Below are 116,119 nucleotides of genomic sequence, written 5' to 3'. Positions count from 1 at the left end.
AGACTTCAGCTGACTGTAAAGATAATTAACTTGCTCATTACAGCTTTTTGTCAACATTCCTAAGATGAGCTGGGGGAAGGAGCTTTGCTCAAGAAGGGCTTAGGTATCAGCCATTAGTCCTAGAGGGATGCTCCTACCTTAAAAGAACAAACTTTCCAGATAGTTTTTCCAAACAGAATTGGCATGTCCTGAATCAGTGCAGCAAGAGTACAGAGACTTCCTCTCTGGGCTGTTGCTGCTTTTGAGGATGTGGCACGTGCAGGCAGAAGCTGGATGGGCTATCAGCACCAGCAAAGGATACAGGTTCTTGTGAACAGCTCTAGCAGATTTTTTCACACATTAGTATTTTTAACTTTGCTCTGAATATGATTATCAGTGTTCTTTTTCTGTCAGCACAGTTGACTTTTTAAAATAAACTACATAAAAAATTGTTCTTCTAACAAGTGGCAAAAGAAGGAAGTCACAATATAGCAACTTACTTCTATAAAAATATTGGTTTATTATGTAGAACTGGGTAAGGCAGCATGTTCATTCATTAGCACAATGTGAAACAGATTCAGAAGTTGTGGCCGGAAGTATTTATTACAAACTGACCTGGCATTGCCACATGATTAGTTCTCTACAACTGTTCAATCAGGCACTGAAAGTCTTTTAAAGCTGACTAACAAAACAAGTGTATAAAGTAAACACATGTTGCTGCCCATAAGAAGTAAGCAAATAATCAATAAACCAGAACAGTTAATGTCTTTAATATAAAATAATTTTCCCCCCAGAATCAGCAGCACTGTATTACAGCAGGTGTATTAAAGTTAAATTAAGGGAACACCATCAGGATCTTCATGTATGAAGTAAAATCCTCCAAACAATTCATAGTCCATTTCTGTTCATTTCAGCTTATCAAAATACACTGGAAACAAAATTAATTCTGTTCAGCAGGTGCCACTACCACCATTTCTCAAAGAAAATACGGTTTCTAGGAACACCAATATCTGATAGTAATTTGGATATGGATTCTGTCATTGGTGGTGGACCACAAATGTACCATAATGTATCCTTAGATACGTGTTTTTCTAGATCCTTTTCAGATATTCTTCCCTCTGACAAAGAAAAAAACAGGAAATGAGAACAAAAATATTAATCATGAAGTATTTTCATAAAGAATAACTGGTCGGGTATTTCCAGCACTCATTTCTTAAAAATGCTCAGGCTGTTTAAGTCTAATAATAGTTATCAAGATTTGAGGCTTCCAAAATAATTTGTTCTTCTGTGGATTTAGATCAGGACTTCCAGTTGGAATGCATGGGATGTTAGTCACTAAAATAATTGCTACATACAACTAAAAATCCCACATTCAGATGAAAAAAAATTAAGTCTCTCTAATACAAATACCACTGAAATGGAAACATAATGAATTCTCTCTTACAAGTGGTCAGCTTATCCTTCATGGATCTTGCCTTAAGCAAAATAAATGTTTTGCTTAATTTTTTCTGGAATAAAGTTTGCAGTGGGAAATACCAGTATAAAGTTTAGAATTAACAGAGAAGGTTTACCAGAAATGAAGAACTGCAAAGGGGAAGTATTTCTCCAAAGCATAACATGTACAGTGAAATTATATAGGCTTAACTCATGTCTTATTTTGAATCTTTAAATGTAGAAAATACTAAGTTATGCCTACAGTAGAAGTTATTAAGCTTCAACCTCTAGGATTTAATCAAACTTAGACTTTAGAAGTCATCTGTCTGTACTGCCATAATATTTACCTGTAACATGTGGCTGAAGTTCTTCACAGATCTGTGAACTCTGCTGGGTGACGTGGAAATGACATGTGATCTTTCCAGGAAATGCATTCATCAACCCAAGAATACTTTTCTGTAATGTTAAACACACTTGCTTATACCACAGGCCATTAAATCAAAGCAGATGTATACATAAAGTCAGAGAACACCACTGATTATTACTGAGCACCCCAAGACTTGCATTTCAGCACTGAGAACTTGATGAGCTTCATTTCCCAAGGCTGACCTGCACACATACACAGAATTTCCATGCCTGGAATGTCAGTGCACCACCAGCTATGGTAGTGCTTTTCTCCTTTTTTTACAATACATTGTAAGATCTGGACCTAAGAACCAGTTATGCCCTTTCCTGGTTTCTCCCCCATATAAATTCTCACATTTCCTCTTTTGACTTCCATAGGGGTTTTCCATTTGAAAAAAAAAAACAAAAAACAATCCCCTCAGTTGGTATTTACAGTTTTAAGGAACTTTTTGAGTGTTAACTGCTTTATCTGGTAAGATTACTAAAACCCTTCATTCTCGCATGTTCCCAAGTAAAACCAGTTACATTGTAATGCTAATGCTGTTTGTACCAGAGCAGAAACTGTAATTTTCACTTCCCTGAATCATGACTCTAATAACCACCACCAAAAACCCAGTGGCTTCAGTTCAAATCACAGTAAAGAAAAAGCAAATAAATAAATGTCAGATGCTATAGTTAGCTCGGAAACTAAGATTTATTTACCATCCAGATTCTGCACTATTTGGGATTTTCACTCTTGGAAGAAGCACTGGAAATGCTTTCTTACATATCCTGAAATAAAAATAATTTCTACTCTGTGAACAGGTAAATTAGCTCATTTTGTTATGTGGTTGCTTACTAACCAGTTGCTACACTGAAGAGTCTGCCATAGGTGGCTTAACAAAAAACCCCAAGACAGATTCTGCCTAACAGATAAATCTGTTTCCCTAAGAAGACACAGAGTGCAGGGCAGCACAGACACTGCTGTACCCTTGTCCACTCGTTCCTCTAACTTTGCTCTGTTTTCACTCTTCTGGGTAGGACTCCTCATCCTCTGACCCCTTTCTATGGAACCATGCACAGTCTGACAGCACTTTCAGGACTGATCACATCCTGTTAAGCTGAAGTCCTACGACCAAACCAGAGAGCATCTCTAAGGTAGGAGTTCACCTGCTTAAAACACTATTTCCCAACACCTACTTGTAACCTTTCACTCTGGAATTCACAGACATGGAGAGAAAGTGGCAAGTATGTTACAGATGAGATACAACACCACAGTATTATTTCCTAGTATTCTCAGACAAGAGACAGGCTGTCTGTAACTGAATGAAGGAGAATTTCAACAGCTCAGCAGGTTCTTTGCAGCCAAGTGAGTTAGTGTGTAAAACAAAGCTGAGCAAACAAGACTTATCTGAGTGTCTGAGCCAGAATAAGGGATTGAGGGTCACATTCAGTCCTCATGAAATCAGGAAAACCCAGCTCAATGACATCTTGAAGACACCAAAATACGGTGTCCTTTGTAATTCTGTTCTAATGCTGGATGTGAGTGACACACACAGCTCCCTCTTCAGGGAACAGGTCCTCTAAAACATTAGCAACAACCCAGCAGTTCCTCATGGAGTTCTGTATCTCACAACAGCATAAGGACTCGAGTCATCCTATTTCCTCAATTACCTGCACAGAAGTAAAGAATTTTTGTACACATGTTCTGGATTTGAGGAACATGTGAAGAATGAAGGGAAGGATATATTTAAGCACTGTAGCACATCATTGTGCTCTTTTCTGTCCCAGAAGCTCCAATGTGTAAATTCTGCAGTCATAACACTGCTGAAGTGAAACGCAGGATATTCTAGGGTCTGCACAATAAAAAATGTGTATACTTAGAACAGACTGGGAGATTAGTAGTTGCCCAAACAGATGCATTCCAGTTTATTATTCTGCTTCCAGAAACAAATGACTTTTCAAAGAAAACACACATCTTTGTATCTCTAAAATGATACTACAAGTACAGAAGATGCACTAGTGTTGGACCTATACACAGTTACTGAAATCATGATAGATTTTAACCTTTATCTTAAAAGCTTTCAATACTTAAAAGAAATCTGACTCATTAAAGGAAGAGTCTTTACAAAAGCTGCCCTAATTTGACCCCGAAATGTTATCAGTGATCCTTAGTGGCTGAGAGTGACAACTGATCTTTAACTTCTAAGTAAATGTTGATGAAGTTCTGTTACAGGCAATTTTACAAGAAATGCTTATAAATCATTCATATACCCAGTACCAAATAACTAATGTAATATCAACAAAGCTCCCCTGTCATTTCAGACTGTACTTCCTTTAGATAAAATTGCTCGTGATGATATCTGTAATGGAATGACATGGTTGTGGTAGTATAACATATAGCATTAACTCTACTATTAGTGTGTATATACCCATATATTTTATTAATCTTCAGTATATTTTGGTGCTCTTATGAGATTATAGTAAGAGGTAGGCACTTAGGGCTAACTGATCTGTCCATGAAGTCAAATGAAACCAGGTTTGTCCAATAACAGCCGTAATTTGTACACTGGCAATAAGTAACTAAAACACAGATGAGATTTACATCAGGAAGTGACTTTTGTCTTACACAGAAGGGCTCTCTGAAACTTACCAACACAATGATACATACACTGATAGCTGAGTGTCTGAGACCTATTTAAAAAAACATCTCAACACAGTTATTTACCTTAAATAAGAGTTCACTTGTATTTTTTGCACTGTAGTACAGCTTCGCTGTTCCTATTTTGTCACCGTTTCCTTTACTCTCTTGGCATCCCTGAAGATCTGCTACATGCAGCAGTATAGAAAACAATGGGTTAATTCCAACACCCCCTGCTATCAGCACTAGTTTTACAGGGGAGTCACCAGGCTGAGGATCAAAGAAGAAATCACCTCCCACTCGCAGAGCCACTTCTGAGTCAAGAGTACACTAGGATGGAAAAGAAGATATTTGATTTCAAAACTAAAAGCAAAAGTTGAAATAATATTCTTGCACCACAGTCACAAGACTTGCTGATACGTGTTGGGTTTTTTTATTTACCAGTGAGGGAAAACCAAAGTACTTTAAAATGAAGGCAGTTTCCAGCTATCTGTTTTCTTGTCTCTAGGGATCTAGTTCTACTTTAGAAGTTTCAGTCTTCTGATAAGGCAGGATGGTGACTCCCCCTTCCTACCCCTATAGGAGCTGAAAGAGGAATGATTCATATAATGGTTCCAGAGCAGTATGTGGTTGCAAAAGGTCAGGGTTAACATGGGAAATCTCACTTTTACCTAAACCCAGTTTCATGTAAAAAACGGCCTTGATATGAGGCCACAGAAGGAAGCTGGAATGAACTGCACAGATGGAAAAGGTTTTCCCATTCCTCTTCCTAAAAAATAAAAAACCACCAGAAGTGAAGCAAGTATCCACAAGAATATTTCTTGCAGAACCACATCTGCATGTGCAACTTCAGAGTTGCAAAAGAATCAAAAACAGGAAAACCTCTTGTTCTCTCCACTTTACACAATAAATTATTTTTTAGAGAAATTTGCCAAAGCTCAGGGGGTTTTTGGACCACGGAGAACTAAAGCTAAAACAAACAACATTTGGTTCAGTATCATGTTGGTAAAACCTGCTCTTCATCCTGGTAGGAAGTGTGAAACTGCAGTATAGAAAAGTCTGGTGAGTTCTCTCACTGTAAGCTTACAGAACTAATAGGGGCAGAAAACAGAACTCATTTCAGGCCATATATGTTTTTTTTTTTAAAAAAAAAGGGATTCCAAAACCAGGGAAGGTGGGAAAAGAGGAGAGAAAAAAAAGTCAAGCTACACAAAGTGCTGGAAAATTAGCAGTTCATCATTTACAGAATAAAAATGCTTCCTCAAAAATATCCTTTTGATAGGAGGAACAGTAATTGAAACAAAAATTGAAACAATAACTGTAAACAAAGGTCTAAACAAGTAACAATTCCACCAGAAGGAAGAAAGCCCTTTGGCAAAGGTACTGCACTGAACAAAAAGGTTGCTACAGTGGTGAGCATGACCAGGAAAATTTATGCAATAATTAAGAATGGCAAAATAGTATTTTTTCTCAGATATTGTTTAAGAAAATCAATTTTCATCTGAAACTATTTTCTCCTTTTTCAATGTACATTGCCAGGCTTTCCCACCATGTTCTACTTTGGTTTTGAGATGCATGAATCCAGGAGTGTTTCAGATTCGGGTGCCAGAAGGTAGACATAGAAAATGGTATCCCTTGTGGAAATGGGCATTTTTAGGTAGAAGCAATCTCATTCTCATCTAATCTGCTTCCTCATTCAGCTATAGGAAGGACGTAGGACACAGGTAGAATCTCTTTTAACCATCAGTCACCCACATGTTTCAGAGTGCATCAGTTTTCAAAAAAACCCAATAAATTCTGGAGTAAGTGTTGTCCTTTAACCTAGTTTGAAAATACAGCACTGAAACAGCCTAGACAGAGAAGTGAAGCAATCAGTACATTGCATGTGCAGTTATAAAAAAAAAAAAGGGCTGTATTTTCCTAAGCAAAAAAGAACATTGTTCTGATATGATTTTATATACAGTATTCAAAGAATTAATACAAGTATCTTTGACAAAAAAACAAAATGAGTAAATGAGTACTAGTTATTCCTACAATACCTTTAACTCTGAGATACCAACTTAATTTATAAATAACTTGTAAATAATTAAGTACTAGAGGCTTTTTTCACCATGTTTACAACCTTTTCAGATTCTAGGTTGCTATTTTTTTGTTCTTTTTTCCTAAGGAAAAGTCTGCATTTCTGTCTAGCTCAAAAAGTCCATATATACCCTGGAGCCTTCTCCACAGTATCAGGTTTGATAATAGCTTACCTGCTAAAGAGTTCCCTGTAAATTCTAAAAAAAAACAGCCACAGCAAGCTGATTTACAACATCAAAAATTCCTAAGCAAGCCTGCAGAGAGTGGGAGTAATGAAGTTAGGCCTGCATATTCTCTAAAGAGCAATAACGAAATTATGTGGTCTGCTGGTACATAAAAGTTCTACACAACATGTCAGAAATGTTATTTTCTTTATAGCAGATAACTTGCTGTAACACCTATTAAAATACTGTGGATGGTCACTCACTGCTAGATAAGCACCACTTTGGATATTCTCAATTCTAGTAATTTTGTACTTTAATTCTGCTGACTGCTGAACTGCAGGATTTGTAAATCTGGAAGAATTGTGAATTGAAACTTTGCAGCCAAATTTAAGAAATATAAATGCCATGCAGAGAACAGCAAACAGGACAAATCAGAGGATGTTGTGAAAAGCACGGAAGTTGATAGGACAGGTCATCTGTGATCTATGATAGCAGCAGAAACCAGACTCTTCTGACAATAACTAATGGGTGAAATGGATGAACAAAATGCTGGAAGAGGCCAAAGTGTCAGACTGTAACACAGAAAAAAATCCAAGACTTGGCTTATATCAATATTACCAAAATCTGGCATATTTAAAAGCATACTATAAAAATTCTGAAGTATTCTCTTGTTTTGTAATTTCAAAAAAACTGATCTAAGTATCTCCCTTTGATCTCCCTTAATAATCCATATTTGTATTTCTCTAGCAATGCTTCCAGTTTGTATTTGTACAAAAAGCCAGGAATGATGGCAAGATATTATCAGATGTAACTTTGCCACGTTTAACAAAGCCTGTTCTCAGGACACAAGTTAGAACAGAGGTTTTTCAATGTTTTTCAGTTAATGAATTCCAAAGGAGTAAGAACCCTTACATGTTCTAACTACACTATCAGTTTAAGGCCACCCAGCACAAGTAGAGTCAAAAGATCACAGTAACCATATTGACAGATAAAATTTCAGTCCCTTACAGAAGGTTTTAAGATTTACATTGTACTAAAAATAGTTGAACAAATCAACAGTTTTTCAGCAAAAAGTGGCTGAAATCACACCAGCCCTCCCACTCCACAAAAAACCCCAAAACAAACAAAAACAGGAAATAAAAAAGTACCAGATTTCACAGTTCATCTCATTTACCTCAGTGTGAATCCAGTGAGCAGGAGGATGATCTGTGTGCTTTACTGCCAGCTCTAATATTCCTTCTCGTTCCAACAGGCCAGGGCTTGAACATATTGAGAATCCTCCAACTACAGATAATCCAGGAATAAAAAAATCAACCCTAAAAATAGACCAGAATCGAAAGTTTAAAAAAAGCCAAGAACTCCAAACATGGAAAACAATAAACAAAATAAAATGGCTGCCTTTGTTTCAATTATCCTTCCTTTACAAACACATCTTCATTTCCATAACATAACTTTTCCAAAAAAGGACTTAATCTTGAGTAACACCATTTGCTTAGAATTATTTTAATCTAGAAACGTCATCACCTTTGTTAAATCAGCACTCTGCTTTTAACATTAGATGCCATATCTTACAACAAACTTGTATTCTGGGTGTTTAACTAAATTATTTGCATTTCAAAACAAAAACACAGTATGGCCTGACAGAATGGCTTAAATCCCACTCTTTCCAGTCCCTTTGGTGGGCTCTTCAATTTTCGAACATAAAAGATTAGGAAACTAATTTTAGGGAAATGCATTTTTATGAAAACACCTATTTTTCTTGGGAAGATGAAATACTTGAAGTAAAACCACAGTCCATAAAAAATTTCTCATGTGAAAAATCAGTTACAGCTGAATTGCTTTCCCTAGTAACTGCAGTGCCCTCTGGTGGCACCTTTCTTTATAGTTGAGAGAAAACTGAACTGGCATAAATAACTTTTTTTTTTTTAAGTCAAAGTAAACCACACATGGGTTTCTACAGATTAGAAGGTAACTTATGGCTAAGCTTTTACAACACCAAAAATTAAAGAGTATGGAAGGTGAGCCATTACCATTACTACACATGAGCTATAATTCATTTTCACAAAAGGCTTTAATCTAAGCAGTCTCAGAAGTTGGTTTATAATCTAACATTTAAACTCCTCTGTGTTCCATAAATCTGTAAATACTTCAGTTTTCTACAGCACATAAAAAAGCCCTTGTATTTCAAAAGAAAACTAATGTTTAAAATTAATGGGCTGCTCCACTTAGGAAAAATGGTAAGCAGTGCCAAGTACTGAAGAACCATTACTGAACTCAGACCTGAGTATTAGTGTTACTGCTCAGTATTGGTTAAACCAGAATGCAAGAAGTAGTACAGGTCAGCTTCCACTGCATAGATAGGTTCTTTAAACAGCAAAACTATTCTTCAGGATCACAAATAATTGAAGGAGAGAAGCACTTGAATAGTTCACTACTTTTTAAAGAAAATAATCTTGCCTGATGATTCCCCACAAAGCTTCACCCTTTGCAGAACATCCTCCCTTTCTCTCGAAGAATACACAAAATGTGATATATACAATACTGCAGTGATATAATTTTCAACTTTAAGCTAATGAACCTGATGGTCTATGGAGGTTTCTGACTGCAGATGAGAGGTCAACAACCAAAACAATTAGAGAAGGTTTATTTTGCTGTCTCAGCTTCTGCAGCCCCACTGACCATAAGGCTTAGCTTTACTGATAATAAAGATCTAAGAGATTAGCAGGAGCAGCATTTATTTTATCAACAACTCAAGATGCTAGCAAAGCTCTTTACCACCCTCTGGTGGAAAATAATCTTAATACTTACACAGCTGAAAAAAAACCACACCCCCCCCCCCCACACACCACCACCAACAGAGAAAAATCATATTTATGCTGTAATGTAACAGCTATAAAGTTCTGCTTGATATAAAGGGGAAGCATTCTTTATGCTGGGTGGGGACACATACACAGAAAACCAAAAATTGCTAGAAAATTGTAATCAAAAGTAGTTTTTACCCTTCTAAAGTACTAATATGTGCTTATGTTTCTGTTTGTAGCAGTTATTTCTTTCCAAGTTACATAATTATAAGTATATACTATACAGTGGACTAGCTTTTATTTCTGATTGCTTGTCTCATCTTAGTTGTGTATAGAAAGGATAAGAGGACTCCTGAAGTAACACAATCTGTGAAAGCTTAAGCAAAAAGAGTAGCTGTACAGAAAAAAAAAATACTTCTATATAAACGCACAACAAGGGGAGGTACAGAGATCTTCCAGTGGTTTTAATTTCTTTCCTTTTAAAGGCTACCTAAGCTACACCTTTAAGAACAGAACAACAGTTAGCAAGTGTAAGAGGAAGAGGTCAGAAACATTAAAGCCATAAAGCTTCTTCATAATATTTTTAACATGCATAAACCTGTTTTAGTAAATCAATGCATGTTTTAGTAAATCAAAACAGGGAACAGCAATAAGCCTTTTCACTGTTCCTTGAAGTCAGGTAAGGATCAGTATCTGCAGGCATAATTGCAAAACAAATTCACTTTTCCTACTGAAAAGCTTGGCAATTAGAACACTTTTAAAAATATACACATTATAGTGACAATCTTTGGCTGCAACATCATACTATAGAAAATGTTTAAAAGTTAGCCCTTTTTACCCTGGAAATTGTGGTCTGGTGTTTGGTACTGCTCATCAGAAAATGCAACCACAGTTTATAGCTAGAAGTATAGAAAACTTTTTGTATACCTTACAATAGCATTAGAATACTTTCAAGAAAGAAAAAAATGAAGAAGAGTAATGATAATTAAAGCTTTCAGTGTTCAGCATGATAATTTCTAAAACATTTTTGGAGGGCAAATGTACTTTCCAAGTACTGCCAAGCAAGAATTTAATATGAGTCACTGCACATGTGCAAAAACTGCAGCAAATTACTCCACAAACAAATTATTGCAATCAACATCTTGTGTTCTGGTTCTAAATTTAAAAGTCAGCATATTAACACTACATGAGTAACATATGCTGTTAATACTCTGGCAGCCATACTTTGATTCCAGCAAAACCACTTTCAGATGCTTAAGCCAATAAAAAGTTTAGGAACACTTAAATCATAGAATCACAGAATGGTTTGGGTTGGAAGGGACCTTTAAGATCATTGAGTTCCAACCCTCTCACAGGAGGCAGGGACACTTCCCACCAGACCAGGTTGCTCCAAGCCCCATCCAGCCTGGCCTTGAACACTTCCAGGGAGAGGGCAGCCACAGCTTCCCTGGGCAACCTGTTCCAGTGTCTCACCACCCTCTCACTGAAGAATTTCTTCTGACTGTAGAATCTAAACCTACCCTTTCCAACTTAGAATTGTTACCCTTCACTATGAATCACTACAGGCCTTTGCAAAAAGTCTCTCCCCATCTTTCTTGTAGGCCCCCTTCAAGTACTGGAAGACTTCTCTATAAAGCCTCCTCAGAGATACCTTAAATGACCAGTGCCAGAAGCAAGTAGTCATAGTTTTAAATTAATTAAAAAAAAAAATATTGACTGGGAGCATTTTTATCAAGGAAGACAAAAAACCTTGAATACCTACTATTTTCCAGGAAAAAAAAAAAAAAAAAGCTGAAAGGTTGCTTAACAAAACAGCTCATTATTTCAAAAGCTTGCTAATTCAAGGTTTTTTATTTTCAAGTTTGCCTATTTACATATTAATCTGACACAACAGGCTTAACTTTCAGAATGGAAACTTCTAGGGGAAGAAAAATAGTTAACAGGCAATTCTGATTTTAATTACAAACCAAAACTAAGTAAGTTGCAAATCAGAAGCAGCCTCAGCTCCACTGTAAAGATTGCTAGTAAACAGATAGTAAAGGCAGCTTGGAGAATTAAGTGCAGTGTCCTCCAAATTACTCATGAAGAAACAATGTGATACACTTAAACCAGGTGAAGATACCAAACCAAACCAAACTGAACACTTAAAGAATAAACATTAGCATATTTAATGATAGCTACGTTACACGTAAGCTAAATAGTGGCTGTTTCACAGAACACCCAATAACAAAAAAACATTATACAAACTAACAAATTTTACACGCTCAAGTATCAGAGGCCTTTAAACATTTTGTAATAGTGGACTTATGCTGGTGATTTTCCCCTCACAAGATCTTACCACTGTCCTGCTTTGAAAGTAAAGTCTTTATTTGCAACAGCCAAACGAAGTCTTTTGACTGTTTCCGATTCATTGGTGATCCCACACACTTTTGCTTGTGAAATAACCTAAAAGAAAAATAAGACTTTGTGTTACGTAGACATCATTTGCAGCAAAAGTAATCAAGAAACTGTGTAGGAGATATCTATCATTTTGCATGCTATCTGTGACACTTCATTACCTAAAATACCAATATTTTTTCCCTGGGGTAGAGAAACACAAATGGATTCACATACATGGTCACTGAATGGAGAAATTACTTTCTACTTACAGTACACCATCTCTGTCACTTTTGACAGGGTTATTCTAAGATTATGTAAACTTTTATTTCATAAACATAATGATGAAGAGAAGTGATTGCTAATTATCAGTTTTCAGATCCCTTTTACATCCATACACGGCAAACACTCCTATATCTTTCTAGCAACAAAGTAAAAAGATCTCTGATTTAAAGACTGACAAAGCACTCTCATAAAAGATCAGCTGCTACTGAGGTCCCAGGGAGAATTCTGGATCTGTATCAAGTTTTATTTAAGTAATTAAATACATTACTGAAAGTCTATGCATTAATGAAATAAAACCATGAGTCATGTTACTACTTTTACATACACATATTTGATCACGTATGTGATCTATAAAGACAGGGAAACTGGGACACAAGCATTCAGTGATAGTTCACAGATGAGTTTTTATTTGGCAACCAGATGGGAGGGGATGCAATATAGTTGCAATAGCTTATACTGCTTCGAAGGAGATTATTTTAAAAATGTGTAAAATAATTTTTTTATAAATGAATAGATTTTGCAACAGGACCGCTGGGAAGGAGCTCCCCACTTCCAACTCTTTGATGCCCTTCAGCACAAAACAGATTTTCATCCCTTGCCCTCCTGCTCTTCCTCTGCAGGTATTTTTGAGTTATAATTATCAGCCTTTTTCCTCTACAAAGAAACTAATGCTCTAAATATTTTCTACACAGGCTAATATGCAGATCTTACTCTGTTAAAAATGCTGATGTCATTTACTACATTAGGAAATACTAATAATACCACCACAACTCTACTATTTCTCATTAGTATAAGATCAAAGAAACCAAAAAAATTTTAAAACTTAAGCAACTATGCTATAATTTAAAACACATGGCAGGAAATTAGTTTATTCATAAAGCAACATCAGAACACGTGCACTGTCCCATTAATCAGCAGGACACTTGCCAATTTAAAGTAGCATACATTTCCACTTTAGCAGACAGTATTAAGTGAGGAATGCAGTCACTCTAAGTTAAGCAAGAGATTTGTCAGATACACGACTTAAATGGTTGTTCTGCTGGAGAAACTTCCAAGTGCAGGAAATGGACATTAAGTATAGACCTTCTGAATTCCCTTCTTTAGCCCTTAGTACACTCCCCAATTTGTTCTTTGGCTGATAAATCTGACAGAGAGCACTGGAAACTTAATTCTTAATCAGTATGAAAAGCTTTTTTCAAAACATTGGAGGTAAATTGGGTGATCAAAGACATTCAACTAGTAACTTGGACCATCACAAGAGTATCCAGCTGAGGCAGAGCAAGGCTGCAGTGAGAGGGAGGAGAATACAGGACTTCAGACTTCTGAATTTCATGTGTTAAGCTCTTTTCCTTGCCCATATCCTCCCACCACTCTTCTCCAGGCAGTGTAGCACAGACACTAATGCAAGGCAGACCTTAGGATTCTTTCATCTTTCTGCAGGACCAATATGGCCAAATAAGGGAACACAGACTGAGGGAAGCCAACTGCTGATTATATGGAATTTAAAACCAAGCAGCGGATTTAAAACAAACGGATTTTAAAGTGGTCAGAAATAAAATAACAAAGAATAAATCAAGCATTAAAAAAAGAAACAGCATAATCCTCTGAAATGCAGAGAATTTGCAGTACTGGAACTGAGCTCTGCTCCTTCACCTACAGCATCCTTCTCTTCCTTAAACCTTACACAGCTCCCTGTACCACCTCAGAGCTTACAACACATCACAATGATCCATTTACCATGTGCTTGCAGCTACCTAGTGTTTATGTTGAGCAGAAAAAGTAGAAATGGCAGGCAACCAGAAATATTCAAAATGAAAAACACGGTTGCAAAACTCTGAAGTGCAATAGTTTAGGTTTTTTTAGTTTAGGTTTTTTTCACGCCTGAAGCAAAAAAAAAAAGTGTGCATCTGTGCATCTCTACACTCTTTCTGTCCATTTATTGAGTTATTCTGGCATAAATGGATCAGCCTGAGCAGCTGAATGTCCACAAGCAATGCTAGTCTGTACCCAAATAAGCACTGCTATTAGGTGTGAACTGACAGCCTGGAAACAGGCAGAACGAGCCTACATTTCTCTCATCTGTCTAAATTTGTCACAGATGCTGAATCTCCAGTTTTGGGGTTACCTATGTATCCCCTCCACCCATTCTTCTTCAGTGAATTCCCTAAGCCTGTGACTTTTTCTCAGACAGACTCATAGTGAAAACCGTAACATAACATTCGGGCATTAACACCTGTGTAGTGTGTTTGAGAACACGGAGCTTGTCCTGCTGTGGGACACATGCAAAGACTGTCATGCACAGATACTCAAGACTGAGAGAAACTGATTGAACAATGGAGAAAAAAGTGGACAGTTTCCCAGCTGCTGGGAACTAAAGATGTGATTTTTCAGTCAAAAAGGTTTTATTTCTCCTGAAAAGTCTAGGAAAAATGCACAATTCTTTTCACTGGTGAAACATTTTTGAGAACTGAAGTAATATTCTCCCAGTATTAAAAAAAATTCAAAATAAGTACTTTAGCTAATTACAGAAAGGAATTTCCTATATGAAATAAAAGGGTTTAAGTCCTGTGAGGTGAGGCTGAGGGAGCTGGGGCTGTTCAGCCTGGAGGAGGCTCAGAGGAGACCTCATCACTCCCTACAGCTCCCTGAAAGGAGGGTGTAGCCAGGTGGGGGTTGGTCTCTTTTCCCAGGCAACTCTCAGCAAGACAAGAGGGCACGGTCTTAAGTTGTGCCAGGGGAGGTTTAGGTTGGATATTAGAAGGAATTTCTTTATGGAGAAAGTGATCAGACATTGGAATGGGCTGCCCAGGGAAGTAGTGGATTCTCCATCCCTGGAGATATTTAAAAAGAGACTGGATGTGGCACTCAGCGCCATGGTCTGGTAACTGCAGCGGTAGTGGATCAAGGGTTGGACTTGATGATCTCTGAGGTCCCTTCCAACCCAGCCAATTCTATGATTCACCTCTGAACATTATGAAAAAGAATGCACAACACTGAGATACAGAATAGGTTATTTCTGGATTTTGGAGAACAATGTTCTATCTTTGTTGTACTTGTGAGTTAAAATAGATACAAGCCAAGATACTTTCTACAACTTCTATCATTTCTCCCTTCAAAATATCTACACTTTTAATCTTACTCCTTACGTTATAAAATGGCATTTCCCACATTTTAAATCTCAAATTTAAATCAGAATTGTAGAAATCCATAAAATGTCTGTGTAGAGATGATAGGTATTAGTGTGCTTTCATTACTGACCATAATCTATACTTGACCAGAATTCTATTAAATTTCTTGTCCAACATAAACAGCATTACATGTCAACAATAATTTTTCCACCTCATTACATTTCACCCTTTGACCACAAAGCACACTTATGACTATACCAAATACGAAAAATGAGGGAAATAAAAACAAGTAAAAGAGACTCCAATAGAAAATAAAACAAAGCCTAAGCATCTAATACAATTATCCTCTTTCCTCGCACCAGTAAAAAAACCCTCCTTACATTATAAAGAAAACACAAACCTCCTGGCGAAAATTATTTGCTGTCCTCTCTAGATGATCCGTTTTCATTTTTGATTTTATTGTGCTGCAACAAAAAGCAAAGATAATTGTCAGTGACAGCTGTGCTGTCCCTTACTGATGCGAATTTCTATTAACATAAAAATTTACCAGTGCAATCCAGACTACAGCTGACATACGTCTAAATAAGAACTAAGTAAAACATATAATTGGGAGTCAAATAAGTATTTATAGGTATGTATTAATTTGTCAGTTTCATTTTTGACAATGTTAGCATGACATTCTTTCTCAGAAAAAAAACCCCACGAACAAACAACCCAAAAGTTTGTGTATGTTGCCTTAATTTTGCCTGTATCTGAGACAAAAATGAAGTAGTTTACTTTCACCTGATGACCCTTTGAGGAAGAAGAAAGAAACCCCAAGGGTTGAAATATAAACAGGTTTAATTAAATAACAAATTCTATACAAACACCAATATAAAACATATAAACTTATACTCAGCCTCATCTTTGGGAGTAGCAGAGGAAGCAATAGGTTGAGAGAAGAGCTCCAGGAAATGAAACTCTCAGGCCTCAGCATGCTTCCCCCTTTTATAATGGGCATGAGGTGAGTGGTGTGGGATGGATGTACCTGTTGGTCACCTTGGGGGCAATTGCCCTTATTTAAGCTCTCAGCTGACTTGGGGCTACTACTGGCCTGCCCCCCATAGCTGGCTTATGATTCTGTCCCACTGAAAGCAGGAGGTATGGGGATTACCTACCCATTCACTGTGCAGTAACAAAAAGCAGAGTGCCTCAACACCACCAATGCAGGATGAGTGGAAAAAGTTCTGCTAGCACGTCTCAGTAACTGGGGACCCACATAAATAGTAGCATGAGCCATGATGAGTGGACGGTCTTCAGAACCACCAGCTCCTGAAAAATCCATATAAATATTAGTTAAATAAAATACCCACTGTTTGACATGGCTTGTTTTCACCCTTTATTTCCATTAAATCAGGAACGCCAAAGCTCGGCTGGAGCTAAAACTAGCAATAGGCATATAGGGTAACAAGAAGGAATTTTAAAAGTACAAAAGAATCATAAAGATGTGAAAATATTAATCCATCTACTGAAGAAGACAAACTCGTCATCAGAGATCCTATGGAAAAGGCTCAATACTTTTTTGCCTCGGTCTTCACAGGCAAAGCCTGCACCCATACCAATACTCATGCCTGTAGTGTTTGGGGAGAGATAAGCAGGAGTAAGGCCAGCAGCACCTTAAGAGAATCTAGATGCAGTTCAATGCACAGACCCAGAAGGGATATGTTCAAGGTTGCTCACAGACACATCTGACTGGCTTGTGAGGCAACTGTCTGTCACCTACAAAAAACAGTAATCAGAGAAAGTCCCCAGTTGACTGGAAAAAAAAAGACTAATGGAAGGCTGGTTTTTTTAAGAGAGGCAAGAAACCATGCAGTCAGCATCACCTCAGGCCTCTGGGAAAATGCTTGGAGTTTGTCCCCTTGGTGAAAACTTAAGATAAGGGAGATTCAACACAGATTTACCAAGGGCAAATTATGTTTGACAAATTTAAATATCTACTGCAATAAAATGTCTGGCCATTCAGCTAAGGTGACAGCAGTACGCACAACACAAATACACCTTGATGTTCCTGTGGCTTTTGACACCATTTCCCACAGCACACACATTAGGAAGACGAGGATAGATGGAATGCTGGAGTGGCTGAAAACTGTCTGGGCGGGAGGGTGGGTGGGTGGGTGAGCAGACCAGAAAGGCTCAATGGCTTCAAGTTGCTTCAGTTGCTGGTTAGTAAAGTAGCCTGGGGTTGGTGCTGGGCTACAGTGACTTTATCAGTGACTTGCATGAGGAGACAGAATGCACCACACTAAATTAGAGGGGTGGCTGACATGCTGAATGATAGGGCATCAGTTCAAAGGAACACTGAGAAACTGCAGGACTGGAACACAGAAACCTCATGAATTTAAAGAAGTACCAAGATCTGCACCTGGGGCTGGCCTAGCCCAGTGCTGACAACTCTTCTGCTCTAAGAAGCAGCTTTGATTAGATGACCCTCAGAAGTCCCTTCCAGCCAAAATATTTGTCATTGTCAATGCTTAAACAATAACTTTGTTTGAAAAGAGATCAGACAAACACTGAATATGCATTCCCTTTCTATTGCTAAAGAAAGGGTTCTGGATAAGAAATTTTTTAAAACATTAAATCAAACTCTTCACAGGTTAATTAAAAAATATACACCTCTCATCCTTCCATCTATCCTACATAGTACATTTAAACCGTTCAGCAAGTGGCAGAGGGTTACTTGCACTACAGTGGAAACGTGGTGTGAAGCTTTAGAAGTGCATACTCAAATGGAGCTGTGAAAGACAGATAAAGTACATGTGTAGTATTCAAAGTAAGTCAGAAATACCCTTAATTTACAAAACTCAAGAACAGGTTCACAGTGAGCCAAGAGATTCTCTCATTGCTTGTAAATCTGCCTTCACTTTTCCTATAATGGATTTGCAGAATTCCCTATCATATTATTATCACCTATCAAATTATCATCATTATTCCTATGATGCAGTCCATTGCTTCTTAAAAACATTCCTAATCTTTTTCTTCCATTTAAATCTCTTTGCCTGCATTCTTTTAAAGCATGTAATTTCTTTTCACAATGTTGTTTTTCATTTTGAATTGTTTGAAATGGCAACGAGCCAGCTTGTTTTAACTCCTCAGGCCTACACTCTCTAGGCTTTCACTAACAGCTGCACTGGCTGGTCACTTAGTAATTTGTCCTGTTTTTAATCTTGTAGAAATGGGAAGCAGAGATTTCATAAATTAGGCTGCTCAGAAACAGAATACATTTACTGTAACTACTCAAAACACCCACTTTCAAGCACAAGAAATACTTCCTGAAGCTTTTAATTACCCGTAATTTTTAAAAGCATCTTAGCATTTAATTCCACAGCATCTTGCAACTTTTCAAAGTGGAATTATTTAAAACTTTCTTAACACCAATGAGCACAATTATGCTACCATTTTTTTCCGTAACATATATGAGGCACTGTATTTAAACAAAACATTACAAACATGCAAATGTATAGAAGCTATGGGTAACAAAAGTATTAATATTCTTAAATTATTTTAGCAAGACTAAGTACACATCTAATGAACAGCTCGCATTCCTCTACATCATAATGTTCAGTCTGTAGACCCTGAGCCCTCACATATCATCAAACTACTCAAATTCATGAGATAATTTTAGAATATGGAGCATTTTAGATGGGAGGTCTTGTTTGTATCTATCTAAATATCCTTTTTTTTTTTTTTTTAGGCTTCAAAGTATTTTTTGATTCATGTTTTCAAAATTTTCACTCCATCACATCAACTAATGCAACATAAAAATGAAGGATGTTTGAACATGGACATTCTCAGGTAACCTCTTTATGCCAATAGCCGGGACTAATTAAATCACCACAACATTCCAAAGAAGCACATAAAGACCGACGATTTGCTACAGAGGCCAAGGACTGAAAACAAAGATTTAGCTATTCTTTTTTTTTTCATTTTTAAATCGCCTCACGTCCTTCAAAACCCTGTCTGTAATTAATAGCCAAATCTTTAACACGGCGACATCTGCTGGTAAAGCAAGCAGCCTAACTTTAAAATCCAATACAAAGATTTTGTTTATGTATTTGGCTTAATTCTGCTGCTAAGCACTGCTACCACTTTAGGAAGCAAAGATGTTCAGGTCTACATATAAAAAGATAAACCAACAAGGAAATGTGCAGTTTAGTATCAGTGCATAATACTGAAAACAAAATAAATCTCAGTCTTATTTTATTGTAGCAACTAGAATTTTCAAGTAGGGCTGAAAGATCCTATTGAAACAGACTATTTTAAGTCTGAGATTCTACCCTAAATTAAAACTAATTTAGTTGAATGGTAGTTCAAGATATTTGTTCCATTTACACTGTCAGTACTTCCAAATCCTGAAAATCATAACAAAAAACATTTGTAAATTTTAGTCTGTAACTAATAAACTCCCAAATCTCTTATAATAAGTCCTGGTTCTCCACCACATACAAGTCTGACTCATGCCTTTACAACACACGTCCAACCTTTACTCCATCTGTCATTTCCGTGACCTTCTTTTCTCATCCAGTTCTTCTGCAATTCCCTGCCCTCAGTAAGTGTGGTGCTTCAGCCTCCCAAGCTCTGGTCTGGTAGGATACCGTCCCATTATTTTTTATTCTCTTCTCACCCAAGCCCTTACAGAAATAATCCCTCCAAATAGACCTTTTCTTCCTTTGCCCCAAGGAGAGAAAAGAGCGCTACATCTGTATATTAGTCCTTCCTTTGCTCAATTTATTAATTCAGTTCTCCTTACCCTCTGACCCACTGGCATTGGGTTAATATCGCTCGAAATCTAGGCTGCATCTCTTCTTTCCCTCAACCCTACATCAGTATTTGAACAGAGAGAGTTACTTGTAGTTAGTCTGTATCACACTGAAGTGCAAACTGAGATAAAGTTACTGCAAGAACGCTGAGGGGAAGTCACGATACTCAAGCGACCTGGATAGGAAATCTCCCAAAAAGCCAGATCGGTAAGAGACACCGCTCGGAACCAGCCCTCCAGCGAAAGCAATGACCGAAAAAAGCTTTTCCCCTTGACCTAGCAGGAAGGGACATGGAAGGAGAGGGGGGGTGGGTGGGGGAAGGCACGGAAGGAGCTTGGCTGAACCGGGGCAGCGCCGGAGAGGCCGGGAGGCTGCGTCCCCGCCGTTCTCCCGCCCGGGCCCGGGAGGCGGGGAAGGACAAGGTCGCAGCAGGACCCTGCCGCCACCCCTCAGCCCCGCGGATCTCTGCTCCGCTCCGCCCGTCAAGCTGGGAAGTCAGGGCAGAGCAGCGGCAGTGCCGGGGAAAGAAGGGCATCGGTCGGGGAGGGCGGACGGTTCCCGTCGGAGAGGGGACGAACCGGGGACATCCCCGGGGACACTTCCACGGCACGGCACGGCCCGGCCCGGCCAGCCCCACGTCCTGGTCCTGGTCCTCCCCCTTCGCCCCCTTTGCCCTCCGAGCCCCAGTGGTCCCCCGGGGGCGCGCTCCCCCCCACCGCCGCCGCCCTACCCGCCGCCGCATCGCGTCACGGGACGGAGTGCGTGCGTCCCTGCGTCCCTTCCGCCCCGTCCCGCTTCTTCCTGCCCGTTCCTACCCTTTCCCACCCCCCGGCGCCATGTCGGTGTTCCACGATGAGGTGGAGATCGAGGATTTCGAGTATGACGAAGAGACGGAGACCTACAGCTACCCCTGCCCCTGCGGGGACCGCTTCCTCATCACGCGGGTAACGGCGGCCGGGCGGGGAGGGCGGCAGGTGGGGGAGGGAAGGCGTTAGGCCCCGGCTCTGCCTCCGCCGGTGATGGGCGTTTGTGGGTCGGGCAGGCCCCGGGTCGGTGACTTCTTTCCCGGGGGCTGTTGCAGGAGGACCTGGAGAACGGCGAGGACGTAGCCACCTGCCCCAGCTGCTCCCTCATCCTGCGTGTCATTTACGACAAGGTGGGTGCGGGCAGAGGGATGCGGGGCGGCCAAGTCGAGTGTTGGTTTTGCCATCCTCTGAGGGAGGCGCGGTGGCAGCTTTTAAAAGTCCCTGGTGAAATATGTGTTAGAGGTGTGGGGGAGCCCGTGGGACCCCCTTTATTGGTAGTTAGAGTTCCTCATTGCAGCTTCTTAGTGCTCTCTTCCTGGTGTGTTTGGGCTTTAAAACGTGCCTGCTGAGTGAGCGTGGGGTGGAATACAGGCAAAACGATGTCAGTGCTGCCAAGATAGTAGGTTTTATTAATGTCTGAGAGGTGTGGTTTCATCTTTTGGGAATTAGATTCATACAGGTTATATATAGCTTAGAAAACAGAATGGTTATTTGGTGGTTGTTGAGGGAGAGGAGATCCCAAAATGAAGAACATCAACTAAAACTTTACTTGCTCTTTCTAGGAGCAGTTCATGCGTGATGAAGTCATTGCAGAACCTTTGACAAACAAGGAATTGGTTAAGTGCTGATGAATGTACGTCATGAACTGTTGCTGCTATTAGAGTAAGAAAAAGTGGGGATGGCAACTGTAGAAAGAGACATGGTCCACCTCCTGGAAGTGCTTGCTGCTGTAACATCCAAGTGCAATAACTGTCTTCATAATTTGAATGAGAATTTGCTGGAACATCAACATGTGAATGGGTTTTGTTCAAAAGGGTTATACATTTTAAAAAAATACAGAAGTTGCCGTGTGTATTCCAGAAGACTCAAGGATTGTGATCCTAATTGACAGAACTCAATATACAGAAGTGCATGGAGCTGTGAAATTGTTGTGTTTATCTAGCAGTGGCTTCTTAGCCTGTGGGGAAGAGCAGGCTCAGTGTGGGCATATACCTGTGCTAAATGGAATAGAGAACTGCAAAATTGAGAGGTCTGTGTGACGTCATACAGAATTAAAGCTTTGACACACTGTGGTCTCACCTAAAATGTGGACTTGCATGCTTCCAGCCCATACTGAATGTGGGCAAAAGCAAGAGACCTAGAGCCAGTGCTATTGGTGAATTGTTTTTACTACTGTAAGCACAAAGAAGGTGCAGTTGTATTTATATCTGCATTGGAGGCAACTCCTGAGTTGGGGTAGGTTTGTTTCTTGAATTTGCAGTTGCTTTGAAACAGCTTTGGTAGTTACTGTCAAAGGATACTCCGAGATAATGTTGTGGGTATTGGATGAAATGAAACAAGAGAAGTCAAAGCTTTTTTAGCCCTGCAAGGGTAGCAGTGTGCAAATAGACTTGAAGTGGATTGTAAATTACCCATATTTTCTTAATGACTTTATAAAATGGGCTGCAGTTGTTTGTGCACCTTGTAGTAGTATATTTGCTTATTCTTTGTTAGGTTCTGTCTCAGATAGGAGATGCTCATGTTTCACTTTAATAAAAAGGATTTTTTTAGTGTGGGGAAGAGTTGGAAGGATATACACACCCAAGTGCATTGATTTCAAGACTAATTTCTGTATTATAAGCCACTGCATTTAAATAGTTATTTAAAATTATGGTCACTAGTGTGTTTTAGTAGGATTTCGTGTCTGAAGTTAAATTTAAGGGAAAAGATGTCCAGCATTAATGCAGCTATTTTGCTCCAGGCACTACAGATGAGCAAGTCTCACTGGATTCTTACATTTAACTATATTTGTTCTAACAGCATTCTGTGAATGCTGAAGATGAATATTCTAATTATTAAAAAAAAAAACAAAACCGGCGCCCTTCAGTTAGAATGCAAGATGCACGAGTGTTTTCACTCCTACACCAGAAGGTGGCACTCACGTTACTTCCATATCATCTTAAAAAAAAAAACAAAAAAAAACAAAAAAAAAAACCTGTGGAATTTTGGCTAGCTATATGTTATCAGATATTTATTTTGACGATTTAAATAAATATTATAACCACTGCTGTGGTTTTAAATATGGACCATTTCTCCATTGCTTATTCTCTTTGTGCAACAGCCATAACTGAGTTGCTGCTCCTGCTGTGGTCATCATGCTATTATTTCCTCAGGTTCCTCAGGTTAGTTAGTATTTTCTTTTTTTTTTTTCTCTGGGTTGGAAAGGACCTCTGAGATCATCAGTTCCAACCCTTGATCCACTACCACCACAGTTCCCAGACCATGGCACTGAGTGCCACATCCAGTCTCTTTAAATATCTCCAGGGATGGAGAATCCACTACTTCACTGGGCAGCCCATTCCAATGCTTGATCACCCTCTCAGTAAAGAAATTCTTTCTAATATCCAACCTAAACTTCCCCTGGCACAACTTAAGACCATGCCCTCTTGTCTTGTTGAAAGTTGTCTGGCAAAAGAGACCAACCCCCACCTGGCTATGCCCTCCTTTAAGGGAGTTGTAGAGAGTGATGAGGTCTCCCCTGAGCTGCCTCTTCTCCAGGCTGAACAGCCCCAGCTCCCTCAGCCTCTCCTCATAGGATCTGTGCTTGAGTCCCTTCACCAGCCTGGTTGCCCTCCTTTGGACCTGCTCCAGGACCTCAATCTCCTTCCTGAACTGGGGGGCCCAGAACTGGACACAGTACTCGAGGTGTGGCCTCACCAGCACTGAGTACAGGGGCAGAATCACTTCCTTGGACCTGCTGGCGACACTGTTCCTGATACAGGCCAGGATGCCATTGGCCTTCTTGGCCACCTGGGCACACTGCTGGCTCATGTTCAGCTTCCTGTCAATCCAGACTCCCAGGTCCCTTTCTGCCTGGCTGTTCTCCAATCACTCTGTGCCCAGCCTGTAGCGCTGCATGGGGTTTTTGTGGCCAAAGTGCAGGACCCGGCACTTGGCCGTGTTAAACCTCATCCCATTGGAATCAGCCCAACTCTCCAGTCAGTCCAGGTCCCTCTTGCAGAGCCCTCCTGCCTTCCAGCTGATCGACATTCCCCCGCAGCTTAGTGTCATCTGCAAATTTGCTGATGATGGACTCATCGATCCCCTCATCTAAATCATCTGTAAAGATATTAAACAGAACTGGGCCCAACACTGATCCCTGGGGGACACCACTAGTGACTGGCCGCCAACTGGATGCAGCCCCATTCAGCAGCATTCCCTGGGCCCGGCCCTCCAGCCAGTTCCTAACACTGCCCAGAGTGCCCCTGTCCAAGCTGTGGGCTGACAGCTTCTTCAGGAGGATGCTGTGGGAGACGGTGTCAAAGGCCTTGCTGAAGTCCAGGTAGACCACATCCACAGCCTTCCCCTCATCCACCAGACGGGTCACCTGATCATAAAAGGAGATCAGGTTGATCAGACAGGACCTGCCCTTCCTAAACCTGTGCTGGCTGGGTCTGATCCCTTGTCCATCCTGTAGGTGCTGTGTGGTTGTCCCCAGGATGATCTGCTCCATAACCTTGCCAGGCACTGAGGTCAGGCTGACGGGCCTGTAGTTTCCCGGGTCTTCCTTCCAGCCCTTTTTGTGGATTGGTGTGACATTCGCCAATTTCCAATCATCTGGGATGTCCCCAGTGAGCCAGGACTGTTGGTAGATGATAGAGAGAGGCTTGGCGAGCTCTTCTGCCAGCTCCCTCATCACCCTTGGGTGGATGCCATGTGGTCCCATAGATTTGTGGGGATCCAAGCAGCTCAGTAGGTCACTGATTGTGTCCTTCTGGATTACAGGAGGGCTGTTCGGATTCTTGTTTCTTTCTACAAGCTCCAGAAGCCAGCTGTCCTCAGGACAACCTGTCTTACTGTTGAAAACTGAGGCAAAGAAGGTGTTAAATACCTCGGCCTTTTCTTCATCTTTGATAACTATATTCCTGCCCATGTCCAGTAGAGAATGGATGTTTTCCCTGTCCCCCCTTTTGCTACTGATGTATCTGTAGAAGGACTTTTTGTTATCCTTCAAAGAGGTGGCGAGATTCAGTTCAAGTTGTGCCTTTGTCTCTCTAATTTTCTTTCTACACAACCTAACTATATTCCTACATTCTTCATGAGTAGTTAGCCCTTTTTTCCATAATCGGTAGGCTCTTTTCTTTACCCTAATTTCTTTCAAACCCTAATTTCTTTCAAAATCTCCCTGTTCAGCCAGACTGGTCATCTTCCCCTCCAGCTCACCTTTCAGCACACCGGGACAGCCTGCTCCTGTGCTTTCAAAAGTACGTCCATCCCTCCTGGACCCCTTTGTTTTCAAGGGCTGTTTCCCAGGGTACACTCTGAATCAGTCTTCTGAATAGGCCAAAATCTGCCCCCTGGAAGTCCAATGTAGAGGTTTTATTGACAACCCTCCTTGTATCCCTGAGTATGAAAACTCTATTATTTCACGATCGCTGAGTCCCAGACGTCCACCGACCACTACGTCTCCCACCAGCCCCTCTATGTTTGTGAACAGGAGGTCTAGCAGGGCTCTATCCCTGGTAGGCTCACTTACCAGCTGGAGCAGGAAATTATCCTCTATACACTCTAGGAATCTCCTAGACTGCCTCCTCTCTGCTGTGTGGAGTTCCCAGCAGATGTCCGGCAGGTTAAAGTCACCCACGAGAACAAGGGACAATGATTTTGAAACAGCCTCCATCTGCTTGTAGGATAATTCATCACCCTCATCATCCTGATTGGGTGGTCTGTAACAGACCCCCACCAGGATATCAGCCTTGTTGGCCTTCCCCCTGATTCTCATCCACAGGCACTCAACCTATCGTTACTGACTTCAACTTCTACAGAGTCAAGAGACCCTCTAACATATAGAGCTACACCTCCACCTCTCCTACCCTGCCTGTCCCTTCTGAAGAGCCTGTAGCCACCCATGGCAGCACTCCAGTCATGTGAGTCATCCCACCATGTTTCCATGATAGCGACTACATCATAGCTTTCCTGCTGCACAATGGCTTCCAGCTCCTCCTGTTTGTTGCCCATGCTGCGTGCATTGGTGTACATGCACTTCAGCTGGGCTGCTGGTTTGGCTCTTAACTTGGGCTGTCCACCCTTGGGCTCCTTTCTGGAGAGCCTGGTTTCAATCCCATCCCCCTTCAGACCTAGTTTAAAGCCCTTCTTATCAGCCCTGCCAACTTAGAGGCTAGAGTCCTTTTGCCCTTGCTAGACAGATGAAGCCTATCTTGTTTGAAGAGACTAGGTTTGATGAAATTTGGCCCATGGTCAAAAAACCCAAAGTTCCGCCGGTGGCACCAATCCCTTAGCCACCTATTGATATGATAGTTTTTCCCGCTCCTCATTCATCTCTGCTACTGCAGGAATTGAGGCAAACACCACCTGTGCTCCTGACCCATCAACTAAACGACCCAGTGCCTTGAAGTCCTTTTTAATTGTCTTAGTACTTCTTCCATTAATGTCATCACTGCCAGCCTGGACTACCAACAGTGGGTAATAATCAGAGGGTTGAATTAGCTGGGGAAGTCTCCTACTAATATCCAACACCCGGGCCCCAGGAAGGCAGCAGACCTCCCTGTGGGATGGGAGGCCCTCAGTTCCCCTCAGAAGGGAGTCACCAGCTACAACTACCCTTCTTTTTTCTTTGTAGCTGTAGTTGTAACCCATCTGGTAGATGGGGGGCGAACAGGAGACCTTCCAGACAGATCTTCCTCTTGTCTGTCCTGTGCCTGATTCTCTGAGTCCAGGGCCTCATATCTGTTCTCTAAGGGCCCCTGGGGAGATGGTGGGGGTTAGGAGGGGATTCTTTTGCCTCTCCGATGAGGGACCTCTTTCCATTCCCTCCCATCCACCTGGTTTGCTCTGACTGCCTGATGGCAGGAGGGGCAGGGCTTAACCGTCTCCTTCTGGACTTCTTTTGGGTTAGAAAGGGTGTGACTCCACCAGTCAATTTCCCTTTCACTGTCCCTAATACTTCTTAGTCTCTCTACCTCCTCCTTGAGCTCTGCCACCAGGCATAGCAAGTCATTCACCTGCTCACATCACACACAGACCCCACTCACACTGTCCTCTGGTGCTAACACGAGGCTCAGACACCCTACACAGCCAGAGGCTTGAACATCTACGTCCCTCTTGCTGTCCCTCTAAAGTGGTTCCGTCTGTGTGGACACACCCTGCATCTTAACAGAACCAGGTTTTGCATTTTTGGAGACCACTGCTCCCTCAAGAGAGCTGGAAGGTGGCTGTGCGCCTCCTGCTTGCCCCTCCTGCGGGAACTGCCTCGCTAACTGCTGTGCCCCGTTCCTGTTTGCCGCGCTCCAGGTGGCTGGCGCTCCTCACAGCCCTTCATATCCCTCTTGGCAGTGGTGGGTGCCACCCCTGCATCAGATCATGGGCCACACCCGAAGCCACCAGCAGAGGGTGGGGCAGCTCTTCGCAGCCCTTTATATCCCTCTTGGCAGTGCTGGGTGCCATCCCCTTATCAGCTGATTGATTGGCCTCACCTGAGGCCACCAGCAGAAGGTTGTGCTGCTTAGCAGTTTCAGTCTAGCAATAGATGCTGTAAAGCAAATTTACAGAAAAAAAAAAATTGTAAAGCAAATTTACAGAAATCCTATTTTACTCCTGTTCACTTGTCTACTGCATAATTATCTTAAGGAATTTTTGAAAAGAATTCTGAATAAATTATGTAGAGTGAGTTGGAACACAAGGGACTGTATACTCTGATGCAGTTACATCGAAGTAAAATTCCAGGTGTAGCATCTCTAAGGGTTCATAGGTTTTACAGAAGTACTTTGTCAGATATCATTTTGTAATGAAGGTAAGGCACTGTCCAAAAGGCTTTTATGAAACTTACGTAGAGTATTACGTATACTCCATATGGTTGACTTTCTGCATGGTTTTAAGAACTGTTTATCAATTGAATTTCAGTTGGCATGTACAGGCTTTGAAGTGATTTTTCTGTAGTGTTGCCCATTAATCTAAAATACATATAATGGCCTTTTTAAAGGTAATTTTAGCAAAAGTAATTATTTCATTACATCAGTTTGGACTGTTGAGTGCTTAAGGTTCCATAATAAGCATGTTCTTACCACGTATAAGTAGGTTCCAAGTTGAATGATTCAGTTTACATGCACATAAAAATTATTTAGGTATACAGGATATACCAAGGCTGTCATTAAGTATGCATTATTTTAAGTATTAAATTTTCTTTCCTGGAGGTTTTTTACCACATGAACAACAGCAAAGTGTTGCGGCTGATTTGTTAGAAAATGAGGTGGGCCGCATTTGCTGTCAGCTCTGTCTCATTACAGTGTCTTGAGGATCTCAAGATAGTAGTTGTTCTCCCCCCAAAACTGAGACAAAACAAGGATGGACACCATTTCTTTTGTTGCCCTTTCAGAGTCTGGGAGAGACATTTAAAAAACCATTGAGCTGTTTTGTTGTTTTCCCTTCCTCTGCTCTGCAGAGAGGAGTGGAGTTCTGTTGCAACAGAGTCTGTCCTTCATGAAAGCTCAAAGAGCTGCCCACTTTGTTTTCTTTTGTTAACTTTTAAGAAGCTTTTGACTCCAGAGATTGCAGTCAGCTTTAAAAAAAAAATTCTGTACTGTGTAATTCCAAAACCCCAGTCAGGGCAATCTGAGTAACCCACCAGAAATATTCTTCAGGAATTCAGAAGGTTTCTTCACAGCACCACAGGCTTCTGCACAGCATGCAGGGCCCTTACAAGTTACTTGTTGTGTATTACTTCTTAGAAACCAGTGGTTCAGTAGCCCTCTAAAAAGGCAATTGTGTAGGAGACAAAGAAGTCTTTTGCTTGCTGTTTGTATCTTTCAAGCAGATTGATTGATTATGTATTTGGTAAGGTCCTTGACTCCACAGAGGAGTCCAGTGTGGTGAAAACGGCATCATGTGAACATTAATGGAGTAAATTGTGTTTACTAGAGAGGGAACTTATGGTTAATATCAGATGTGGAATTGCTGGTGGTTTTAAACACTAAACTCTGGTATAGTATTGAAAACAAGCAATATACTCTGTAGACACAATTTTAGGGAAGAAATGGAAGATAATTTGCTCTTCATAGGGGCGGGCTCGGCTTCCCTGAGCAGTCAGATTCTTGTTTGCATTTCAAAGAAGCTGGCTGAGAGGGTCATGTACTTTTGGCTTATTGTGCCTGTATATCAATGGCAAACATGATTAGTTTTGAATAGTTGCTCTAGAAGTCTCTGACAGAGACCCTGGACCTCCAAGATCTGAGGTCAATAGGCCACCAATTTCAGCTGTTGCACTTGTTCCATTTGCCTATGTGTTGGGGCAATCTTAATGTCCTAAGCTACCCCTAGGCAAATAACTTGACATGTAAAATTGCCTCCTTTGCAGAACATCAGTTTAATAAAAACATTACCCAGATTACCAAGTCTACGTACCAAGATGCAGATGCTGATTAATTTGAAATAAACCTTCAAAATTTCAGTTAAGAAAGTGAGCCAACAGTGATGTATTGTCACTAAGAGGAACAGTTCCCACATACCCCATTTTCATCTCTGTTCCACTTTAATGTTCAGATCGGGCTAACTGTAGGGATAGGTATTTGTTGCACTAAAAATTTCTTGAAATGTGTTTACAGAGAGGATTTATCAATATATCTAGCATAGTAATGAATGCTTGCCATGATTTTTTCCTAGCATACTTCCTTGTGGATTAAGGGTAAAGCCCTTAAGCAGTCTGTCATTCCTTCCCACCCCCTGCCATCAGCAGTTCAGTCTGTTTGCATACCAGGCTACCTCTCCAAATTTTTTGGCAACTCACCAGTCCAGCACAGGCTTTCTGTCGTGGAAAGTCATTGCTGTGCCTTTGCCCTGCAGCTGAGCACAGCCTGACAGGGGAAGCTCTCTCTGCAGGTTGGGTGCTGTGTGGAGGTCAGCAGCAGAACTGCCACATCCAGCAGTGCCTTTATTCAGCTGGGTCAGCAGTCACTGAAGCCGCTGTAAAAATTACCTCTCTAAAAGAACCCAACTGAACAAGGAATTGGTATCTTCTGCATTAGGTTATGTGCTGCAATGCGTAAGTCTGGCCCTTTAACCAGGTCACACAAAGTGGGAGTCAAAGGGGGTTCATAGAATGGTTTGGGCTGGAAGGGACCTTAAAGATCATCTAGTTCCAACACTTCTACTTGGACAGGGACACCTCCCATTACACCAGGTTGCTCAGTCATGTCTAACCTGGCCCTGAGTTCTTAATGTTGCTCTATATGTATAGAGTTTGGGATTTTTTGAGTCAAAAGGTAGATCACAGTGTCTGACAGCATGCTCTGAGGCAGGCATGGCCCTGTGAGCCTTTGCTCTTTGCTTTCATCCTTGTTCTTGGCATTCATTGTTTTTCCACTCTATAAAGAAGGGAGGAGTTCTGCTGGTATATGGTGATCTAAGGGAATAATTCAAAATATGTGTGATTGGGATTCTGTTAGCTGTGGAATTGAGAAAACTTCTGGGATGCCCAAATAGCAGGTCATTCTTGTGAAATGTTTCCAGAGGGAGCAACTTGACTAATTTAGGAGCCTTGTGATCTTATGCCTGCTCTTCTTTCTAGTGGAAAAGCAGTTTGACTTGCATTTACGGAACAGCAATTAGTTCATGAATATATGCCCCATATAAATATACTATTAACTAAGCATCTTTTCTTTTTACTCTTTTCCATCTTTTCAGTTGTTTTGTGGTTAATAGTGTAACTTTCAGTGTCTCATTTTCATCTGAGTCACTTGCCTGACAGATTTTTCAGTCTGCTCATTGATGTTGCTGAAACCAAGCTTTCAAAATTTATGAGCTGGGACTAGTCATAAGTTTGTCTTTAAACTGTAGTATTAAAAAAGTATTTTAAATTTATTCTTCCATATTGAAGCTTTTAGGGATCAAGTTTTCATTTTGCTACCAAGATTTTCTTTTATGCTGTATAGTGGTCATTTTTTATTTTTAAGTCAAATCTAAGATCCTTATCATGCTGCTTGAATGCTGAGGCTGTTTCTTTAGGGAAGGGTCCAACTATCCCAGGACTCAGTAAAATCAACAGAAGTTGGCAATACACTGACCCATAAATCACTCCTTCAGTGTCCATTTTGGGCCAATGTTTTTGCTTTGGTCTCAGATCTAGTCCTTCTGGAGAAGTCAGAAAATAACTTTTTGACATGTTCATTATTTCAAGCACAAGTTACTCCAGTTGGTCAGAATACTAAATAGCTGCAGCATTTCTGAACATGATCTTTTGTGTGTTCCTATGGTATTCACACAAAACACAATTTTCTAGTACAGTCTTAGGAATAATAACTATTCCACACTCCCTACGAAAAAATTTTTTCATTTTTTTTGTTTTGCATTTTTAAAAATGTATTGTAATAGAAACTGCTTAACAGTTCTAATTTCAGATCATACATCATTCTGATCATTTCCTTTCAAACCAATGCAAACATCTTATAGTATTTATTTTATCTTTTGGCCAGCAGTGAGACCAGTGAGGTCCAACTGATTTAGGCATTCTGAAGTATATTTTTATCAGTTTGTATCACTTTGTAACAGAGATTAGAACAGATTTTTGTAGCTTGTGGGAGATTTTATTACTAATATTTCGTTTAATTAAATATAGAAAAAAATTATAAAATATGAACCCTACATTATCGTACCTTTTCTCTCACTGTGGTACAATACATTTGACCTTTTTATATTATGCAGATGCTTCTGTGACCCCTCGTGCTTTGCACAGGTGTTCCCACACTGGTGGCACATCTCTTCATTTGGTAAGAAGAACCATACTTTGAATTTAGATACGAAAGCAGTCTGGAGGCAAAGATTTGGGCACAGCACCTATCAGAGGGCCGTTTCAAAGCCAGTAAAGGAAAGCTTCTGTCCTAGAGGCTGAGATGAATTGTGGCAGCAAAGCAGGTTAAGTGCATCAGAGCAGAAGTGGCTGTCTAAGGGCAGACCAAGGGTCTCTCTGGTCCCATCCCCTGCAGCTGATGAGGAGTCTAATAACAACCAGGGCAATCATTTGAGCATATTTCCCTAGAATACCCCATCACACTATTTGTATGCCATGGACTATTTGGGACTGATGCAATTGTGTTTAATAGCATAAATATTTCAATTAATTTGTATAATCACTTTTTGGGTCTAAATCACAACTTAAAACACACTACATCCCTTGGAAAGGAGTTACACATCATGTTAAGTACATTTTATCAAGAGGAATCTCGGTGGGTTTTTTTGGAACCCGTTTCTCCCTAGTTCATGTGAAAATGCTTTTTGGATAGGAAGATACAGTTCCCTGCTCTCTCTGCGCTACTGATGGCTGCTAAGAATTTTTTCTTATTTCTCAGTTAGTTCTTCCAGCCTGTAAAGTCCTTGTCTGTTCAGCCACTCTCCACACAGTTATGTTCCATAACTGTCATTGTCTCTGTTCCCTTTCTTTGAACCCTGCCAAGCCCTCCTGCAACATTTTTGAGAGAGAGGGAGGCAAGAACTGTGCACAGCTCTAGGCACAGGTACATCACGTATACATCAGCGTAACCTTGTTTAGTCTCTGCTTTCAAAAAGACATTTTTGGACAGATGCTGAGCACTAGGCTGATACTGTCTTAAAACCAATGTTTAATTAAGGAAAATAGCCTTTTAGAATCTAAGCCTCAGAATAATCATATCTTTCTCCTACTTTTGTGGTGGCTGACACATCCTTTATCAGAAGACAAAGTGATCTGAGTCAGGTGTCAGCAGCTCAGGGGATGTATCTGCTAATCCCTCACAGTTGTGGTTATTCCACCACAACCTCCAACCTCCTAATGGCACCTGGTAAAGCCATGCCAGCTCCATGCAGTCTGGTAGGACTGTCCCACACTGGTTAGTGTGCCACTCCTCACATCATTTAGCTGGCTTTAATTGTTTGTTTTGTAATTTGTTACTTTCCTTCTATGTTCTTTTTAATTAGCCATGTTATGCTTCTTACATAGCTTCATCTCTTTCTTCAAAGCTGCATCTGTGTGCCTTTTGTATTTCTTTTTCTTTGCTACAGTGGCTTTCCTGATGGGTATCTTGAGTTTTCCAGGCAATGAAGCCTTTGACTGCAGTTCTGGTGTGTTTCAATGTGACATTTCTTTGAATTTTTAATACACAATTTACTTTTTTAAAAGGAGCATGGATACTTCCCAAGATGTATGTATAAAATACTGACATTTTTGAAAGGCCAAATAATATTTTTTTCATTCAAATCTATCATTTCCTTGTAACTTTATTTTCTAATGGGGGCTGGGTGGGTGGCAGGGCAAAGTCTTATGCTGAATAAATCATGAATGATGAATGTGATAGTGAAGAACTCTTGCTTTTCATTTTGAAGAAAGGGTTAATTGTAATTTATGGTCTCTCTTTTCTTGCACAACTACTCAAGATAAAGCTCTTTCTTGGAAGAATAGCCTTAGGAAGTTAGTGACCTAGAATGAGCTTGGCATAGAATTGCCTTTTAGCTTTAACTGTGATATTCACTGCTGCCATCTCCATACACAAATGGTTTCTGACAGGCTTTGCAAACAGCCTGGGGTCAGAGCCTGTGCACTCTCCTTGAGCATCCAAGAGCTGGGGAGTTGGGAGCTTAATCCATTCCCACTGAGACAAACAGCAAAATTCCCAAACCCTGGGATGGTGCTCAGTGGGACACTGATGGGCAAATGCAACCCCTTGTTGCAGGACTGTGATAAGGACATGGCAAGCAGCAAAATGTGCTTCCTGCCAGTGATGGTTCATGAAGTTTCAGGCCCTACTGTAAACTGGAACCAAGAGTGCATTTTTAATATCCCTTGACAGCAGGCCTAGGAGTGAGCAGGTGATGGCACACCAAGCTGGCATCCTGCCTTGGGCATCAAAAGATGTTTCTGTGGCCACTACACCTCCACTGAGGCTGCTTAGCAATCCAGGGATGTGATTTTGCTGTGGAAGCAAGTGTGGGGGGAGCAGGGAGAGAGGGCTGATACCTGAACTTTTCATGCAGATCCACTGTATATGCACTCTGAGAGCACATGGCAGTGGGGCAGGCTGGTGGGGGCTGCACTGGTAAAGGGCCCATCTCCTGTTTTGGGAGGAAGGATTTTCTTCCAACCTGGCTGTTCGTTCAGGCACTCATCTCAAGAGTTTGTTTCTTGGTTGGTGAAGCTAGCAAGTAACCTAGTGGTGAGGGCTGCACTCTTATTCCCTGTGCATACAACAAGTGAGGGATGGTGTACAGAAGGTCACATACTGGAAGAATTTAATCTGATCCCTACAAAACGCTCTGATCCTTGGAGATTTTCTTTTTTTTTTTCCCCCCTTGATATTTTTTTCATGTCTGGGATTTTCATAACTGAAGAAGAATTCAAATAAATCAGCAACTGGAGAAAATGCCAAACAACTGCAGTCAAACTTTCACTGTGTTTTAAACTAATAGGCCCTCTTCTCAGGATATTATGCCTAACAGGATTTGATTGCTTTTTCTCAGCCAGAGAATTTCTGTCAGTACCTCTGCCAAATGCATGGTCTGAGGGAGGGAGGATTTGATAGCGATCCAGGTTAAGCCACCCTCTTCATTCAGAGATGATGCCTGCCAGCCCCACACAGACTGCAGCAGGGCCACCCAAATGTCGAGTTTCCATTGAGGAAGGCCAAGTTCCCCATACTCTTTTTTTTATTTTTATTTTTGCAACCCTAGCAGGGCCGTGTCCTTGGTTTCTTTCCATGCCAAATAAAGCGTCTGCACATTTTGTCTAGTTCATTTCTGTTCAGTTGAGGCATTTATTGAAGGGGCACCTGCAAAAATAAAGGTATAAAAAAAAAAGAGATTCATTTCTGACAGGTTAATCAACCTGAGGAATAGGAAATTATCATGCTAGATCTGTAAACACACTTGCAGGTTGTCTTGCAAGGGCAGCTTGTGAAGATTGGAATGGCTGGGGTTATGCTGAGCTCTAGGCATAGAGAGCCCTGTGAGACACAGCTAATATAAAATGCTCCGAGGCAGATCCTGCCATCCACCACAGCTGTGTAAATGTGGAGTAACTCAGGCTGCTTCAGGGACTTCACTTCAGATCTTCTTCATCCAACAGAAAGGCAGAATTTAAATGAATTACCCATGAACAGAGAGTAAAGGACATGTGCAGTAAATAATAAATCTCTGGGTTTTCTGCCCTTCACGACACTCTCTCATGAATGTTTCAGGCTCAGTCTGATTGCTGTTTTCACTCTGTCAGCCAAAAGATCAGATTGGGCAAGTGCATTTTGGTGTCATCCACATCTGAGGCTGTTGCTGTTAGAGTAACAGAATAGCTGGGGTTAGAAGGGACCTTAAAGATGATCTAGTTCCAATCCCCCTACCATGGGCAGGGTCATCTCCCACTAGACCAAGTTGCTTGAGGCCCCATCCAACCTGGACTTGAACACTTCCAGGGAGGGGGCATCCACAGTTTCCCTGAACAACCTTTTCCAGTGTCTTACCAGTCTCATACTAAAGAGTTTCTACCTAATATCTAATTTAAATCTCCTCTCTTCAAGTTTTAAACTACTGCCTCTTGTCCTCTTGCTACATGAAAAACTCCTGAGCTTTCTTGTAGGACCCCCACAGGTATTGCTCAGGGTGAGGCAGAAGCACAGACAAAATCTCTGATTTCTAAGAGTGTGATGGTGTCCTGAGGAGTGCTGGATGGGGAGTGTCACAGAGCACATTCTATATCTGCTCTTGATCAGCTCTGCGTCCTGTTTGGTTTTATTCTCTCTCTTCCTGAAATAGGGAGGAGAGAGGGGAAGCAATTTCAAATGCATAAAAATAATTTTGGTCCAAAAGTGTTAATTGAAGCATTTTAGCATTTATTAAAAGGGATAATTTAATTTTGAAGTATGCAATAGAAGAATTTACAGTATTTTTTTACCCTGGGCAATCTTTCCGTGCAGGCTGGAGCTTGACATCAATCTATGAGTATCTTTGTTTCCCCAAATCTTAATTTGTCAGGGGACTTCACTGACTGAGTAATGAGTCTGATTTATTTTTTTTGTGCATTACTGATGGGTTCTTTTAATTCCCTTTTTTCTTTAAACAGCTATACATTCTCTATTAAAGGGCCCTCCAGGTGTAAGTTGTCTGATTAGGATCAGCCTCCATCACTGCAACTTGCTTCATGAGGTCAAGTTTTGGCTCTACCATTGGATGCACTCAAACACACCCCTGCTGTGTTACAGTTCTTTTGGTGCTCCTGACCTGTTCTGCAACCCCAATTAAGGAGAAAAAATGCCTTAGATTTTAATAGCCATGTCCATGTCTGGAGGTATGACAACTCTTAAGAAACATCCTTTTCAAAAATCTGAAACTACTCAGTTTTAATATTCTACTTTCTTACTGATCTGACTGTCAGGTTTCAGACCTGTTCAGTGTCTTTTATCAGTGTAAAATAATGTTTCCTCTTGCTTATTCTTGCACTATCCAGATCCCTAACATGCAGACTCTTCCCTGTATTTCCCCCTGATATAGCATGTTTTCATTCATTGTTCATGACTGCCATGAAATGACAATTCTAAAACTGTCCATAGTTCACAATACACTTAATTTGATGGTGGAAATGCCATTGTTTTGGTTTTTTTTTCATTATGGCCAGTCCACCAGAAAGCAACCAGAAAATTAAATAAGATGAGCTTTTGAAATAGGGCATGGAGCAGAGCTTTTTTCTGCATATTACTGACAAAAAAAAGAGAAATTCTTATCTCAGTAGAACAAATGACCACCTGTGCATTCTCACAGTATGAAGCAGCCTCCTCCCTCCTGCCACTTCTCCTTCTGTTTCTCACTCTCCTGTGCTTTCCATTAGGATTGTATTCTACTGCCAAAATGAAGAAAAAATGATACAGCTGTCCTATGTTCTTGCTGGATGTAGACTTTGCCCACATCTCGGGGTTTTATTCATTTTGCAGGTGTGTTTTAAACATTTTTAGTAATACAATTTTATGGACGAGTCCTTGTATAGAAGCAGATATAAATTGCTCCTGCCCTTTTTGCAGCTTAATATTCTTCTAAGTTCAGGAGAGGGGGAAATAACTGGTCTGGCAGAACTAGAATCCACACAGGGTGGCAGCTTTTAATGGTGCTGGCACAACTGGAATGATCTGGCTAAGGGCTGCAGACAAAAAACAACTGGGTTTTGTTGTCAGGGGTCAAAATGAGGGTTATCTGGAGGGATAGAGTTTCAAGGCCTGCTGAACATTTCCAAAGTTCATAATGCCAAGAGTATTCCTGTTGAGAAACAGAAGATTAGGGGTTAAATCTGTCATCTACAGAGTCACCTTGAAATCCCATAATGAAATATCAATAACGGAGGATAGCTGTTTGCTAAAAAGATTACTGACAGCCATAAAATAACACTCATCAGTAAGTATAAATGTATTTTATGTCATAGATATTTTCCTGGCAGGCTTATGTCTTTCATTGACTTACACAGTAGCAGCTCTGGATTTGGACAACTTGTGCTCAGATGAAAGAATAGTAGGATATTTTTTGGGGTGCCACAGGGGGGAAAAATAGCTTTTTTTTTAAATCAGTGTACTATAGTTTTCCTTGGGCAGCACAAAATCATACTTCCCTCCACAAACAGAGAAGTCCATTTCAGTTTATTCTTATGCAGTATCCTGTATAAGAAGGAAGAAGATGAGATCACTATTCCTGGAGAAAATTCAGAATGTTAATTAAAGAAATGGCATTTCGACATTCATTCCTTACTTGCTGGAGTTCATGGCCATGATGGTATTTCATGTTATCATTCCAAGAGGACCTTTTCTACAAATACCTTTTTTACTGCTACTAGAGGCACTAAAATAATAAGGAAAGAAGGTACATCGTAGCCATGTGTTTGAGGTTAGAGCATTCTCAGAAGGTGGGACCTCTGTTATCAGGTCACCAGCACCCCCAGAGGATTTGCCTGTCAGCATGGGTTAGTGCTAGGCAGACTGAAGGAATGGCATCTGACTGTTGGACACAAGAAATAAGCGTTGCCTCTGATCCAGAGTGATTTTTATCCATTCCTGACATTTCCCAGAGGAGTGGGAGGTAGGCTTTTCTTACACTGGGGCAATGCTCAGGTAATTTGTTAGACCCAAGTTAGAGCAGGGAAGGTTGAGCTGTGGAGGAAGGCTCTGGGGCTGCTGAGGTCTACCTGAATGATGAAATAATAGGAAGAACCAAGGGTGAATCAAATGCCAAGATTCTAAATGCCAGGACAACTACCACCAGCTGAATCAGCTTCAACCACATGGTTGTGGGTCCTTAATCCTCAGCATCCTGCTTTATCCTTTCTCCTCCAGGTTTTGTTTTTCTGGTAGGGAGAGATGAAAATCATAGCAGGTGCTGAGGAGAGCAAAGACAGAGCAAATGGTCCAAATCCTTGAACTGCCCTGCCAGGCATACCATTAGAAGCCAATGTACAACGTAAAGCTGAGGGCCCTGTTGGGTCGTTTTACAGTGCTGTAAAAAGAAATGGATGGACATACATGGGGATTGAAACTAAATTCTGCTGTCCCATTTGCCACTTTTCTCTACTCTTTCTCTGTGTTTAAAATTGAATATTGATTTTCCTCATACTGCCGCGTCTGCAGTCTTTGCTAGCATGTAATAGTTACAAACACTTGCACTAGAGCTGGCAAAGAAAATTCCAGCAAAACAGTTCTTTATTAAAATTTGCCAGCTTGTTGAAAGCAAGACATCCCAGAGGAAAGGGAAGGTCTTTCTTATCATGGGGTGACAAGGAAGTGGAGCCCTGACACTTTTCTTATCGTGCCTCCAGTGAGAATCCCAGCTCTGTTTTAGAGATTAAAGGAAACACTTGGTCTTGTTCCACACTGAAACCAAACTGGACTCAGAAACATTGGAAATTCTGCAAAATGGAATTACCACTCTCTGCCAAGCCGAGCATCATATTACAATGTTCAAAGTTGAATTAAAATGTACAAAAGACTGTATTTTCCAGAAATGCTGGCTATTTTCTTGTAATTAGCAAATTATGGTCTCACTGTACTTCTTTTACTTATCAAGTTGCCAGTGTTGAGGTATATTTTGTTCCACCCTTCCCTGTCATCACCGATCTAAGAGTTGTTCTTGGCACCAGGGAATCTTAAAGAGTGCTGTCCCCGGCTGCACGCAGGAGGTTGTTCCAAGAGCAGGAACTGGAGCTGAAACAACTCATTGTTTATGTAAAACTAAAATATGCTTAGCATCAGCACCAGGCTCTTGTTCCTGAGGCTGAACATGTGTGGACCTACACAGACACCACAGACTGACTGCGGTTTGTTATGCTGGGAAATTATTTTTCTTTTGCTTCTGCAAATAAAAGAATCAACAGCAAACTTCCCTCTGCAGCAGTGGCTCTTGACCCTTTCTGGACGCTTGGTAGGGCAGCTGGTGGTCCATCAGGTGAACTGCAGACTCAGGAAGCATCAGTTGCTCAGTCAGATCAAGCAGTCTTCCAGGCTATATGATTTGGTGACTGATCTGTAGGTTCAAGCAGCTCTTGGCACAAGAGAAGACAAGTCTTTTATGGGTATGGCACATTCACAAGTTAGGTAAGAAATCAAAAAGACAGTGGTTTAAGGTGGACAGCTTGGCCAGTGAGACTTCTAGATGCAAGGCTTATTTTAAATTAACAGGATGAGTTTTATACATCTGCCCACTCGAAATGTTCTGATTATGAAACAGTTTCTTTTTTCACTGCTTGGCTTTTGATTTCCAAGCAAACAAAGCAGGCAGTGTGCACTAATAAAAAGGGGCATAAAAAAACTGGAAGGATGCTATTGAAATGTATTCTCCATAGGACTGTTTCACAATGAAGATTTTACTTTGGCTTTTGCTTTTCACCACTTTTGGTTTGTTTGTTCAGTAATCCCAAACCATATGTATAAAGAGTGATTGACAGAATCCTCTGTGCTTGAAGCAGCTTTCCAATGACTTGTATAAAGACCTGATGTTCAAAATCTTTAGAGATGAACTCCGGATGCATCAAATGACAGTGTGATTGTCTTTCATACCTGTCATTAAATTTTTAATGTAAATGTCCCATTATATGATTTAAAAGAGACTAAAACAAAAATTTTCATCTAATAGGATATTGACTTAAGAAGGTAAGAAAAAATACTGTGAAAAATGTAATACCAAAGGATGTAATCCTTTAAAGCTCATTTATGCCTATAACAATATAATTGAGATTAATAGATTATTTTTATTAGTCTGTAAGACTGCAAGACTAATAAATATCTGGCAAAGAATGGGGATTTCTGGTTGCAATATTTTGAATAATTGCACAAAATAGTTCAGATTATTTAAATATATTTAGTATTTTCATATGATGCATATTTTAAAAAATTGATTAATAATAGAGTTCACATCTTCAAAATATTACAGAGACTTCTCTGAAAATTTAAATTCTTATTCCATTGGGAATATTCTACAGCATGAGGAAAAAGAAGCATTAGGCAATCATATCACAACAAAGAGGAATAAAATGACAACATTTCACTGTGCACTGATATACTTTATTCAGGGCAGAAGTGTGCAGTTTGCATAGCTTAAAAACATGAGCCAAAAGTTACCAAAATCTGTGAAACACTCATTTTTCACTCTCTTCCAATATTTGTATAATTTGAATCAAACTGCTGGAGACAAAATGAGATAGAAAGGCAGAATCTTACAGCTCTCAGTCACATGTCAGCTTCCAGCTGTTGTGAAAATTTAGGCTGCTACTGTTCTTGTCTTGGCTGTTTCAGAAAACCCCCTTCCTTCCCAGGGAAATCTGTAAGGGAAGCTGTAGTTTTTCCATAAGCAGACAGTATCACAGCTCAATTGACATCAGTAACCAAGGACCTGGAGGCACTTACATGTGGACTGAGAGATACTCTGTACATGATTTAGCATCAAGGTTGCTTTATCTTTCTCCCTGTTTAAACTGCAGGCTAACACACGGAGGAAAGTGATGACACCTCACACACCAGGACAACCCCCAAATGACACCAACACTGGATGCACCAACTGGGTCTAGGTTTAAAAGTAAGTTGAACAATACATCAAGCCTTTATATTCTTCCATTTCCAGTCAGCTGGAGGAGACAGAAACCAGTCTATTTAGAAAGCGTTGTCAACCAAAAGGTGACCTGTTCTTTAATCTGACCTTTTAGCTCAGCTTCATGGGTGGGTTTGGCTCAAAGCAGTTGTTATGCCCGGGTTGCCAAATTCAAAGAAACAGGTGGAGTTAGACTATAAGATATTTACTCATGTTATGCTGGAATTTCTTTGCTTTTGCCTGAGGCTCTGCTTTGGAGTTCTTCAAAGTTCAAACTGCTACTCCATTACTGCCTGAAACATTTTGTTCTTACATTTCTCTCCTCCCAGTGGGAATTAGAGGAACCTGAAATGTTGTCCCTGTCTAAACACGGAGCTAAAAGTAATCCCATGTTTTTGTGATGCTCAAAGCATCACTATCTGCTAGTGTTCAGTGAAAGATGCACAAAAATGAGGAACATACACCAGCACCCTTAGCAGAGACACTCAGTTGAGGTCCCTGTACAACCTATGTGAGAAGAGGTCTGTTTGGTGGGTTTAACCACAGGGGGGAAGTGTAAATGACCACAATGGAGAAACAGCATTAGTACAACCAACCAGTCAATTTAAAAGGCATACAGGAAGCAAACTGGAAAAACCAGGGGATAGATATTTTCCCTTTGGTTTTTGTTTTTTGGGTTGTTGTTGTTTTGGTTTGGTTTTTTTCTTATTTGTTTGCTTGTCTGTAATAATAAGTTATTTTTTTGGTTAGACACAGTGTGCTCCATAGTGTGGCCCACAATCCATGTCCCCTGGCTGCCTAGACCACACTGCAGCTCCCTTCTGGCCTGTGCTCTGGAGTTTAGCTCCCTTGGAAACCAAATGCACATTTACAGTGTCCCTAAAAGCAACAATCATGTTTTATATGGTACTGAACCATATATTTTCATCTTCTTGTTGTTGGAAGAGGCATTATGTAGTATATTTTTCTACTGTACATATATCTACAGCAAACATTATTTTCTAGGTTCGTATTATTATGTTAAAAATCAGTGTAAGATGAGGATGTCCACAGCTCTTGGGTTTAATTCCAAACATTTCTTCTCTGAACCAAAAATAGTTTCATCTTTGTGATAAATCTTATTTGTGAACAATTATCATATTTGTACACACATTTTTTTAACATTAGGCAAAATGCTGAAGGAGCAATATTCCCAGTGTAGAGTCCAAAATACAATAAATAATACATAATTAACAAACTGACATCCTTATAATTTAAAATTAATCATTTGTCATTAAAACAGCCTTTCACTCAGCTGTTAACAATTTTAGAAATTCTTGTTTCTTGCCCTAGTTTTGGGCAATGATCAGGGATCACTTGGTGTTCTGGAAGAAGTTGCTACTACCTTTTCAGCTGAAAGTTGAAGCATTTTCAAGAACGTCACAGGAAATTTTAAATGACACAGCAGCAACTGGTATTAGATTCTGATGCCATCAAAGAGAAAGTAAGTGATAATTAGGGTGATTGGAGTGATACCAGAACGTGGTATGAAATATGTAGCACTCAAAGGAGAGACCCCACTGGGAAATGTTTAGGACAGCACAAGACAGAATGCTGTTCCTGTCTTCTGTTATAACTAATTTCATATGCTTGAAACTGATTTATTATGATTAACAAGAGCAGGTGACTGGAAGGCTCTGAGAATATTCTGTTATTCCATCCTTTCTCTGAAATTCAGTGTGCTGTACATTTTAAAAAAAGAACAATTTTCTGTCTCTTGGAAAAAATCTTAAAAACAAATTAAATTTCATTAATGATACCCTTCCCCTTTAATAAATACATATGGTAATGACTGGTTTATACAATAAACCAGATATGGTACTGATGTGGGAAGACTCCCAAATCTCTGTTCTTCTGTCTTAGCAGGCTCTTGGAAAGTTTCATCATTATTGGTTTTAACTCCAAAATTGAAAGTGCCCTAACAAAATTCTGATAGAGTTTTGCTTTGCTCATTGAGACTTATTTGCTCAGTGAGACTTACTTGCTCAATGAGACTTATTCTCATTACCTAACATCAGGTCTCATTCACTTCTTAGTAAGACAGGAGGTCAGCAGGGATGAAGGCTCTGCAGAAGCAGCACATTGAGCACATTGTTTTCTATTGTTTTTTGAGGATCAGCTTGGAGACCCATGACAGCAAGAAACTACAAGATCCTACATGATCTTTTTGGCTAAAACTTGTATGAAAGACTTAACTGAGGATGAAAGAAAGTGGAAGTAGGCACCAGTGTTTTCTTACTAGGTAGCTACTGTTGAAACATGTTTTTCCCCTTCATTTGCTGTTTTCATGCAGCACTTTTGTCACCAGAATAGCAATAAGTTCATCCCATAGCATTAGAAAAGCTTATATATATATATACACATATTATATATATATATATATATATAAACTGATACATATATAAGGATGCCACTATATTTTTTATTTGAAAATACGATGGGAGTTTCTTTCTAATCTAGTTCAATCTTTTCCCATATTCTGATCTTCTTACATATTCTGCAGAAACTTCTTGAAGAATTGTTCTTAAATTTCATTAAAACAAAAAAGTGAATTTCAATTTCGTTCTCCCATCCAAATTAGACTATGGAGGAAGGAATTAAGGAAAGGTGTGCCAAACACTGAGTACTGTTGGGATTCCAATCAGTTAGAGCTGTTAGTGCCTAATTAATTGATAATTTGTGCTCTGTGCAATCTCACAGAGGCTAGTTTGGCTCAGGCTAGTTGGAATTAAAAAAAAATTAATTTAGCTATTATAACATGAAAACATCTATGACTTTTATGCATACAAAACCTACTTGGTTTTATATGAGTTGAGTGCACTGTAAAACAAGGCTAAACTCTTATCCTGGTTTGGCTGACTTCCTCTTACTCTTTCAAAAGTTTCACAAACATTTATTTTCCTGTATCCTCAGAAGACACGGAATATATTGAAGACAAGCTGTCTGGCAGCCAATTTTCCATATTTCCTTCAAAGGGCAAATTTAACTGTCTTCTGCAATAGCAAAGTTGAGGCTCCCAATGTCTTTATTCCTTGCTTCACAGAATAAATAGAAATTTCAGCTAGAGCTAAATAACCCAGGAACTGGTGGCAACTTTTGGAGTCAGTCTTTCAAAGGAGTGACCTTCCTAACTTCCCCGCATGCTACAGCAAACACGAACATCTTTCTTGTCCATGCAGGAAATGTGTCTTAAATCCCAAACAGAAGTAATGTTACATTTTGGAGACCTGACCTCCACAGAGACCAGTCAGTCACCTCTGACGCAGCGCATGGGGAGGTTCAAATTGCCACAGCTGATTGGCGTTTTTGTTACAGACACCCAAAACCAAGTCCTTCTCATCTTCACTCTTTGCTGCCTCTATGCATTTGCCAGAAAGGACATGGACAATCATCCCATTCTACAAGAAGAAGGGAAAGAAAAGTGTTAACAAATTAAAAATAAGGGATTTACATTCAATCACAGGCCATGCTTCTGAAACTTTTCATGTAATATATCACCAGTAATGATCTATTCAAAAATTTTAAAGTATGGCTCTAAACACAGCTATTAGGTTCAGCTTTGAGCCCAGGGCATGATGAGTAGTCATAATTCCATTCAAAGTTGACAGGAGTAGTAGGTGCATTATTCAAAAATCTCTTTTCTACCACTGTTTCTTGCGGGTACCTGCATTACTGAAGGCCACAGAACTTCAAAAGGGGCAGCGCTTCCCTTACGAATCAAAACAAATTATAGCAGGAACTGTACCAGAGGGTTGCAGCATCCCTACAACTACAGTATCTGCTACTTTCCCAGGCTGTTCTAGAGCAAGACATTTTTCAGTCTTGTAGAGGAGTTCCTGTTCTGCTCGGTGAAGGCTACTGAATAACACTGAATTCCTTAAATAGAAAGTTTGCTTTTCTTTACAGTGCAGGAGGAATTTTAATGTTTCCTCTGCTCCCAAAGGGCTCTCATTTGGGAGGTTCAGTATTCCCCGACACTTCCTCTAACCAAAAGAAGTGGGCAAGGATTTGACCTGCTCTTATTTTCACAACCACTGATTCTGATTCTGTTCCTACAAGGCCAGTAAGACAAACAGATAAAACAAGGAGATAAGAGTTTAGTTAGGAATCCTGTAATTTGCATTTGTAAACCAAATTTATTATTTATCACATAGACAGTGTAAGTAGACAAGAGGCATATTAAATTTCCTGAGTAAAAATGGTACAGAAGTGAAACTTGCCCTTCAGATACCTCATTGCTTCCCCCCACATGAATCCTGTCAATCACCCAGTGATCCCACAGTCCCTGCCAGCTGCCTTCCCCTCACGGCAGTCATTCCTCACCTCCTGGACATCCCAGTGCTGGTGGTTGTTATCTGTCTCCTTTGTACAGTTTTGAGGGATAACCTTCCCTTGTCTGACATCAAAGCAAAACAGCGGAGCAGAACCAAGCCGGATTTCCTTCATGCTGTTATATTCAAAGTGCTGGAAAAGGAAGACTATGTTTGAACATTGAGGGGAGGGCATCCCAATTAATTTTCAAGTGCTAATTCCAAAAATAATTTATTATACATGTTTGTTAAGATGCAACACAAACATGAAGGATGGAGACTCAACAGTCTTGACCCTGCAAAGCAACACCCCCCCCACTAGCTAATTCTATCTAAACTATTTATACAAGGATTGGCTTTGTGGACTATAATTATGTATAAAGTAAACCCATACTATAATAAAAATTTCTAGTTTAATAAATATTTGAAGAGAAGGGTGTTCTTGGCAGTGTCCACACACATTGTAGTTAGGAATGTGCCTGCAGCTCATCCTGTGCTCAGTGTGAGCAGCAAAACTTGCTTGGGACTTGGACTAAATATCTGCAGTCAGTCTGTATTCATTTGGTTCAAGTTTGAATTCACTAATGGCAGCTTGTGAGTCTGTGTGAATTTCCCTCCTGTCTTTGACTCAGTGCCTAAACTGCAGTTTTATGGACTAATGGGGAAACCCACCCTCATTATTCTAGAATTGTTATATAGCTTTTATTCCCAGGCTTTTTGTTCTCCAAACACCACCAAATATACTATCAAATATAAACTTAATTATGTCTACTGGAGTGAAGTGTGGCTATCTGGCCTCAGTGACACATGGAACATGGCCATTTTTCAAATGACACTCAGCTGCAGAAGAGTGGGCATCATTGCCTTAACACATGCCTAATTTTGAACATATCAGTATTTACATTAATGTCAACCCAGCCAGGGTGAAGTGACTGTCTTCTGGGTGGTTCCCTAGATTGGATACAGTGCCTATATACTATATACTATAAGTGTACATTACCTGTGTGAGACTGTCACTGCAGTGGGAGAGTTCAATAGACCCTTCTGTCATGGTGCTTCCAGGTTTGTAATTTGCACAGAAGCCAACACCAGTATTGTAAAGCTGTAAGTAAAGGTTTATACTGAAATAAAGCATAATCAGATACAAACAAAATATCCTTCAGCTAACTTTTCTGTGATCATATCCCTTTATGATATGGCACTCAATATTTTTAAGGTCCCTTCTAACTCAAACAATGCTATGATTCCATGGTATGGTTTTGCTTATAGTTCATGCAGTATTTTTTCTTTCAGACTACGTCTTGCATATTGATTTTGCAAACTGATCTGGTACAATGGCAGAGTCTCACCAAAGGTCAGTGTAACCCAGCAAGTTTTAAGTTAGATGCCCACTTCCAGTTTTTATTATTATTATAGTTAAAATAAATTAGTCAGAATTCTTATGCTAAAATTGCACTTCAGGTGGACACTGTCGCCAGAAAAAACGATATTTCAGAAGAAACAAAATGCATGGCAATTCCTGTGATTCACTCTCTGTTCTTACTCTTCTCAAGCAAACTTTGACAATGAAGAACAGACAGAATAGCAAAAGGACACAGTAAAACCTGAATACAGATAGCTGAGTGTGACTTAGCTAGGGAATCTTGTGGCCTTTTTGGGGGAAAATGCTTTCCAGTTGGGCTGCCTGGAATGAACCCATATTTTAATGAATTATAATAATCAACTTATGTATTTTTAAAAAAACAACATTGAGAATATTGCCTCCAGTAAATAGCCAGAGAACCGCTATTGCTACCACCTCTGCCCTTGGGGAAGTGCAGGGCTGAAGAAATGCTTATTTGTCTTCATGAACATAGGTCAGCATAGAAATATCTCAGCTGCTGTTGTGGTTGCCAACTTCATGAGGCAACACAATTCTTCTGCTTTACTAATGGCATTTAAAAAAATGTTAGGATTCTCCGATCTGTGACACTGAACTGAGTCAGAAAATCTGGGCTCAGCTCCTGGCTAGCACTCCACATTTGTGTGAGAATTTGGATCAGCTGTTTGTTTCCTCTGTCCTTTTCTTTGTCCTCCCATCCTTGTTGCACTGTCTGGTTGGACAATCAAAGCTGCAGAGCAGGAATAGCTGCTGGCTCTATGCTCATTGAGTAGTTAGTACATGGAAGTGATTCTGGGATCTTTGCATGATGCAAAACCACCAGTCCTTCTTTTATACTGTGTTTTCTTACCTTGCCAGAGAATCTTGGTGTGTCTTCAGGTTGGGAGAGCTCAGGGTACACATTTGATATGAACCACTGGAAACTTCTACAGCCCAATCTCTTCTGTAGCTGAAGGCGCTCACTGCAGTCTGGCTTCTCTGCCTTTATGGAGAAAGCACAGGGGCAACAAGGTTAAAAGTATATTTTTCCTAAAGATGCTAGCAGTGAAAATTACTACATAGGAATTATTGCTACCACCTCTTCTATCCTTCATGTTACAGATGTTGATATATATATCTCATGAGTACATAAAGAAGACCAGCTATAGCCTTCCTCCAATTTATGATAAACCAACATTTAGTCTGGCATTGTGATGGAAGTAAATGTTTCAGAAGTAGCATAGACTGTGAAAATAAATATTTCCTCTTAAATTATTATTATACTGCAAGACAAGTCAGTCTTTGTCATCTTTTAAATTAAAAAAGTCAGGGCCAAGTTTGATACTTGTTGCACTGAAATCACTGGGATTGTATTAGATTGTAATTCAGTAGAGAATTTGCCTCGCTGATTTAAAATTCAATTTCTTGGCCTATAACAGCCCAAGTTCCCCACCTATTGTGAGTCCTAGGATGTAAATGCTGACAGAATTTAGCTCAAAATATAGTCTTTACATTATTATCTGACATTTCCTAAATCTAGTAAATGAATGAATTTTGTGGCTATAAAGACAAAAAACCTTTCCTGTGATTTATGTATTTTCTTGAACCATATATACATAATATCAACTCTCACCCTTCCTGGCAGCAACTCTGTTCTGAAAAAAACAAACAAACAAGAGTCTTCAACCCTCGCAGCAGCAACGGGCATCTGCACTGCCTGAATGTCTGACTCTCTGAATATTTGAGGATATTCATCACTGAAGATGACCAACAGGGCTCTGAAAACCTGAAAGCAGGTAAGTGTCTAATCTTTCAGTGTCAAAACCACAAAAAATCACTTCTCTAAATAAATCTCTCAGTGTCCAAATACTAAAAACATCTCATCACCCTTAAGAGCCTCTTCTTTCTTGTCAGCAGCAGATCTCCCCCTTCACATTTCTACTTTTTAAAAATGCAGTTTTGGATTCCTGGAAACTGGTTTGGATTGCTATGCCAGAAACTAAAATAGGTAACATAAGCAAAAAAGTGCACACAACTTTTTCTCAGACCAGCTATTTCTCTGTGTCCATAAGAAAGAAAAAGGGACTTTGTGACATGCCTGGAAGACACTGACAAATGAAGGGCCTTGGAGATCAAGGGAGAGATCTGAAGGCAGGGATCAGTCATGCCATGCAGCACTGTTTGCCAGCCCTTGAAAGCTGCACAGACAAAGCTCACCAGTTGCAATATGATAAAGAGACCCTCACAGTATAGTTTCAGTCATCAATTCAATAAGCCTTTCAACAAAGATCAGCAATTCATCACCACACAAACCTGTCCCCAAGAGCTCTTCTTGGAAAAAAGCAATAGAGAACTAAATACTTCCCCTAAAAAAAGATTTTTCCTCAAGAGACTCTTCTTTGGCTGAAGAAGACTATGGCAGTAAATCTCATTTTGTCATACTAGTTACACTTGGAAATTTGACGCCAAATAAAAAAATGTAAACAATGTAAAGAAAAGAATTCATTATCACTGCAAAGAAATCTGAAAGGAAACTGTTAATTAAATTTAAAAAACCAACAAAAAACAGATGGTAAAAGGGGGGAAAGAGGTGGTGGTTGACACAGTAGAGAGCTGGGAAGAGACTTATTATCTGCATAAATGCTCCTGCCACAGGCAGCCTGTGCAGGATGCGATTCCAGCCATAAAACGGGAAGACTTGAAAAGCAACGGCGATCACTACTTATTTTCTGCAGTGTGCGATGCCGGCGGTGAAAGCTGGTGGAGATTTTTGTGGTGGCCAATAGGTGGCCCCGCTCACCCTCCCAGGGCCATAAATCCCCGCGGGGCCCATCTGCAGCTGAGCGGCAGTAATGTCATTGCTCGCTTGTGGCTTTTGAATAGCATCCCACTGCACTGACACACTGAAAATATTGGCTGTGAAAGAAAAGAACAGAGAAAAGGGCCTTTTATGTTATGGTATGCTGAGCACAGAGATCATAAAATTGATCAGTTGAAGGAGCATCATACTTAGGATTACTGAAAGTATTCTAGCTGGAATAAGCTCTCAGGCAAAAGGTCATAGTGCTTAGAGCTAGTAAACTGTACCATTGAGGGATGTAGTTTTTAGTACAGAAAAATTGCTTCTAAGTTGATAAGAAAGGCCTTCAGGAAATCATTAAATGATTTAAAGACCTAACTGCTCATCTTAAAAGACAGCCTAGGAACCTCACAGTGGTGTGGCTGTAACCCTTGTGAGCCAATGGATGAACTTCTGGACAGTGGAGTTCAAACTTACAACACAGACGAGGAGGGTGAAGCTTATTTAAAAAGTGAAAATAGAATTTAAAAAGTAACGTAATTGCCTCAGACTCTAGGATAAGCGTAACAGATCCAGTGGTGGAATGTGAGGAGGCTAGACTAGGTGACAGGAGAGAAGCCACACAGCCCTTTTTTAGTCCCCCTCTATGATGCAGCTCCTGCTGGATCTGTCTTGCTTAGACAATGCCAGCACTGCAACAACTCAAACACGCAGGACTGAAATGCAAGAGCAAAACTGTATGGAAAGGTTTGTGCAGCACCTACCCATGCTCTGCCTCACTGCTTTCAGTGAAAATTTTTCTTCTTAAAACCATGGCATTATTAATTGAACAAGAAGATGAATTACGTGTTTTCATTCACAACTGCTCACAAGTTTTTCCACTGTCTTGTAGAAGAGGACATTGTTACAAGAAAAGGTACTGGAGCCAGAACATTCCTGAAAACTGCAGCAACATTGACAACTTCATGTTAACAACATTAACCACAGCTGCATGAGTCCCAATAAACAAACATCCACATAGTTTGTAACACATGGGATATAGAGTCCCTTGGCAGATCCTAATCTGCAATGCATTATACAGTGGTTTAAAAACAAGTGTGGCTGTTCTGTAGTTGCTGGTGTGTAGCCTGCAGACAGATCAAGTGGGGCTGTGTGCCAGGGCTACACCACTCACCTGGCTGCAAGCCTGTCTTAGTGTATAGGCTGCTGGGAACCCAAATCCCCAGAGGTTGGGCTGCTGCTTGTGTGATGCTGTTAATGAGAAAGTAACTTGTAAATAATGACTATGGTGAGATCTGACTTTCTCAATGACTTCTGGACATCTGTTCCAGTTGCTTTGCAGTTCATGGAAAAAAATATCTTTTCTGCCACTTGAACACTCAGATATGTTCCCTTCCAGTAGGAGAGACACTGCAGTTTGCCACGTGCCCATGAATATTACTGAATATCCTCATGAATCACATGATGAAGACCTTCAGTAGTGAAGAAGGAATCCTCTAGAAGGGCCATTTGAGCATACAGTGCTACTAGCTTCCACTTCAGGTGGACTGCAACCCTCCATGTACTATGAGTGGAAAAATAAATCACAGCTTGCTGGACAAGCTGAAGAAGGAAGCATTTGGAGAAGGAGCCATATACTCTAAGAAATTTGATAATGTCAGCAAACAACACCTAGTGACAAGTTTCTTTTCATCCTCCTAAAACAGTTCTTCCACTGGAAGATTTAGTAAAAAGGCTGTCCACAGCACCATGCACATCGAATGTTTCACTGCACACAGACACCTCCACCCCATTTTACCCCTTCACCTACCTCAACACAGACTCCTTCCCCGAGAAACAAACCACTACAGATTACTTTACCTTGCTGATTAAGAAAGCCACTGTGTCGTGCTTGTAGAAGTTCTCTTTAAAAGAGCCCAGCCAGGTCTCTGCTATTCGGATTTTGTTCCTCACAATGGCCTCTTCATAGGAGAAAGCAGGGGGAAAGTGATTTCGATAGAGGTGACCAACTCGGGAGCATGGAATAATTTCTACAGAGCCACCACAGAGCCAGGTCTGAAACACAGGTGAATGCATAAAAAGAAATTACCTAATGTAGATTATCTAAAAAGGAGAAGCTTCTTTACCATAGACTCCACCAGGAAATCCTACTCTGCATGTTGCTGGAAACAAGAGCATTGTTATGTGCTCCTTCAGGCACTGTTCTCCACAGATACAGAGACATAGAGTTGATGCTGGGCAAGGCAGACCTTTGATTAGATCTAGGATGGCTATTTACATGCTTTTATGTTTTTCTGTGCACAGTGTAGTGTAGTGAAGAGATCTGGGACATTAAAGACTCTATACCTTTTGTGTCTGCAATTTTCACTTCTTTTTAATATTAGTTACTCTTTGTATTCAGCAAAAATCAATGCAAGCAATTTAATATTAAAAGTTTGGTATTAAAACTACAGGTTGGCAAAGAAATAAAGCTACTCTCCCTTTGGTGCATGTTACATGCCAGAAAAGAAGAGGCTTTCAGAAAGTGCCAAAACCAGTGACTCTGTCCTCAGGCAGATAGTGATAACCAGTGAAACTTCCTTGTCCTGACATAATGCTTCTATCTCACAGCAGCTGCATGTTTTTATTTAGTTCTGAGACATCACAGGGCATGGGGATAAATTTCTTGTGAGAAAGTTATACTCTCCCTACCCCAAGATGTTTTGCACTTAAATGCTCATATAAATTGCTTTTTGGCTTTTCATTCAGGTTCCTTAAAAACCCAATAGCTACCATAGGCTGATGTTTTAATTAAGATTCTTACCCTTATAGATAGCTCCAAATTTTCTGCTCCCCATGTGGTCATGTCAGAATCATAAGCTCCAGTGTTTTGGAAGTAATGTCGATCCATGGCCACCACTGCACCAGCTACCACAGGACTTCTGTGTAGAAAACAGTCTGGAGGTTAACACCTTGAGTTTGGGACAGTAAAATACGTGAGGGGTGATAATCCCATAATTTATATAGAGACAGCATTGCAAAATGATTGAATACTACTCCATATAAACTCAAATGAATTGATTATCTAATCAAAAGAAAGAACATCTGGGTTATTCTAGGATTTGCTTGGGAAGGGAGCCAAGATCAGAATCATCAAATAATACTCAGAACAGTGGGAAATGTTACATACATTTATGCCCAGAACAGTAGAAAACAAGATAAAGATTAAGATGTCTGTTTTAACTCTGCATGATCCATCTTTTTCTTTCCCTGCAAACCCCCACACCTTGTCTGGTCAGGTTGTATCCTACTTGTGTCAATGCGTGGAACATATTTGCCATGTTGAAAGTATAACTGCAGTCTTGTTAGAATGATTACTAAAGGTCAAGGAAACTCAGTGTAAACCAAAAAACCTATCCCTCCAAAAATCATTAACCAAAAAAATATGCAAGTAACCACATCTCTCTTCTTTTAGATGGAAGGTGACCCAAACTGTACAGTTTTGCTGCTGAGCTGAGGGGAGGTGTGATGGCTGAAGGACTGTTACCTGATAGGGCTGATGGGAGACTGTCGTACCTTCTCTTCATGCTCTGGCACTGGTTCCCAATGAAAATTTAGTTTCCAATCAAAAACACCTCGATGCAGGCCCACAGAGTGATAGTACTGAAAAGTCTTCCAGTCTATGACATCTATGACAGGTGAGACGACACTGTTTCTGAAAAAGACAATATCGTTTATAGAATCATAGGATACCAGGTTGGAAGGGACCTCAAGGACCACCAGGTCCAACCTTTCTTGACAAAAGCACAGTCTAGACAAGATATCCCAGCACCCTGCCCAGCTGAATCTTAGAAGTGTGCAGTGCTGAGGAAACCACCCCTTCCTTGGGGAAATTATTCCAGTGGCTGATTGTCTGCATTGTGAAAACTTTCCTTGTGTCCAGTTGGAATCTCCTCAGGAGTAACTTTTACCCATTACCCCTCATCTTTTCCATGTGACTCACAGTAAAAATGGAGTCTCCATCTCCTTGGTAGCTACCCTTTAAGTACTGGAAGATGCTGTTGAGCTGCCCCCTAAGCCTTGTAACAAAGCAAAAACACAAAGTTCACTACTCTTTTAGTAAACAGTGGTTCTCCTGTTTGACACTGTCAAGCACAAGCATCCCTCTCTAGATGCTGAGTGCCCTTATCTTCCCTGCTGATAGAAGCTCAGTGCATGGGAATACTGAGCCTGCAGCGAGGAATCTAACTATCAGTAATTTATTGATAACCTGTACCTTGTATTGTCATTTAAAGCTATTCAGGTGTTTGCTGAGTTAAGCATCAGAATTCTTATAAAGCTGTTTCACACAGAGCCCCCAACCTCTGATGTTACAGGCTGTGCATGGATCCAAAGTTTATAGCAAAATATTATTTTGGTCTCTCATCACTTTACCATCCTTTGATTTTCCTGCAGAAGTTCCTCACACTTCACAAGCTTGTCACTTCAAGCCTCTGAAGAGTGCACTTATCCTTATTTTGTTACTGCAGGTTGTTTTGCAAAAACTTCTATCACTTTGAGTTCATAGGCCAGTTTCTGTTTGTATTTTATCATAACCTGAAAATGCTCTTTCAAATGCATTGTCACAGTGTGGAATCGATTTTCAAGCGCCAGAACAGAGCCATTGCACTGCAAGCAGCTATATTCCAATTAATTTCTAACTTGAGTGAAATTTAGATTAGTCTGAGAAGAGGTAGTAGACATTTCTACATAGCAAACATGTCATGGTATTTCACAGTGTGCTTGCACATCATTTTAGAATTATCTGGTAGTTCAGAAGAGCAATCAGTGTTCCTTGTTTCCAGGCCAACAATATATCACATTTGGAGATTTTCAGAGTATAAATGCAATGGAATTAGGGAGTGCAGGAAAAACAAAGTGTTGAAGAACAGCATTATCCAGTTCTTCTCTGTTGCAGAAAAAGGATAGTCTCTGGTCTCACTGTAAGGGCTTTCCTATAGAAAGGAGGTCCTCTGAGGAAAAATCAGTAACATTCACTTGGGATTAAAGTACATGGAAAAAATCAGTCTTTTTCTAGAGGAAGAGTAGGAAAAAATCAGTCTTTTTCTAGAGGAAGAGTATCCATATACAAAATTATTTTGTCAAAAATAAATCCTGTTAAAACCAGGAGAGAGAAATGAAATGGCCAATTTTGGCCAGGAGTACGTTTAATGTCCTCTTTTAAAAATTTACCTGATTGTTAGAGATCGCTCTTGGGAGAAATATGCTTAAAATGTAATATTATCAAGAAAGAAAGGTATTCTCAGAAGACTCTAATGCTGTGAGCCATCTGCACTTTTCCATGGCAGAAAGCAGAACCAGCTGAGGAAGACAGCAGGTCTGGGTGATGTTAATCAGAGATGATCATCTCTGCCTTGATGATCAATAGAGTAATGTCTTTTCAGTATTGGGGTGGGGGAAAAATCCAAATTTTGTTTTATCACAGTTGTCATTTTCCTGTAGATAATTTTAGAAGCACATGGAAAAACAGAGACTACTGATTGCCAGTGAATTGCATGAAGATGTATTAAGCAGAGGAAAGTGTTAAATTGACTCCATTATTCCTTTGTTTCCAAAGAAGAGCAGACTCTCTATGATGAGCTAAAGCCAGAAAGATTTAAAATAGAGAAATTATTGTATTTCTTCATTCAGGTGTAAAATCAGTACTTGTAATATGTAATAATAGGTACTCTTAGAAACAAGTATTTGCTTTATAAATAGATGAGAAAATGTTATGATCACATACAACATTTGTAGTCATATACATTGAGGCAGTGATTTGCTCTCATTCACCCACAGGACTCAGAAAGAAATGGAAAAAAAGTACTAAAAATAATGAAGCTTATTTTCCTGATGATTCTTTTGTGATACAGTTTTGTTTTTTTTTAATCCAGGACAGAAGCACACACCTGAAATTCAAGCCAGCAGCAGCCTTCCTACTGAGAGCTGTATGTAACCTTTACTCACTAACAGGATGAGAAGTAAAATATCTGCATCTAAAAGGTAGTGTCCTGATGGACTCTCACAAGCATGTTTCCTCTTTGATATGCTGAGCAAAATGCAGCTAACAAGTTAAATGGATTTTATGGCTAAACTTCAGAAGAATGAAAAGTCACTGTAATTATAATTTCTACTGCCTGCTGCATTCTGCAGTGGATGGTCATTTCTGACAACTGTCTGGTTAGGGATGTAGTTGAAGTTGTGCTTCAGTTTGTCTCTGCATGCTGAAATGCATGCTATCTATTGCAGCTTGTCTATTCATTCTCATCCAGACAGGACTGAGAAACTAATGACCTAAGAGTAGTTTATTTTATAATTTCTGAGTCAAGAGGGATACATTATGAGGGAGTATTTGAGGAGGCAATGTAGACTAAACCATTCAAGAAACCCTCACCATAAAGACTAAACTATATACACACATCCAGGACAGCTTAGACAGAGACAGTGCAGCTACTGAGACTTACACACTATATTCTAGATCAGATGATCCAAACATTTCAGACTCTCCTGCATTTTCATATTCAGCCATTTAAAACCTGTCTTTTTTAGATCCACCTTAAATTTGTTGCCACTATAAAACTCCAGGTCAGTGCAATTCCTTATAAGAGTAAGTACCACAGTGGTAGTTCCTGTTGTCTTTGGGTTTAATGCATTATTTTGCTCTGCTTGTTATTGGGCATTGATTCTCCAATGCCATTCAAGAAAAAATACCTGCAGTGATGTAATGGATTCAGATGGTTTGGATACCAAGAAATTATCCAAACTATCTGCAAATTATGACATGGAAAAGCATAGTTTTTAAGACAGCTGAAAATAACTCACAATACAGGTCACATTCTACCCTGGCTACATTCAACCATAAACCAGAACAAACTAAAATCTAATATGATACAAACTGATAACTGTGTCTGAGAACTATTACTCCAGTAGCCCTTTCAGAATGCCAGTTTTAAAACTTCAAATACTGGGAGTATCTTTCTGAACTGAAACAGTGGAATATCTTAAGCCATGCTTTACCTACCCTTTGCTTTTTTTTTTTTTTTTTTTTTTTTTTAAATAAAAGATCTGCTTTCTGCATATACAGTGATGGTTTGATGTTTGTGTTCTAAATACAAATCTGCTGTGGAAGATGCTCTTAGTGATTTTTTTTGTTTTTAACTTGGTACCTGGCAGACAGTCAGGAGCTTCTTGGCCCTTCAAAGTGAAACACACACTGGTAAACTATGGCTAATTTTACTCTGAATCCAAAGTAAAGACAAAACAGGAAATTCAAATACAACTAGCAGCAAGGCTTTGAACTTTTTGACTAATTTGTGAATATTTCAAATGTTTGGAACGCACATGAACTACAAAAGGTCACAATTCCATGAAAAAGAGCAACCCAAACAATTTCCTGGTTTGGGGTTTCTCAACCAAATACAATTGTGAATTAGATGTCTTCCCATGACCCTTTAGAGTCACCATGGACATTGTGTTCTTTTCTGTTTTTAGAACAAGTAACATGAGGAGAGGAAGATTTAATTAACACATCTGTTTTGAAGTTTTAGATACACTGGGTTTTGAAAGATATTTTAATTTACTTTTATTTATTATTAATTTATATGGATTTTCTTTTTCTGTGGAGACAGATTTTAATCTGTTTAAATCCCCCTTTTAAAAAAGAGGAAAAGTAACAAATATGAAAATTATGTATTTTTCTTAAGAAGTTTAGGAGTAGATCATTCCCTGCAAAAATTAGACAGCTAGGAAATCCAGGCAATCCAAGTTCCCTTGCTCTACATATAGTCAAAACTTCAGTAAGTAATGGAGAATCCAACCTGGTTCCAGAGCATGCTGCATGTTCACCACCTTGCTGGCTGGCTGAAATCTTTAGGGAAGCAGAAATGTAGAACATTTGAAATTAGATAATGTTAATCAAAAGATAAAAAGTAGTGAGCAGGAATGGAAAAGTGATCAGGTAATGATATAAAGGTTTACTTAAATACTGCCTTACAGACCGACTCCAGACTAACCTGGGCATATGAACAGCCTTCTGGAACTGATGGATTATTCATATGCTACATACTTCAAGTGCTAAGGGAATGCTTTATTAAAAAAAAAATTAAAAAATCTTTCAAACCTGTTTTCAAATTTGTATGTGGAGTACCAAAACCTGTAGTAGTTACCAATATCTTTTTCCTCCAGACACATCAGGTCACTGTGCCAAGAATCATACGTAAATCCTCATTACTCCTACTTTTGGCAGGAATATTTGCTTTTGAATTTAGGGTCTCATCTTCAGTCTCTTTACCACAACTTCTTTAAAATAGGTCAACCACTGAGCCTAATCAACAGTGAAAGATCTTAAAGAGATAGTGTGTCTTCACATAGCATACCGTGTAAATGCAGAACATTAATTTGCTGAATTTGAAATGAGTGTTACTGACAAATGGAGGATGTGAAAGGATAAGAAAAAAAGAGAAGTCCCAGGAAGCAGACTGTTACATGTGAAGTATGTAGAAGGTTTCCAAAAAGAGTAAAGTAGCAGGGAAACGCATGTTCAGATGCTGCATGAATAACATCATGAATAACATCATGCTTCTCTGAGCACACGAGAAGGTAGAAAACAGATGGCTTATGTATTTGGTAGCTCGAAAAGCTGGGGTAAGTGGGCCACTGAGAAGTGGAGAATCAGATGAAAAGAGATGGAGCTGTTCAGCTTTAGTGTACAATATTTCCCTTATTTGGTGTATTACCATAATAATAGAACCACACAGAAATTTTCTGGACAGCAAAACTGTTTCTATCTCCATGTCTACATGCAGAGACTCATTCACTCCTGGATGGGAGCAACCAGCAAATGAGATACCTTTCCACTGCTATGGTGTTTTTCTTTTAACATATATTTTAATGTAATGCTAATGTATGTGTATTTCTTATTCTGCTTTACAGCATTTTCATTAAAGATTAGTGACCTAGAATCACAGAGTTAAATAGAGGCACTTTGACTTTTAGAAACTAGGTAAGTTTCTTTTAACAGTATCACAGGCTTCTTGTTTCCTAATGTAATATTTGTGCTGTAGTATAGGCAGTGCACCAGCACAGAGGGAAACTGCTATTGCAGTGTGGAGTGGAGGAGCTAAGGGCCTTCCCAGGCCACCTCTCTGACACAGTTATGGTGCCCATGCCTTTTTTAGAGGTAGAATTCCTTGTTAAGGACATATCAAGGCTCATTTTGTTTTTATACAATTTTCTCAGGAACTACACTTCGGATCTTTTTTAAAAAGTCATCCTCCTTCAGCATGGTCACTGTTTTTTGGGTAAAGGAACAGCCTTTTTAAGGCTTCATGGTGCCGTTTGTTATATGCTCCCTCTCCTTTTCACTGCTTTTAGACTGAATACAAAATAGCAACCATCTCCTGCAGTCTCCCGAAAAAGGCCAGCACCTCAAAAGTTGACTGTAATAATGGCACACTTGCATTAGTGTGCACCATGCTACTCACTAGGAATTAGCTTGGAACACAGCCAGGTGTCAAATTCAATGATCCCTGAGGCATCTCATCTAGTTTTTTTAATGCTGTCCAGCTACCTGCAGTATTCATCCTTGAATATTCAAAATGTCAAGGGATGCTTTACAAACCACTGAACCATTCTCCATGCAACAGACTAAGCTGATGCATGGCTTCCAAATCAATTTGTTAAGTATGGTTCACAAGACAAGTCCCAAATATGGTGCCCATAAATGCATGTGTAGTGATTTTAGAAAGACTCAATACTTTGGGGGGAAAATAATTTTGATTGTGCTAGTCTGTAGGAAGATGAAATCTCATCACCAAGAGTTAGTCAAATATCTGCCAAATATTTCCATACCTGTAAAATCTGTATAATTTTTCTCATATTTGCCCTGTCTGTCATTTCCATAGGCTATTCAAAACTGGAGTGTCTCCCTTTCTCTGTGTACGTTCAATTCACTGTGAATTCTCAATTTGAGCACAGCCTTCTTGGTGTTGCTGTAAGACAGTCACAATAGTAGTGGTAGATGTGATCAGGAGTCTAGAGAACTAGGCCTAATTGCAATTTTCAAAGTTAAAATCTCCCTCCAGTTCCACTAAGCTCCAGCAAAGGTTTGAGCTTTGGAAAAGTTTCATTTTTCCTTGCCAGCAAACAACTCACACACTCACTCTCTCACTCCATGTGATTAAGTGTTTTCCCATCCTGTCTCTCCTGCAAAATGTATGAGTTGCAGCTTGATTGGTACATTAAGAAGAGGAATGATGGATACTTCACCAGTTACTATATGCTTTTTTTCTCTGTACTTTCCTCATTTGGAGAGTCTCAGGGAGTACACATGATTCAATTTAATAGCTCCTTAACTGCTAAATGAAGCCAAGTTGACTATGCTAATGCTTTATATTTCTGTACTGATCTCCATGCAGGCATTACAAGTTATTGGGGAAAAATAACAAATTAACTTTCTTATCAGGTCAGCATTATTATAGTTTAGTTATATAAACATAACTATACATAGCTGTGTATAGATAGTATATAAATTATAGTTACTATAGTGTTAATTCTTCTGCCCCTGGCAGGTGGGGTTGGAAGTAGATCATCTTTAAGGTCCCTTTGAACCCAAGCCATTCTATGATTCTATGATTCTATTATCACCATTCTTCAGCTGGGGAAAGGAGGACAGTAAAGGGAGTGATCTCCTAGATGCCTTAGAGCATGTCTTTCCCACATGCAGGTTCTCTATGTGAGCAGTGATGAAGCTTCCATGGTCTTACACAATGACTGATATAGCACACAGAAAGGGATGGTTTATACCACACTAATATCCAAACATCCTTCTACCTTTGCTCCATGGATCAAATTAGACATTAGCTAACTCAGTTTTTGCTCTCCTGAAGGAATGAATGAGCATATGAGCCCTCTAGGAGAAGATAATCCCTTTTTCCCCCTCTGATGATAGTGCTACATAAATGTCAGAGTAACAGTAGGCCTGGTGCTTTGCAGTCTCTTGGCAGGGATAATTTTTGACAGCAAATAGCTACAACTGGAGGAGTGCCCTAATTTCTCTCTTGCCTCTGTAATTCCCCCTTCGCTATATCTCTCCTCTGAGAACTTTTATAACTCTTTTAAATTCAGCAATGCAATATTGAATGATTAGCCAGTTGATACAGGTAAGAGTTTTGCATGAACATCAACAGCAGACCACAGCTCAACGCATAAGAATCATGAAGTAAATTCATAATAAACCATCCAATAAGCCAGCAGACAAAAACTAATCTGCTTTTCCAAGGAGGATCTTTTAGAAAAGAATAGTCTTGACATCCTAGGGCAGCATTACTCTTGCTTGCAGTATTTTTAATGTTTTCATCTGAATGCTGTAATAATTTCTAAAAAATGAAATTAATTCTCTTTTAAGGAAACATAATCAGCCATAAAAGCAGTTTGTTCCAGTGATTGGAAACAGCCTTTGAAGGTCTCTAGCATGGCAGTTTAACAGTCTGGTAAGAGTTTTAAAGATGTGCTTTTTCTTTTACCCCCTGAAGCAATTATTAATTTTTTCCCAGATGGATTATGGGTAATGATAGACAAGTTAATGTACAAGTTTTTCTTTCAGAAAAGCCTCTTTAAAAAAGAATTTGCTGCCATGTAATTCTTGAAATGTTTTCAGTGATTTAGTCTTTTTGAAGGACTTGGGGACTACACAGATGAACGCAGCTAAGTGTGAAAGACTCAGAAAATCTGTATCTTCCTCTGTCAGTTTGGTGTCAGTGAAAGAACATGCGATTAGCTAGAAATGTCTAAGTTGCTCAGAATGTCTATTTTTCCTGCGGAACAGAGACAGTACAGGTGACATTAGTATGTAGCCAAGCTGGCTCAGGAGGACAACACATTTTAACCTTGGCTTCATGACTGAGGCAGCTAAAAATCAAAAATAATGGAGTCTAGCAGTGGTGTCTCTGGTGGATGTTTGCCAATTTCCAGGCAGTTTGAGACTGCAACTTTTTATATTCAGACCACCAGGAAGCCTTCCTGTAGCTCTAACTGGCTCCAAACTCTGACAGCTCAGCAATGCTGTGTGTGAAGGGAGGGTTATCAGCTGTCTGACCTATCCTGCTACCCACATATCACAATGATGCATGTGGTGATAAAGTAGAAAAATAAAAGTGATGTGACCAAAAGGGAGAAGGCAACCAAGAGAGGATAAAATAAATACTCAACTCTTTCCAAGTATATTTTTTCCAGTAGAAGTTAGCACATGCAGGGAGCTCAGAGGTCATGGGGATATTTTTACCTGTTGCTGGACAGCCTGGCTAGGAGGGGCTCCAGCCAGCCCTGCTGACACTCGCAGTGTGAATCCATGAAGACAAGCACATCCCCTGTTGCCCGTGCAGCTCCCAGCATCCGACCTCGGATGACTCCAAGCCTCTTGTTGCTCCGAATGAGTTTCACTCCATCCAGCTTGGAGACATATTCACTCAGGGCTGACTTCAGGGGCCCTGTCAGAAACAGAACAGTCACCGAAATGTCTTAGGTTTGATACAGGAAAGCAACAGGTAGGGGAAGATGCTGCTTCCTGATGGTAAAATGTTCTGGGGGCATTTGCTTTACATGGCCAAGGAGGCCATATTCCAAATATTTCCACAACAACCTCATGTCAAAGAGAACTAGAGACTAATGGAAACTGAGATTCACGAGGTGTGAAGCTACTGCTGTGGGAAACTTAATATTCTCCTCTCTTGTTTTCAGCAAAAGGTGGATGCTCTCATCCTCTTACAAAAGGTGCAGATCAGAGTAACATACTACAGATGTTTGGCTTTCTCAAGTGCTTTAGATTACTTTAGCGTTGCAGAGTTTTCCACCCTACACTTCAGCCAATGTCCAAGTCTGGAAATTATTACAGCAGATCTGGTCCAGTGGGAAGGTTAGGATTTGCATACTGTGATCTTATTTTAAAGTAATAATGTTCACAGTGATTGCAAATGACATGGAAAAAAAAAAAGAAACATATTCCCAGCTTGAAAGGCTAGGTTGAATTCTAGGAATGGAAGAGTGAAACCTGGCACCCAGCTCAGGCCTCTGCTTAGCTGTCCTCCTGAGGTTCCCCTTTACCTTCTAATCCCCTCATGCACTTCTTGAAGGAGACAGTTTCTATCTCAAAGCTTTGGGAAAAAAAAAGATCTCACAGAGAAATGGGAGCTACCTTGCTGGCTGAGGTCATCGACCAGGATGATATCCTTGAGGGAGTCCTTTGGGGCTGTGTCCATAATGCTGTGCACAGTTCTCAGCAGTGTAGACCAGGCTTCGTCATGGAAACAGATGATAACACTAGCAGTAGGCAGACTGGAGTCATATTTTTGCTGCAGGCACCTGCAGGGGGTCAAATGAAGGAGACTCTAGAAAACACTGGTACAACTGGCTACTTTTTTCTCAGTGCAAAGTAAGCTACACCTAAACTTTCAGGGATGGAAAGCAGTTTAAGATCTCAACTCACTTCTAATGAAGAAAAGGAAGTATTAAGGTGTCCAAGACTGGAATACAAAGTGAAAATAGGAGGATCACACTGTAACAATTAAAATACAAAAAAAAAATAGTGGAACGTTTTGCTGCTTTTTTCTGCTCTGGCTGCCTCGAAACACAGAACTCAAAAAGAAATTGTCCAAAAGGCAAAGAAAGACTGAAAAGACAATTAGGCAAAGCAGAGAGGGGGATAAAGCAGGTCAGTCAGCCTCTGTCAATTTCTGCATTTTTTCAAGTAGCAGAGACAATCAAATTGAAATGCAGAACCTTTCAGACTAGCAAGTAAACCCATCTGCACAACCGATCAGTGTACCTGTGAACTGCCTGACCAGGATCCTACTGAATGAAGCCAACATCTCAGTCCTGTACAAGAAAGAAATGGATTCTTATGTGGGCAATGAAAGCAAATATAGATATATTGAAGAAAGTAAATGTACTTTTCCTGTAATGTTTGTACAGGTTACTTTTCCAGTGAAAGAGAATTACTACTGAATGACCCTCCCAGCTGGGTAGATTTTCTCTGCCATTTTCTGCTACTTTACAGCTCCAGGTACTGACAAAGTGACACTGCAATACTCCAGGCATGGGTCACTCTAAGGGGATGCTCCAGAGTGCCAGATGGGGCCCTCGTCTCCTCAGTTTTCCATGGGGTAAAGATTTCACCCATGCCATTGAAACAGTTTCCATCAGAATGACCATGAATTTGGTGTTGATTTGACAACTCTGGCATTTAAGAATGAGAACCACTTCCTACTCATGCTCACATAAACTATCTGAAAACTATAAACCCTCATTAAAAAGTGGCTGTTTTGCAAATGTAAATAAAGGATCTAAAAATTGCATTCATGACACAAAGTGATGCAGAGAGACAGGACACACTACACTGGTATGAGGATCCACATTTTTCAGAAAAGGCCTTCAAGTACCTGTTGTAGAGATGCAAAGCCTGTGCCTATGTCTCTGCTTTGCTTACATTAGAAAACACGTTTTAATTTTTTTCATTCCCTGAGTAGCAGTCAGTTTTTTAAGTCATTTAATGTCTAGCAGCAAGAACTTCTTCAAGGAATTAGAGAGTTGGCTGAATGTAGCCTATTGTTATTTCAGCATTTTTGTATTGCCAAGCAAATCATCATATAGATTTTACAGTGGTTGTTAAACAATTATCTAGTCAGCAGAAGCTCATGTATGGGATACAATTTTAATATTGCTATGTTTATTACCCTTTTCCTTAGTGCTTCTACTCATGGACTGAGGCTCAGTTGCGTACCATTTAAGAGAATTCATAGTCTGAATGATTTATAACAAATACAGATAAATACTACAGATATACTTTAGGGACTAAAAATTAAAATGAGCCTGACTACAATAATTTATTATAATATTTCATATTAATACTCTTTGCATAGAGAAGTAAATTTTCTTGATGATTTTTACATTGTAATGAATCTATGTTGTCTTTGGCTCATTAGTTTTCTCTAGTCAACAACACTGTTATTTCACAATTTCATGTGGGATAATTGTTTCCATTTCCAGCAGGATGGAGAAAAGGATACTCTCATGACCTGGCAGTGTTCATATTTTCAGACAGAAGAACCTAGAGTTAATTAAGAAACGTGATGATCTGATGCAGTCCTTTCATTACCAGGCCTCTTCCAACCAGAAACATTCAGTACAGCTATAAGTACCCATATTTTGCACCACAATACTGCAATGCCTTGGTACTAGTACTAGCTGTTTTGGAATCTTAATTGGAAAAAGAATTGAAAATAACTGTACTTGAATACGTAACCTAGGTGGCAAGTGTTTAGTTGCCATGGAGATTGGCAAAGACTTGCAATGTAGATATCTAATCTTCAGAAAAATGCAAAAGGGTATTGGTATACAGAAATACCTTCCCTGTAATTTGGATCTGTTTCAGAGACTGTCCATCATAAACTGGCATTTCAAAAATCCAGAGCTGTGACTGATATGAGACACGATATTTTAATCCAGTCTGTGAAAAATAAGGAATTGTCACAGGCAGCAGTGAACAGGACAGCAATTCTGTCATGGCAAAGGCACTGCCAACAGGGACTCCCACTCACCTTCAGGAAAATAACTCATTGATATTCAGCTCCCAACAGCACTCAAGTGGAAGCTATACTTTTGTAATGTAACTTAAAACCCTTTTAGATACACTTTGAGTTTCTCCTTGCCTGGATAACAGAGGAAAACAGGTATTTGCTTTTTTTTTGGTGCTGAATCCTATATAAAAATCAAAATGACAGGCTTGAGTCAGGTCCCTTGTCCCAGGAGTGAGTCAGCAGCAGATGGACAACATGACAGGACCAGAAAGCACTCTGAGGGATTGAAGTACCACAGAGGATGAGCCTTGATGCCAAAGAAGAACTTTCTAGTACAACTGGACAAGTTATTAGGCTTTTTCACCCAGAGACCCTGGCTGTGTCAAAAGTAAATGGGGGAAAATAAGGTACTTCGTTAATCTTTTGGGGTATGTTTTACTGTGGGAGCAGCAGGAGTTCTGGAAAAGACTATTTTATGCATCTAATTTCTGAAAAGTAGCACAAAACATTCACCTGGAAAGGAGTGCAAGGAACAGCAGCTAAGTGTATTTTATGGCATTTACCTTACATCTTACACTCTGGTTCAAGAGTAAGCATGCAATATGCAAGTGTGAAGTTTGGGCAGCCTTATTTTACAGTTGCTGGGAGTGCTTCACCATTACTAGGCATGGCTTTTGGTGTAAAGAATTTGCCATCTAATTTGAGTGAAATGAGAGACACTGAGTCCATGGAGCTAACTCACATGAATGCCTCTAATTGGCTGGGTTCTCTTTAAACAAATAAACCCAGGCATTATTAGATAACATGACTGAAACAGAATAGATTAATAGACAGTGTGATTCATTTGTAGGTCACTCTTATTGTACATTGTTACAAAACTGGACTGATACAGTTGTGAGCTAGGCAAAGTAAATTTATGTCTGAAAAACCACAAACTGTGGTTTGTGTTTTGTGCTATAAAGGACGAGACCGGGTCAGGGGTAGACTTCTGCAGGTTTATGAGCTGGATTCAGATCAACTGAACAACTGTGAAGCCTCCATCTCGACAATCCCGGCGATGCCCCGTGCAGACAGACAGACGGACAGACGGACAGACAGACAGTCGGACAGACGGACAGACAGACACACACAGACACAGACAGATGGACGGACGGACGGACGGACATTCGGGGCACACAGAGCGCTGCGCTCCCGCCGCCCGGCACCTGCTGCTGAGGAGGGCGCCCCTCTCGCAGCCGCCAGCAGGGGGCGCTGCCGCCCGCCCGCCCGCCCGCCGGACACCCCGTTGCCGTGGTGATGGGCCGGGCCGAGCCGGGCCGGACCGGACCGGACCGGGCCGCAGTGTCGCGTCCGCCATGTCGTTGGGGGACAGCGGGCGGAAGGGTGGCAGGAAGGGGGTGCGGGTAATAGCACAGGTCAGCCGTCAGCTGGGTCGCGGTGCGCTTGCTCATCCTCCGCTTTCTGTCCCGGCGCCCTCCTTGTCCCCCGCACCCTCCGCCGGTGCTGCCTCTCGGCTCCTGAGGGCTGCTGAGCCGCAGCACCTGCCGCGGTCTGGGGGTGCGTGTGGGGGCTGTGGCCCCGGTCGGGGCGGCCGTGGCTGAGCAGCCGCGGGGTGCCTATGGGACTGGGGCGGCTCCAGCTCCGGCTCCCGCCGGCTGCGGTGCCGTGGGCGCCGGAGGTCGGCGGGCAGCGTACCTGGGTCTGAGGGACGGGAGTGTGTTCCTCACACGGCGTGGGGAAAAGCGATATCCCGAGCCGGCGGGGAGAGTTTGAGAGGAAAACAGCGGGGCGGAGAGGAGGAGAGGTTCCCGGTAGGGACGGCGACGGAGAAAAGGCAAGTTTTGTCGCAGAGGTTAAATAGTCTGTTTTACTTACAACGGGTGTCGTACCTCAGGCAGCTCCCTGCGCAGAGAGATCCGCTCGCTGAGCGCTTCGTTAAAGCCGTGGGTTTCCAGGCCCCGCTCCCCCGCAGCAGCCCCTTCCCCAACCTGCCGAGCAAAGGTCAGGAACTGGGGGTCCCCCTCTGCCCTCGCCTCCGGCCGCCTGCTCTGCTGCTTCACCACCCGATAGCCCTTCCTGGCCTTGCTGTGGTTCCTTTTGCCGGTGGGCGACGCGACGGCCACAATCAACTCATCCTCCCGCAGGGAGATGAACGGTGATAGCCCATCCAAAGGGTAGTACTGCTGGCTCTCCTCCTGGGTCTCCAGCATCTCTTGGGTCTCCACAAAGTCCATCTGATACCCTTCCCGAGGGTTGAACTCCACGGGCTGAAAAGCCCCTTCCTTCCTCTGGTTGCTGGGTGGTGGATTCAGCATTGTAACCATCAGTAGCAAAAAGCCCAGCACCAGCAACAGTAAGAGAAACTGCAGTTTTCGTGATCCATATCTGCACTTCTTCCTCAAGAACATACTGTTGGTGACAAAACGACACAGATGGTCATGTTAATACCACTTGGATCTTTCTCAGACTCCAGTCCTCGGGTTGCAGCAAAGCCCTGGTTTTCACTTCTGCTCCCTTCACATTTCACTGGAGCCGTTTCATGGTTTCCTCTCTATTTACAGACAAAATATAAAATTGCTATTAATATTGCACTTACTGTAGTAAAAGGCAGCATGGATCCAGTGAGATAAAGTAGATCCTTTATTTTATAGTGTCCCAGCTTAGTTAGAAAAGCCCAGGCTTAGCTGATGAAAAGAGAAACTAAAGTTTTGATTTTTTTTTTTAATTCTAAGTAAAAAGAAATTCCACTCCATATAGTTTCCTTCCAGAGTTCTTGCTTCTTCAAAGTTTCCAGTTGCTGCCTCGTTTGAAGCTCATTATCTCTGAAAGCAAATCTGACAGCTCTCCCCCGTTCTGAGGCTTCAACCTAACTGTGATCAACAGATGAGAACTAGTCGGTGCCTGACTTTGTTTCACACATAACTACAGCACTCAGTCAGGAAGCACTTTGCCAGACATAATACAGAGCAATGTGTGTGTCTTTCTCTTGGTCCTAATGCCCTCACTGTTCTTGTCCTATCAAATCAAAAGTTTGCAAAAGCTGCAAGAGGTAAAATATAAGAAGCCAATCGTTACAGAAGAAATTAAGGCACACCACGGAACTGCTCTACTTCTGAATAGTCATATTTAGCTAAGAATGCTCAGAGCAAGAAGCAAGAATTTTACAAACTCAATAAAAGATGGAGTGCACACAATTTATTTAAGGTTAGATTTATTCACATGGTAATGTGCTATCTGGAGTATGTGTTTCATTTTCAATAAATATTTTCAGCTCTAGGGATTTTAATGCTGGCATAAGGATGCCAAATTATCACCTGGCAGACTGATGTTGTCTCCTCATCCATAAATTTGGTATTCCAGGGCAAGCAGCACTTCAGGTTTTCATAAGTCCAGGAATGACATGCAGAAAGCCTGGGCTGGAACAACAGCTACTGGAAGGAAACAACAATGCCTGTGATGAAAAGGGGAGCTTGGTCTCTGAGGTCTCTTTGCTAATATTCCTGGCCCTGGTGTTAGCGGGCATGGACTGTGGCATTTTTTGCTGAGAGATGGATGCCTGTCCAATGGGAAAAGTCCACGTGCTTCAGCACCACATGCTTCTTGGTCTGGCAGAGATCAGATATGGATATAACTCAGGTGTTCCCAGCCCTTTTGATGCTGGGGGAATGGATGTGGGTTTTTGCATATCTTGTAATAGCTGATGAGCAAAAAGATCCAGCTTCAGGAGGAATGTGATCACTTTCACATTTGCCTTTTGTTAAAAAATCCATTTCTAGACATCACAGGCAAGAGAAAAGCCTGAAGACATGAATGCATTGTACTCTCAAGGAAATCAAAGATTTGTTCTTTATTATTTTAAAATCTTCTCTATTTCTTCCCTGCAAGGTGTCTTGTAAGTTCAGCCTATGGTTCTTGGTAAACAGCTTCCAAAAATTAGCAATAAGAAAGCACCTACTTTGAAACTGAGGCATTGCCTTCAAAAGGAAGGGTGGGATAGTGCACCTCAGAAGTGCTGTAGGCATGTAGTGTCTCTCATGTCTGTGTGTGCTCCTCCAGCCATCTTGCACAAGATGCAGTGAGGCAGCATGATCAGTCTGCTGTGTCTTGGCACCTTCCCTACCTCAGCTGTGCTTTAAAAGATACGATGCTGCTCTGATCATATCCTGGCTAAAAGGAAGTTTTAGCCTATATTTCGATACTTCACCATTTTGTGTGTCTCCCTTTTCTAGCTTAAATTCACAGAAAATTACACCTCCCCAGACACTTAAGGTCCAGGGAAAATTACTCTTTATCCGAGTTTTCATAGGGAAGAAGTGTTGATGTGTTCAATTCGGCAGGGAAGCAGCACACATTTCCATTAAAAAAAAAGACCTGAGTTCAGACGCTCATTTAAATAGCAGTATGTGTCAGCCATAGAAACACAAAATGAAATAGAAATGCAGAGACCTGTCCGAGGCACTCTGCAAAAAACCTGACACCAACATCTTGCAAAAGGTCTGGTTCCAGAGCCCTCTTATCAGGCACACCCAAGAAAACAAGAGAAAAAAGAAAAGGAAAAACTTAAGAGCGTGTGGAATAAATGGGAGAGAATATCACTGGATTGTTTTCTTTTTTTTTATTTTATTTTTCTGATTTACCCAAGTGTGCTGATTAATTTAATTAGTATTTTTGCCCTGTCTAAAATATTATAAAGGATGCTGTAACAACTCTGATCAAGATAATTCTAGCCTGCAGTAGTACCTGTCTTATAATTTCTGTCCTGGTATATTCTGTGTTGCTGAGCAAATCCATCTGGGCCACCTGTGCAAGCTATGTTTCATCTACAGGTGAAAAGAGACCCAATTAACAAATTTACAGCAATTTTTGGTACTTTTGGGACAGAGCTGATAAGTAATATTATCACTGGAACAAATGCATATAAAATCTGGCCGTTGAACATATCGTGACCATTTTAACAAAGAGGAAAATGAACAACCACAGAAGATGTTTGGAGGTCAGTCTCATTAATTAAATGTACAAGTATAAGACACTGGGTGGCACACTTCCAGCAGCCTCTACTCCCTGTCCATCATGGGTCTGTCTGCTGAAGCTTTCTCACAACCACTCCCAGTTCTGCACAACGAGCTTTCCCGAATCATCATAAGTCAACCAGTCCATTTTCCAACCCTGCCTCTTGAACGTGAGCCAGGAAAGCACTGTGGTTTTCCACTGCCAGCATACAAAAGAGAGTTTGTCTTACCAATGGATGAGCCCTTTAGTATCTGAGAGGACGTCTTGTTTTAGGAATGTACTTGAAGTATACCATCACTTTCTTATCACCTCCCCACCTGGTAGTCAAGAAGACCACATCCATGGTAATTTATTTCTATGCCTGGTTATTAAAAAACACGCTACAAAGTAGGCCCTTCACTAGGACACAGAATGGATTGCTCCTCCTGCCTAGCTGTAGGAATGTCCCTCTCTCCAGGTGTCCTAGGACATGTTCCTGTGCATCCTTTGATGGAAGAGGAAGAAACACTTCGTGTCCTAGGCTTTACATTTAGGCCTTAGGCCTTCTTCCCCTCTCCCCGTCTCTGAAATGCTGCCTCATGCAGGCAGCCCGTGTTGTCCTTGGACGGCTGTTTTACAGCAGACCCTAGAGCTCCTCCATCAGTGGGAGAGGAACACGTTACAGGGTGTGCCAAATATATCAGCAATTGCTCCAGAAAGAGCTGACCTCTGGTGCCAATACTGACCAGTGCCAATACTGACCAGTGCCAAAATTATGTTGTCTTTCTGGCTGGTCAGCCCATACAAGTGCTGAAAGACAGAGTCCTGATCCCTACTGCTCAGGCAGACCTGGTTGTGGAAGATAAACATACCTTCAGTGAACAAAAAGGGAAGCTGTATTGACTCCTTCATTCCCTAATTCTGGTTTACTCCTCTGATTCACAAGGAAGAACATGTTCACTATTCTTCAGTGTTGCAAATTTTGCTCACTAATTTCCAACAGTTAGAACAAAAAATCAAATCTAGGTCTGATTATTCAGTTGAAAAGCATTAGGAAACATAGGTGCTTTATCCAGGGTAATAAACTTTCGGTCTCTCTGGTATAGCTGTTTGTACTTACCCTTTCCTCCCCACCTCATTTTGGCCTGTGTTTTTATTCAAATTATTCCCCATCACATACTTGTTAAAAGTTACGTGACATGTTATGCTATCCGGATGTGAAGAAACAACACATAACTTTCAAAGTGCAGAGCCTGTACATAACTGCCAGGAAAATAACAAGAGCAAAAACAAGGCTGGATGGAAGAAAGAGCTTGTGGACAGGTTGTGACTTACTCTTTAATAAACATCTTGGATTGATTACACTCCTATGCCAAAAGCAGATGTGCCACCTTCCATTTAAAGACTCAACACACAGCAGCACTCATGGTTTCATAGCTGCATGTATTACATGCCACTGCTCTTTGTGCATTGTATCAAATGGCTTTATTAGCACAGATATGAAGGAAGACAGTGCATAAACTGAGACTGATTACACGGTGCACAGAATTTGTCGTCATTTTATAATCAAATTATTTCCCCATTCTACCCAGGGCACAGTAAGGAATACATATTTTTAGATTATCACAAGATATAATCTATTTGCAGGTGCTGCAAATGTTTTGTGTACTTGGCATCGTACCAAATATTGTTAATTCAGTGACATTTTTTAATGCTACTGAAGTTGATAAAAAAGTTAGAACAAGATTCCCTGGAACTTGTTTTTGGAGGCTATTGAAGCTTGATAAAAATCTGTTGAAAATCGGCAGGGATTTTGGCACTAGTATTGTGATTTACATTTGCCAATCTGTCAGTGAAGTAAATACAGCTGAAATTCCACTTTTTACAATATTTCTGCTCAGAAATCACATGGCCAACATAAAATAGAGCATGGATTCCATGTACTTTTGCGATGCTTTGCAGAAGCTGTTCTGTGGGCATGAAGGTCAGCAGCACTTGATGGAAAGTAGAGGGAACACATCACAGGGGTGATGTGCTTCTGGATTTACTGCACTGCAGCCTCTGGCTAACTTAGGACTTCAAAGGCAGCAGTATGTACCTTGTGCTTGAAGCTGGGCTCTGACACAACCTTAGAAAGTTACCAAGTCCATGAGGATGGAGACTTTTGACTGTTATGAACCCACTTAGAAATTATACATCTCAGGCACTGTGGGCAAGATGGTCCATCGCTACCTCCTGTCTCTTGTACTCAACCATGATTAATATCCTTAAGATGCAGAGGGTTCTGTATACCTTCAACCTTCAGTTCTCTGACCCAAGGTAACCTGAATCCAGCTCTAAACTGGTTGGGACTATTTCAGTGTCAACATCCTTCACTAGAAAATCATCCTATGCTGACAATAAAATCTATCCCACCATTAAAGACATGGGGCAGGTTTTGTACTGGCTCTAAATTGCTGTAGCTGCACATGTGGAAATTAAAATAAGGTGGTTTGCTTTTTTTGGAGTGGCTGGCCTGGCCTCTTTGGCTTTAAAAATTAATCAAATGAGGTAAAGGAAATCAGTCCTTCACATAATATTAACAATATCAGTAGAGTTACTTCAGGGATAAATTCAGGCTTATGGGTGGAGGGTCCCAAGATGGAAATCTACACCCTGTGGGGATCTCTGCCCATAGAGTTTAATCTGTGGTCAGAAATTGACTTTGCTTCCACAGAAAAAGGTCATGAAACCATTTCCAAACAGTGTCTCTAGAAATCTGAGTGATATTAAAAACTCCCACACCAAAGTCTTTCTACCCTACCCATACTCCTTCCCTGGAGGGCAACTAAGTTCACTTCTACTCTATTTATTTTTGCATATACAAAAGATACATAAACAGTGTGTACTTCCCAGAAATTTTAAGCACAGAGAGTATTTAAAAGTCACAATATTAATATAGAGAGGCTGTTGCCATAGTAAGTATTTTTTCTTAAAATGGTGTGTAGGCTAAGTGAAAAGAAAAAGCTTTAAATGGTTCTTGCACCTCTTAACGTGCCAAAGTATGAAGTGACATGCAGTTACACAATTGATGACACCTGTTTCTGTTCAGTGGTTACCAACATCACCTAATCTGTAAGTAATTTTGATTTTTTTTCTAAATAGTGTGTACTTCATATAGTAGAGCTGCTCTTTAGATATCTACTGCATATCTGGACCTTTATCTCGGAATTTGGCAGAGAACATGCTAGTTATGAAATCCCTGATGAGGAGTCAGTATTTAATGATAGCATGAGGAGTAAACAATTTTGCTGTTGCTAGGTTGGGTTAAGAGCTGAATAAAGGTTCCTTCTAACTCAGAATATTCTATGATTCTAAAGCCCAAGTTAAGTTGCTGCAGGTGTGGAGCTTAACGAGTTGCAGTTGGGGAGTGGGGGAGCATAAACTGAGGACACAGAGAGCAAGTTTGGGAATGCTGTCATGATGGAAGAGGTAGTGTAAATGTGGGACAGATTTTTAAGTAAAGGTACAGTCGATGTTTTTTTTTGTGTGTGTTTTCATTTTTAGTAGGAGGAAAATAAGGATAAAATTAAAGTAAGCTATATTAGTATTAGAGGTGCTTGAGTTGGACCTAAGACTTCTCTCTAGATTTCCCAAACAAGATGTTATGATCCTTTATGTTATTTAACTGTTTGGTAAGAGGAATGTGGAAAATACTCATACTGTTGCCTTCATTATTGTTTTCTTTTCAAAATATCAGTTTAGAAAATACATTACATTCCTAAGAATTATCACTGAAGTAATGATGCAGTTCAGCTGTGTGTATATAGAAGTTAGCTTTCATGAATAAAAGCCTAGGTTCCTTCCTTGCTCCCACTTGTCCTGTTGAAGTGCAGCTCTTGATAGGATGGTTAAGTGATAAAGTGTGAAACACTGTATACTGATTTAGATCTTGAAAATGTCCATTCAAGAATCACATCTAAAGTAGCATTAAAAAATGAAGTTAACTGTGTTTAAGATGTTCTAGATAAACTAGATTTAGTCTAAAGATTCACATGTGCACTGTCAGTGGCAGCTGTGGGAGCTTTGTGTGTGGCCTACATAATAAAGAGCAAGACTGAGTTTAAGGGGAAAGACAGAAAGTAAATGTGTGTATGTGTGGGTATAGAACTTCATGTGTGCGTGTATGTGTGTGAGACAATATAAATCCATGAAGTAAAACCAACCTGGTCTGCTCTCATGGCTTGCACATCTACTCCCACCTGGATTATTCTACTGCCGTGTCCTGTGTACTTGGTTCGGTTAGTGACTAAAGAAAGGAGTTGAACAACTGCTGGTGATGCTTCTTTTCTTGCCTATTTTTATTTTTTTAAATTTTAACTGGTATAGATATAAACCTCTTGTTCTCATCCCTCGAGCACTTTAGAACTGAATTCTGCACAACCGAACTAAGCATATAGTTTTAAATTTTTAATGTATTTTTTAAATTTCCTATCTCTATACATTTTTGGTTAACACTGGTACCCTAGGAAGCTGCCTAGTAGTGGCTGGAACTTAATGCCACTTAAGTTAATGAACAATTTAAAGTAAATATTCCATCAGAAGCAGACTTGCTTCTATCTTGTGACTATCACTGTGCATCCTACTTTGTTTTGTATCAGTTTCTCTTGCTCTAAAACATGAGACCCAGCAACCTTGCTTTGGAAATCTGCTATGGGACAGGAGACGCCTTTGCTTCCTGTCTCATGAAAATCCCTTCATGTTGGCAAGTCATTAAGAAGAGTAACAGGGTGGAAGGAAGCAGCAGGACAGCTGAGATACGTGTTAATTTACGACATTCAGTATATAAGTCTGTCCTTTCAAATGAAACTTTCTGGTAGAAAGGGAAATAGTCTCCTTCCCAAAGACAGCCTTTGAAGGAGGTGAGGCATGCAGCCCCTCACAAGGAATGCCTGCTATGAGAAAAGTCACCTTGTACTTGTAGTTTCTGCATGAGTTTCTGAGCTTTCTTCTATTCTTAACAGAAAGTCTTAAGTAGGAATGAGAATTTTGGAAACTGATCTATAAGAAATAGAATTGTCACAGCAATAGGTTATATCTCTAGAACTTCTGACTTAGGAGTTTAGGAAAGGTGGTGGAAGGTAGAGCCTGTGGTCACTTCTGGCTGCCAAAAGAGAGGCAACAGGAATAGACACAAACAGCTTTATTGCTTTGATTACAAGACAGATATATTGTTGATAGTCAACAGATAATCTTTTAGAAGATCTACTTGCAAGTATTGTGCAGTTTGTAAGGTCATTGGAGCAGGGATTTCTGACTGTCCAGTGCCAAGAAAACTAATGCCAATGACTAGACTCTGGATATGCTTTGAGCTGCACAAGAACACAAACTGAGATGCATGACTGATTATTCCTGTTTATTTTATCTGTGTGACTGAAGTAAAAGTTGATTTCTCTTCTTCATTGTTACATAAGGTACAAGATAGTTGAAATTTTTCACAGATTCCTTTCCTGCTCATGTTGTCTTGATGGTGTTGGTTTGTTGTGGTTTGGGGTTTTTTTGGTGGTGGTGTTTTTTTGTTTTTGTTTTTTGTTTGGTTTTAAATTTAAGTTTCCTGTTTAGGAAAAAGGATCTTTAGGCATGGACAGGGCACTTCATTCGTGAAGGTGGTTAGCAGATAGAGTCTGAGTAGTCAGTTGGCTGGTAATGGTCACAGACACTGAAACAAATAATAGAGATACTCTTAACAAATAAGAGGTAAAAGGCAAGCAGAGAAGGCAGGCTTATTGTTAGTAATTTGAGCCAAGCCTTTGTTCGGGGCTCTGGAGTGCTTCTCAGAAATTATGCTCTTGTAATCCAAGAAATTAGTTGAAAATGCTAACCAGACAATTCTGGTAGGAAGACTCTTGCTTTTATAGATGGCATTCTTTCTTGAAGAGCCTGGTGATCATAGATTTATATTGTGGTTATGGGTACAGGGGAAATAGGCTGTTCCTTTGCTAGCACTAACATTTTTGTCAGCTGAAGCTTCCAAAAATATGCTGATGTGAGTTTTTGGACTTCACACAATGATTCAGAAAGAAGAAAATTTTTTGTAGTAGAAATTAAAAATTGGTCACACAGCATTCTTGGGAGTTTTCTGTGTCAAGAAAGTCATGGTGCAGGAGAAGAAATTGTTGCTAGAATCATCATGAGAGATTTCTGATTGGGATCAAAGATAGTGAGAATTTCATATCACCACGTTTGAAATGAAACCCACCTTGACTATGGTCTGGATAAGAGTTAAGGCCAACTTGTGACTCTGACCCTCTTTATCTCCATCTACTAAAATGCTTTGTCACTTCTTCTTTACAGTAAAGCTGTGTTGCCATGCATCTGACAGGGCTGGAGAAAGGCTGATATGAAGCATACAAGAAGATGTACAGTGAGAGCTGGAGAAGTGGCCTACTTTCAAGAGACTCCTCCAAGGTAGAAAGCAAAGGGAGCGTGCATGTTCAGGGGGTGCTGTTAGACTTCTGGAAGCCATAATTCAGCAGGTATACGAGCAAAAATAACAAGTCTTTATGGTGGTTTTAATAAAGTGCATGTTACAGCACCTTTCATCTTCAAAGAATGAACGAAATTTATTGTTGATATAAACCCACTGGGGCCAATGAAGCTGAAGAAGGAGGTGCAGTTACCCATTTACTAATCGGGGCCATGATTTCACAGGACTATTATTTTGTAGCTTGTCAGTAACTATTACAAAATATGGGAGGCTGAAGTAGAAATTGAGCAGCAAAAGGCAAACTGAATCTTTTGACTTAATGGCTGTTATTAAGGATAATATATATGCATAGCTGCAGGACACTTATTTTGCCAAGTTTCTGGAAAGATCAGTGAAGTAACTGACTACAGGAGTGTGAAATTTATACTTCATCTCACTAATGACTGCTTTCATTCTTACTGCATGCAGTGGGAAAGTCTCTATATTGTATTATGCACAAAACTGCACCTCATTCTCTTGTTCACAGCATCACTTTCAGTGCCTTCCTTGACAGTATGGAGGGTGTCAAAATTCAAATTGTGGAAGGTGAAACACTGGACATCATACAGGCACCCAAAAAGAAGCCATGTATTTATGCCTGTTAGCAAAGCAAAGGCCTTTGGAAAGGAGGATGCAGGCAAGCTGGCCTATACATTTCAACAGGGTGCAGGGAACATTTCTTCCATGTTGCTTCAGTCATTTTATGGTGTGGAAAGGGCACAGGGCCAATAAGTGAGGCTAGCTCTCTGTTTTCCCCTTGGCTCTGTATACTGGGAGTGCAAGCTAATGCATTTTGCTTGGCTCCTGCAAGGGAGTTCAAGGATCCCCTTCTTTATCTGAGCAAACTTTGGCAAAATCTAGCTGTCTTTTGCTTTCTTAGTGGGAACTTTACACAGACCTCCAGTCAAATGACTAATGACTGGCAAACTGATATGCTGGAATTTCTCAGATGTGACTAATCTGTGTTACACTTCTGATATTTTTATTTAGGGGAGGATAAAAAAGCAATACTAGAGTAACAGAGGAACAAATTTACATTGCCTGCTTAAATGCAGTCTGCAGAATCCAAGCTGTTCAAGTTAGATTGAAACTGTCAAATTACTACCAGTATTTAAATACTTTGTGGATAGGATTCTTTAAGAAAAGTCTTGTTTTGTTTGTCTTGCATGAATTCTTGGTGGAACGGCTATAGTCCATGTAAAAGCAGCTGGTTAGTGTGGGACTTCTGGTGAATACTTTGTAGAGCTCTCTCTTAATTACAGAATTGTGGACTAAGGACAGATTCCAGCCTTATCTTCCAAATTATGTTCTTAGAGCTAAATTTTAAAAAGAATGGCTGGACATAGTCCAACATGGGAAAAAATATTCCTACAAATAAATATCAGCTTGTATGCATTTCTTAAATGCTTTGAGAATTTAACCTACTCTGTAAGTATAATACACCAAGATTTTCACTGTGCTTTAACTTGTTTCTGCACTCAGCCTCTTTGATTTCTACGAAATCATGGTCTTCTCTTTGCATATAAACATTGCAAGGAAAAGTAGCCAGGAAACAGGTTTTGTTACTACAATAACCATGGACTAAGCAACCAGGAATTCCTTTGGAAGCTGTGCAGACTACTCTGTTACTTGTACCTTTGTAAACAACTCTCCAGGGTAGGCCTTGTGGTACAATCTATGCACGGAGGAAGATAGGGGGAACTGGCAAAGTCCTTGAAACTGGTTCAGAAAGATGTAGCTAATGGTGACAGTGCACTGGAAAACTCAGAGAGGGGATATAAGGAGATGTGGATTCTCCCCCTATTTAGCCACTGCTGGTGTATTGCTTACCTTTGTTTATTTCCTGTATTTCTAGACTACCATCTCCTCCAGATGGGACCTGAGTTATGTCAGCTGTTCATACAGCATCTCTGTAATGCCAGCCCTACCTTCATGGCAGTCACGTAAAGGCTGGAGTTACTGCAGACAGCAAATTGAGGAAATGTTTAAGTTAAAGGTAAGCTGCTCTTACTTGGATAAGAATATCATACCTTGAGTCCCCAGTTGCAGTGAGGTTGGATCAGACATCAGATGCTAACAGCTGTAACGAGGCTCTTTCACAAAGCAGCAAAAGAAAGTAATCTAACAACTATATATAGGTTGGAACTGAGTGCTTGTGGCCCTGAACAACAGTTCCCTCCTAAGAGAAAATCAGGTGTGCAGCCAGCACAGCTTTACTATAAACAAGCTCAAAATGGCCAGGGCACATCTATATGGTAGGATAAGAGATTCACCTCAATTGTTTTTTCCAAATGAGGTTCACTAACTGGAGCTTTCAGAATGCTGCAGAAAGAGCTCATGATGAGCTGTTACCCTCAGCTCAGCACACCTGTTGACATCTGCAAAAAATAGTCGTGCTCCTGAAATATCATTTACTTGCTATCTGCTGTATTTTTTTAAGCTTTTGCATGACTGAAAGTGGTGTTCACAAAGAATCTGTATCCTTCAGACTTGCTAACAGTCTTGTTCATCTCTTACAACAGGACAGTCTATGCTACTGCATAGAGTATCCTTCTAACAGTACAGTACTATATAATGAGGTGAAATTGCATCACTTACACAGAGCTTGTAATAAAAATTCCTAAGTCTATATGGCCAAAGGTATTATACCTGCAAATTATCAGTGGACTGTGCAGTTTGTTTCCTTCTCCTGCAGACAGAAATTGCTATCACAGGACTCTCTCATTTCCCCTATTTCCTGGCAGACTCTTGTGTTAGTGTGCTAGAACAGACTGTCCCACAAGATGTTCTGGTTTCACTAAGCTTAAAGCTCACATCTACAGATATCCCAGCTACCTCAGCTCATCAGCTACTACATGCTTCTGTCATGGTGTGGAGAGATGAGGGCCCAGTGCTGTCTGAAGATCTTGTCATTGTCTTCAATACTAAATGTCTGGTGTGGAAAAAACTGTCTGACATGAGTAAGGAGCCAGCCTTGAAACCAGAAGAAACTTGATGAATGGTAATAAGTAGCATTAGATATTTTGTAGTTCTTGATGTATGAGCTACCTGCAAGTCAGTGAGACATTTGTTCATGGACCAAGGAATCACAGCCTCTGATTGTGTGCATTGTTTTGCATTGTGTGATTTGTGCTCTGTGTTGAACTTGTGACAGTGGAAATATGAGATGCATCCACTATTGCTCAATTACTGCTTAATTATGCCTGCCAATGAAAGACTTGGGAAGGAAAATGATTTGGAAACAAAGAAATGAGCAGCAGTAAACTTACTTGGCTGAACTTGTTGAGCCAGTGGCTGTGAGGGGTGTGACTTGTGACAGGATGCCAGACCACGTGTCTGAGGTCTGTGGCTGTGGTGATGCGGTAAATAGGAATTGCAGGGTCTCTTTGTGGAGTCTAACAAAGAGACATTCTTGATTAGTCTTGGGTGGAGGCAATGTGCAAAGTGAAAGGCAAGCTGGTTAATCCTGCTATGAGTATCATTCCCATTGCCTTGTCAGGACCCTCAGCCCATGGAGATGCTGTATATCCTCTTTGCCTTTGGTTCCTCTATGTCCTCATCATCCCATGCCAGCCTGCCCTTCTTCCGTTTGTTCTTTGTCCCTGGCTGGCAATCTTCATCTCTGTGCATGGCTGCACAATCTGCCTCTCATGTTATCCATGGCTGCAGGTACCTGGATGCAGCAGTGTGATGGCATAGGCAGGAGCTGGCAAGCATCATCCATCAGCATGTGTGTAGTAGTGGCATTGGCTTATTAATCAGACATCTGAGGAAATTATTCCTGCCTGTGCCATGTTGGGGCAGAGCTACATGTAGCTGGGATCTGAAAACTGGAGAGTTGAGTGCTGCCCTGGACAGCTGAACGTGCAAAACCTGGGTACGTGCAAAACCAGGCTAGTATCTTTTTCCTGGCTTGGTGAATATGGAAGTGGGGTGCTGAAGCTGCTGAGGTGGTGGCCTCTCCTACTGCTGTCATCAGTGTGGTTTGTTGTGCTAGGCAGCAACAGTGTTTTGGTTTGTTTGTCCTCTGCTTTCTTGTGTTTAATGCAAGTGTGTGCATACTTGCTTGGAGCAGAGGAGAAGGAGGGGTTGGCCTTTGGGGGAAGGCTTCTCCACAACCTGGATAGAGCTGTGTTACTGTCAGCTGGGAATCTCTGCAAATGCTAATTGGTGTCAGTGATGGTAAGGTGGCTGTTTGCAGGATGCTTCTCTCTGCCCTTAGGTTGTGTTGATGAAGGGTTTCTGCTGTGGGTACAGTGCACAGATTATGGATGCTTAGCTTGTGTTCACATGTCTCTGGACAGCTGTTTAGAACACCAGTGCTGATGGAGAGTCTTGGGCTAAATGCTTCTTTTAACACAGAGCAACAACTTTTCATATCTCCCAAAGAGGCCACGTTACAACAGCATTGTAGTTATGTATGAGTAGGAGTTAATTTCTGGCATACTGCTAATGTATTAATGTGGTGTGATCAGTTTAGTCAAATGTAGCTTGTTTTTCTGCTTGACCAAGGGGTCTTTTGCACCATCTTGCATCCTTCCTTAGCTTGACTTCTCACTTTTTTTTCCCAGAAGATAATTTTTATGTAGCCCACTTAATTGGGGCTAATGGGAATTGCTTGTTACATTTCTATATTCCCACTTCATTGCAAATGATTTAAAATCACACTTGCTAAGCTGTAGCCTACTGTCAGATGTAGTCTCAGCTGTGCCATTTCTAATGAAAATGGTTTTTATGCTTTCTTCTTTAGTGTGGTCATTTTTTTAACATTTTGCACAAGGGTGCATGATGACTACGCAATTTTTCCCCCGCTATTATAAAAAGGAACTCTGTTCATGTTGATCTTGAAGCAGAAATGAGCTCCTTTACCTAAGCTGATCTCTGTTGTCTGGAAGAAGTCTTCGAGGTTTCTTATGTTTTTCTCAGTCCAAAAAAAGTCTGCTTCATTCATGGTCTTAACTCTGACTGATTAAATCTCTCTGTAGTGACAGTGGGTACAGTGAGTGCATCAAGTAGTTCTTAATAGTATGATGTTTCATGCTTGCTTTGCTACTGAGTCCTCTAGGCTTAAGGACATCCATACTATTCCTGCTCTTTTAGATCAACAAATTTGTCTCCAATTCCTAACCACATTTAAGAGATGCTTGTCTCTTGGGCATAGAGTTGTTAGTCCTGCTTTTTTCAACAATTACTTTTGCAAGTGGCAGGAGGGGAACTGAGGAAAATCAAATCTGGCTCCTCTGCACTCCTGTGTGTCATGTCAGGGAGCGTGCTAACTTCCTAGGTAGAGTTCTCTGGTTCATAGTAGGAGATGTGAAGTCCCACTGCCAAGTATGGACTGAGGGAGGGTTAGAAAGAGTGGCTATAGTCCAGGTTAAAGTCTCCACTATGTCATGTTTTCTGTATGTTCAAGAAAAATATTTTGTATTAAATTGCCATCAGAGTACCAATCTTCTACTATTGCATCACATCCATGGGACTTCCTTTTTCCTGTGGAAGATGCTCTTGCAGAACATTCAAGGGGTCATCCCATCAGCTGCTTTGTCTTCTCAGATAAGTGTTCCTTCTGGAAGATGGTAGCTTTCTCTAGCAAAAGGTGCTATACTTTGAATATAAGCAATTCTCTCTGGTGACTATCCTGTCTATTCCTTACAGATATCCTTGAAGAATTTCTTATGCTTACCAATCAAAGCCCCAAGCTCAGGAATGCAGACAGTCTCGGGTACAGCCTTCATGACAGTGTTTTTATGCAAGGTTACTACTTAACCAATCAGGCAGTCTTAGTAGGTTTTGTGTGTTTGGTTTTTTAAAATTTTCCTTAGATTTTGATGCCTGGGGAAATGTGACAGATCTTTGTTTCAGGTGTTTGTCTTGAATAGATGGTTTTGACCTGTGGGAAACAATCTGTGAAAATAACCCTGCAGTGAATCTTTAGACCTCAGTAAAAAGCAGCATAGGAAAATGTTTTTCCTGTCTGCAGGTTTCCCTATTACATCATAGGGGTGACGAATTGTCTGAAAGAGGGAAGGCTGTTGAAATACTGGGATATAACCTGCCTGAGTCTGTTTATATAAACCATCATTATTAGCTGCATCTAATCTTTGTTGCTGCTGATCTAAATGACTCAATTCTTCATTCCACTATCAAAGTCTGCTTTTGCTCAGATAGGGTGTGCCAACATTTTCTTTATTTCAAGGGCAATTTTGCACACATTGGGAGTGCTATACCTCAGCCTGCTTTGATATCCTCCAGTTTTAAAAAAATCATTCAAGAGTTTAGAATGCCTCAGTAACACTGTGAGGTTGTGGGACCCACTTCTGTCCTTTTACGTGCAGTTGCTGTAGCTGAAGAGGCTGTGTTTGGCTCCTGCTTCAGAACAAGCATAGCTTTAAATTATGACTTTTTCCCATTTTGTTGTAGCCACTTTGCTGTTAATCAGATCTGACTCCCCTGTGGATATACTCCTATCTGCTTTTGATACTTAATTTTAGTAACCATTTCTTCCCAAGTGAATTGATGCTACTTGGAGACATTCAGTGGAGTAGCCTAAGTTGCAGACATGTGAGCTGTGAAAATCCACTGCAGTTTGCACAGCTATCAGAAGGCACAGTATGAGATGCCAAGGTCTGTACAGCCTGTACAGCTGCAGTATAGCTGTTGTGATGCTTGAGAACTGCAAGCTGTGATAAGCTAGGTGTATTGTCACATTTCAAAAGGTGTAAAGGGTGTTTACAGGGACTAAAGTCTTAAAAGAAAAAAAAAGGTTTGAAGAGTTAATGGTTGACATGGAAATTACAAATGGAACCTTGCAGTGTTACATTAACAGAGCTAAAGCAGACATATGGAAAACTCTGATTTTGATCTACTGTATAAATCAAGAATGGGACAATAACACTCTGTGTGATGATACAGGATGCTTAGTAGGAAAGCCAGCTGAGGCAGTGCAGTATGGCTTGCCTGCTGCTTTAGTCTTTGTTTAAATTGCCTGACTGTGCTTGTTCTTAATATTGAGAGTAGCTATTTGCTGAACTTTTAAAAGATATTTGTATCTCTATATTTGACAACTGAGAGATACTTAGCATATCTGCTGACACTTTTTATCTGTCCTTTTATTTATATGTATTTATCTGTTTTTGTTCCATTTAAGACTGGACTACTTCATCCAAATCTGTCATAAGTGGATAGTGTTATTGTAGCCACAATCATCCAGCATGTAAGAGAAACAAGCCTTACCTCCTTCTATGAATTGGAGCTTTCTCATACAATTGTTAAATAGCTTGATTTGCTCCTATAAGATTTTTGTTTATTTTGACAGCTGAAATAGTTTGAGATTGTATTTCTCTGAATAATATACCTCTGATTATTTTAGGAGGATGTTTCCTTGCACATAAATGAAATCCCATCATGGCAGCCGTAGGTCTTGTTAAAATGCTAGCTGCATAGCAACATGTTCAATGTTTAATTAGCCCTGCCATGTTATTAACATCTCTTTAATATTCATTCAGAAATACTTGGCTGATAAGATGTAGAAAAGCTAATATATACATCTAGCTTATTTATATGCATAAATTAGTATAAACATGAAAAATACAAATGAAAAATGTAGGCTTAATGCCCACATAATCTTCTTTGACAGCCAGCTTAGCTAGACTGGGGAATCAAGCCTCCTCATAGGCAGCCTTGAACAGCAGAAGATACTCTGTGGTGCATGAGGGGTGGAGATATGGGTTTGCCAAGCTCTGGACTGGAAGATCCAACTGTGGGAGGTTCTGCTGCTGTTCCATGTGTCCTCCATGCCACACAGCACACTACTCTCTCTGGTGGTACCAGGAGTCATGCCAGGTGCCTTGCTTTGGTTGTGCTTGCGTCCTCTGGATCTTCAGACAAGTTGCTTCCCTGAAAAAAATCCTAATCCCAAACTGTCTGTCTGGACCATAAAGCATAATGGCCTCTTCTTACTAGAGGACAGACCATTTGCAAAGTCTGACCTTTAATTCATATCAGAAGTGGTGCCTTGTAATGAAAAGTAGATCTACTCACTGCAGCTGTGACTTCTCCACCTAAGCTTGTTTCTGAAATCTGTGAACCACTTTCAAGTGGACCACAGAAGGAAATGTAAATAAAAAAGTATTGCCTGTTGGTTTCAGTTCACTACAAATGATCTTTATCTCCCCTGGATGTTTTTAGAAGTCTAGGGGAAAAGGGCATTAAAAAAAAAAAAAGCAGACCCTCCCCTACAACAAGCTTTTCATCTACTGGTGTCATGATGTCAAGAGTGCTATGGAGTATGCTTTTCATGGCTCCTTTGAGGATTTGTTATTATGCTGCATCACTCTCTAATGGGCCTTGCTCTCTGAGAACAGCTCTCAGTGTTACATTTGGTGGTATTCCTGTCCAGAGGTTGATGGTCTGTCTGTACTGGTCTAACTCAGGTCTGTTTGTACTGGTCTAACTCACAAGCCAGCCTCTGTGGGAGGGGTATGGCCCAGCTTCCAGATGCAAGGCTGTAGTGCAGGAGGTGTAGCGCATCTCTGACCACCTTCTCTAAAGGACCACTCCCTGGCCTGTGTTGTGTAAGCATAGTTTGAATTATGCTTCAGAAAGCAAAAACCATGCCAGGCACTATATTAGCCATTTAAATGCTACAGGATGATCTTGTGTCCGTGGTTAAGGCTTATGTCCTGACCATGTCTGGTTTATTACTATAGATGAAGTGAATCTAAAGGCTTCTGGATGTTTTAAAATACATTTTCATGTTGTCTTGTGAATGTCCTGGCAGAGAATCTTCATATGAATTTTTTGCTGTAACAGAGTCACTTTCAACTTGAGTTTGTCAAAGCTCCTGTCACTCAGTGAAAAACTGGTGTTTGCAATCTGCCTTTATCTAATTTGCTTGTCTTGGGCCAGTTGTGGAACAAAAGAAGGGAGAGTGATAACTGATGTAAGAATTGCATGAGTGGTACTTAGATAGAACCATGAGTGGATAGCTCTGGAGAACCAATAGAGAAAAATGCTCCCCATATAACTTGATGTAGAGTGACCTGGAGATAGCACTCACTGTAAGTAGCAAAGTGGGAGAAGGCAGTGGTTGGGTTTTATATCACAATTTCCAACTGGCTGGGAGAGGAAACCTTTCTGACCTTTCAGACACTTTCAGGTTTCCTGATTCAACTGCTCACAATATACCTCTTACTGCCTTCAGCCTGTCATTGTCTCCTGTTATCCTCCTGTTGTTTTCTTTCTTGTAATTTTAAAGGCACAAGGACATGCTTGAGACATTTACTTTTTTTCCTCCTTTTATTGCTGTTCTTATATTTTCCTTCTTCCCTTCCCTATTATTCCCTTTACTAGAACCTTCAGGAGAAGAAGGATGGGAACATTCACTGAATTTCTATCCTAAGCAAAAATTGAAGAACATAGGAACTGAAAAAAACTCCCTTTTTTTTTTTTCCTCACTGCATAAACAGACAAAACATGGTGGCAGGCAGTCAGAATGCCAGCTGCAGCAATCAATAGGCAGATGACTGTAAAGCTATCTGATTTATAAGACAGCTTGTCATAAAGGTAAATTACACACCATTCATATGGACAAGGGCTAATTGAATCCATATATCTGTTGACTCAATCTGAGAAGAAAGCTTTGTCCATTTGAGATTTGGGCAAGGTGGTAAGTTCACTGCCTTAATTTCATAACTTTTGTTTTGTCCATGTTTGTAACTGCTTAACTGTAACAGAAGACAAAATGTCAGGTTTTGGCTTTTACCTTTTACTCAGCTGCTGTGTCTCATGAGATGCATTACAATATACTGAACACAAGAAGCATGTTCAAAGATCCTATATTGAGCAGCATGGGAAGGTTTTTGCCAGCACAGTGCAAGGGTAATTGTTTTCCATTTAGGGAAAGAACAAATACCATTGTGTGAGTTTACTGGTGTAACCTTGGAATGTCTCTGACAGTTGCATTCAATTATTTGCATCCTTCACTCTGGAGACAAAATTCTTCATATGTTCCCATACTTGTGTTTGACACAGCATAAATGTGGCACCTGAAAGGCAGAGATACAAACTGTTATCCTTGCAGCCTCAAGTTGTGCTGAAGCCAAGGCTTGCTGCCATCTTACTGATATATTAAATGCCAAACAGTGGAGAAGAAGAAACTGTTACTTCATCCATCTTTGTGACTGCATGCCCTTGCTTTTCTTACATCTTGTTTATGCATGGACATTTGGAGACATTCCTCAGTGTGGTCTATTTAGCTGTAGTTTTGTATCCTTGGAGTTTGCTCCTGTCCAATTAGTTCATTAAACATTTTCTTTGTATTTAAGGCAATGCTGCTCTTCACTTGGTTCAGGCTGGCCCATTGCAGGGGAAAAGTGTAGGAACTGTGCCAAGAGGAACAAGCACAAATAGGTGGGTGTACAAAAGGCAAGGGGAAAAGCATGGCAAAAGTCTCCATTGAAACAGCCCCCAAAGAACTGGGAAGGGAAAATTAGTAGCAGGTATTGCTGGAAGGAGTGGTGAGGGGAAAAGCAAAAACCAACCTTCTAAAATAGGAGGCTAGAGATGATGAAAAAAATATTAATTCCTTTATTGGTATGTGAGATACTTGTAGGGCAGTTTCATTCTTGGGTGGTTAGACATGGCTGATTATTAGTTAGAAAAGGAAAGGGAAAATGGGCTGTAAAGACTAAAGCTGCAGAGGTAAGGGCTTTGACTCCTTTTTTGGATAGCCCAGTCATAACAGTAGGATCTCTCTGGTTTTCCATCACTACACATTCTCCAGCGCAATCAGAGTGACCCCAGCCCATCAAGCATGGAGATGACTCATAAGCTTTGTTTCTAACTTTAAACTATTGTCTCTAGAATTGTTACCACATCTTGTCATCCATTAATTTGGATATTTTAAAAAATTATCTTACATCTAAGTTTAATTTTATTCTAGTTCCAGCTATTTTGGAAATACCACAAGTAGTTTCCAGTGTAGATAGTGGAGGCCTAAGGGTTCCGTATTAAAAACTATAGCAGTGGTCCAAGAATGTGAGGCACACAAGGAACTAAAAAAAAAACCAGATTTAATGCACCAGAGTTTAAAGTCAGCTTATGAACAGTGTGGAAGCATCTGCCCCCCACCTCTGATACAGTATACTGAGATGACTTGGCCTCCTGCCTGAAGGGAAAGACAGCAATTTTCCTGCTGTTTCTCTGGTGCTCTATGGGCATGCCCCAAGTATTCAAAGAGAATATACTAGGTTTAAAAAAAGAAGGTGCACCCATTGAAAGGCAGAGCTTGAGTCATGGATGTGCTGTGGCAGCAAAGTTTTCCTCCTGGAAGAGGGAAAGTATTTGGCCCAGACCAGGTGAGAAGATGGCTTCCATCAAGTAAGATCAAAGGTTTCAAAAGCTATTTTTCAAGAGTAACCTCAAACTTTGCTGTGAGGTAAGAGAAGACATAGATACTTGTTGCAAGTCTTCATAGCATAGTGAGAAGCAGATGATACCTGCAGATTTTAAATGCTTTCTGCCAGAGCTGGAAATGCAGGTACTGGTGCATCACATAAATTAGTGCCAAGTGACTACAAAAAGTGAAATAGAGCTCTTGGTTACTGTGGAACACAAAGGATGCAAAAATCAGTGAAATGGCCCCTGTTCTCATTGCCCCATGCAAGCTAGCAGATCATTCACAGTGTATGTGTAGGCTGGGCTGTTCCCTGTAAGGGCACTGTCCTCTGGTGCATATATGGCTGCCACTCTTCATGCTTGCCCATGTGATGGCAAGTAGCAGGATTTGCCAAAGAAGGGCAAGAAATGGCCTTGAATTTTCTCAGGCTGGGCATTGACTTGATCTGTGTGTTGGCACTTGAGCAGAGCAAGGTGGAGAGCCAGATATCAGGTTGGCTGGAGGCCTCCATCCCACCTCCCCTGTGTGGGCTGTTGTGTGCAATGTGCTGCTGCCTGGAATAGATGGGGAGGGGGATATTTAGGACAACTGAGCTGGTGGTCCCCATGTCTACATGGATGTCCCAGTCTGTGCCCTGGTGAAGACATTCAATCATGTTTATATTCCCTTCCTGAATTAACTGTCTGGGCTGGATTCTGACTGTGGTTACAAGGAGCTGTTCTGGATTTATGTGTTGTATATTATTAGTGAAATCCAGCTGAGCAGTAGGATGAATATTATGCTTAGCTGAAAAGCATGTGCTTAAGTGTACCCATGGAGGAGCCACAACTTGTCAGCTCTGAAATAATAAGAAATTGGGATGATTAGTGCTGGGAAAACAGCATTTTTTTTTAATTGCTACCAAGTAGGTGAAAACAAAGCTTGCCATGAAAGTAGCAACCACTGTTATTCTGGTGCAGACAAAAAAAAAAACCCAATGCCAAATCAACATTAGCAAGTAGAAAGCATACTGAAATACATGTTCAGAAGAGAGCTTAATAGAAATTAAAGTTTATGCAACCAATAACAGGTGTGACTCATCTGTACTTTTTCCACCTCAGCTACAGACTGGTGTTCCAAAAGCCTTTCCCAGAATTAGTATGTAGAGAGTGTTTATTAGTCAGAGTCTGTTTATGACTTTAAAATCCCAGAGCAGGCAGGTAGAGCACAGAGGCTTTTATTCATTCTCCCCCATGTGTTATCCAGAAAAAGGATGACCACTTGGACCAAATGGTCTATAAATGGACCATTGAGATTTCTGGCCTGTAACCTGACTGAATTCATTCTCTCCTTCTTAATGGCATTGGATTCACTGGTGTGTATGGAAAGCAATAGCTGTGCAGTGTTTGCAGGCTGATGGCCCTGCCCTCTTCCAGAATAAACCACGTAGCCTGTTAGGCTAGGGAGGTGTGGGCATTGCTGGGCTACAACTTGCTCAGCAGCTTTTCTGTTTTCCTGCTGTTGTGTATGGAGCTGGTGTACTTGTGGCTCTGCAGAGCTATTGGTAGTGATGCATTGCTTGCTCACACTGCCTTTTGCCTCTCTTATTTTTCCCTTTCCCAAGAGAAGCTGCTAGTGTGAGTCTACGCCTCCAGGTCCTCATAAATTGCAGCTCAACCATTAACAGCCTTTTCAGGATGTGCTCCAAAAACATTGTTAGAAATCTTTAATTTATTTTTATTCAGTATAATTTAGCATCATTATGCAATTATGATGTTAGGCGTGGAGTACTATTTTTTTAATTGCTAAAACACTTAAGTGTTACATTGAAAAAGATAACAATCCCACTCTTAAAACTGCACCACTATGGCACTTCCATTGCTGTTCTAAGGCAGCGATGCACGTAAAGGCTTTCTTTGTTGGAAACAAATGTAAACTATCAATTTAAAAGATGTTCACTTCTCTGATTCAGATAATAACAAAAGCATACCAAGGACCTTGGTCCTAACAGATCAGTTCATCAAGAAGTACTTGTAAGCCTTTGGCTAATGGAAGTTCTCCATTCTAATATGAAGTGGACAAATAGAACAACCATTTTTTTTATTACTAGCAAAACTGTTTTCAATTGGTGAAGCTTCTAGTTTTTTCACTTCTAGTAGGAGCACAAGCAATGCGTCAGTGTAATGGAATGATAACTGCACAGTTGTTCTCCTCTGGGAGCAGTGATACACAGAGATGAAACTTGGGTCTGGAAAAACTCACTGCTTTGTGTCATTGTCTCATGGTACCCTTATACATGCAACCAATGATGTAGTTTGTTTGTTTATTTAATATTAACCTTTTCACAAAGAGGTGAAATTAAATAATTTTTGTTCTATTTTAAATGTTTTGATTGTTCCACTGCAAGCAAGAAGCAAACATTATTCTTTGACACTTTCTCTTTACTGTTGGAGTAATCTGCTCCAGAAACCATTAGTACAATGGGATAGGCCTACTTGTGCCATCTGGCTCTGGTCAGATCAGTATCTGTGATATATGAATATATGGAGGGGTTAAATCAGTAAAAATGAAAGCTTTGAACAGACTTGATTTGCATTAGTTTCTTAACTCCCTTGTTTAGAAGATTATATGGCTTAAGAGTATGGGAAACAATGAAAACAGAGCCAAAATAAATGAATTGAGTACAACTGAGGTAAGACTTGGTAGATAATGTGTCCACACAGGAGATGTATTTTGTCTAGACACCATAAATATTGTATATGATCTTTTCTGGAATTACTGCATACTCTTAAAGAAAAAAACCCAACAACACTAACAATGTATATAAAATAGATAATACAGAATGAAGAAAGAACTGCCTTGACAATTTCATGTGCAGAACACAGTAGGGCAAATAATGATTTGTTGGAAAGTGATTTTTTTTTCTGGTGTGGAATACTTCTACAAATAAGATTCAGCCAATGCTCAGGAAGAACCAAAAAAGCATCACCAGGAGAGGTTGAGAAGTGCAGCCAAAGGGGCTATGCCAGATGTCACTTCTAAAGATCTAGAAAAATGTGGTTTGGTTTTTGGTTTGTATTGTTTTGGTTTGTATTTGTTTTGTTGTGGTGGTTTTGCTTGCTTTGTTTTTGTTTTTTGGGGGTGAGGTTTGTTTTGTGGGGTTTTCTTGGTTTTTGTTTTTAATATATGATTGAACTGTTATCTCAGCATCAGGCCTACTACATCTGTGTGTAAGAAAGTGACTGTGTGAAGAAGCTAAGTAAATAGTTGTCTTCTGACTGAACTAGTTTGAAATTTCCTGACAAACATGTTCTTCTAAATAGGCCAAGAACAAACTGATTAAATCATGGTGAGGTGGGGGGTTTTTGTGGTTTTTTTGTTTGTTTTTTTAAAAATAAATTTCCAACCTAAGTGAGTCTAGTGTCTATCCGTGTTCATTCCAGGCTATGGAATTTAATGAAATACATATTGGATTTCTAGCTTTTTGAAATAAATTTTTATGGGGCTTTTGCTACTGATTAATCCTGATGTTACTGTGGTCCTGACTTTTAACCTGATCATCTACTTTCCTTCCAGCTCAAACAAGAAAATTATAAGTGTGAACCTGTGTAACATGTAGTATTTGGAAATGTTCTGTGTTGAATCACCAAAGCAAGATATTATCTTAATATTTTGCTTCTGAGTTTGTCTTAACTTGACATTTTAATTAAGCCTTGCACCAAAATGAACATACCTGGTGGTGTAGCACTACAATTTGATCCATCCCCCTGGATGGATCCCAGTCTGTTCTTGAGGTTGTATTTAATTGGTCCTAAATGTAGTATATGAAAGAAGTTCTCAAACTGTACTACAATATTACTGTTGTAATGCAGTGCAAAATATCTGAGTCATCAAAACAGTGATACTTCCTGTAATGGTTAAAAACTGATAAGATACCACAAAATATTTCAGAAATCCTCTAAACGAACCTCTTTGCTTTTCATTGCAGAAGACATCTCACAGAGATACACAGGTAGTTTGATATCCTTTGGGGTATCAAAAATTTCCCAGAGAGAAAAATTAAAAAAAGAAACAAACCAAACCAAAATCCCCATAATCCTAATTTGCTTGCCTGGGAGCCCTCTAAGGCCAAGGTGCTCAAGCTAAGGGAACATATCTGAGATGAGTCTCAGAATTATGGACCACTAGCTTCCCCTTTCTCTCCTTAGGACAGCAAATAACCCAGTCTCAAAGGCTCACAGGTCTTTTTCTCAGGCTCTGCATCCCACTTTTGCTCTCTTTTTCTTTTGTCCTTCCTGTGGTAGGGACAGTTCATCCTTCAGTTCAAGTTTTTTATTCCAAGTGTGAAAATCCAATTTTGCCTACCTTGCTGAGGAGTCCTGAGATAGCCCTATTTATAGGGCTCCACATGACTCTGTGGTGCTAGAAAGCATCTTATGTATCTTAATGTGTTTCTGTGAGTTCTCTATGTTTCTGATGCTAATTTGTCAACAAAAGCTCAGTGTTTCCTCGTAGCTGAAGTAAAATCTGAAGCTTGCCCCTGAGTATTTTTATAAGCATTTTATAATCATCTCCCAATACTTTTCCTTGTTGAGTTCCTTGGGAGCTATTTCTTAAGTGTAAATGATTAAGTTTGCAGAAGACCTTGTTATTGGAAAGGAAGCAAACAGAATGAGACTTTATAGAGTCTATGAAGTCCTGAAAGAAACAGTTTTGAGACTGCAAAGGAGAAAAGTAGTCAATTATTTGAAATCCTACTCCCAGGGAGAAAAAGTTGTAAATACTCTTACACAAATGGAGGTAGGAATTGAAGCAGTGACTGTGCTGTTACAGTCTGTGGTTGTTTTGAATTTGTTGCATTTTTATTGAGGCAATAATGTTCTAAGTTTTCATGCTGCCTGTCCAGGGACATGTAACTAGATAGCATCTGGTCCTCTGCCGTGTACAGTCAGGGATCCCTTTATACCCATTATTTTCTTGAACAAATATTCAGTTTCAGACCTCAGATTATTTAAAAAAACCAAACTTCAAAGTAACTGAGGCCTTTTCTGTAATTGTGCTTGCGTCACAACTGACTTCTGTTCAGCTTGTCATAATAACTGTGTATGAGTTGCAATCTCATTTCATGTTCCTAGGAAGTTTTTGTCTAGATAGGAAGGGGGAGGGGGGCGGGGGGAAATATCTAAGTTTCTGGGGAAACTGAGATGTTCTCATAGGGAAACAAATATCAACCCTGAAACCGTGGCATGAGCAGGGGACTGTAACCAAGGCATTTTCTGTGGATTTTTGTTTTCCTACTGTACTTCTCTGGAGCAGAGAACTGAGCTTGTGCTCCAAAGATAGCACTGTCACTACCTGGCTTTAGCTTCCCTTGCCCTGTTTTTATTTCTTCCCTTCCTCTCATTTATTTGGAATGGAGCTTGTTTTAGCCAAGGACTGTGTTGTTGCAAAATCTAACTCACAGGTCTCAAACTTTACAGGAGACTCTGGAGACTGGATTCTCATTTTCTACGTAATTTCTTTTCCTTTAAATTTTTCTCACTTTCATTTGTGAAGTCCTTGGTTCAGCTTTCTGGGTTTACTTCTCCATGGCTTTTCTGTTCCTGGCTCTGCTCCCATGCAGGCTACTGAGGGGCTCGCTTTGGTGACTCCAAACCAGTTTAAACCCACTTGAACTGGAAAAGAGACTGCCTCAGAAGGAAAAGCAACCACTGATAGCACACAGCCTGGTAGTCCTTGTAGGAACCAAATGCCAGGTGGCACCCTGAGCAGCACCAAGCATCCCTGTGGGCAGTGCAGGGAGGGGATGGTGCTGCACCTCCTGGGTTGCCCTGTGGATGTTGAGGACATGAGCTCTTAGGGCACAGGGTACAACACAGCATGTTGCATTTTACCCAGTGCCTGCCTGGGTGCAGACACTCTTCAAGTGCCTTCCTGGGGACATTGGTGTTAGCCTGGGTTGTTACTCAGTGTAGCAGAAACATCTTGAGAAGGCCGACACAAATTTTAACAAGAACTTGAACGTATCCCAAACAATGTGGGGGGTTTTTTGTTAGGTTTAGATCTGATTTGGTCCCCCATGTTGCAGCCCTTGTCCCCAAGAGACATAGGGACGTGACTCTGGATGATAGCATGTGCTCTGGCAACAAATTCCACTGAGAGAAGATCTGAATGTGAGGCCTGAGGACGGTGTTTGTATGTTGCCATGGATCTACGTGCCAGGAAGGCTCTGGCTGTCCATGGTCTGTCTGCTCCACATCTTCCTGCTCACCTCGGTGCTTTGGAAGAAGTTAGGCTCCTGGCTAACCTTCCTGGCTCCCTTCATAGTAAGTTTCAGTCCTGTGGCACAAAACACTGCCAGGCAAGTCAGCTTTTCAATAGTAAACAAGATTATTTTAACCCCTGGAGGACAGGGTGCACAGCAGGAGAGCCATGATTCAATTAGCAAAAATCTGGCTCAGATTTGCAGCATGTCTCTGTTCCTGAGCTGATTCCTTAAGGTACAATGTCTGATACCTGCAGTTTTCAGATTCCCTGTGATGAAAACTGTGGTTCCTCAGAATTGCTGTCAACCTTTTTTAAGAAGCTGGAGTCTTACAGGTTCCCTGCAGGATCCTTCCTGAGAAGGCAATATATTGCTGAGGGAGCTCGCCTTGTTTCAGCCTCAGTCCTGAGACTCTGGAAATAGGCCAATACTTTAGTAATAATTTTTTGTCAATTTTTATTGGTCCATGGAGGAGGTAATATAATTCAGTCTCCTTTAGGCTGCACCAGTCATTTCAAGTACTTTTGATCAGTATAGATGAGCACAGCTGCCTAGCAGGATTAAATCCAGACAAGATGCCCTTGCTTTTGTTCATTACTTTAAACAGACCTCTTAGAAGTGGTCTGTAAGCTTCCAGAGTCCACTGAACTCAGGTTGAAAACAACTGTCACTATACACAGAATTATGGGAACTGTAGCAAATTCCACATTAAAATCCTTTTCTCTAGTCAAGATCATCATGCTCATAAGTTTTAGTCAGAAGTTTTTTTTTTAATGTACAGGCATTAACGTGTTCAATGATGCTGCAAAGCCTGTGCAAGATACTGCATATTCTACTTCTTCCACTTATCAGCCTTATCAGATCTGTATTGACTTAAAATCCATAGTTCATGAGCTGGCAAGCTATTTCTTCTAAATGAAGCACATTTTAAAAATACTTAAAGAATCTTCATTCTCTTTGTTATTGTGAACTATGAAAATAAATTTCACTTTTCTGGATCTCTCGGTGATGCTCCACATCAAATTCCCATCCAGAATAATTGTAGTGGAAGTTCCAATGAGCATAAATTTAAATGCAGGTTCTGCTTCCCTGGATTTTGAAGCAAATAATGTTGTTTTGCTTCATATTAAAGGAATTCTTCTGTTGACACTCATACAAAATATTTTGTGGTAGGCTGGAAATATGAGTAAACAACAAAAGCTCCAGGCTGGAAAAAATAAATGATAGAGATGAATAGGAAAAGATTGGTGCCATTGAGAAACAGTAAGTTTGAGATGTTTATTAACATCTGGATGTTGTTTATGAAGAGATGAAATGATGGCTGATGGGAGTTTGTAAGGGAAAGAAACTAGAAAGGAATTGAACTTCTCATGGCTGTTTTCATGCAGGCTGAAGCAGCATTTGACTGAACTGCATTTTACAATATCTGAACCAGAAAAACTATAAAGATGTGTAGTGATGAAAAAGGCAAAGTGCTCTTATACTGCTTCTCAAAATTAGATGCAACATGTTACTTTGCAAAAGAATGTGTTAAAGATTACACAGTCTGTCCTATGGGAGGAAAACACCCATCCCTTTTCAAGGTGTTTCTTTGGACTTAGAGATCTATTTAGCCTGTGAGTCAATATTTTGTTTTGCTTCCTGCTTCCTGGAAAAAAATAAGTTCTTTTAAAAAATGTAGGGGAGTAAGGTCACTACAAGCAGAACTTCTGCTGATATTATTTCTAGCTAGAGCTCACGAGCAAGGTAAGCTACCAGTAGAGATATACGGGCACCACTATTTGAGTCCAAAATACAGAGAGAAAACTTCACAAGATTAAATCCATAGGGAATACCTCATGCCTGTTACTGTCTGCCTCTCTACCAAGTTAAGTCAGAAAATGTTTGAAATCTCTAGAGTTGATGGACACTTTGCTAACCAGGGACACATTATAGACATTACAGGAGAAGAGGAGATCACAAAGGATTTGCTTTAATGGTATCTAATTCTGTACCTATGTGGTTACAGAAGAGGAGCTCAAGCTTGACTTGGGAAATACATTTAATGTGCCTTCACTACAAGCCCCTCAATCAGCAAAATTATACAAACATAAAATTCTTCTGTCTAAGCACTGTTTCATGTTAACAAGTATGTTTTCACACTGGCTGTCTCATCTTGCCATTTAGAAATACCTGCAGCTAATGGCTGAAATCCTGTGCCTATTGAAATAAGTGATAGACTCCTGTACATTTCAGAAGGGACAGGACTTCACTCCGTATACTTTTGCAACAGAGAGTTGGACTGCAATGTTACATATATAATAATTTTTGTGGTTCTTGAAGCAGCCTTTTTTTTTTTTTTTTTGGCCCATGAATCATCACCAGATCAAATTAAAAATGCAGTATGCAAAAAGCAAATAGTAGGGAAAAATATGACCTTTAAAATCAAAATCCAGAAGGTTTCAATTCCCACAGTTTCTGTATGCTAATTAGCCATGAGCTGTCTTCTCTTTATCTGTGACTGTAGTTTAGATCAGTGATTTTTAACTGTTTCCTTTCCCAAACTCCTCCTGCCATCTGCACTGATGGAGCAGATTAATTTTTTTACCTAGCACTGTGAAGAGAAGATAATAAGAGTCACCTTGAAAGCAGAAAACAATATCAAGATTGAAAAGCAACTTTGCTCTGATTTGATAGACAAAACTGGGAGGAGAGAGTGCTTTTCCAGATTGGAACATGATGTCTGTCTTAAGTGTAACATGATGCCTTGGTTCTGTTTTTCAAAAATGCAGGTTTGTGCCAAAAATGACAATTTGAAGGGCAACAGTGAAAGGATTCATCACTTTCTAGATACATATGTGCCTACAAGCTACGATGTTATTTACAAAAGATGGTTGCAGACTTTGCTTTCTATTATGAGCAGTTCTAGCTATCAGTGGCATATTGCTGAGAAAGAAGTATTTCATCCCATCAGGCTTTCACTTGATAAACTGTCTGGCATTGCACAGGGGAGGGAGGAAGAGAATACTCTTTCTGAAAGAGAGATGCTTTGACTCTGAAGGTTTGTTTTTCCTGAAGTGAAAGCCATCCCCTCCCCTTTTTCTGTATTTTCTTCTTCCCAGTTGTAAGCAGACCATACTCATTTCTTGTGAGCAGTCTCTGCTCTTGTCATTCCTGGTTTTCCTTCTCTTCCTAGTTAACAGTCTTTACAGGACAGGAATAAAAAACCATGATAGGCAGGAGAATACCACAGAGGCAAAAATAGCAACTTCATTGCTCAGAATGTGATACATAATCATTTGACTAGTGCTTACATCCTCCATTTCTCTCTTCTTTTGGTTTAAGATATGCAGCTGTTATGCAGATAGCTTGTACTGAATAAATTCTACCATCCAGTGCGTTGCAGCTTGCTTGTTTTTATTCAGAGCATGATTCATTTGGTGTGTTATGAGGTTTTGGTGCATGCCTTGTGTGTGCAGCCCCATGAATTATGTCCCTGTAGGAATGTTGTCTATTATTAGCTCTGTAGTGTAGACACTGTGACTCCCTGGGAGGCTGCTGTGATAAAAAGCCTTATCACAGAAAGGTCATGTGCTATTTCTGTGAACTCTGTTGATGCAATTGAGGAAGATTATAGCCTAATAAACTGAGAAAGAGACTGGAGCTGGGATATCTTAATCCTGTCCCTGAAAGTAATTCCTTCAATAGCCTTGCAAAAGTACACAGGGAGGGCCAGATCCTGTAATGTGTTTCAGTACCTAAGTCCCACCAGACTTGGGCTAAATGAAGTCAGGAAGCACTTGGGTACCTGAACCTTTTTGTGTATATTGGTCTTCTGACCCTGGATTTCCCTGTTGAGTGGGGCGTGTAATGCTCCCAGTTGCATTGTTGGAATAAGCCTACAAATATGGTTTGGTTGTTTTTGGATTTTTTAAAAAGATATCTGAAAGAGAAAGTCACTTTCTGTGCCCAAGAAAGGAGGATGTAAAGATTTGGATTTAAAGATTGGTGTAAAGATTTGATTGCCCTGTCATGATTATGGAAATTTCCTTAAAAATCTACCTTAAAAAGCAATTATTTGATCTGTTAGGAGTTAGTGAAGTCCAAGCATAGATCATCCAGAAATACAAAGAAAATGGTGGCCCTCCTGGATTCAAGTGATGGTTTCTCTGACTCAAGCTAATGTTGTATGCCAAGTTTACTTTAGATCTTTCATTTAAATATGTATCTGTGTCTACAGTTATGTGGGGTTATACGTTGGTTTAGAAACTCTGCAGTTGAAATATTACAGAATACACATCACTTTCACAGCAGTTTGTGGGCAAGAATCCCTTGAGAAATGGTTGAGAAATGGTTTTTGTTGCCAAAAACTGATGTTTAGTGACTCAGAAACTGCCATTTGTTATATAGACTCTTAATTTGAGCTCTTCATAATGAAATAAGCCCTGGAACATCTGCAGATTTCTTCTTGACATTTGGGCTATAGCATCTACCTAGCTGGAATCTCCTACCCAATTCTCCCACCCTTACCCAGAGATATTTACTTATCATGATTCTTTGGTTATTTAACCTATCATAGCGTACTGTCAGCCCCATCCACTCTCACAAACATCTCTGATTTAATGCTCTTAAATTAACACTTTGCTTCTGCCACTATAGCCCAATATTTCTATGGTATTCCCAAGGTAGGAATTATGCTTTTAAAGACTTCTAAAAACCCGAGGGGGGATGAGAGTTGTACCATCTGTGTGAATAATAACCTGAAGCACCATATGCTCCTGTCCAAACTGTAATGCTTGTCAAGTGATCTGGTTCCCTGTTGGATATCTGGAGTCACCAGAGTGGCTCCAGGCAAGCAGATGGTGAAGGGTTTGGAGAGCAAGTCTTATGAGGAACATCTGAGAGGAACTGAGGCTGCTTAGCCTGGAGAAAAGGAGGCTGAGGGGGGACTCCTTAGTGCTCTCTCCAGCCACCAGAATGGAGGTTGTAGTGAGGTGGGTGTTGGTCTCTTCTCCCAAATAACAAGTGATAGGATGAGAGGAAATGGCCTCAAGTTTTTCCAGGGAAAGGTTTAGAACTGGATATTAGGAACGGTTTCTTTAACAGGCTGCCCAGGGAAGTAGTTGAGTTACCATCCCTGGAGGTATTTAAAAGACATGTGCATGTGGTGGTTAGGGAGATGGTTCAGCGGTGGACTTGGCAGTGCTAGGTTCATGGTTTGGACTTGATGATTTTAAAGGTCTTTTCCAACCAAAATGATTCTGTGAAACTTGCTGCTCTTCATCAATCCATCTTGAAAACTTTCCTATGTTTTGCTGGCATATAATTCAGTCTGGTTTCTCCTCATGTTCCCTCTCTCCCTGCTGCTTGCCACTTTGCATAACACAGAAGTAACCCTAAGGCCAGCATTTGAGATACTCTGAGCAAAGGAGGACATTGCATTAAACATGGTGTTTTGGTAGCATTCTGTCTCTAACACTCTTGTGACATGTTGTGAAGTATCCAGAACTAGACCCTGTGCACAGGGGTCTTCCAGGGAGAGGTGCCCCACAGAAGCCTACCAAATAGTCACCATGGTTGGACTTTCATTCTTAAATTTTCCTCTTTTTGTGGAGGCAGAGAAAGAAGGCGGCAAGGGACAAAGGCTGGAAGCTGGAAATAGCATTAAACCTGACAGAGATCTGTGCAACATGGCTGTGAAATACAGATGTGAATGGAAGATGTATTAATCCATGGGTGTTGGTGGAGGCACATTACACAGTGTCAGCCTTTCAGATAAGTTGCCATAGATGAGCATAAGAGAAAGTGACAGTTGTGTAGTTTTGGTGCTTGGGCTTAAGTTTTACACTGAAAATGCAGCTCAAGGAATTGAGACAGAAATCCAACTCACGGGTCAGCCACAGGGAATGTCTTTCCATTTGTTTATTCTGTAGCTTTTCCAGTGCATATGAAGACATCGTAGTCCAGGAAAACGTCCTAATGCATTTATGTGATATGATACTGGCTAAGGATAGGAATAATCTACAGCAACATGTTAGTTTTAGCCAGAAAATGACCTGGTCAAAATATTACCATGAAATTAAAGTATCTTACCAGAAGACTGGCTGTGAATAAATCTCTTCAGAAGCATAGTATAGAAAGATGTTTCATCTGATGTTACAGAGTAATAAGATCCCTGTAAAGAATTAAATTCCATCTGGAGATACATTAATTCCCTTGTGGACAAAAGCAATGATTCCTCTAAAACATCTTTACATGACAGCATACTCACCTGGTTATAATTTATTTTTTTTTTCTACTCATTACATGAAAGGAGATGTTGCTTTATTAAATCAAATTATTATTCAAATTTTAAATTCACATAAAGATTTCTATTTTTAATGATGGTGGTGACTCATGGATTAAGCATCTCTGAAAAGCTTTCACCTCTGTGTCCCCAGTGAAAATCTAGGTAGATGATACATATCTCACCGTCTTTTCCCTGTTTGCTGGTGGCAGATGTCCAGTGTGGGCACAGTGGGAGACAGATGTTTAATCCAGCTGGGTTGATTTCCTTTGAACAACAGGTAGGAAAAGATGCAGAAAGAGACTAAACTGGGACAGACCCTTGGAGATGAGATTTTCCTGTGGCCCTTAGGGCAGCCATGGGAAAGTACAAAGTACTAAAAGTACTAAACATAGGCCTGGCCTATGCTTTTAAAAGTTTTACTGGCATAGAAATGTCAGTGAGGAGTGAGCCTTCTGCTGATGTGGCAATAGCAGTGTAGCCCCACTGCAAATGCTGGCCAAAAAGTCCATTTGCTGCTGTAGCATGTTTTACTTCAGGACTAGATACAAACCACATGGACAGAAAGACTGTTTTTGGCTAACTCCTAAATGTGCTTACCCCTGGAGGAGTACCTGGTATGGCTATAACTTTTAAATGCAAAAAGGCCATGGACCAAGAATTAGATGCACATCCCTCTTTTGCCAAGGACTGATCACAGAGTGTGGGTTACAGATAAATTGATGGATTAATTTTTGCGGAGTCAGTGCTTGCATAAATTCAAGATCTTTGCATGAACATTTAGTGTGGACAAGTAGAACTGTTTCAGTCTGTAATATAACACCAAAAACTGCCTTGATACCAGAGAAATTAAAAAGTGGCACAGGTGACTTCAGTCTATAAAATAGTTTTCAGAGGGTCTGGGAATTAGTGGCCACTCTGTCTGAGTCAGAAAAAGTGTAGGAAATGTAGTAAAAAGTAGACACATAAGGAAATACAGACACAAGTAAGGTATGGTAGGAAAGAGTCACCATTGCTTTTCTAGAGGGACTTCAACCCTCACAAATTTATTAGAGGTTTATCTAAAGTAGCTATGGCATGTGTGAAAAGTTGATATAGCAGGCCTGGATTTCTGAAACAGCTTTTACCAAACATTTGAAAAGGAACAAAGGTACTAAGCAATGCAGTTGTCCTTATGGGCGTTTGTAATTTGTTAAGAAAGAGGAAACAAAAAGTTGGGTTCAGTGGCTTAAAGATTGGCACTTAGTGCCGCCTGGGATGCTCTGCAATATCCAAGGCATGAAGCACAAAGCTGACAAGTGTGACCTGGGATTTAAGGGCAACACACTTGTTGGCACCATACAGACTGTCACAGACAAAATTACAGGGTTTTCTTTGTACACTGAATCTCACTCAACACTCTAGAGGTAGATAATGAATTTACAGAGGAAAGAAGGTTGATGAAGACTGATACTAGCGATGCCCAAGTTGTTTGTGGGTGATCTGGTAAAGAGGGATAGAGAATGATGAAAAGAAGTTTCAGAGGAGAAGCAGACCCTATTCAAATTTGTGTAGAAAGATTTTGTTTCATAACTAGGTGATAAAATGCCATCTGATACTGGTGATAAAATCAAAGTGAAGAAAACTGCTTTGGAGAATAGCCTTAATGTCACATATGCAGTGATAGGCTGTGAAGTAGCTGTTAGTAATCACAAAAGATCTTGAAGTCATTGTGGACAGTTCTATGAAAATGTCAGCTGAGTGCTCAGGGAGGGTCATAGAGACAAAAAGAGTATTAGGTGGTGTTAGGAAAGGAGTAGAGTAGAAAACCAGGAAACACTGTAAGAGCTGATGGTGTGTCCTCATGAATCCTCCTTTCTCAAAAAGGAACAGTAAAGAGAAAGGCAGTGATGATCAGAGAGAGAATGGCTTCCTTTCAAGGCATGACCAAATGGCTTGCAGCTCTTCACCATGGAAAAGAAATTGCTTGGAGGGAGGAATAGGATAGAGATCTATCAAATAAAGAGTAACAGAGAAAGTAGACAGAAAAGTCATTCACTATTTTCTCCTTCTGTTGCGTGATGCCAAGTGAAATAACAGACGCAAAAATTTGTAATAGGCAGAGGAATTTTCTTCCATTATCAGTTAAGCTCTGGCAGACTTTGCCACAGAGTACTGTGGAGACCAAAACTCTTCCCAGATTCAAAAAGCAACCAGACAAGTTCATGGAAGAAGATGTCATTAGCAGTTAGGATGCAGTAAGCATGTGCTCCTGGTTTGAGAAACCCTAAAGCTGATAATTGCTGGGAGTGCATCCTATCAAAGCATCTTTTCGTGCTTAGCTTGTCCTTACAATGACTTCAGCATCTCTTTTACTGGTTCCTGGCCAAGAAAGGATACTGACCTGGAGGGTACAGAATTCTGACCTAGTGTGGCTTTCCTTAGCTTTTTAATTTATGGTTGTTTTCCCTGTGAAGAAAGTGCCTATTTGGCTTAACAGCTTCCCTGAGACACAGGTGATAAAACCAGTAACTTGCTGCACCTGGATGTACTTTAAGCTTAATTCAGTACTGTCCCAATTTCCTGTTATGCAGACCTGTTCATATTGTACAACACTGTGAGACTGCAGGCAGGTAACAAAACCAGTACAGGATATTGATACTAATTCTTACCTACCAATGCCTTGTATCTTGAAGCAGAACAAAGTCCTGAAAAGCTTTGCTGTGCCATCAGTCTTACAAAAGATAAAAATCCTACCCCTTTCTTCCTCTTAAAGTTATTTCTAACTCTGAAGCTCTTAAAGTTATTTTTGTTTCCAAATGTGGGGTGAAAAACAAAGCAGCAATCAGCATAATGAAGTAACACCCCCACACACCACTTCCTGTTGTGATCTCATGTTCAAGGCAAAGGCTGGGACTGCCATGGCCCCAGTGTCATGGCAGGGCTTTATCAGCTGTGATTAGTCCCATCCCCATGCCCTGCCTGCTTTTACTCCTATTTTTTCACTTTTCTGTGAGAGAAGAATGGTAATTTGGAAGAGTGAAGGAAGGTTTTGGTCTTGCATGCTGCAAGAGTCCCATTGGTTAAAGAGTTGGGAACCAGCTCTGAGCTGGTTTCATGCCACATTGCCACCACACTAAAGGATCTTCCTATGTGGTGGTGGTGGCACTGTTAGCCCTGAGGGGTCAGGAGGCTTCAGGTCCCATTGGATTATACACCAAAGGATTCAGGACAGCAGACTGGGAGCTAAAAGGGCAAGATCTAGCTGGACATCAAGGCTGGATGGGAATAAAAGCAAGCATGGAATCTGTCTTGGCCATGTCCTGTTGTGGCTACATGTACTTCTAACAAAACCATTACATATTCCTCCCCCTTTCTTTTGTTCTGTGCTTGCTCAGAGCAAATATCCTTCTATATATCCAAATATCTACACTCCTTCTCTTGCAGTCTGGGGAGAGACAGCACCCTGGGTCTCTTCCTCAGCATTCATTCCAGCCCAGGTTTGTCCTTTCCTCTGGCTGAAGATATTCAACCCTTGTATGCTCTGGCCTCACATTTGCCATGTAAAACTCAGTCAAGGTAGTCTTATAAAAGCTTATAAAAATTCATCCCTGGTATCTCGATGAGGTCCTGGCATGTTAGGATGTACTGTATGTCAGCTTCAACATGGATAAAATGTCCTTTTTAAAGGAAATCTGAGTATTTGTTGTTGAGGGGAGCCAATAAATTGACACATCATACTGCACTGGCACAATCATCAGTAAATCTCTATATTGAGTCTGGATATGGCAGTTTTTCATTAACTTTATTGTTTCCCAGAAAGTCCACACTAGAGGATTCAAAACTATTTTTCTTCTGTCCCAAAGGCTCCTAAATGATTGTAGTTCTGGCCTTCATCTTGTGTTTTTCTCCTGCTACCTTTCCATCAGTTTGGACAGCGAGAGAAACTTATGGCTTTATAGTGCCTTTATAGGCCACTGCTATTTTTGTGATTTTACACCAACTAAAATCCGTGTAGAGGATGTTGGAATTTTCCGTCCAATTTTTTTGACAAAAATCTGTACTTGGTTGCCTACTCATTCCCTTGTTACTGCCTACGATCTTTCAGTTCTGCCATTGGAAGAAATGGAAAATTCACAGAGGCAGGAGAAAACCTGCTTGTTAGTGCTGACATTTAGAAGCCGGGGTGTATTACACCATCTGGCGGCTTTGTGGGAAGCAGTTATGACAACTCTGCTTCACCCTGCTCCTCACTTCCTGTTCCTGCCCTGTGCTTCATCATTACTCCTCAGGTTTACAATAATGGTTACATTTTTTTTTTTCTTGATGCTTTAGTTCTAAAAGACATGGCAGATGGAGAGTAGCTTTTGTCTGCCCATCAATAAGCTCAAGAATGTGGATCCAGTGCTTGCAGTGCAGGGCAGCAAATTGCCTAGCCTGCTCTGGAATGGATTAGTTCCCTAGAGCTATTGAGGCTCATCATGCCAAGCCCTTGTCCATACGATAAGTCCTGGTGATCCCTGACGCAAAATGCACACAGTGACTGTAGGTAACTGGAGGCAAACTACAACCAGATGAGAAGGTGATAAGTGAAATGGTTGTTATGGACAGTTGCTGTGTTCAGACTGGATGTCACCCAGTAGTTAGATGTCCTACTGCTGAGCAATGATGTTAACTGCACTGGCCTTTAGGCAGGGACCAGCTGAAACCAGAACAGACATCTGTGATATTGCTAGGATGTCAAAAGGAACAATGTGTGGTGAGGATAATATCTGTCATTTCAGGAGCAGGTATGTGGGTGTTATATCTGTATCCATATTCTGGATGAGGATATTATTGGTAATTGTTTTTCCAGTGATGGAGATATTAATTTTTGCCTACATCTGACCGAGTCTTTCTGATGAAGACCTCTCTGTGGTGACATATGGTGTCATTACATGGCAGATTGCAGAGCTCACCATTTTGGGGCAGAGAAATATAAAGTCTGCTTGTAACTGAAGCTAATTGTTGTTGTTTTAAGACTGTGTTGTTAAGATAGATTTACATGGAAAAATTCATTTCACATCTGTGAGGCCATCTCCTTGTGTGTTCACAGGCAAGATTGGGTGTGTTACTTTTAGTAGACTTTTCTTTACCTCTGGGTGTGTGTCAGACAGCCCTATGCTGTGCCTCCTGCCTTACTGAACTTTGGTGTTAGGTTTCTGCTGACCACATGATGGAGGATGAATGTGATACAGGAGAGCTACAGCACTGCCTTTGGGTTTACTTGAAAGCGGAAATCATGGAGATGGCTTGAGTAATTATTGCCCCTAAGTCATTCCACAAACCTTCTTCTGAAGGTCTTTATCAGGGCCAGAAGCACAGCCAAGCAAAATATGTGTGACCATCATTTTGGCTTGTAATGAGTACATGAATTTGCAGTCAGTCATCTTATTTCATGCGAACGTGTCCGGCTGTAAACTGCAGCAGATAGACACCCCCCCAGGCAAGGTCTTCTGTAGGAGTGGCAACATTTGGAGCAGGATAAAAAGGACAAATGAAAGTCAGCAAAATACACTTTGTCTTATGAATTAGAGGCTTTGTTCAACAGAGAGGCAGGAAAAGATCTTGATTATGGCTCAAGTTTTTAGCCTTCATAATGGGGTCCCTCTTTTTAACAAAGAAGCTGACCTAGAACTTGCTGTAATCTTCTGACAAAATACTGAAAACTAAGATCTTTGCCCTGGCATACTGATGGCCTGTAGAAGCATCCCATGGGAGCCAATGTTCAAGCAATAGAGGCTGCAAGATAAGGCAACAGTTGGGAATTTCAGTATTTTTCTGGGGCTGCCTTTTAGCTACTTAACCATTTATGAGTAATGTCACTCTTGGGTAAGTTACACAGCCTCATATCCTTGTACTGCTGGTTACAGAAGTGTCCCTTGTGACGGGTTGTATTCATCAAACACTGGCAAAATCTCTTTGGGATGGTGATGCCTTAGGATATAAACATCAAAGCAGGACTCTCTGTACACGCATTTGGCACAATTTGGTTGGTATAGGGAGGTTACACATTCACATAAGAGAGACTTCCAGGCTTTTTTGAAAAGTTCCTTCAGAGTATTCCAGCCAGTTTTTGCTTTGAAAGCTTCTGTGAGTGCTGGCTTTCACAAGCTTATACTGTTTAAGTAATTTGCTGTTTAGATGTTTCATCCAGTGTAATTCTGTAAACAAGTGAGCAAACAGCCACGTAACTGTAGTTCCCAGGAGAGAATTATGTGTTAGAAGGGAAAAGTGCTTGTTTGGTCGCAGCTGAATTACTGATATTCCTATAAATTACTTCGGGGTTGTGTAACATATTGGGAATGTGGCAATAAGAGATTGAAATGGGGAACAGACTTAGAGGAGCAGAAATGGAAAGAAGCCAAGCCAAAATACACAGCAAGCCTTTTCCAAAGACAGGTCAGCAGTGATCCAAGTGTATTCCCACAAAATGGAAGTTCAGAAGGGAACTGTAAGCTGTGGAAATATTACATGCTCAACTTTTGTTAAGAACCTCAGTCACTCTGAGTTCATTGCAGAAAAAATGTTCTTAAGAGTTTAAAGCCCCTTCTTACTCTTTTCCCTTTTTCTTCTCCTATGCTTAAATGTTTTTGGGTTAGGTAGGCTAAAACTAGGAGAGAGAAATGACTTTTTCTAATGCAGGAAACTAACAATAAAAAATATTTCAGAGCTTTTCAACTCGCCTATGTTTCTCAAAGCTCAAAGGAGAAATGTTTTGTAGAGTATATTACCATGTGGCTTTTATCTTGGTTTTAGGCTTGAGAATTACTTGCTGCCTTTCTTCCTTGTACCATCTTTGCAGATAGAGGCTCAATCCCCCTGTAAGGCAGCTGCCAGGCAGGGGGAGGCAGCAGGGGAACCACCTTGCCTGAATTCACTGTTTGTTCTCAGCTGAACATTTTCACTGAGGAACATTGTGCAAACAGTGTTAGGTGTAGCTGTTACCCTCACTACTCAGACTGGCTGTTCCCACCTATGCTTGACCTGGTAGCTGCTGTTTGCTTTTCAGACCTGGAGAAGGATTTATGTACCATGAAAAGCTTCACCACTGCATCATCTGTGCATGCTGGCCTAATGAAAGCTGCTACAGCCTTTTCTCTTTTTATTAGGACTTGCTTGTTTGAGAAGGGCTACCTCTTGTCAACCAGCCAACCATCTGGTGTGCTGTGATAATCTTTCAGCCAAAGGTGGGATGCTTTTGGTTGCTTTATTTGTATGTATATATAGAGCCTGTCTGTTATCTTTATTTTAAATTCTTTATTGTCCTAGAGGCTGCACTTAACCTGAGTATCAGTGATTGCTCACACCAATCCCCTGTGCTTGTATAGTCCTCTGAGCTGTTTTCTGCAAATAGGTCCCTATGAAGATGACTTTGTGATGTTTATTGATATTTAGCTTGTCTTTCATTGTACAACTACTGTTTGCCGTGTGCATATCTGGTACAACTCTGTTGGTTTCTTATCACAAAGTAGATGTGAAATGTGTTTCCTTTTGTTTGGAAGCAGACAGGAACCATTAGAAAAGATCAAAGAAAGATCAAAAGACAACCTGGTAATACTAACAGCACCAAACTTCTATCTCTGATTATGCTCCTGAGACAGGAACTAGACTCCTTAATTTTATTAATGGAGAGAGACAGAGATGCTTCCTCTGCTGAGAAGGGGATTTATAGCAGAAGTGTAATTTAGATAAACTGGCTGACCCTGATGGGATGCATCTGTCTTTCCCTCTCACTATTATCTACAGAGAACCCCAAAGAAGAATTGTGGTAGGTATCAACAGTTGGGTCATACGAATATGCACCTTTGCATCAATTTTTCAGCTAAGAAGGAAAACTTGTGTCTCCCCTGTTTGTGGGGTTTTATTACTGCTCTTCAGAAAGCAGAGTGGACACCTTTGTGGGTTTTTCCTGCTTGTGATCTCCCAAAAAAGAAGTAGGTTGGAATGTCTTCTCCCCTTTCTGCCATCTGTGGTTGGTCAGATTTGTTTTTCATCCAGAGATCAATTATTTTTTTGACCCAGACAGGCCATTGCATTACTGTATACTTGCTAAAGTGATTCCATGCTAGAAGCTTCTGCACTTTATTTATATGGAAGCTGAAGTAAAAGAAGGGCAGAAACGACTTCATAAGACTGATCCAAACAGTCCTGGAAACTCAGCTCATCTGAAACTTAAGAGAGGGAAATTCCCTTTGCAGGCCTGTCATATTGAGATTGTCACCTCTGTTCCTGATTCCACTGCCACTGGAGATCTGAGATCCAACATGGTCTCCTGGTATACAAAGACCTAAATAACTGGAGATGTAATTACTGCCAAATTCATCCAGCCAGAGAGTTCACCAAGCCCTTTCCCACCTTTCGCTTTAGTGCTTTTCTCTGTTGGCTTTTGCCTTGGGTCTTGCTTCAGTAGTATACAAGCATTGCTTGTCAGCTGACCTGCATTCCTTGTGCTAACCTTTAACCAAAATTCACATGAAATGCAGCCTCGATCTGACCACAGTTTGTTGGCAAAATCCATTGGAGAAAAATGGGGACTCTTGCCTCAAACTGCAGCTCCTCAGGCCTCAAAAACCAGAAAGACCACACAGCTTAGTTAAAAAATTGAGATATATAATTTAAGTCAGTTTACCTGTTAGATTTTTTTCAGTTTTCTCACAGATAAAAGGAAAAAGAAAGAAAAAAAAGAGGAAGGTATCTTTCATATGGTGGAATTTTTTTTACCTGAAAAAAACTGTAGACGGAATAGTCTTTTTTTCTAGCTATACAACCATTTATCAAATGCCTTGTATCTAAAATGTCTTCAGTATGCAATTCAGCCTTGCTTCCAGGTCACAGATACTTTTTTTTCAGACAGTCTAGAGCTTGCTACCCTCTTCCTTGTTGGAGGATCTGAAAATGACAATGGCAGAACAGGCGCCAGAAGAGATCACGGATGACTTTTTTTAAAAATCATTATTAAATTTTTTATTATATTTTATTTTTGTGAGTTGGGGAAAACTTTGAAAAGTAACAGCAACCTAAAATCTTTATCATGGACCTTAAACTAAAAGCAACGAACCAACTCTAAATAATAACAACAACAATAATAAGAATTTAGAAAGCCAGTCCACAGGCGTGCATAAGTATGTATAACAAGGAAAAAGAATTAGGTATGCTCTCCAAGGTCAAGGTCATCTTAGAAGCAGAAGTGAGCAAAATATAGTTAACATGTGGGTTCACCTTTTTTTTTTTTTTGGCTGTGGATCCCACGGTGGTAACACAGCTCTCAGAGTACAAATATATGTACTGGGTGTTCATGTGGAAAATCTGTATGGCCAAAGTTATCTGACAACCCACCAGTTTTGCCTGACGGTGAGTTAAGATGTCAGCCTTGAGTTTAATCTTTCCTCCTTCATGGTTTTAGTTTTGCTGGTGGTTTTAATTCCATTTACCATTCATTGGAATGAAATGAGTGTCTCAAGGTGCTGCTGCACAATTCATTAACCCCAGATTTTTTTGTCCTGCTCTTTCCTTGCTGTGGTTTCTCGAGCTAACTCTTCTCACTGGAGAGATCCTGACCTCACCACTGGTCTCACCTTTTCCATGTGTAAAGGAAGTTTTTACAGTAAGAGCAATATCTCATGGCTTCTGAGTCATGCTTCAAAGCCCAAGGGGCTTTTCTTGCATCTCTTTCCCTTGTACCAAGCCTTTCCCCAAAGCAAACTCTGGGCACCTGAACTTAATTTTTTTTAATTTGCTTTAGCATAATATTAATGAGCTAAAAGTGTTTCTGCATTATGTAATCATATAATTCTTCATATTGTTTTTGTTTGGTTTTTTCCTTTGTTTTTTTGTTTTTGTTTGTTTTTTTTTAAAGCCTAAATCTAGAACCCTGAGTTGTGCAGTGAATTTATCCCTTGAAATTTAGTACAGTCCGTAAGGAGGAGATTGGAGGATGATTGGTTAAAATTAGTCTCCCCCTGAGCTTCTGGCAAAGAATAGCAAAGTGTAATTTATGCAGCAGGCTTTCTAATCCACCAGGCTTCAATAATGTAGTAAAAATATATTAGTAATGTAGACACATATGGCTGAGGTTAACTGCCTCTGCTGGATTTTTCCAAAGGAAAAAAATCCCTCCTGCTTCATCAAGTTGTGAAGGTCAACTTGAGGATGAAGGCCAAAATAGGTATTTCGGCTTCTTCAGCTGATCCTTTGGGAAAAAGCTTTTGTCTTCAAGAGCCAGCAGAAAACTGCCACAAGCACCAGTGCATGTCTGCTGAAGACAAAACCTGAATCTGGTCTGAGATGCTGGAATTCTGTTGCCTGCAGCCAGCGGGCCTCACGTCTCTGTTATTGTAGGCTGTAAAACACAAACATCTGGCCTGCATAGGTGCACGTGGAAGAGTGCTGATGCCAGGACTCTGCTCTATGGGTTGTGGGACTGTGCCTGACCGAGTGAAAGAGATGTATTATTACCTCATTGTGCTGGACAGCCAGGTACAGGCAAAAAGTCACAAAATTCCACCCATATAAGGCTTGTAACAATTCACAAAACCAGCTTTGTCTCTCGCCCCAGAATGATTGCAATTTCCTCAGTGCACTTTAACTCTTACAAAGCATAAAATCCCCAGCAGTAGGTGCTGGGCTGTGCTCCCGTATCCTATGGCTGGTAGAGGAAGGAAATTCCCCCAGCACTCCCCAACACTCCACCTTGCAGGCTGAGCTGCAGTGAGTCCCCGTGGCTGCTCAGAGCCCATCTGCCTGGTAAGGTGGCAGCCACTGCCCACAGCACTGCAGGCTTGGGGACATCTGGGGATGGACAGCATAGCTCTGCATAAAGCCCTTCCCATGGGGCAGGGATGACATATGTGGTTGCTAACAACCACTGCATGTGCCAAATGTAATCCCTCAGCAGCAGAAAACAGAAAGTTATGACAGATAATACATCAGATATACCAGAATATGTACTTTGTCAGCCTCATATAAAGCTTGTGGAGCATTGCGAGGTGTTCCTGCTAGCTGAAAATAAGAGGCAAACTTGTGTTCTGTGCAAGTCTGCTATGGGAGGGCTATCATTCATTTTATTAAAGTATATATATATTTTTTGCTGAGCCCCATGTTCTGTTTTCTGGGCTCAGTAATCTGAGCAGTATCCATGCACACCTTCTCGGGAGTAAAACTTATTAACAGGACAGGCTCAAGGCTTTGCTCTATCCTGTAGTAACATTATACACTTGTGCATCTGCTAAGCATCTTGTCCACAAGTATTTGCAATAAGCTGGAAGTGATTAACAGAACAAAATATTATTATTATCCAAGATACAGACTTCAAGAACTTCTCATCTTCTGTGTCTTAGGTTGTGCTCACATGAGAACTATCAGTGAATGTGACCAGAGAATTGGGCCTCTGGCCAATACAGCTCATGTTTTACAAAAGGACATATCAGGCAATGTAAACTGCCCTCACAAGGAAAGTTTACATGTCTGAAATATCTAATGCTTTGTAATCTTCTGCTTTCCCAATGTATTGCCATCTTTCTCCAAGATAATCAAGCTTCCTCAACCATTCAGACTGTTAATTATTCTTACATATCTAGTCAGGAGACAGATTATGTAGTTGCTGGCCTGTCTGAGATGGATATATCAGGTAATTATTAGTCTCTGTAAACAATTCACAATCAGCTAGAAGATTTTTGTTTTAATTGTATGCATGACGAATGAATACATTAAACTTGAATCTATTTCTAGCGGTTTCATAAGCAGCAGAGGAACTAACATTAAGTGTATTATGAATAAGTCTAAATCCTCTAATCCTGGAATATGTGAAGAACTCCATTTCCCTTCACTTCCTATTTTCTGCTCCTAGACCTGAATGAAATATCACACACCAAGGTGACCATGACTGTGCTCAGTTGGGAAGGGATGCTAAAAGAGCCTGCTAGATTTTCTTAATTCCACCTATGTTTTTTTCTGCTTTGGCTCACACTGTTTCTCCATTGGGGTTTATGGAATTCCTTTAGAAATTAGCTCATGCTGCAGTTGCCAGAGAAATGTTTTTTTCTCTCTAGAGTCGTGGTTTAGCTTTTTTTCCAGCTTGCATTAATATGTGCATGTCTGGGGACTCACAAAAACCTGAGGCCTTTCATTATATGTTCCTCTGCTCTTGTCCCTGATGCAGATTTGTTCCTCTTACGAAACCTTCAGTGCCATGCTGACTTTTACCTCAATTTCATCTGTTTTAAGTGGGGTCTTCCTCTGTAACATCTCTCTGGCTCACGTCCTTGACAAGTTGCCTCTGAAGAGCTGCTCCAATTCCCACAGTACCTTTTCAAGCTAAAACCCAGTTCCGTGCAGGAATTACGGTACAGAGCTCTGAGTTGTGTTCAGGACCATAGCAATCAACCCACAGAAGCAGCTTTATTAGACACAGATGCCTCTGGGATGAGGACTGTGTTTTTTGAGACTATATATGTGCACAGACCTATGCCTGTAACACTTTTCTTTGTCTCACCTTCTCATTGTGTTTCCAAGAACTGACAATACATTATTTCTTAGTGGAGCATTCGTGGCCTATTCCAAGATTTCATTGTACAAAATTTCAACAAGTGGTAGTCCTGGGTGTGTTCCCTGCAGGTTTACTCTCCCTACCTATGCAAGCACATCTTTTGGGGGTTTCAAAATGAAAGTTAAAAAAGCATTAACACTATTCTGTAACAAGCATATTGTAATTCTCTGGTTATAAAGTAATTCATATGAGTCATAGCTGTTACAAAACATGATATTGTGACTCGGTGTCTATCATTACCTCAGACAGAAGTATCAGATATAGAGGTTATGGAGGAGAACTTAGAATATATTCTTTAAGGAGGTCTGGATAGTGACAGAGCAATGCAGAACCACTACCAGAGTCAACACCAACAAACACTCTAGGCCTAACTTGTACCATAGACTTAACATTAGCTTGCACGGATTTGTGTGTGCTATTCAGCTGTTTTCATTTCTGTCATGTGTTTTTGCCAATGTTTTATTTTTTAAAAAGTTTCTAATATTAAAACCAGGCCAGTAACGGAGTGTCTATGATGTTTCTTACTTGCTTGCAGTTGCCTCTCCTTTGTTTATTCTTGCATACACTGAGTTTTACATCATGTAGAGCTTGGTCTAACCACAGGCAGCCACCAGAAGAGGCAATCCTTCTCCCCCTCCATTCTCACCATGCACAGCCTGGTAATGGTAAATGGTTGGTAAATCTCTGGCCAAGGCAGGAACTGATTCAGAGAAAGGACTCAACACAGAAATATTTACCCTGATATGCTTTTCAACCCAAGAATGGGTATTCCTCTGACTGCAATTTTTTTTTTTTTTAACCTCAATTTTTTTTCTCCTTATAGGGGATAATCTCCCCTGAGTATGTGTCCCGCCCATAGCAGGGGTGGGTTGGACCTAGATGATCTTAAGATCCCTTCCAGCCCTGACAATTCTATTATTCTGTGCCGTAAGTTTACCCCCCTATGCCCACCTGAAGTCAATTTTCTCTTCCAAAGCTTTATTTTACATTCAGAGTCACACTAATCAGTGTAGTCATATCCTGTTCATAATAATAATCTCATCTAAATCAACATAGTATTCAGTCAGTGGGTGTAGCTAGCTCTTGAACTCATTTTTTTCCTTCCCGTGGCCGGAAATTTTAAAAATTCAGAATATGTGCACTTGGACTGGTCTTGGATGTTATTTTCCTTTCACAGACTGATGTAAAATTGTGTGGTTTTCTTGATAGACATCAGCTGGATACTCTGCATGGCTTGTGTGCATGGCACACTCCCATGTGTGCTCCTTACCTCTGCAAAGTTGGGCTGTTCACAGATTTGTAGAATAAGCTCACTGAGTTGCCCGTATTACTTGCTCTCTGAGGGTCTTCTCAATGAGATTTGATGGGAACATTCTGCATGTCTAACTAATCTTTACATTTCTTCTATGTTTAAATCCAGCAAAGTTTTTGGAAAGTTTTGGATTTCTGATCCCCATGAAAACACTAACAGGACTAAAGAATTTGTAAGCAGTCTGGAACAAAGTACTTGACTGCACAGCTGCCCATCCATTGTTTCTCTGCAAAGTTCTAGCTACTACATGTCTCTCTAGTGACCAAGACAGAAAAAATACAAAACTAAGGCAACTTTATGCTCTTTTTTGTTTATTTGTAGGGTGTTTTGGAGTTTCATTTTCTCTTTTGGAATTCTGTACCCTTCTCAAGAAAAGATACTTGTCAGTGTTCAAAGCTTTTTTATTTTTTGTGTTCCTGGGAAAGTTCAGGACACAAAAGAGGTTTGTTTTGTTTGGTTTGTTTTTCTTTTGGTTTCTTTCTTTTAAGAAGCTTTTTTCCTGTCTCTCTAACCCCAGGCAATTTGGCTTGGTAGTAGATAATGAGAAGTGAGCACCAGAACTTAAGACTTAGAAGGGCTGATACATATATCAAGCATTAGAAGAAAGTGCTTAGAAGGGAAAGAAAGCAGAACATGCCTGTCTTTGAAGGCTTCAGGTCAAGGCTCTATATGACTAAACTGCTTCTTCTAGAGTGCTGCATTTCAGCCCAAGCTCTAAAGGCCACATACCCTTACAACTACTAAAATAATTTGGCAGCTCCACTATAGATTTGTGGAGATGGGAAGGCAAAAATTTACTTACATTTGCCTCTCAACTCACAGGAATCTAATTAGCTTTCTAGATATGTCACAACTTTTCTTAAGGATCAGATAAAAACTAAACAAAGATTTCATCATTCAGTTCCCTGTACCAGCACTCACATGGCTGGTACCCATGTCTGTTAGTAAACATCATGACTTTGAAAAGTGACTTGAAACTAATAAAAATAGGGGTAGTTTCCGTAAAGTGGTGCTTGCTTGCTTTTCCACGGAACAGACCCAAAACCACTTTGGCTCATGTTAGATAAAGCAGTGAAAGAGAAAATGCTGTTTCTTTGATCTGTAGTTTTGAACTGCAATGTAAACCAGATGGAAAAATCCCAGTGGATACTTTTCCCTTCTTTTGACCACTGAGGGCCATCAATCCAATCACATGAGCTCAGAGAGCCCTTGAACAGCAATAGCATATTTACAAAATGAGTTGGACTAAGAATTTTATTGTTTGAACACAGTGGCTGCATGGAAATAATTTGATGATATACCTATCATATTGTCTAAGGAAAGGCTGAATTGTGTAGAAGACCTTTGCCTCTAATATGGATCTGAGACAGGGTGTCTGGGGCCAGAAAATCGGGAAATTTGTGGAATTCATAGTTTGACATGCTTTATTTTTAGTTGTCCTAAACACTATAGGCAGCTCAGTGCTTCAATGTCAGCAGTACTTCATAATTTGTCTTATCCTACTGCAAACAATTTTTAATAAAATGTGTATTAATTAGTCCCAGTTTTACCCGAAAGTTTCAAAAGAACATAAACAAATTGTAAACTGAAGT

At 40.4% G+C, this 116,119-nt stretch overlaps 3 protein-coding genes and 1 long non-coding RNA gene across 10 annotated transcripts; 2 read left to right on the top strand and 2 right to left on the bottom strand.

Moving 5' to 3' along the window:
* Nucleotides 1-733: 733 nt before the first annotated feature.
* Nucleotides 734-20,887, bottom strand: OXNAD1 (oxidoreductase NAD binding domain containing 1). Of its 7 annotated transcripts, none has more exons than XM_030444522.1 (9): nucleotides 20,801-20,816; nucleotides 20,061-20,128; nucleotides 16,429-16,582; nucleotides 15,672-15,735; nucleotides 11,821-11,927; nucleotides 7,856-7,997; nucleotides 4,526-4,768; nucleotides 1,761-1,869; nucleotides 734-1,097 (listed from the first exon to the last, which is right to left on the bottom strand). In XM_030444522.1, exons 3-9 carry the CDS (start codon nucleotides 16,548-16,550, stop codon nucleotides 943-945), a joined length of 942 nt encoding a protein of 313 aa, XP_030300382.1. In that variant the 5' UTR covers nucleotides 16,551-16,582; nucleotides 20,061-20,128; nucleotides 20,801-20,816; the 3' UTR covers nucleotides 734-942. The 7 variants fall into 7 exon arrangements, with proteins under 7 accessions (XP_030300382.1, XP_030300383.1, XP_030300387.1 ...); XM_030444523.1 differs by lacking the exon at nucleotides 20,801-20,816 and adding an exon at nucleotides 20,649-20,666; XM_030444527.1 differs by lacking the exon at nucleotides 20,801-20,816 and having other exon boundaries at nucleotides 4,526-4,626; nucleotides 4,732-4,768; nucleotides 20,061-20,219.
* Nucleotides 20,655-23,097, top strand: DPH3 (diphthamide biosynthesis 3). Its single transcript, XM_030444529.1, has 3 exons — nucleotides 20,655-21,014; nucleotides 21,152-21,226; nucleotides 21,659-23,097. The coding sequence occupies exons 1-3, from the start codon at nucleotides 20,907-20,909 to the stop codon at nucleotides 21,722-21,724; spliced, it is 249 nt and encodes an 82-aa protein (XP_030300389.1). The 5' UTR covers nucleotides 20,655-20,906; the 3' UTR covers nucleotides 21,725-23,097.
* A 17,211-nt stretch (nucleotides 23,098-40,308) lies between these two features.
* Nucleotides 40,309-68,251, bottom strand: GALNT15 (polypeptide N-acetylgalactosaminyltransferase 15). The gene is made up of 10 exons (XM_030445907.1): nucleotides 67,125-68,251; nucleotides 62,870-63,036; nucleotides 61,961-62,165; nucleotides 53,189-53,356; nucleotides 52,466-52,583; nucleotides 51,523-51,717; nucleotides 47,734-47,865; nucleotides 46,503-46,604; nucleotides 45,516-45,656; nucleotides 40,309-44,590 (listed from the first exon to the last, which is right to left on the bottom strand). The coding sequence occupies exons 1-10, from the start codon at nucleotides 67,655-67,657 to the stop codon at nucleotides 44,444-44,446; spliced, it is 1,908 nt and encodes a 635-aa protein (XP_030301767.1). The 5' UTR covers nucleotides 67,658-68,251; the 3' UTR covers nucleotides 40,309-44,443.
* LOC115597921 lies at nucleotides 48,487-55,796 on the top strand. Its single transcript, XR_003987254.1, has 3 exons — nucleotides 48,487-48,658; nucleotides 53,117-53,339; nucleotides 55,575-55,796. It is a non-coding gene; the product is annotated as an uncharacterized LOC115597921 (long non-coding RNA).
* Nucleotides 68,252-116,119: the final 47,868 nt, after the last annotated feature.

This window comes from Calypte anna, chromosome 2 (genome assembly GCF_003957555.1).
Source record: "Calypte anna isolate BGI_N300 chromosome 2, bCalAnn1_v1.p, whole genome shotgun sequence".
NCBI classification, from domain to species: Eukaryota; Metazoa; Chordata; class Aves; order Apodiformes; family Trochilidae; genus Calypte; species Calypte anna.
Note: the sequence above shows the minus strand (reverse complement) of the source record. Positions and strands in the feature narration are given on the sequence as shown.

Excerpts from the sequence above, each read along its gene's own strand:
- DPH3 (XM_030444529.1), top strand. The coding sequence starts at position 20,907 with ATGTCGGTGTTCCACGATGAGGTGGAGATCGAGGATTTCGAGTATGAC. Across the intron at positions 21,015-21,151 it reads ACCGCTTCCTCATCACGCGG|GAGGACCTGGAGAACGGCGA; the intron begins GTAACGGCGGCC and ends GGGCTGTTGCAG. Across the intron at positions 21,227-21,658 it reads TGCGTGTCATTTACGACAAG|GAGCAGTTCATGCGTGATGA; the intron begins GTGGGTGCGGGC and ends TGCTCTTTCTAG.
- OXNAD1 (XM_030444524.1), bottom strand. The coding sequence starts at position 16,550 with ATGGCTCATGCTACTATTTATGTGGGTCCCCAGTTACTGAGACGTGCT. Across the intron at positions 7,998-11,820 it reads ACTTTCAAAGCAGGACAGTG|GGTTGATTTTTTTATTCCTG; the intron begins GTAAGATCTTGT and ends GTCTATTTTTAG. Across the intron at positions 1,870-4,525 it reads CAAGTGAACTCTTATTTAAG|AAAAGTATTCTTGGGTTGAT; the intron begins GTAAATAACTGT and ends TTAACATTACAG.
- GALNT15 (XM_030445907.1), bottom strand. The coding sequence starts at position 67,657 with ATGTTCTTGAGGAAGAAGTGCAGATATGGATCACGAAAACTGCAGTTT. Across the intron at positions 52,584-53,188 it reads TCTCCCATCAGCCCTATCAG|AAGTCCTGTGGTAGCTGGTG; the intron begins GTAACAGTCCTT and ends TTTTCTACACAG. Across the intron at positions 46,605-47,733 it reads CACCAAGATTCTCTGGCAAG|CTTTACAATACTGGTGTTGG; the intron begins GTAAGAAAACAC and ends CTTTACTTACAG.